General features: G+C 44.6%; 1 protein-coding gene across 2 annotated transcripts; it reads right to left on the reverse strand.

Annotated features, from left to right (window-relative positions):
• Positions 1–2,701: 2,701 nt before the first annotated feature.
• FERMT2 (FERM domain containing kindlin 2) lies at positions 2,702–109,117 on the reverse strand. 2 transcript variants are annotated; one of them, XM_065403255.1, is made up of 15 exons: positions 108,955–109,111; positions 69,320–69,553; positions 42,426–42,560; positions 24,512–24,737; positions 24,308–24,410; positions 23,782–23,889; positions 19,848–19,982; positions 17,701–17,750; positions 12,660–12,784; positions 9,891–9,997; positions 9,351–9,572; positions 6,720–6,740; positions 6,029–6,153; positions 5,482–5,623; positions 2,702–2,875 (listed from the first exon to the last, which is right to left on the reverse strand). In XM_065403255.1, the coding sequence occupies exons 1-15, from the start codon at positions 109,109–109,111 to the stop codon at positions 2,702–2,704; spliced, it is 2,064 nt and encodes a 687-aa protein (XP_065259327.1). The 2 variants fall into 2 exon arrangements, with proteins under 2 accessions (XP_065259327.1, XP_065259328.1); XM_065403256.1 differs by lacking the exon at positions 6,720–6,740 and having other exon boundaries at positions 108,955–109,117.
• Positions 109,118–138,322: the final 29,205 nt, after the last annotated feature.

Here is a 138,322-nt window from a genome sequence, read left to right on the forward strand (position 1 = left end):
TTCACTCATTCAATTTGTGATCCGCTATCACCCCCAGATTCTTCATCTCTCTCCCAATCTCCTCCGCCCTCAGCCATGATTTTTTTTTGACGCCCGGACATTGACAGAGCACTGTCATCCAGGCTGAGCTCCTCCTCTCCTGTTGCCTGTGCTCATGGAGAGGTCACTACTGCACAAGATTTCCAGCCCAGCCTCTTTACCCTTTGCCAGGAGACTGCCACACATGGGCCTGGGAGGAGAGTACAGCAGCGGCCACCAGAGCTGGGAATTTAGTGCAGACGGTCTGATATTTGCTGGAGTGGGGAGCTGTGGGCTTCTGTGAACAGTGTTGTGAGCATTTGGTGGCTGCAAACATGCCAGCAGCCAGGAACGAATAAGCACTCCTTATTGAGACCTCCAAGCACGTCACAAACAATAATTAACACTCACAACACACACAGGAGGCGGGTAAGTGGTTTACAAGGATCAGTGACTGTGAAATGCAGCAGCTCCTTCACCGCATATGGCAATGCTACATATCAGCGTATGATCAGAAAAGAACACTGTAGCCCACTGGAAATGCAGGGGGCATTTAGGGAGGCGGGACAGTGGGGGTTAACACACCCAACCACCTGGCTAATGGTGCAGGATACTGAGGGAATGTCTTCTCTGCAGAGTTAACTCGAGTTACCTACCCTGGAGTCACTCCTCTCAAGTTAGCCTAGCTTGAGAGAGTGGCTACAGTGGGAAGGAACACTAGAGCCGCTGCATCCACACTGGTGCTGTACTCATTCATCTGTGGTGCTAAGACTTCTGGGGGCATATCCACGGTTCTTCGTGCTGCAGGAAGCGGAGTCCCTCTGAATTGTTGGCCGGTAAGTTGTAGGAGAACTTGTCTGTGCTTGTCGCATGGGAAACTGCAGGAAGGCACTGCAGGACCAGTGGCATTTGAGTGGAGCTAGCCTGCATCCACACTGCAGAGAGGTTGTATTAGCACAGCTCACCAGCTGCTGACTCGGGCTTCAGGCTACACCCCATGACAGGCCAGCCAACTCAAGCACCACTGCACCTTGAGTTAAGGGTTTGTGTGTGGGGATGGGACTGGAGTTAGGGACAACACTCGAGTTAACTTTGAAGTGGAGACAAGTCCTTAGTGACCATAGCCAAGACATCCATTTCACATTTCGTCTGAAAGACACCACCACTGTCTAGCAGCAAAAAGTCCCCCCGCAGTACCACGCTGCAATATCTGTTCAGTACTGGCATGGAGGAGAAGAGAGCTACCTACCTAATCACCAGTACTAGTTTCTAGAGCACCTGGGCTTGCCCTGAAGGTGATCCATCCAAGTACTGACCCACCCAGACAACACTTGGCTTGTGAGCTAGGATGGGATCACAGCAAAAGGTTTGATTTCTTATGCAACTGGACAAATTATTAGCAACAGGGACAACCTGTGAAATCCTATAGAACGTTCCAGTAAATCTATTTGGTAGGGTATGAAATTAAGATTACTCTACACAAGGCACAAGAACCAGAAGTGGAACTGAACATTAAATAAAAGGTTTGACTTTTATTTAAAATAAAATGCATTTGTACATAGTCTTTAACCCACAGACTATCGGAACACAATACTGGTTATTCCTTGGCATTGGGCGGGGCCTGAGCTCCCTTAATAGTGTTAATTCTGCACCGGTGCAACGTATGGGGACACCCAGACTCCAGGCATTAGAGTTATTAAGGACAGTGTGGCACAACTATAATAAAGTCATACTTAACTTAGATAAAAATGTATTGTACGGCAATTTTTTTTCCTAAATTGCTATCCATATCTTTTAAAAGCACTATATAGTTAATGCTGACACACTAGATCTATGCAAAATTCTAGCTGGCTTGTGAGACTAGTTAAAAAAACTGTACAATTTTATAAAATTTGTGTTTTTACATAAGTTACACAAAACCTATACTTCATAGACCTTTACTTCATATTGTAATGAAAAAATTTGCATATCATAGGCAGACAGTGAGTATGCTGGTGAGTACTAAGAGTGTTGTAATACAATACAGTGTAAAAGTAAAAAAAAAGAAAAGAAAAAAAAGAGAGACAATATAAACGATTATCCAAAGGAAAACGTTAACACATAAACTAAACTATAACAGACTAACAGAGGACTGTTCTTCAAGGCCCCACACAACTATCTTCAAAATAACGTCAGGCATCTGCAACTGTCCTGATTCATGTAGTGTGAAAATAGAGATCAAAATTCTACTCAAAGGGAGGAGGACTTCAAAAACAGGAGGTCAAATTTACAGTATTAAAAAAAACACTAAAGAAAAAACATGCATTAAACATGATAAATAGACTTCATATAGTTTAAGCCCTGGATAGCTTTATAGTAGATGGCTTAGAGTTCTCTTTATAATTTGGCTATCAGTCAAATCTGATTGTGATCTGCCCATTGTGTAAAGACCAGAGGCAGAATTTGCTACATTATGTAGCCTCTAAACTGTCTCTTCATAGCAGATTAACGGAAGTGCTCGTTAGTGCACATACATTAACTGGTCTGGTAATGCAAAAATGTCCATGATTTAAAAAAAAAAAAAAAAAAAAAAAAAAGATACATTTCAAGCTTACTTTATTAAGCAGCATATTTCAAATAACAGCTTTTAAAGTTAAATATTAATATGGCCACGGGATTTCTCTCAGTATACAGTACATCAAACTCACACCCAACCGCTGGTAAGTTTGTAGAACATCTCTTCGTCTAAACTTTCATTCTGGTCCTTTGCTCGCGTTGACAAGAAGATGTAGCCACCAATGAATTCATGAACCACTTTGCAATCCACCTCAGTGCAAATGAAGGACACCCTTACATCATCTGCAAACTCTACGGTAACCTACAGCGCAAAACACACTGGATTAGGATCAACAAGATGGTCGTGTTAAATTAGACCAACTTCAGGATTTCCCCCTCTCCACATTTCTATGCATCTCCATTAGCCCAGATGTATTCTGTATTGTCTAAGCAAACACAGTTATGTAGCTTAAGATGAAGCAAATATTTTTCTTGTCCAAACATTTTAAAACTCCTTTGCCCCAATGGAAGAAGTCTCCCTTGTAGCAAACAACTGTTTAAAGTTTCATGCTTGACATTCTGTGTCTATTTTCTGAAGAGAAAAAATGATTGGATAGAGAACTATTAGGGGGAAGGAGTTGCCCCCCAAATTACTAGTTTCCCCCAAGAAGCCTATTGTGGTTCTATTAACAAAGTCTCTCATTTGAAGTCTTCAGAAAAATCTCCTTCCAGTGACGCACTGTTTATTAACTCTTGAGGCCAGTAGGGTTGCTAGCCCACACCAGTCAGACTCTGGGATAAGTGAAGCCAACAAGTTCCTTGCAGAGCATCTGGTCTGAACCACCGGAGATACAGTAACTCCTCACTTAACGTTGTAGTTATGTTCCTGAAAAATGCAACTTTAAGTGAAACGATGTTAAACAAATCCAATTTTCCCATAAGATTTAACGTAAATGTGGGGGGTTAGGTTCCAAGGAAATTTTTTGGGGGGGCAGACAAAAGGCATTATACACAGTACAGTACTGTACTGTGGTGGGGAGGTGCCCCTGGCTTACCCCTGGGGCTCAGGGTGGGGTGCCGGATCTGGGAGGGAGTTAGGGCGCGGAAGGAAGCTCAGGGTGGGGGTGCGGGAGGAGGCTCAGGGCTGGGGTAGGCAGGAGGTGCAGAGCACTTCCCTGGAGCAGCTCCTGTTTGGTGCAGGGGGTGTGCAGGTGGCTCTGCGCAGCGTGGCACCGCCCCATGGCCGCAATTCTGGGAGCTGCCCCCCCCCCCCCAGGCAGGCAGGGCCACCCAGAACGTAGGGGCGGCAGGGCCCTGGGCTAAGGGGGCCCCAGGGCCCTGGCCTGCAGCTCTAAAGCCCCTTTCAGAATGCGGCCCTGCGAGCACGGGCCGGAGGACTCAGGAGGCGCAGGGGCAGCCGCGCAGCCAACGGCCGGAGAGAAGCAGCGCTTTCCCCTTCAAAGCGCCGCTGGCTGCGCGGCTGCCCCTGCTCCTCCTGAGTCCTCCGGCCCGTGCTCGCAGGGCCGCATTCCGAAAGGGGCTTTAGAGCTGCAGGCCAGGGCCCTGGGGCCCCCTTAGCCCAGGGCCCTGCAGCCCCTAAAGCCCCTGTGTTCCGGGGCTCCCTCCCTCCCTCCCAGGAAGTCCTAAGCGCCGCCAAACAAAGCTAGGAGGGAGAAGAGGAAGGGAGGGGGAGGAAGCGGAGAAGAGGAACTTGTGCAATGCTCCCTTGTAAAGTCAGCCAAACGACGTTAGAAGGGAGCATTGCACAACTTTAAACGACCATGTTCCCTAATGGAGCAGTGACGTCACTTCAAAACAACGTTAAGCGGGGGGACATTAAGTGAGGAGTTACTGTACTGTGGCTTAAGGAACTGGTTAAAAAAATCCAAACCGCCCCAAAATTAAAAGCTACTGGGACATATTTTCAGCCCTCAGCCTCTAATTGTGCTTGGGTATTCACAGGCATGTGCCCTTTAAAGAATCCACCACAACAGCGGGAAGTTTTAACCAGGCGTTGCACCTGCAAAGTGCTGGTGGGAGTTTGTGCATGTGCGAGTAAAAGCTGGTTAGAGGACCAGCTCAATGTTTACACAACAGCATCTGATACTGACTGCCCGTTAGTTCCACCGAACGCTAAGTTGGGCTGCAAATAAAAAAGTGAAAACTAAAACAGAACAAAACCTAGGTAATTTAGCTGTACGCAGTGAGCAGTCCCGTATTACCCTCTTAGCCCAGAAATTTGATTATGCTTAGGTATCTGGCTGCGTATTTGCACACAGACTAGAAACATCTGCTGAGTAATAAGGGTCTAATTGGGGTTTAGTGAAAAAAGTTTGTCACTAAAATAATTTTTAGACACTGTTTTTTAAAAATTCTCCTGTTGGAGTCAGAAGGAGCCTTTTTGCTGACTTTAACTGAAGTAGGATAGGTCCCCAAATGATAAACATTGATTATACATTAGACCTAAATGTCTTCCTAGAAATAGCTTCATAAAAAAAATAAAATCAGAAAACTTTACTGGCTCACCGAGACACATAGCCACCCAATCTAGACAATCACCAGGCCCACCTAGGTGGGGGAGGTGTGATACAGTCCTTATTTCCAAGAAAGTAATAAAATCTTAAGTGGATTCCTTATAGTGTATAAGAAATTCTTGGGGATGCTGTAAATGAATTAGCTCACACAAGACTGAACTGCACTCAAAAACCCTACAAAAACTGTAAATAGTTTAAAAAGAAATTTTGGACTCAAAGGAGAGAAAGAGAAATAGTTTATGAAACCAAGCAGTGTCCTCCCATGTAACAAAATCAGGAGGAACCCTCAGGCTAAACCTAAGTCATGTGTAGTTCTTATCAAAAAGACGTCTTACAATGGACATTTGGGCAAATAACAGTGTCTCCCCAGCTCTGTAAATGCGGCCTTGCTTACCATTTTTATTTCCCAGTTTACGTTCCACTGTTTCATGTTGCTGAATCGCCACGTTTTAATTGCATCTCCTGTGCTTGCATCCATTCTGATCAGTCTGTTGTAGGCAATTCCAATCAGCTCTTCTTTCTTGCCCCCTTGGAATCTACGACATTTAGATTTAGAAAAGGGAAACCTTACACATAGGTAGAAATGTTGTGCGTTCAATGATTGAACTGACTCATAAAACAAGCTTAACCAATGTAATTTTAATTTTTTCTTTCCAGTGCTGACGCAACTTATTACTTCAGAGCGACAGAGAGAATCAATAAATGCAGCAATAGATTAAAATCCCTCCCCGGACATTTAAATCGAATTCTAACTATTATATGCAAATAATGTTGCGTGTGAAGTTGTAATTATGCATACTGAAGCATTTTACAAGAAGTTGTTTCTGTCTAAACTACACCGTTCCCAGCTAGGAATATCTCATGGTAGCTTCAAATATAACAGAATAATCTACACATTTGTACATGAAATTTTACCTTATTACTTAAGCAGAACCACTGACCTTGCAATAAAGTGTGTGATGCCAAATTCCGGTAGAGACTGCCAAGCTTGAATAAATCGCATCTTGGCTTCAATTAGACTCATCTGAGCTACATTCTGATGGGCCTCCAATATCCTGGCTGTGATCTGAATGTGATTAGACACAGTCTTCAGGCAACCGTTGTATGTTTGAAATATTGTGAAAACCACGCCTCCACCCAAAACCATAACCAAACCAAAAAACCTACACACCCAAAACCATGCATAAAATGTCAGACTCCCTGTTGGGAATTTTAGTAAGTCAATTACACTGTCAAACAGATGTTCTGCAGTTTCTAAACTGCGTCATACGTCATCGGACATGAAATGGAGTATGTCACAGAAAATAGCTGCTTTTACCTAAGCACCACTAAATATTTGTGCGTATTATTTTTATATACCAGGTATGATTATAGATGCAAATGTTTTGGGCACACATTCAGTTTTAAGATGCACAATGAGAATCAACTCCTGAAATGTACATTTCTAGTATAAAGGATTCTTATTAGCAGATTGACAGCATAAACATCACTGGGGATCATCATTAAAACTAAAAGAACTATGTTCCTCTAGGTGTTTTGTTTTAGGGCTACTCTCCATGTGAAAGGGTTTTAAACTATTTTTTAAATTAAATTTATCTGAATTTTAATTGATTTATTTTTACTAGCACTTACCAAGTCTCTTATATAGCCTGGCTGTAGATGACAATGCGAATAAAGGAAAAGGAAGCAGAAAGAAAAAAAAAAGCAATCAGAAATATGGCAACAAAGCAAAGAAAAAAGTGCAAATTATCTGCAAACTGAAGTTCAAGCAAAAAACATGCAAATTTTCTTAGGAAGGAAAACAGCAAAAAGTGAATGCAAGCATGAAAAAGGGAACAAGGAAACATAGAACCATCACTCATTCTACAGCCATCAAAAATCAGGAATGTCTCATTCATCTAGAATGATTTATGTATGTTTTATAGGCATTTCAGAATTCCACCGGTGGCCAAAGTCAAAAATAGAGTGAAAATTCCCATCCTCAGCATTCTTTCAAGGTCTTTGATTGAATGAGACTCAAGTTTACTCCTCTTCAGAGTGTGCAAAGCCATTTACCATTTAAAAACCCAGTAGCTTCTGTCGCTTTAGATATGAGGAAAATATCCCCCTAGTACCCTTCTCAGAGAATACATTTTAAAAAAGTGCTCAACACAGTTCAGGGACTACAAAGATTCTAAAATTACACAAGGAAAGCAAAAATTAAAATTGCCATCTGCTTTATGCATCATCTTTCCTGAAGATAGAACTACACTAAGGACTGCAACCATCAACGCAGTCTTCTGTTTATATTGGACTGGAGGTTTCTTAGATGTAAAACCACAGAAATGCATTGCTCTGAGCAGAGTAAATGCAACAAAACCAAATCAGAATTCACACATTAATATTTAAACACTATGAACCTATTGTGTTTCTGTCTTAGCACTTCCTAAATCCATTTGCAAACCTGTAATATTGCAAATGTCAGTTTACAGTAAAACCATGAACCAGTTAGAGGGCTGGTTTGTAAACCAAGTGTCCATATCACCACAGCCCTAAGCAGACCAACTCATCCAGCTGATACAATATTTAACACGATCAATGACATTCACATTTATATTGACCTATTGAGATCATTAGTCCAATAATGAGACTGAATGGGTTAGTGAAAACTTGACATTTATCTTTAACGGATCAATGGATATTGTAAATGTACATTTCAGATAAATTTGCACTTGGTGAGAAGTTTTCCCCTCAAAATTACCCTCAACTGAATATATTGCAGTAGCTTGGTGTTCCTTTTTAGCTGGCAGTCTACATTCCACGAATTCCCTGAGGGCAGCATTTTCTCCATTCTCCATTACTCCCCCATCACATGATGCTGTGGGATAAACAGTCTCAATGCAACTTACACAACCTCCAGGACACCAAGAAGAAGGAAACTAATAAAATGCAAAGGGAGCAAAACTGCGGAACATTCTTGCTGCCTTTCTAAATAAAAGGATCTATTTATACTTAACTAATCTTCTAAAGGGATTTGTGGTTTCAGAATTGTTGGTCTGGCTTTTTACAAGTCTTTAACTGCTATCTCCCATCTCCAGCGTTGCACCTATTGCTTCTTAACCAAGATATAAACACACTGGGCAAATAATACAAGTTAATATTTTCCCCAGTGCCTATTTTACGAAGCTCAAGTCTACAGTGCCTTATATGTTATAATTTGTTATATATGCAATCCTTCCCCATCCCCATGGATAGAAAGGCTTATTCGGAGAATAATAAGGGCTATTGAAAATTAAATTCCACTGCCAGGAAATCATACTGTGCCAATAAATAGCTACATTTTCCCGCTTCTCTGCATGGCAACCCCCCTTCTGATTTCTAGAGATCGGATTCAGACACAGTAATTTAACTACAGATTAACAATCAGTGTACTTGAGTTTACTAAATCATTAAAGAGACACTGAGCAATGCTTTAGTTATTTTTGCAACTTTAGCCAAATACTGTGTGACTTTGTGCAACCCACGTATGTGTTTGTTTTGTGGTAGAAATAATCAGATTCTACCATGCACTGACTAGATATAGATTACGACTCAAAAATTAAGTCACAGTTCTTTAAAAATATATATTTTCAATGGCTGGTATTTCATCTATTTACAAGTGTTGGAACAGCGCGAATAAAAAATACAGACTACATTAAAGCAAAGCCTGCATGGAACACTTTGTAAACAATGGGGACCTAAATTAATCCCAAGAATTTCTTCGTGAGCTTTGTGCAAGTAAACTGAACTAAAATCAATTCCTGCTATTGATTTACTCTGCCACAAACATACCATTACACTAATATTAAGAGGTACGCAGAATTGACCAATGTACTGATGTGCAGATGTTCTATAATATGGTACACAAAAAATAAGTTCCAAAAATGTGCGTAAAATAACTGACTCCCATTGTTCAGACTCTGGGAGACTGTCAACGTCTGCTATCTCATTGCAAATTTGACATACATACTCTGAATAAAAACAAACAATTAAGATCACTGGGACCACATGCTCCAATCACTTGATATTGGATCAAAACCACAAATTAGATTTACACACAATTTAAGTAGTAGGATTGTCAAATTCTGTTAAAATGCATCAACATCTGATGTACCTAGGATGAAATCTTAACCCCACTGAAGTCATCTACTGACATGACAAAACTCCCATTGACTTCAGTGGGGCCAGGATTTCACTCTTTGGGTTAAACGCAAGATTTCTGGAAAATGACTAAAACCCCAGTACCTGTTTGTTCTTGTACTTTTTCAGGTAGCGAGGTGAAACCAGACATTCTGGATTAATGTCAGTTGTGACTTGTTCTGGGATTAACTGTGGATCTGGGTTCAAATGCTGCATCTTCAGAAATGACAGAATATTCTGTACTTCTAAGTTGTACGAGCTGTCCGCCATGGTCTTGCCCTTGGAAGCTAGCCTGCAGGCTGCCATCCAGTGTGCGTACTGCTTCTCCTGCAATTAAAGGGAAAGGGGCACTCAAAAGGAAGGCAAAGCTTTCTTTTTTCTGTTCAAAGCTGTCGAATTTTTCAGTACAAGAATCGAACTGAAACATACTAAGAGACTTACAATGAGCCAAAAACCCGACCAAAGTGTAGGATATAACAACGGTACATAAAGAAAAGGAGTAAGGGCCAGTCTTGTACATTACATCTATATACGCACAATGCTGTGTGTCTCTCAAAAGAATATGAGCAGCCTATCAAAACACAAACTGTGGTGGAGGAGTATGTTCGGGGCAACGAGAAAACACAATGCCAATCACAGACTTACATTATCACAGCGAAGCCAGATTTCATTCATACCATCTGCAACTGGAATCAGAAGTTTGATATTAAACTTCTGACCAGAGATGTTTACATCAGGAGTAACCTCGCACCCTATAACAAAAGAGCTAGTGATTAGTGTGTATGGAGACACGTGCTCTTAAAAAAATAACCACTCCAGTCTGAGTATTAAAACAGTGTCCCAGGGATATGATGTGTTATAACCTGGCTGAAGAATGTACACCATGCTTTGTTTTTAAAGCAGGTAAAAAAATTAAGGGAAATCAGAGGAAAAAGTACAAAACATGGTGTTAGGAGTAAGCTGATGTTTTGCAACTAAAGCCAGAGCTGTCTGCCTGGTTGCAAAGGGTGTGGTACTGCAGATAACGTAAAAGCACATTGCGGGATTTAGCGAATGGTTTAAATTACAATCTAGGCTATAACATTTCAGCTTCTGTGGTGAATCGTCTCCAAGACGATGGAAGGAAAAATGAAAAGCAAGATCTATTTTGAGAGAGAACAACAAAAACACGATACAAGTTCAATTAAATTTGGCATTACACAATTTGCTTGACCCTTCATTTCCTCTCAAATGGACTAAAATTTTGAATGGAATTACCTAGTCTAATAATTCTCTTATAACAGCAAAACCAGGGGTCAGGTTGGGTGTCACTAATCCAAAACTATCACTCTTTAAAAATTATGTGGGTTGGGTGTGCTGCTTATATCTTCAGCGGTGAGGCGCTAGTTTTCTTCAAATTTGGTTGCTGAAAAGCCTTAAAACGTTTATATTAGATGTTAGGCATTTTGAGAACTCCAGTTTCTTGAAAACATCCAAGTTAACGTGGGCTTCATTTCAACTCAGTCTCCAAGATTCTTTTAAAATGCAGTCAGAAGCAGCAACGTCAAAAGCTCCCAAAAAGGTATTCCAGGCTACACATCTCCGTAACTATAGTCTGAGGTCATTTGGCAGCTTGTCTGTTGTTGCCTTCACGGTAAAAAATTAAAGCTGTCAGTAGCTTCTGCTGTTCCATAGCCCTCTGAGCTGGAATAGTTGACTTCTGAATACAAGAAAGGCCAGCAGCCTTAGGAATTTGAAACGTAATGTGCACGTCTTGCAGATTGTGTTTGAGTAAGGGCTTGTCTACACTGGCACTTCACAGCGCTGCAACTTTCTCGCTCAGGGGTGTGAAAAAACCCTCCCTGGAGCGCTGCAAGTTTCAGCGCTGTAACGTGCCAGTGTAGACAGTGCACCAGCGCTGGTAGTAGCTACGCCCCTCGTGGAGGTGGTTTTTTTAGAGCGCTGGGAGAGCTCGCTCAGCGCTGTGCCGTGACTACACAAGCCATGTTAAAGAGCTGCCGCGGCAGTGCTTTAACGTTGCCAGTGAAGACGTGCCCTAAGACTTGTGTGCTTACATAACAGGGGAGAGGAAGAAAGGTTGCATTTGAAGAGAAAATATTGCTATTTACAACTCATTTGCTGAAGTCTAAACTTATTTCAATAAATCCATCACCAAAAAAAAAAAAAAAAAAAGGATTACAAAAAATATATAGCTCCTATATGCTCTAACTTATTTTTGCTTCACTCTAAAAGCCAGACACACGAACCATCAATTAAAATAAATGCAGATCTCAACAGTGAACTTTGAATATTTTTACTGTGTGAAAACAGGCTAAGTTAGGGTGACCAGATGACAAGAACAAAATATCGGGACACATGGGGGGGCAGCCACAGGCTCACCTCCCACACCTCACACTGGAGCCATGAGGGAAGGGGGATACAAAGCCTGAGGAAGCTGCGGGTCGGGGGCGCACGGCCCCGGATCGGGACACAGCCCTGGCGCGGGTGCAGGGCCCCGGCTTCCGCCGCAGCCCCGCCACAGGGCCCCGGCTCCGGCTACATCCCCGCTGTGGGTCGGAGGCTCACGGCCCCCACTCCAGCCCTGCTGCAAGCCGCGGGTTGGGGCCGCATGGCCCCAGCCCCCGCCACAAGCACATGGCCCTGGCTCCCGCTTGCAGCCCAACCGCAGGCACAGTGCCCCAGCTGCAGCCCCGCCGCTTACCTGGGGGATGGTTCCCACCCACTGAGAAGCACCTGCAGGTTCTTCTGGCTCCTAAGGTCAGCAGCGGACAGCGGGGGCTCCACTCCATATGCTGCGCCTGCCACAAGCACTGGCTCCAGCTGCCGCCATTGGCTGGAAGCTATGGGGGTGGGACTTACGTGAGTAGCACGCAGTGCCCCAGGGTCAGGGGCAGCCCAGGGGGGTCTGCGCCCTGTCCGCACCCGCAGCTCCCATTGGCCGCGATGGAGCCAGCGCTTGTGGTAGGTGCAGCATGCAGAAATCCCCACGGCCACCCGTGTGCCTAGGGGCCGCAGGGTCCTGCTGCTTCCTAGGAGCCACCCCAAATAGCACTGCTCGGACCCCAGGTGAGTGCTCACCAATGTACTCTTCTAGCCCCGAGCCAAAACATCGGGACAAATGTACATCGGTTGGGACGCGGGAAAAACAACTAAATATCGGGATGTCCGGTCACCCGAGGCTAAGTTTTCCACAAGCCTTCTGATCCATACAGCATTATTTATGCTATTACCACAATCGCTTATTTAGAAGTGTATTTTTACATCATACTTAGAAACCTCAGTCACTTTTCCTTTAATACTCAACACTAGAATGACATCTGAAGTGTAAAGCAAAAGAAATGGATGTAGAAATAAATGGTGACAGCGACAGACTTGTTTGGATAACGTTACTAGAACGGCATGCGTCTCTCTTACCTCTTAAGTTCATTTGGTGAGCTGGAGTCCCACTGGATTCATCTTTGCTTTTATAGCAGGAAATGGATGTATCTTTGAAGGTGCACCAGTATTGCTTGTAACCTTTTAGCGTCAGTTTCTTAGGCCTGCCAGACAGGTTGATGATATTACTACATTAGATCTGCAATTCACTTGGGTAACAGTGACACCACAGGTAGCTGGGCTCTTAAGCTGATCTTCTGTACTTTGAACATGTCTCATATTGAAGTTCTTATCAGGGGCGGCTCCAGGCACCAAGCGTGTGCCGGGGGCGGCCTGCCGGCAGTCAGGCGGCCTTCGGCGACATGCCTGCAGGAGGTCCGCCGGTCCTGCGGCTTTGGCAGCGGGTATGCTGAAGACGGGGGACCGGCGGATCTCCCGCAGGCATGCCACCGAAGGCCGCCTGACTGCCGTGCTTGGGGCGGCAAAATACATACAGCCACCCCTGGTTCTTATATTCAGAATACGCAGATACGCAGCTTGTCCCTTTGCTTACCTCCCCAACCAAATCTTGCTTCCGCAGGATTTAAAACCCTCCCCTTACAATGATGTACAGTAAACAAACTGATGCATGAGTGATCCCACTGGATCAGTAACGGAGTTGCACAATTATATGTACGCTTATTTTCCATTACCCTCTTACAGAGAAGATTTGTTCAAGAAAAATAAAATAAGGTTACTAGCTCGGACTTTTGAATCCAAGTACTTCCATAGGGGACAAGTGTCAGGGTAGCTCCTACTAACAACGCCTATAAAAAGAAGCTTCCATGAATCATGGAAAAAGGTTTTTTCTTCTGTAATATTAAAAGGAAGTTATTTATTACATAGAAAGTTAATGCTTTGATATTTAATTAAAAATCACGATGCTTGTTAAGCAAAATAGCAGCAGCCAACCATATGTAATCTCTTTTCGGCACCTGATTTCACATGGTTTATTACAGCGGTCTCTCTTGCTTGCCCCTTAAAAAGGGGTCGGTCTAGTGAAAGGTTTCGGTTCCCTCTCTGTGGGAGTCATGGATGCTAGCTCCACAACTGGCCACTTCACTCAGCAAATGGCAGCTGGTCCACAGAAGCCCTTCATGATATTGTGTTCCACCAAGCCACAAGGAGATGTGGAAGCAGCCATCCACATGAGTGAAACCCACAGAATTCTAATCCCCACCCCACTGGATTTTACATTTCACTCCAGTGAATCAAGTACTTTAGTTGCTAATGGGTGAACTTCGAGAAAGGTTTAGGAGGCTCATTCCAGCATAAAACTTTAAAGCACTGATGCACCTATTTTGGCCTCCCACAGCGTACCTGCTTCCCATTTCACCACCCAGCATAGCGCTCATCGACTTTCTGCCTCCTTACGATGACTGGTACCCCCGCCCCCATACTGGGGGGGCACCAGCTGAAGGGGAGGACACATGACCTCCCTACATCTCCTCTCCCCCACCACTCCCAGCCCGGGGGCCCCGTGCTCTCCCCGCCTCCTCCCCACATTACCTGTGGGGGGGGGGGGAGGGGGCGGCTCTGTCTTCCCGCTGCGCTGGCTCTCCCCCGCCCCCACCAGCACGTTCAGCTGCTCTTCCTGGCAGTCAGAGATGGGCAGGGAATGGGACAGAGAGCCACTCCTGGATGCTACCTGGTCCAGGCAGCGCTGCCTGGGAGAACGTCTGGATGCAGCAGCAACGGGCTGCCTATCACCCGGGCTTGGCTTCCAGGATAGTGGCTGAGCAATTCGGAGCCCCCCGCCCGCTCCCAGCATGCTCAGAGTCAGCTTCTGTTCCTAGAAGCTGAGCCTGGGCAGGGAGCGGGCTGCTGCCCCTCCCCAGTCAGGCTCTCTTGCAGCCAGTATGCGCTATGCGCCGCAGCAGCTGGCTGTGAGAGCACCTGCAGCTTGGCTGGGGAGGAGCAGCAGCTTTTGGGGACAGGAGCCGACTCTGAACATGCCGAGGGGGGCCCCCCTCCGGCTCACTCAGCCACGGTCCTCAGAAACTGAGCCTGGGCAGGGGGCAGCCTGCTACTGCTGTAGCCAGGCACTCTCTGTCATCCGGGATGCTGTGCTGCACCGGGGAGCGTGGCTGGAAGAGGCTCTGGCCCCGCCCCTTCACCTCCCAGCCCGGAGCTGGCTGCTGGGGGGGGGGGGGGGGAGACGACCACTTGACTGATGCGGGGGGGGCACTTGACCCTTTGTGACCCTCCCACGAGTGACCAGCTACTTCTCTGCTTCTCCTGCTGCCTCCATTTTAAGGGTAGAGAGCACTAGGCACTCAATAAGCCATGGACTGCACTGTTCAATTCCCATGTGAAATGTAAAGAGGAAATGACCAGGAAACAGCAGGAAAACAACTGACTCCTCCTGTCAAGTCTAAAGACTGTAGGGAGTGAGAAGTTCTTGGTACTGGAGGAAGCCTGGAAATGTGGGGGAAGGGTTAGGAGGAAGTCAGGAGGCCCAGCTGTCTCGATGATTTGTTCCCGAACATTTAAATGAAGTTTTGGTTTCGGGAGGAGCAGAGGTCTGGTCTCATTCATATTTTGCCTTCACCAGTTTTCTCCATCCTAAAGTTCTAAGACACCACAATAGCCCTGTGTGTGGTTGTGGGAAAGAAGGCTCAGTTTCAAAAAGTTTGCCACCGCCCCCTCAGTTTAAGATGTTCAGCCTCTAGCCAGAGAAGAAGAGCGAGCAGGTTTTTCCATCGTTTGTCTGCGTGCCTTGATCCACGTTTCCCTTTGCAACCCTCATTTTATTCCTTTAACCTGCAAGTGGCATGGCAGGGCACTTTGGCTATTAAGCTTAGTCATCAGGCTGGTAGGTGTGAGATAAGTCTCTCAAGCCCCAGGGACAACAGTGCTTCTTTCATGAATTAGTATTGCAACTTCTACACTGTAAAACATGCCCGAAGAACGCAAAGGACATGTCCCATCCAAGCTAGGGCCAATTTATACACAGAGTCATTTCAATATGTTTCTTATAACATACTGCCTGGCCCCATTTTTTTAAAATAAGTTCTCACATACACTCCAGTCTCTTTATAGGTGAGGTGAGTCCTTTACATTTAAGATACAGATGCTCCCTGGGTTACGCAAACCCAACTTATGGAAATTCGCACTTACGGAAAAAGTTCTGTACGCTTTTTTTTTTTTTTGGCGCGTAATTGTCGGAGATACGTTCCCGACTTGCGCAAAATTCGACTTACACAAGGCATTCCGGAATGGAACGCTTGCGTAAGTCGGGAACTTCTGTATTCTATTTAGGAAACCAGATGCCTATAGGAACACAGCTCGGTTTCAATCTAGATCATCTACTGCCTGTTGAGTAGTGGCAGTTTGAGCTGAAGCCATGCTCAGCACCTCAGACACACTGGGCTCTCTCTTTGGTGGAAGGCTAACGAAACAAAGCCCCGGTTCGTTCAAACTGCAGCAACAAATTTGACTGGAATGCAACTACTTAAAATGAAGCAGATGCTGTAACTCAAGCGAATACAAAGATGATGATTATACCAAGGTCTGGAGAATTTAGGATCCTAGGCCACCCAGTGCTTGGTCTTATAGATTTTTCTAGATTTGTTTAACCTTTCTGTATATATTGGGGGGAGGGATAGCTCAGTGGTTTGAGCATTGGCCTGCTAAACCCAGGGTTGTGAGTTCAATCCTTGAGGGGGCCACTTGGGGATCTGGGGCAAAATCAGTACTTGGTCCTGCTAGTGAAGGCAGGGGGCTGGACTTGATGACCTTTTAAGGTCCCTTCCAGTTCTAGGAGATGGGATATCTCCATTAATTATAATTAATTATATTATTATTAAAAATTCAATTTAAATATTCACCTCCTCTTTCCCTAGGCACATGGATCCAAGAGAGTCTAGTGAGTCTAACACCTTCCAAAAGATAAACGAGGTTTGTCCCACAACTAGAACTCTAGTTAACCAATCAGCTAGCTTCCCAAATAATTGTTTATAAAAAAGGCATAAAGTATGTCAAACTGTATCAAAAACAAAGACTCTCTCTTTTAAAAAGAATTCACATAGCTGGATAGAGACACTAGCCCTGAAACTGTGCTCTAGTAATCAAAATACACCAGAGACCCAGACTGAGTCAGGTACTTTAGTAAACTTGATAAATATGCATTACAAGATGGACAAAAACTTTTTCAGTAAACAAATGACAGGCTATGGTTCAAGAAAACAAACCATTACAAAATAAAGGTTAATTACAACCCTGTTCTCATGCAGTTGCTTTTCTTCTGTTCCTAACCCATGAAGTCTTATTGAGATCTATGCAAAGATTCCAGAACTTTCATCATCTCCCTAACACAGTGCATACTAAATTGCAAGAGACAGCCATGACTGCCAAAATATTAGTCAAGATTCAAACATGACTATTCCCAGTTTCCACATACCATGATCCAATTTATAACTAAAAAAGCACTACATGAGCTGGAAGAGGCTCCTTTTGGCAGCCAGAACAGAACAGGCAGATTAGAAGGACGTTTGTTTATTATTCATCTAGTCTCTCAAACCAAGAAAAGCACTTGAGTAAGGTTTCTAGTTACATGACAGTTCTAATTTTAGGATAGCTTGATTAACTTACTGGCATAACCTAATATAAACATTTCAGCACCAGCTACTGGTGAAGAGTAACCAAAGCATGTCCCCGCCCCCAACTCCAGTGGGATATGGGTGGGAGGGGCATGGAGAAATGAAAGACAGCAGTTATACATTTGAAGAATTGAATCACTGTACTAAAAAAATGTAGTAAAGCTATAGCTGAGTCCTTTAAATAACATTAAGTGGCCAGTGTATAGGATAGGTGCAAAATAAAGTGGAAATAAACAGGAAGTTTTAATATCTAGAGCACTGTGGTATTTTAGCTAGACTGCAACTATGAAGTCAGTGTGCTAGAAGACATTTCACACAAACCCAAGCAGTGGCGTGCAGCAAAGAATCCAGACAGCAGGGTAGAAAGGGAATTATGCAGTACTGTCATTATTTATTCATTGACATCAGTTTCACAAGCGCCTCTTCCCATCAGTACTTACTTGAACACTTTAATGTAGTCGGCAAGCTCAGGAATCGAAGTGATGTCACCCTGAAAATAAAAGATCATTCATTTGATTTGTCTGCCAGATACAAGACTCAGTTCTAGGATGGGAGGATCCAAAAACAGGGCACTGGGGACAGTGATTCAGTTTATAGGACAATGCCACGCAATTACTCAAAGGCAATTTCCTCAGTGATGAGGGGGAAAAAAGCTTGATAAAACTTCATTGTCAAATGTCAAGGGCTCACAGATCAGTCTACTTTATTAGAATACAGTTTATTTCACAGACTGAGAAAGAGAAGAAAATTCACTCCAAAGAAGTGCTGCTTTGAAACTCTTTTCTCAACACACAAGTAGTAGGAGACAATTGACTCATTAATATAGGTTTTTAAAAGGTCAGTACTGCACTTGAAATTCTGGAGTTGATTCTGCACACACACAATTGAAGTAGTTTAGGACTGGACTGGTGTTTGAGAATAAGCATAGGTTCTTTATGACTTCACTGCTTTTTCCTTGAATCCAAGCCAAAAAAAATAAAATAAAGGATGCTGCTTTAAAATATCACAGAGGGTTCTTTAATTGCTTTCAAATTGTTTAAAATGGCAATCTTTCAGTATTTTCACATTTGACTATATCCCTAGAACATATCTATGGATTTCAGATTAACAAAAAACAAAAAAAATATTCATCCCGAGGCAGATACTAAATGGACAGTCTCAACCAATGTGTCATTTCTAAATTTCTTAATTAATTCTTATCTGGCAGGGTAGACTCCTCAATATTATGGTTTAAATCACTTTCAGTGGCACTGAAATCTGAAGATTCCTCCTATTAAAAAGCCACTATTTATGTAGCATCTGACAATTTTCTTCCCACTGTACATCCATCAGAAGCAGCACAAGTTAATACTTCTAAAGCTCTGTTATCAATAACGATATACTTTAGCAAGCAAAAAAAAAAAAATCCATGTTAACTTCAAAGATCACTATAAATAGTTTAAAAATATACTTAAGATGGCTGCTAAAAGAGAAAAATAAAACAAAATTTGAAGGTTTCGGTCTTTTAGGTCTTGAAAAGGTTAGAACATAAACACGTGAATTCAGACCCGGCATAAGTGTGTGATGCTCCACTGACTGGAGTTGCTCCTCTGAAGGAAGATGCCGATCTTGAAAGGTTTAGGTATTTGGCCTTAATTCTTCTTTCACAGTGCTGTTCTATGGAAGAGCCATATTACTGTGTTTCAGAAGTTTTATAATTTATATTTTTGGCACTGTAAAGCTTTGTTCATTAACTAAGGAATAGTGGAAGAAAAACTAAATCTATTCAGAACTGAGTATTTTTTAAGCAAGTAGAAGAAACAGAAATTCATGTATTTCATTTGAGTTGTCCTTGACACTGCTGTATTTCACACGTATAATGGCTCAAGTTTTAGTGAGGCCCTACTTCGCCCAGTTTTCCAGCTGGGTAAGCTAAAGTTTAAAGAGGCCATTGTGACTCGCTTGTGGTCACACAGGCAACCTGTGGTTCATACTGGATTAGAATCTAATAACCTTCATGCCTCACAGTTTGTTGCTATAGCCACAAATGTATTGTTATACTTGGTTTCTACAGGAGGATCTTTATATGCTAGCTGACTGGGCAACATTATGATGGGTAACATTCGGTGTAAAGGGATAACATTAGAACAAACAACTTGAGCTATTGATGCATGTCAATGGGTTCTAAATTAACTGTAAATACTCAGGACAGAGAAAGGAGGTATCTGAACAGCTCAGTGAAATCATCTGCTCAATAACAGTGTTGGTCAAAGAGTATTATATTGCATTAAGGGTTAGAGCACAATGCCAAAAATACTACACCTTCACACTACATGGCAACCCTATGCTTAGTTCTAATCAACCCTTCTTATATCCAGTACAGCAGAAACAGTGTCCAGGGAGGGGCAGCAAAAACGATCAGAGGCATGGAAAAGATTTCCAGCTGAGGAACGATTAAAAAGATTAGGCCTATTTAGTGCAGAGAGGAGACAAATAAGAAGAGACCAAAGAAGGAATGTTGCTTCATCAGCAAACTTCCTATAGTACCACTGTTAAGTCTGCCAGATCACAAGCATTTATTCAACTTTAAGAAGTCATTAACTCTTACCAGAGTCGTTGATGTTTTACCACCTTCTAAAGTAATTTCCAAATCAGACAGGGCAGCGTCAACTTCATCAACTTCTTTGTCACTGTTGTTCAAGTGATTTTCTGATGACATGATTGATAGTTTGTTGATGTGGTACTGAAACACAAAAGTTAGAGACCTTGTTGATTTTAAATACACTGTACTTAAATTTAACAGAATAATAAAACACTTATCTGACCTAGCAGAAATCTCACTATTGTCACATTCATTGTCATCCACTTAAATAGCTGTAAGGAAAAAACAAAAAGAAAACCATGGTACAATAGGGGAGCCCCAGGGATCACACTTTGCATGACCACAGCAACAACATTCGGAGAAGAGGCTGGCAATCCATTTTAGATGAGTGCTATGGTGTTCTACATTACAGTAACCAGAAGATAATACAGCTATGTTATTGCCCTATGCTCCCATTTAAAACATTATACTACAAGCACAACTGCACAAACTTCCATAGACTCTACTGGGCAAACAATGGACTAGCCAGTTACAAAAACAGGCTACATTCTATCACCAGTACAACAGAGTTTACAGATGGAGGTCTGAAGCACAGAGCTTATGGGTGGGATTTCTAAAGCATGCTCCGCATTGGCCTAGCTCAGCTCCCACTGCAGTCAATAGGAGATTTACTATTAACTTCAGTGGGAGCACAGTCAGGCCAATGCTAAGTGCTTTTGAAAATTCCACCGGAAGTGACTTGGCCAGGATCACAGGGAAACCATGACTGAGTCAGAAACTGAACCCAATCCAGGGTCTTAATCACAAACCCATCCTTCCCTACTCAGTTTATAGTACGTGAATGACATAGTTGGCTCTACACAGGTTTGGGTCGAGACAACTTGGTTAACGTGTGGCAGATGATGGTATAAAGCTCTTTGTGTAACCATAAAACACTTTGCTGTATGGTGCTAATGAAACTAATCTGGTTGATCCTCATCCCTTCTAGCTTTCCGTGTGACAGAACATCTCAGAATGCACTGCCTCAAGTGCTGCTCTGTGAATTCTGGGAGCTCTATCTCCCAGGCAGTACGGGATGGCAACCAGATTGCTTGTCCCAGTTTATTTTGGGAAAAGCTCAACTAGATTGTGTGATAACTGTGAACATGCAAGCCCAGCTGACATGTGACTTTGTTGTGAAAAGGCTGCTGTGCAGACACCTCAAACATGGACTTTGTAATAGGGTCCAATGAGTAAAGCAGGACCTAGTTACAAACCAGAGTTGTACTCAGTGTAGACACAGGCACATCTCAACTCTTGTTTTAGTCTTCTCTGGATTTTGCAGGACAGACATAACCAAAAAACCCCAAACGACAACCTAATAATCTATTTTAGGCTACTACAAAGTTCATCCAATTACTCATTCTATACCAGAAAGGTGCAATGGGAAATGCAAACTTGAAGTGCAAATGGCTGGTCTTATCACATTATTACATACTTCCCAAACAAATATTGGGGCACAGGGTGGAAACTAGTCTCTTCCATTCCTCTGTCATTTGTGGCTGCTTCCATCTGCTCTAAGGTGTTGAGAGATCAACTGTTCTGCCCTCCCTGTTAGGGGTCTTAGTTTTCTCTTCGGCACCCTTGTTTCTTCACATCAGTTGGTTTCCACTTGACAGCCTCATGGGGAATCTGTGGGTTAGCATCCACAGTGCATGCCTCAAATATGTCCAGCAATTCCTGAAGAGCTGCTGATTGGAGAGAGCTGAGAAATCACCAATGATGATGAAGTCTTTCCAACACTGGCATCTGAAGAAGTGAGGTTCTTACCCACGAAAGCTTATGCTCCCAATACTTCTGTTAGTCTTAAAGGTGCCACAGGACCCTCTGTTGCTCTTTCCAACAGTGTCCAGAATCTTTTCTAGGCACTTATTTTCAAAGGAATCTGGTTTACTATCTAATATTTTGGTAGATCTCCAGCTCTCACAGCCATATGCTAGCACTGAGATTATGTTTACATTAAAAATCCTTGGTTATGTTCTAGCGCTGTATATCTTTGATTTGCATATCTTGCTGAGTCTAATAAATGCTGGGGGTGCCTTTCCTATCCTTGATGTCACTTCCTTCTTGAGGTCTCCAATAGCCAATATGATGCTGGTCAGGTATGTAAACTGTTCTATTTTCTTGATATTTTTGTCTTCTAATTTTATATTACTGCTTGATGCCTGTGTTTCAAGGATGTTTGTTTTAGCATAACTAGTTTTGAGCCCTACTTGGCTTGCTATTTTTGCCATATTGTCTGTGTAATTTGGGGGGGGGGGGTGTCATTCAGTTGCACAATATCAGCAGCAAAGTCTTGGTTTCCTAAGTATTTGCCATCTACCCACTATACCAGTGTTTGTTATAATAATGAAGTGTGTTAGCAATACAGAAACAATGGCTGGGATTGCCATTTCAGCAACTGCTACTATCTAAAATTCCTTCTTTGTATTGTCTTGCAATAAAAGCAGCACTGTGCACATTCAGAAAAGTATTCATGCTCCTTAAAGATAGTGGCATAGAAACAACATTCAGATCTAAAACAAATCTACCATATTAGAAGCAATTCTTCAAAGCAGTTAATGGATCAGCTGCATTAGAGACTGCATCTCCAGCTACGTAGCTCCAAGATGGTTGCGCGCCTCTGGGTCAATAGAGATCACAGAGCCCAGCAGAAAGCACACAAAGCATCTCAGCTGAGGGGATCTGGTTGTGGAATGAACTTCCAAAGGAGTATTGACAAATCCAGAGTCTAACCAGCTTCAGGAAATGTTGCAAAATCTATTTGATAAAGTTTTTTTTTTATCATAACCAGAATGGCATTCATAGCATGATCTGCTCACTCTTTTACCGCACCAGAAAAAACAAACAAAAAATCCTACACCCCCAAGCAGAGCCTTCTATAACCTGAGGAAGAACGAGAGCCAGAAATTCCATGAAGTCCACTAGGGACTTTGCTGCTGCCAATCTATTTTATGCAGCAGGCACTCAGGCACTAGGGTAATGGGCAGCAATATAAAACCCTAAAATAGAAGTGATCTTTCTAGGGGAGAGCTATTTTCTCTGGTGTTCATTCAATAAGTATTTTTGAAGGCAGAAACTTGTGACTAAGTATTATAATCCAGAAAGGATAGAATTGCCACAGCAATACCACAATTAAATCTACAAAGCTGAAACTGTTAATGTCACAGTGGATGTCAAACATCATGCATCTTGGGTTGCTCTTACAGGAAAACTGGAGGACGAACTTTTACATTCTTGCTTTCTTTATTCTTTTTTGCAAAATGACCGCTATGGGTTGAAATCCATATAGCCCCGGATCTGCTAGGCCAGGGATGTTTCTGCATGGGTGAGGAGGAGAGAAGCAGCCTGACTGCCAGACAGACTTGAGACCACACTTAGACTCGGTTTACAATCAGTCTTATGGAAATGAATGGTAAAAGCATTCACAGGTGTATTACCTATGCCAAATTTGCACATAATATTCTGCACAACAGATAAATAAATAGTTCTAGGAAACCCACGGATTATCACCAGCTGTTCTAGGGGCAAAGAGCCAGAAACACAGTTCAGTAACCTAATGTACTTACTTGTATTTTTTTTAAAAGGCAAAAAGAAGAGTCAAGATAGATACAAACAACTTCGGGGAAAATGATCTAAATTCCTTTTCATGTGAAGTAATATGAAGCAAATATTTAAATTACCTAAAAAGTTTAAGTAAACACTAGAGAATAGGAAACCAGCCAAGTTTCATTAGAACAGAAAGTTCAGCTTCCTGACAAAGATAGAGCAAGGCTTTTAATGAACTAGTTGCAATGCAGTTTAGCTTCAATCCACCCCTTGATTTAAAGCCTATAGAAGGCTACAAAATTGCAACTGAGTTCAATTAAAAAAAAAAAAAAAAAAAAAGGCTGTCTCTTACCTGCAATGCTGCGAACATCATCATTTCTTCTTCCGTACATTCTATTTCTTCTAAAAGAATAGCCCATTTAGATTGTTCATAAAGCTGGTTGATTCTGATTGCATCGTACTATAGTGAAACACAAAAACACACACCACACACATATAAAGCACCTGCAAAAGGCGGCCTGGGGCCCTTTACACTTCAAACATATCTAATTAAAAGGAAATAAACATCACGAGACTTATTTTTACATCCAAATTTCTACTTGAGATTTAAATGCTAAACCACTTTGACATTGAAACAACCCGAATTCCCTTAACAGATGCTCAGGCAACCACCTGATTTTGTTCATTTGGCAGAGTCTTGATGTGTAAACAAACAGATTCAAATGATACATACAATGTAAGACACAGGATCACATTTTCAAAGACCGGCAGCTGAGCAGTTGCCCATACAAATGGGCATGCAGGCATTCTGAATGCAGACACTGGTCTCCACTTTTTGAACGCTTGGCCATATGTACAAGACAGAAATAACTCAGTACCTTTGGATTCAAGTCAAAGAAGTTGTAGTACTTGAACCGGAGCAGTAAGGCCTCATTTTCTTTCACATCTTGTTCCATGAGCGATCTCGACGAATCCAGCCATCTGCAAGTTGTCAACAATAGATAACAAAAAAAGGTCTGGTTGAGTCTTTGTAACCGTTTTAAGAATGCAGCTTAAGTTTTTAATATATGTCTTTAACTCACCCTTGGTTGATCTTGGCTTTATCGAGAAGTGCTTGTGGCTTGTACATTTTTGCTAAGATTTCTGGGGATGTAATTGGCTGGCTGACAGCAAGTATACCCGGATTCCCTTCTGATAAAGCACTGTCTCCAAACCAAGCTGAAGTTGGAGACAGAGGGCTTCCATCGTGAGAATCATAGGTGGGCGTCATGGTTTTGCTATAAAGTCCCGGACTTGAATATATGCTTCCTAACAGAACAGGAATAAACATGTGAAGTTAGCTTGTGTTCTGTACACTCAATGCAAAACGAATACAGTAAATAGATTTTAAAAATCCTGTGACTTAAAAAAAACCCGGACACTGCAATGCTTGTTTTCCTATGAAAAGCTAAACTATTTTAACTATCCTTGATAAACAAGACAGATAGAAAGTTCACTTTACATTTAACCCATGTGAAAATTGTCAGAAATCCACCCTTAGGGGTATGAACTGTGTCTGCTTATGTTTCTACAGCACCTAGCACATTGGGGGTACTACTGGAGACAATAATCGTAGGTAATCTGTTGCTTATGAATTTTGAAAGTCAAAGTTTAGAGGAGTAGGAAAATAAGGAGACAGCCAAAGAAATCACAGAAGACGGGGACAAAAGTCCTAATGAGGTCTCACCTTTCACTGGGCCGATGTAAAGAACATCAGTGCCTACAGAGAAGGAAAGAAAGGAAGTGAGAAGGCAAGAGGGAGACAATGAGAGAAGTCAGAAACAAAAAGGGACAGAAGGTGAAAAACATGCACAACTGTAAAAGACTTAGAATATTCTGGTTACGTTATGTCATATTCATTTGTTTTCACAAGTTGGACTTGAAACCAAAACTACCCTGTTTAAACCATGCCCTAATTAATCCAATTTTGACAGTCTCCATACATGTGAGATGTATCAGTAAGAGTAGCTGTTGCTATCTCCTGACTGAACTTTAAGAAATGTGCTGCTTACTCTTCAGAACAGTGTGTGGTCGCCTAGCCTTAAGACCTGCCTTTTAAAAATAGCTGAGAATTATTCCATTGAGTCTGGTAAATTTTTCAAGCCCACAAATTCTATTTGAGGGAAGTTTTCAATAACCCTGGGAGTGGCGTATGGGTCATTCACCACAGTTTTGATATTTTGACTCTTCACATCTGTGTAACAAATTATGAAAGTCTGTTAGATCTGATCATCACTTGCTCTCTTCAGCGGCGATCAATACAAACACACACAGTGGGAAAAGTGCACATTGGAACAAAGGTGTAAACCTGGGAATGATATATTTAAACTGATTCTTTGTCTTAAAACTAGAGAAGATGTGGTGAATTGGATATACAAAAAGCTTTATTTTTATTTATTTATTAATAAAATGGCTTTGATTATACACCAGTGGCCTGGATTCTCTGAACTCCGTAATGACAATCTGAACAGTTTATTGAACTGCTGAGAGACCGGGAGTTAAGATTTCTCAACATGACTGCAAATTGTCTTGCCTCTTTCGCCAGCATTAAGTGCAGTCGAGTCCAGCTACCCAGATGCAAAGCAGTTCCTATTTAGTAGTTTTCAAGATACTTGTTCATGTTGCCACAGTGTGTTCTGATCATCTCAGCTGTTTTTGAAAGGGAAGAAATATGCAGTTGATCTGTATTCTTTGCCTTTCTCCAATCCTTGGCATATCGCAAAAAAGCAGAATTTTAAATAAACCAACAAGTCACTCTGTAAAGGCTGCTTATTTTCACTTGAAAATGTGCGAGTCAGAGTGTGTGTGTGTGTGTGTGTGTGTGTGTGTGTGTGTGTGTGTGTGTGTGTGTGTGTGTGTGTGTGTGTGTGTGTGTGTGTGTGTGTGTGTGTGTGTGTAGAGAACAGTAAATCTGACATGCATATTCCTCCAAAGTGTGTAGTATTTGGCAGGTTTGAGCTCAGCATGAAAGCTGCTATATAAAACAATTAGACTTTTCAGCCAAGTCCCAGCAAGAGCAGAGAGAAATTGAGTCTTTTGGTTCAACTATTTGAGTTAAGACTTCTGGTTCTTGCAGAACTTTCAACAGTACATGGAAGGGTTTTCTCTCACTGCACTTTCAGGCAAATCTGATACTTGGATAAAAAATACTCTCTCCTTATTGTCGTTCTAGAGAATGTTCATAAATAAACGGACAATGTTTTGGCAGGCTGGCTTTCATCACGGCACACAGACCAAATGAAGTCCCAACTTCAGAATATTATTTATGTTGCAATTACAGGCATCAGTCCTCAGGGGGTTTATTTGGGAAAAAAATATCTCCTTCTAAAAGAGTGACAAAGCTGTAGAATTTAAGGGTCAGCTTAAGCAGCTCCCTGAAAAGTTAAACAACAAAACATTCCTACCTGTTTAAAAGCAGGATGTCAAGAGTACAGAGGTTACTTTATTCATTCATTTTGTGAGTTGGAGGGGGGAGACTTTTTTGCAAGGTGGAGATGGATGGCGAAAGGGAAAGAGTGAAGAAATGAAAGGAGAGAGAAATGAGAGATTGGATTTGTATTAAAACAATGTCTATTGCAGTCTTCAGTTAGGTCATTCATTCATATTGCAAGATGCTTTCCTCAATTCAAAGCAGTTGGTCCAGAATTCTTTAAAAAGCTATTCTGTGTACTCCAAATCCAGCTGTCACAGTACTGTCCTTTCTTTAATTCATCAGTGTAAAATACCTGCTCTTCAGAATAAACTTTTCTTACTTAAGATATGCAACTGGCCCCTATGTTAGCTTCAGGGAAAAAGGGTGGTTTTCCTTTTAAAAAGGAAACAAAGTTTTCTAGCTCAAAAGGTTGCAAAGGAAAGATTCCAAATGTGAAAAGGAGGAAACTGACGTAGAGCTGGCTTCCCAAGTCTGCAGATATCTGGAAATAACTGAGAAGTAAACCGTCTCCATTTCTCTCACTGAGGTATTCCTTTTAATTATCACACTAAGACCCAGATTTTCAAAACTGAGGTACAACAACTACACACCAACATAGCACCGGCGTGGACAGCGCTTAGATAGCTGTAACTTGCATTGCTCCGGGGGGGGTGTCTTTTTCACACCCCAGTGATGCAAGTTAAATCGACTTAAGCGGTAGTATAGTTCTACCCACTGTTTTTCTTGTCTGAGGATTAAATTCCATTATTAGCTCTTTATTGCTTCTATACGGATAGCCCAATGGTCATTCTCTGTTCACTGTTTTTCATGCCTTCTTTTAAAAAGTATTACCATTTGTGAATGTAGTTTCGTAAGGCTACTCTCATGCTCTAGGCACTCAATTAAACCAGATTCAAAGAGCTTCTATGATCAGAAGAATGATCGTGTAAAATCAGTGCCATCTAATTTAGCAGATCCACACCCTGTACTCAGTCACATCCCCTTGATTTCTGTCACACGTACATCCTAACTACTACTATCTGTGCGGGGGAGGAGATCCTGCTACAGCAGAGTGAGCCAGATTCTTTTCATGCCTGCAAATGCCATGGACTTCAATGGAATCAGACACCGGCCAACACTGACCACTGGAGAAAATCCCATGTTAAAATGTCTCAAGCAATCAGTTCTCCGCTGCTCTTAGGAAAATATTCCCAATCTAAAGCCTTGCCTTCACTAGGAAAAAAGGTGTGTCTTAACACATGCTAAAACCTTAGTGTAGACAAGGCAGTTTGTTAGTTTTAATACAATAGCTGGCTGAAAGGAAACCATAATGGGGAGTTCAGGTTTACCTTGACCAACTACCACAAATTAAAGCTACAAACGTGTGTTGTTTACACTAGGATATTGTTCACCAATGTGTGCTAGAAATACACCTTCTTAAAATACATCACCATCAGGTTTACATATTTGTTCCAATGTGCAAAACAAATATACACAACGGGAAGCGTGCTTACTGCTGGAGCGAGTGTGTGCAGATATTCATCGGATTGCAGCCTAAGAGGCAAGCCTTGTGCTCGTCTTCCTCCCTTCCCGCTTTTTTGGCGGGCATGGAAGAGCCTTGAGAGTAGAGCTGTCGGTGGAGCGGGATATTGTTGGATACTGGGAACCTGCATAGGGGATTTACACTCAAAGCCTGCCACAGAATCGCAGCTCCTAGATGATCCTTTCTCAAAAGGCTCCTAGAATGCAGAAGGACCAGGGCATCAAAAATTACATGGAAAAGCTGGCTGCATCCCTTGTTGGAACGGAAAACAGTGAGAAAAGAAGCTACTGCAACCGCAAGGTAGTAACAGCAGCTGTGGTACAGCTCTACTGCCACACCAGAGCCTAGGGAATGATTGCATTCCTTTTCTCCCTAGCTCAGAACCTGGGCTTGGACACCATCTGCCCTTAAGGGATTACAATATATATAAAATTGCATCCACACGCACGGGCGAGGACACACCCACAGAACTCATTAAGGTTGCAAAGTCAAGCACTCAAATAGTAGGAAATACAATTCAATTTTTCTGCGCAAACTATTTCACTATTTTTTCCTGCCTCCGCGCTTCCCTGCCTCCCGCTGAATCCACGTTTAAACAGAAAAATGAGAATGACAAATGTGAATGATAAATGGGAACTGTTTAAGAACATTTTGCTAGTGCCCAAAAAACAAACCTGGCTAAGGGAAGTGAGAGCAGCAATAATAAAAATTATATCTGTAAGACACAGAAAAAAGGGGAAATTGATAGAAATTATTTTGTACAAAAGAACACAGAGAATCTATGGCCAGTAGAGTTAAGGACAGTAAGAAAGAGGGTTTTGTGTTTTGTTTTTGCTTTTGTTTGATTGTTTTTTAAAGCAGAAGAGGAACAAAAGGAACCCTGCGAATGGCACTGGTCCATTATTAGATGGAAATGGTAGAGCTAGCGATAATAATGCAGACGGGTTCAATAAATATTTTTGTTTTGAATTTGGAAAAAAGCCAGATGTACCAGCCAGGATGAAATATTTTCCATTCCAACTGTAACTAACGAGGATGTTAAACAGCGCCTACCAAAGTTAGACATCTTTAAGTCAGCAGAGTTGGATAACTTGCATCCAAGAGTTTTTAAAGAGCTAGCCAAGAAACTCTGGACCATTCATGTTAATTTTCAGTAAGTCTTGCAACACTAGGGAAGCTCGAAAGGACTGTGAGAAAGCTAATGTTGTACCAATATTTTAAAAGGGTAAATGGGATGACCTGGGTAATTATAGGACTCTGAGCCTGACTTTGATCCCAGACAAAATAATGGAACAGCTGATATGGAACTCTATTAATAAAGAATTAGAAGAAGAGGATAATATAATTAGTGCCAGTCAACATAATAATAATAATTTATATAATTATAATAATTATAATTAATGGAGATATCCCATCTCCTAGAACTGGAAGGGACCTTGAAAGGTCATCGAGTCCAGCCCCCTGCCTTCACTAGCAGGACCAAGTACTGATTTTTGCCCCAAAAACATTGGAACAACTTAAGGGCGTTGTGAAAATAAATTAATGTTTGCAAAGCGCTGAGACTCTAGTGATGAGCACGATAGACAATCCTGTGTGGAAACTAACAGTTCTGTATTTGGCACTAGCGTGACCACTACTGAAATACCATGTTCAGTTCTGGTGTCTACACTTCAAAAAAGATGCTGAAAAATTGCAGAGGGTTTAGAGAAAAGCCATGGGAATGATTAAAAGACTGGAAACCAGGCCTGACAGTGAGAGACTCAAGGAACTCACTCTATTCTGCTTACCAAATAGAAGGTTAAGGGGTGATTTGATTCCCATATTTAAGTACCTGCATTGGGAACAGAAATTTGATGCAGGGCTCTTCGATATAGCAGAGGACAACATAAACATGAGTTTATGTAAAACAGATCTTGTCAAACTATCATTTTGATAGGATTACAAGTTTGGTTGATGTTAAACTTAAGACTTCTACAAGGCATTTGATTGGATTCTGCACGACATTTTGATTAAGAAACTATAACATACAAAGTCAGCATGGCACAGAGGTCTCAAAATGAAATTATAAATGAGGAATCATCGAAGGGGTGTGTTTCTCTTGAAGTCCCATACGGATCAGTTCGTGGCCCTATGTTATATAATATTTTTATTAATGACCTGGAAGAAAACAAAAGCAATAATAAAGTTTGCAGACGACAGATTGTGGGAGTGGTAAATAATGAAGACGACGTGTCACTGATAAAGAGTAATCTGGATTGCGTGGCAAGTTAGGTATAATCCAACAATAGACATTTCAATGTAGCCATAATGTAAGGTCATACATCTAGGAACAAACAATGAAGCCATACAAAGCAGGGGAGGGATCCTATCCTGGAAAGCAGCGATTCTGAAAAAGACTTAGGGATCATTGTGGATACCTAGCTAACCATGGGCTCCCAGTGCGACACTGTGGGTAGAAGGGCTAATGCGACCCTTGGATGCATAAACAGGGGAATTTCAAATAGGAGTAGGGAGGTCATATTACTTCTGTCTCCAGAGCAGGGTCTGAATAGTGGGCAGTAAATAAGGAATTCACAGACTCGGACTTTTATGGCCAGAAGGTCCTTTGTGTTCATCTAGTCTAATCTCCTGCATCACACAGGCAGTAGGACTTCCCTGAATTAATTTCTGCCTCACGTCCAACAGCTGTGGTTGAACTAGAGCATATTTTTAAGGGCTTGTCTACAGAGCACTGCAGTGTGGTCTATGAGGGTGTGAATGTGCAGCGCCCTAATGTGTGGCGCTGTAACTGCCCTATGAACGAATGAAAATATACCTAGTTCGTATTGAATGTAGTCCTGTAGGACTGTATTAACACATACTAGGTACCTTTTCATTCTCACCAGCAGGATCTACACGGGGCAGTTATGAGTGAAGCACATGAGAGCGCTCTACAGCTAACACCCTATAGAACCACACTGTGGGGCCATGCAGACAAGCGCTTAGAAAAACATCCAGTGTTGATCTTAAAATTTCCAGTGATCCATCACAACCCATGGTAAGTTGTTCCAATGTTTAATTACCCACACTGTTAAAAATGTGCACCTTATTTCTAGTCTGAATTTGTCTAGTTTCAACTTCCAGCCATTGGAGCTTGTTAGTCCTTCCTCTGCTATATCGAAGAGCCCTGCATCAAATTTCTGTTCCCAATGCAGGTACTTAAATATGGGAATCAAATCACCCCTTAACCTTCTATTTGGTAAGCAGAATAGAGTGAGTTCCTTGAGTCTCTCACTGTCAGGCCTGGTTTCCAGTCTTTTAATCATTCCCATGGCTTTTCTCTAAACCCTCTGCAATTTTTCAGCATCTTTCTTGAAGTGTAGACACCAGAACTGAACATGGTATTTCAGTAGTGGTCACGCTAGTGCCAAATACAGAACTGTTAGTTTCCACACAGGATTGTCTATCGTGCTCATCACTAGAGTCTCAGCGCTTTGCAAACATTAATTTATTTTCACAACGCCCCATGAGATAAGGGGGATACTTTTACAGATTTTACAGATGGGGAATGGAGGCACAGAGACACTAAGGTAAAAAGTATACACTATGTCACAGTTACTGGGCGAACTGCACCTCTGACACCTCCTGATTTATGTTCCCTGTAAACCGTGCAACAGGCTCTCAAGGGCCGCGCAGGCAAGTGGGGAGAGGAGCCCCTCCCCCAGTCCGGCCCAGCCCCGCCGGAGCTGCCATGGCTGGGTGAGAGGTGCCCCGCCCAACCTGCTGTGGAGAGAGGGCTGGGGGGAGTCCTCTCTCCCCACCACAGCCCTGGGACAGCCTGCACCCCAACCCCCTCATCCCCAGTCCCACCCCAGAACCTGCACCCCAACCCTCTGCCCCAGTCCTGAGCCCCCTCCCACACCCCTAACCCCTCAACCCAGGCCCCACCTCAGAGCCTTCACCCCTAGCCGGAGCCCTTACCTTCTGCACTCCAACCCTCTGCCCTGAGCCCCCTCCGACACTCCGAACCCCTCGGCCCCACCCCCACCACACATCACCTCCATATTGGCGCACATAAAATTCATTCCGCACATAGACGTAAAAAATTAGAGGAAACACTGCTCCTAATCTATCCCGCTCAGGATCAAGCTGTTACCACCATCTTGGGGGTGGGGAGGGGAGGAGAGAGGAGAAATCACATGAATTCCTCCACATCCAGACTGGGCCCTGGGTTGCAGTCGCCTGGAACCTCAGCAGGTGTGACCTAGGCTCAGATCTTGCAGTTCTATCCCTTCTGAGACCAAAGGCAATGATCAATACAGGGACCAGACAGCTTCCTTAAAGCAAAGTATTATTTATTTTTAGATTAAAGACATTTCAGCAAAAAGATCTCTTAAAACCAATAAAGCAGACTGTACACACATATAGCTTTTCCTTAAGGCTTACCATTCCCTGGCTCCACTTCTTTAGACACCCTCCACAGAGTCTCTCCTCTCTCTAGAGACAGTAGCTGACAAATAACCCAGCCTCCCTCCTAGACTCCCTTAGGAGTGCTTTTTAACCCTTTAGTGTTCTTTTCATCTCCCAGTGCCCATCATAGAGAAACAAGGTTTGCAACGCCTTGGAGACAATTACTGAAGGTAACCGCTTGCCTCATTGTCTTTCAAGAGTATGCTAAGGTGTCCTTATTTAGCTCTACTAAGTTGCTTTTCTGCTTGCTTTTCCCATGGCCTCCTATTAAGCTAGATCAATATACTCAGAGAGGAAATTCTAACCAACCACCACAGCTATACAGTAACTACACCTCAGTGACCAGTTCACATCAATGTCAGTAAAACGATTACACATCAGCATTCATAGGTTAATATATAGCAATGACACTGGGGAGGGGGAAGAGAGCAATTCCACGTCTGTCACATGCTAATTTGGGGCACCCAATCTGAGACACCGAAAACCTGATTTTTCAGGGTATGTAGTATTATAGAACACTGTATATGTTCAAAGCATTGCTCCCACTGACTTCAGTTACAGTTATGAATGCTCAGCACTCCTGCAAATCAGACACCCAGAATAGGTGTAAGGCACCCAGAGAAAGGCACCCAAAAAATGAGGAACACACAGCTAGTGGCTACCTGTGAAAAGTTTGGTTTAAGTGACTTGCCTATAGCATCACACGGAAATTCTGTGACAGAGGCAGGCATAGAACTCAATTGCCCAGAGCAACATTCAACTGCCTTAACTACTTACCCATCCTTTCTCTTCCTGCAACCCCCTGCCTCATTCACCTTACAACTTCTGCAACAAATGAGACAGCGATCCTTCAGACAACTGACTCTACAACTCTGAGCTTAGGCCTGCCTGTCCCAGCAGTTGCAATGGGTATACATCCCATTGCCAGGGATACGCTGTGCACTGAATGAAACAGGGCTCCTGTGGAAGAGAGACTGTGTGATCACGTAACTAAAGATAGTATCGTAATGTATCTGCACAAAGGGGTAAATTAAGGTTACCCAGGCAACCTTAGTTCTGGCATTTCCTAACTTCTGAGTGCTTGACTTTGCATTCTTAATGTATTATTTCCTTTCTTCAAAAAAGCATTCCGTTGTGTGTCATCATATTGACACCCACAAGGGATATCAGCAGGGTTGGAATTTTTAGATCCACCACACAGACCTTGGCTCTTGTGCCAATGGCATAACTAACAGCAGTACCAGCTTGTAATCATCTATGTGCACCAGCAGTAGAAAGGGGTGAGACTCTTTGCCAGAGGATTTCATAGATACTTACTGACTGCAGAGGAACAGTGAGATTCAGCGATTGTGGGTTTTATTTCAAGCTCTGTAGTGGAGTGGAGTCTAGTAGGCACAAACTCTTCTGCCCATTTTCTCTCCCTCTCGCCAATCTCCAATCATCCCCTTGTTCCTCATCCTCGCTGACTCTGAGTCCCAGTCTCCCTCCCCCAGACACCTCGTCCAATATCTCAGTGCCTCCTCCAATTCCAGCTCCTTGTCCCACTCTCTTTGCCTAGCCACTGCCTGCACCCTGGCTCCCTGTAAGATCTGGCTCCCCTCCCTCCTAACCCACTGATAACCAGTCTCAGTCTCCTTCTCCAGCCAGTAAGTGTCTCATCCTCTGGTTCTCAGTTCCCCTCTTCAACTCCCGCTAACCTCCAGGCCTGGTCTACACTACGAGTTTAGGTCGACTTTAGCTGCGTTAAGTCGACTTAAGCCTGGACACGTTTACACGACGAAGCCCTTTCTTTCGACTTAAAGGGCCCTTTAAACCGGTTTCTTTACACCACCTCGACGAGGGGATTAGCGATAAAATCGGCCTTATGGGGGTCGGAATTGGGTAGTGAGGACGGAATTCGACATTAGTGGCCTCCGGGAGCTATCCCACAGTGCTTCATTGTGACCGCTCTGGACAGCACTCTCATCTCAGATGCACTGGCCAGGTAGACAGGAAAAGCCCCGCGAACGTTTGAATTTCATTTCCTGTTTGCTCAGCGTGGAGAGCACAGGTGACCATGCAGAGCTCATCAGCACAGGTAACCGTGATGGAGTCCCAGTCCCAGTCTCAGGATCGCAAAAGAGCTCCAGCCTGGACCGAACGGGAGGTACGGGATCTGATCGCCATCTGGGGAGATGAAGCAGTGCTGGCCGAACTCCGAAACAGTAAAAGAAATGGCAAAACATTAGAAAAGATCTCCAAGGCCATGAAGGACAGAGGCCATAACAGGGACGCACAGCAGTGCCGCGTGAAAATTAAGGAGCTAAGGCAAGCCTACCACAAAGCCAGAGATGCAAACGGAAGGTCCGGGGCTGAGCCGCAAACATGCCGCTACTACGAGGAGCTGCATGCCATTCTAGGGGGTGCAGCCACCAGTAGCCCAAGCGTGTGCTATGAGTCCCTCACTGGAGACAGGGAAGCGGGTTCGGCGGACGAGGAAGATGAGGATGGAGAGAACATCATAGATAGCTCACAGCAGCAAGGAAGCGGAGAAACCAGTTTCCCCAACAGCCAGGATATGTTTGTCACCCTGGACCTGGAACCAGTAACCCCCGAACTCACCCAAGACCCTGTGGGCACACAGGGGACCTCTGGTGAGTGTACCTTTGTAAATATTACACATGGTTTAAAAACAAGCGTGTTTAATGATTAATGATTAATTTGCCCTGGCAATCGCGGCCAGTACAGCTACTGGAAAAGTCTGTTAACGTGTATGGGGATGGAGCGGAAATCCTCCAGGGACATCTCCAGAAAGCTCTCCTTCATGTACTCCCAAAGCCTTTGCAAAAGGTTTCTGGGGAGGGCTGCCTTATCCCGTCCGCCATGGTAGGACACTTTACCACGCCAGGCCAGTAGCACGTAGTCTGGAATCATTGCATAACAAAGCATGGCAGCGTATGGTCCCGGTGTTTGCTGGCATACAGACAACATCCATCCCTTATCGCTCTTTGTTATCCTCAGGAGAGTGATATCATTCACGGTCACCTGGTTGAAATGGGGCGATTTTATTAAGGGGACATTCAGAGGTGCCCCTTCCTGCTCTGCTGAACAGAAATATTCCCCGCTGTTAACCACGCGGTGGGGGGGAGGGGTGAAGTGACCATCCCAGAGAATTGGGTGTGTGGGGGAGGGGAGTTAGTTGGGTTTGTGCTGCATGTTAAACCTGAAACCGCAGGCCCTCCTTTTACATTGCAAACCCATTTTAAATGGCCAACCCAACGGGTGCTTGGTATGGTTAATGAGAGCAGTACTGTTTTAAACCATCCCCACTTGTTAACAAGGTTAAAAAAGCCAAAAGACTGTGTCTTACCATGGCTGCCTACAAGCTGAAATCTGTGGCCTGGCACTGCGTGAGTGATCTCTCACACCAAACCGGCAGGCCCTCAATGTAAGAGTAAAAATGCGACCTTGTAACGAAAGCACATGTGCTGTGTGATGTGAACAGCAAAATCTAACGTGAAAGAGTGTACCCATTGTTCTCCAAAATGTATCTTTTTTAAACAACTCTCCCTTCTCCTCCACCAGCTGCAAAAGTTTCACCTTCACAGAGGCTAGTGAATATTCGAAGAAGGAAGCGAAGGACGCGTGACGAAATGTTCACTGAACTACAGACTGCCTCCAACGCTGACAGAGCACAGCAGAATGCGTGGAGGCAGTCAATGACTGATTTTAAAAAAGCCCAATATGAGCGAGAGGAGAGGTGGCGTGCTGAATCGCGGGCTGAAGAGGAGAAATCGCGTGCTCAAGAGGAGAAGTTGCGTGCTGAAACGCGGGCTGAAGAGCAGAAGTGGCGTCAACTTGTACTCATAAAGCAAGAGTCGATGCTCCGGCTGCTGGAGCATCAAAGTGATATGCTCCTGCGTATGGTTGAGCTGCAGGAAAGGCAGCAGGAGCAGAGACCGCCGCTACAGCCCCTCTGTAACCAACAGCATGAGCAGAGACCGCCGCTACAGCCCCTCTGTAACCAACAGCAGGAGCAGAGACCGCCGCTACAGCCCCTCTGTAACCAACAGCAGGAGCAGAGATCGCCGCTACAGCCCCTCTGTAACCACCAGCCCTCCTCCCCAAGTCCCATTGCCTCCTCACCCAGACGCCCAAGAACACGGTGGGGGGGCCTCCGGCCACCCAATCACTCCACCCTAGATGATTTCCACAGCAATAAGTTTTAAAGTTTTAAAGTGCAGTGTGTCCTTTTCCTTCCCTCCTCCCCCACCCATCCCGGGCTACCTTTGCAATTATCCCCCTAGTTGTGTGCTCAATTAATAAAGAATGCATGAATGTGAAGTAACAATGACTTTATTGCCTCTGCAAGTGGTGCTTGAAGAGGGGAGGGTAGGGGAGGTTGGGGTGCTTGGTTTACAGGGTAGTAGAGTTAACCGGGTGCGTGGGGGGGGGGGGGGGCTGCGATTTCATCAAGGAGAAACAAACAGAAGTTTCACACCAAAGCCTGCCCAGTCACAAAACTAGTTTTCAAAGCCTCTCTGATGCGCACCGCGCCCTGCTGTGCTGCTCTAACCGACCTGGTGTCTGGCTGCGCGTAATCAGCGGCCAGGCGATTTGCCTCTACCTCCCACCCCGCCATAAATGTCTCCCCCTTACTCTCACAGATATTGTGGAGCGCACAGCAAGTAGCAATAACAATGGGGATATTCTTTTCGCTGAGGTCACAGCGAGTCAGTAAGCTGCGCCAGCGCGCTTTTAAGCACCCAAATGCACATTCCACCACCATTCGGCACTTGCTCAGCCTGTAGTTGAACAGGTCCTGACTCCTGTCCAGGCTGCCTGTGTATGGCTTCATGAGCCATGGCATTAAGGGGTAGGCTGGGTCCCCAAGGATCACGATAGGCATTTCAACATCCCCAATGGTTATTTTCTGGTCCGGGAAGAAAGTCCCTTCCTCCAGCTTTCGAAACAGAAGAGAGTGCCTGAAGACGCGAGCATCATGTACCCTTCCCGGCCAGCCCACGTTGATGTCGGTGAAACGTCCCTTGTGATCCACCAGGGCTTGCAGCAGCATTGAAAAGTACCCCTTGCGGTTTATGTACTCGGTGGCTTGGTGCGCCGGTGCCAAGATAGGGATATGGGTTCCGTCTATCGCCCCACCACAGTTTGGGAATCCCATTGCAGCAAAGCCATCCACTATGTCCTGCACGTTTCCCAGAGTCACTACCCTTGATATCACCAGGCCTCTCATTGCCCTGGCAACTTGGATCACAGCAGCCCCCACAGTAGATTTGCCCACTCCAAATTGATTCCCGACTGACCGGTAGCTGTCTGGCGTTGCAAGCTTCCACAGGGCTATTGCCACTCGCTTCTCAACTGTGAGGGCTGCTCTCATCTTGGTATTCTGGCGCTTCAGGGCAGGGGAAAGCAAGTCACAAAGTTCCATGAAAGTGCCCTTACGCATGCGAAAGTTTCGCAGCCACTGGGAATCGTCCCAGACCTGCAACACGATGCGGTCCCACCAGTCTGTGCTTGTTTCCCGGGCCCAGAATCGGCGTTCCATGGCATGAACCTGCCCCAGTAACACCATGATTTCCACATTGCTGGGGCCTGTGCCTTGTGAGAGGTCCATGTCAATTTCCTCATCACTATCGTCGCCGCGCTGCAATCGCCTCCTCCTCCTCAGCTGGTCCTCCTGGTTTTGCTTTGGCATGTCCAGGCTCTGCATATACTCCAGGACAATGCGCGTGGTGTTCATAGTGCTCATAATTGCCGCGGTGATCTGAGCGGGCTCCATGATCCCAGTGCTAGCTATGGCGTCTGGTCTGAAAAAAGGCGCGAAAAGAGTAGCTAAAGACCAGGGGAAGAAGGGAGGGAGGTAGGGAGGGAGGGAGGGGCGGGCGACTGACGACATGGCGTACAGGTACAGGGAATTAAAATCAAGAAAGGTGGCTGTGCATCAGGGAGAAATACAAACAACTGTCACACAGAATGCCCCCCCCCCCCAGATTGAACTCCTAAGCCTGGGTTTAGCGGGCCGTTGATTTGACGGAGGGAGGGGGGAAGGAAATGAATAAAACACAAATCTATTTTTTACATCTTAAGACGACAGTGCAGCATGACTGATAGCCCTCGGCATTTTCTGGGTGCTTGGCAGCCAATACTTGGCAGCAAATAGTATACTACGACTGGTAACCATCATTGTCCAACGAGGACGGTTAAAGGCAAGGGGTTGCTGCTGTGTAGCAATGTAGCCCCACGTGTGCCAGCCACATGTCTGCCAGCACCCAGATCGCCCTCGGCCTTTTCTGGGTGCTTAGCAGACAATACTTGGCAGCAAATAGTATATTACGACTGGTAACCATCATTGTCCAACGAGGACGGTTAAAGGCAAGGGGTTGCTGCTGTACAGTAGCCAGAAGGATCGGTAAAGGCGCTCAGGCTACAATAATCTATGAGCATTTCAGGCAACCTCTAAATTTACTTGCTTTCAGACCTGAGGAAAGCTCTTCTTTCAGATCTGCTGAGCACCCAGATTGCCCTCGGCCTCTTCTGGATGCTCAGCAGACAATACTGACAGGACGGTTACCAGTCGTAATAAACTATCTACTGCCAAAAGGCAAGGGGCTGGTGCAATGCAGCCCTACGGCTGCCAGCCCCACAGCTACCAGCATCCCGAGCGCCGATGAAGGCTACTACTCATGCTGCACCGTCTACCGCCAAAAGGCAGTAATCTGCTGCTGCTGTTTAGCAATGCAGTCACACGTTTGCCGGCACCCGGAAGACATATGGTGACGGTGAGCTGAGCTGAGCGGGCTCCATGCTTGGCGTGGTATGTTGTCTGCACAGGTAACCCAGGTAAAAAGGCGCGAATCTATTGTCTGCCGTTGCTGTGACGGCGGGGGAGGTGCGTGACGCAATGTACCCAGAACCCCCCGCGGCACTGCTTTGCATCATTCGGGCATTGCGATCTCAACCCATAATTCCAATGGGCGCCGGAGACTCCGGGAACTGTGGGATAGGTACCCATAGGCACCCATAGTGCAATGCGCCGGAAGTCGACGCTAGCCTCGGTACTGTGGACGCGGTCCGCCGACTTCATGCACTTAGAGCATTTTATGTGGGGACACACACAGTCGGCTGCATAAAACCGGCTTCTATAAATCCGGCTTCTATAAATCCGACCTAATTTTGTAGTGTAGACAAGCCCCCAGTCTGGGTATTCCCAGGCTCCTAAATCTACTCTCTCCCTCACTGGCTCTGGTCCCCCTCTCAATTCGAATCAGGTGGCTTCCTCTTCTTCGCTGACTGGGTGTGAACAAAAGGGGGGCATTAAGAGCAAAGAGACAAGCTCTCTGCTCTCATTTTCTGTGTCTGGACCCACCACAGTCGAACTGCTGGGAATTTCAACTACACGGAAGTTCTGCGTAGTCCTCTGCAGCACTGCCTGAAACATGCCCAGTGTGAATAGAAACTTCAGGGAATTAAGCTGCAAAGCTCTAGCAAGTTGCTACTGAATATGTCGGAACTGATTTTTCAAATGCTTGTAAGTAGGACAAATTTGAGCAGATTTTCTCAGGGATGGCAAGAAGCACAGTCCTCACAAGGCCATAACCTCTGCCAAATTTCAAGTTCCTGCTCCAAATCATGGGAGGCGCTAGAGTTTCCTCTATAATAAATGTCGGGCAACCTTAGATAGCAGCAGCACTATCAGCTTTGCCTACAATGATCTGCCTGTAAGCCCAGCATCTACTGGTCAGGGTCTCTCAATGTGCAGAATGTACCTCTGTAAATCCGTAAGCACAGAGATAGGCATGACCTGAAATGATTACTCATGTCACGTTACTACTCAATAGCACAGAAATGGTATCAGTGCAGTACCAGGGCAAACTGAACAACAACTGTTAATTACGGTGAGGTTATTCAAGTTAAATATATGCAATTTCTATTTAATGGGATAGAAATTTACAGTTAAATGCATTTAACTAAATCTCAGCAAACAAACATAGGTTCATACGCTGAACTAAAGGCAGCAATTAAAGATGCAGAGATGCCTTAACTCTACACCAGACCTGGGTAGCTAATCGCTTTGGAGCGAAGGGGAGGAAACAAACTATTTTCACTTGATTCCCTTGCTAGTCCAGAATCATTGGTGGTTCTGATACTGTCAGTGTTATGTCCACCTCTGGTATTTTAAGACCAATTAAGAAAGATGTTACAAGTGTAACTTCCCTTCCTTTGCTTGATTAATAAGCAACATCTTTAGAAGACATGCAGTTCTGAAATATGCAGAGAGCTAGAATGTTCTGCTGAAAGTGTTTGTAAAGGTCCATTCTAGTTTAAGGTTCTCATGACTGGTGCAATATTCTCCTTCAGCTACTGGATTTACAACACCACCAAGGTGAAAGCAGATCTGATGAACAACAGTTCAATTTTTCAAACAGACTGTAAGTCTGGCTCAATTTACCACTCATAGCAAGTATACTTTCTCTGTAGTGGCATTGTTCTGTTTCTGTAAGCCACTGTTCAAACAATCTACCAGATATGCAAACTATTCCACCATTAGAAATTATACAATGAACAAAGAACATGAGGTTACTTTTAATATTAAAAGTCTGAAACTTGTGCCTTTATATAAGGAATACTAATACAAGTAACACTCTTTCAAGCTTTACGGAATCTGCTTATAATAGAGAACACCCATTGTTCAGCCTTCCATAATTCGTACAAAGACATAATTCCTGCAGTAACACAGTGACAAAGCCAACATGTAAGTCATTCTATATCCAAGTGCAGCCAGGTATTTGTGATAATATGGGACAAGAAAAAGCTTAGAAATTAAGAAAACACATCAGTAACATACCCTAGACCAGGGGTGGCCAACCTGAGCCTGAGAAGGAGCCAGAATTTACCAATGTGCATTGCCAAAGAGCCACAGTAATACATCAGCAGCCCCGCATCAGTTCCCTCTGCCCCTGTTCCCAGCGCCTCCCATCCACCGGCAGCCCCACCAATCAGCTGTTTTGTGGTATGCAGAAGGCTGGGGAGGGAGAGAGGAGCGAGGGCACGGCAGGCAGGGGTGGAGTGGGGGCAGGGCCTGTGGCAGAGCCAGGGGCTGAGCAGTGAGCACCTCCCGGCACAATGGAAAGTTGGTGCCTGTAGCTCCAGCCCTGGAGTCGGTGCCTGTACAAGGAGCCACATACTAACTTCTGAAGAGCCGCATGTGGCTCCGGAGCCAGAGGTTGGCCACCCCTGGTCTAGACACTAAAAGAATCAGGCTCAACTTAAAAAAAAAAAAAAATTGGCATTGTTCTATTTTACATATGTAAAAGCATTTAGAATTCATTCATAGAACGATTACTAAATACTATATAGCTCTCAGATGACTTCTGCAAAGTTTATTTGCAATACATTTCTTGTGCAGGCATCAATGGATTAGGTGTGACCAATACATCTTTCCCTTTAACATCTGCTTCAATATAACTACTTGACCTTCCCTCCCCCTTCCTCTTGCTCTTTTCCCTTCCCAGCCACCTTCCCCCAAATAACGCCAGAAAGAGCCCAGGCTCACCTGATCCTGGAGTGATTAATGGTCCCTCCAGTTCAAGCGCCTCATCTTCACTTTGGTCATCTATCTTTCGCTTTTTTTTCTTTGTTGGATCCCTGGGTTTCCTCAAGAGAGAGAGTTCTTCTGGATGTCTGATGTCTGGGGAGAAAATTACCATTTTAATAAAGAAAAACATTGTTTCCACTATTGACAAATTCAAATAACTTGCAGACTTTAACCTGGGAAATTGTCCTGCAAACAAGGCTGTGTGTGTGGAAATAAAGAGATTTTGGTAACACTTCTCAGTATGGAATTACCTGAACCAACTGTGCTATTTGTACAGGTAAATCACACCTTTCACATAAATAGGTACAGTACATTACGCTGAAACATTTCAAATGCACGCAAGTCAGACTGGTTGTTGTGCCAAAAAAAGACTCATGGTATGATGCAAAGCATTTCAACTACTGACCAAGATTTTAAGAAATGGTTTAAATGATTGGCCAGAGCAGCACTTCTGAAAAATCAAACCACTTATTTAGGTGTCGGAATACAGATTTAGGAACCTATCTTGAAGAACCAATTTTTAAAAATCTTGGCCATTGTGTTTATTTTCTATTATAAAAGTAACACTCCACAATACCTATAGAATATATACCCGCATTTTATAAAACACTGACTATTATGCCTCAATTTGATAAAGCCTGTAAATCAGCAAAATGTAACATGGGTTTAGAGATTTCCCATAATCTCTAAAGCACATTATACAAAGAAAAGGGGGTAACAAAACCTTATGATTTTTTAAATGAAGCCCCTCTAAGAGTCAGAGTTTGTGTCACAGAAATTATGGCGATGACAAACATGCAGGCTTTACATGTACTCTTATATTAGTTACTGTGAGTTTTGACTTTGTTCTGGGCCAAGAGATGTTTTGGGGCACTACATTTCTGATCGGCTGCAGAGGAGACCAAGGGATAGATTCACAAAGGTACTTAGGCACCTACATCCAATTTTGAGGCAGCACTGAGATTTAAAAAACCCCACTCAGCCATCACCTAACCCTGTAGACACTGAAATTCACTCAGCACCTAGGTTTCTGCCTGTGAGCATGTATACTGCCTTCCCTCTAGACATCCAGGCACCTGCCTAAGCCCCAGAGCAACCCATGCACCAAGGGAAGACAGGCACTCCTCCATCTAACTCACTTGCAGGGCCCGAGCCAATAGGTGTGTTCAGAGGCCACCTAACTCCACCCAAAACATCCAGAGCCAGAGCGAATGAGTGTACAGCCTGGTGGGTAGGATGCTCACCTGAGAGATGAGAGGCCCAGGGTCCAGTCTCTCTGGTTTAATGACTATTTATCCAAAGTGGAACGGTTTCACCAGGAGAGACTGAGGTAGACACACATGAGAATACGCCATAGCTCAATGGTTAGGGTACCTACCCGAGAGGGGGCAGACAGATGCAGATGCCTCTTCAAATCCCACCTCTTCTCATGAGGTGAAGGGAGAATTTCAACTGGTCTCCCGTCTCCCAGGTGAGTACTGAATCACTGGGCTAAAGGTTATGCAGGAGGTCTCCTCCTCCCTCCCTCCCACTGGCCTCTTTCAAGAAGCTCCTTAGGCACCTAACTCCAGGAGAGGGATCATACCTGAGAATCACAAGCAGAACTAGGCTCCTCCCTGCAACCCAGCCTTAAGCACCTAGTTCTGTGAGAGGGGTGGGGCTTAGCACACACCCCTGTCATCAGCATTTCCCATTGGGTAGCTTGTGAATCGTAGTCTAAGGTGCTCTCTCTCTACCTTCATTGTATAGGGAGTCGAGGTGCCAACTCAGGCTCTGTGAGTCACAGTGTTGTTCCTGTGATTTCCTCGCCCGAGTCCCTTTGCGAGTTTAGCCCCTAGAAATCAATACAAGCAAACTGACATCTGAAAAAGGGAAAAGGTGGGTGAGGTGATATCTCTTATTGGACCAACTTCTGTTGGTGAGGGAGACAAGATTTCGAGCCACACAGAGCTCTTCTTCACAGACCTGAAGCCACAGACCTGTGGCTCAAAAGCTTGTCTTTCTCACCAACAGAAGTTGGTCCAATAAGAGATATTACCTCATCCATCTTGTCTCTCTAATATCCTAGGACCGACATGGCTACAACTACACTGCATACATCTAAATAAGAACATACAAAGATGAACCGGACAAGAATGTACAGGGAAGGATTTCAGGTGAGGCTGACAAAAGGGAAGGCAAGCCCTCTACTCTGTCCACACAACTGAGGATTTACTCATCTTTCAAAGCACAGAAATAACAATTTGTTCCTTCATCCATGTGTGTGACCAGGATACTGGATGATTCTGAATTAGAGAGGAGAAGTTGATTTAATTTGACAATTATTAATTCTGTTACATAGAAAACCCTCCCAATCCAAACCCTTGTTTCAATAACAGATATTTGATTTAAAGCAATAGTGAATATAACAGAAGAACAGCCATACTGGGTCAGACCAAAGGTCCATCAAGCCCAGTATACTGTCTTCTGACAGTGCACCAAAGGGAATGAACAGACAGGTTATCATCAAGTGATCCATGCTCTGTCACCCAATCCCAGCTTCTGGCAAACAGAGGCTAGGGACACCATTCCTGCCCATCCTGGCTAATAGCCATTGATGGACCTATCTTCCATGAATCTATCTAGCTCCCTTTTGAACCCCGTTATAGTATTGGCCTTCACAACATCCTCTGACAAGGAGTTCCAGAGGTTGACAGTGCGTTGCGTGAAAAAAAAAATGTCGATTTTGACTTGACAAATTTCCAAAGATTTAATTTTCTGATATCAAAGAGGCTCTATGGTACAATAAGATTAAGAGAGTAAACCCTGAGAAACAGGTTTTTTTCTGTTTCCCTGTTGGTATTTAAGAGTCTTCATTTAGCCAATAACTTCTCCCTTGTTAACTGACTAAAGAACTGCACCAGAGGTATCAGTAGTCAGAGCACTAGACAGGCTGATGTTAACCAACCTGTCATCTACACCCATCCTGAGCAGGGTTAATTAAAATGCTGGCAATATACACTAATACTACCACAGGCAGAGCTGCACCACAGGAAGATTTTAGAAATAATGAGAACGCAGGCACAGCCAAAATGTCTAGCCCAAAGCAGCTGTCAGCAAAATATACACACTAAACCATAAGATCATTTCAGACAAAGATGGTGCTTTGCTTATACCTGACTGCAACAAACTCTTACTGGGAAACAGCTCTATAAGAAAATGAAGTCCACTATCTGTCAGAACATAGAACTAATCCATAAACAAATTAGATGGAATTCAGAATTCCCTTGCTGAAACCAGAAGAAGAAGAAGAAAAAAAAAAGAAGTTATATGGGATTGATATTTGAGTAACTAAGCTGGAAAAGCATTCACGTGGGCATGAAGCCATTTTAATGCAAGGATGAAAGACTGCAACATGCAGATCTAAGCTATAAAATATGTCAAGTGAAGATTACGAATAAGCATGGAAAGTGAAGTTTCAGCTGCAGAAAAGCTCTATCTGTGCTCTGAACTCCATTGATTGCTTTTAACTCTAGTTTCAGCAGACCCTGCATGACAATGGCAGGTAATACGGAGATAGCACCATGTAAGACTGAATTCTCAGAGTAGTAACAGGTTTAAGTGGTAGCCGTGTTAGTCTGTATTAGCAAAAAACAAACAAACAAAAAAACAAAAAACAAAAAACCAAGGGGAGTAAATGGACACATTCTAAAATGGACACAAATCTGACATCAGGAATCATAACATTCCAAAACCAGTAGGAGAACACTTCAATCTCTCTGGTCACTCAATAACAAACCTCAAAAGGGCAATTCTTCAACAACAAAAACTGACTCCAACGTGAAGCTGCAGAACTGGAATTAATTTGCAAACTAGATACCATCAGATTAGGCCTGAATAAAGACTGGGAGTGGTTGGGTCATTACAAAACCTAAACTTAATTTCCCCAATACTAATTTCTCCCTACTGTTACTCACACCTTCTTGTCAACTGTCTGTAATGGGCCACTCTCTTACCATTTCAAAAGTTATTTTCCCTCCCTTGGTATCCTGCTGTTAATTGATTTATCACGTTAGACTGACCTAACACTTGGTAAAGCACCCCCATCCTTTCATGTATTTATACCTGCTCCTGTATTTTTTACTTCATACATCTGATGAAGTGGGTTCTAGCCCACGAAAGCTTATGCCCAAATAAATGTGTTAGTCTCTAAGGTGCCACAAGGACTCCTCGTGTTTTTAAGAGTAGTAAGGAAAGCAACCACATTTTCTTTTTCTAGCACCACATAGGGTGCTCAGGAAGAGACTTCCAGCCTTTAAATGTTAAGAAACCAAACAAGTTTTACCTCTGATCATTGTACAAGCTTCCCATTGATACTAGTGGTTTGCTGTGGATGGTATGTAGAAGGTTACCCCAGCCACAGCACTATAATTAAAATTGGAATTTGGCCCTCATCACATAATGAGTTGGCACATCTGCATTATGCTCCATTGAGACATACTTATTGGCATCTTCCTGCACTAGAAACTTGCTAGTGAAACACCAGGATAAAAAGTAACAACCACGGACACATTCTGAGCTAATTGCCCAGTGTTTGCTTTACAACAATCAATCACAGTTGAGGATCAGATAGCTGCTGTACTCTGGTGCAGACCAGCTATATCTGTCTAACTAACCTGAGGGTTTGTCTAACCTGAGGGTTTGTCTACACTTACAGCACGTCAGCAGCATAGCTTACCAAAGACACTATCTATGGCGGTAGAAGAGCTTCTCCCATCAGTGTAGGTATTCCACCTCCCTGAGAGGCAGTAGCTGTGTCGACAGGAGAAGCCCTCTCGTCGACATAGTGCTGTCTATACCAGGAATTAGGTCAGTATAAGTGTGTTGCTCCGAGGTGTGGATTTTCAAACACCCCTGAGTAACACACTTATACTGACATAAGTTTGTAGTGTAGACCAGGGCTAAGTGTTTAAACCCCAGGACTGCTCCTTTCAGGCCCGATTCTCCAGTATAAATAGCCGTGCTTGTCATCCATTTGAAGTAAGATGGCTAACGACTTATTCACATTTTTTGTCTCTTGCATTTTAAATATAGTGCTATTATGATGCTGTTGGGGTTTTCCCCTGTGCAGTACTCAGTGAAAGAGAGTGAAGAAAATACAAGTTAAATAAAGAGAAAATACAAGTTATAAAGAAAAATATTTACTGCATTCTCCTAGGTAAGATGGCTATTATTGGTCTGCCTTTTGATATCTAGTATTTGTATTTTATTTTTGTCTGTCTTTTTTTTTTTTTTTAAGCTACAGACCCAATGACAGGATAGATCATGTTTCCTCTGCACTGCTGGGGCTTCTTGTGCCAATAATCTGACTATTAAAGCACCCCAAATACTGACTTCAATAGTTATGAAGAAGCTGTTCTGTTCCATCACGTCAATTTAAGGATTAAGAGTTCCCTGCAGCACACATTAGTAACATTGTAATGGCTCCAACAACCAACTGTGTGAATGAAACACACTTTTAGAAGCCGAGTTTCTTTTATGTAAGCCACTCTGTGCGTTTTTTGTTTTCAGGCTCTGATTTAGACAAAAACCACACGAGGCCACCTTCTGTCCTAGATTTTCTCAAATATCTAGGTGGGACAATTTGCTTAGCATACACAAGGCATTCCCAAACACGGTCATTGTGTGGACCACAGCATACAAGATTGTTTCAGACCACCATACATCCTATTTATGATAGTGCAACATCCTTGTGGTAAACATTGCAACTGCTTCTATGGAAAATGGTAGTAAAGTATTTCTGAGTTTTAGTTGTCTTTAACATATTTAGTCCTTTTTGAAAAGGTTTAAATCAGTCTACTTTTGCCACTTTCCCCTCTTCCTTGACTTAAGCCTCCTTAATTTACTTATTCTTACTTTAAAAAACAAAAACAAAAAAACCCTAAAGAAAACACCCACACATGCTTTAGATACCTTAACACAGTTAAGTTTAGCATCACTAAACACATGTATTTTGTGACTTATTCAAAGTCACTAGGTAACTAGGGTGTATATGTATGACATTATTGTACACAGTATAAATACATATACTCTGCAAAATCTGTTGGAATATCTAAGATTGTTGTGCAAGAGATAGTTAATCTAGAAATAGCATAAAAAAAATCAAGGCAACTGCAATTTTATATTCCTATGTTTGTTTATAGTACATTAGCAACCAGTATTCCCTTTCAGCTGAAAGCTAGCATTAGTTTCTGGAGCAAGAAATCATTCAAATGAGATTCAAGAGACAAATAGAGGCTTCCAAAGGGTGGGCTATAAGCCAACCTAGTCTTCTGAAAGCAAGTCATTTTGGAAATTAACCAACTTTGACCATCTGATTTCAAAGCCAAGTTTTTACAGTTTTCTCCCAGTCGCTTATGATACTCTCTTCAGATGGCAATATTACTGAGATTACATATAGAAAGTTTTAGGAAGCTGTCTTAAAAATGTGTTACCAGATCACTAGTAAAAAGTAGATTTTTATTTCAAAAACTAAAATGGTATTCTTATTATCTTATTACCCTTAAAAGTTTGACAACTTCTAGCACTGTTAAACTACTGGCACAAATTCCACAGACATTATATCCATTTCTCAGCAGCCTCATAAATTTAGCATTGCTTACCCAGAAACTCTAGGAATTTTAGCCCATTAGATAGCCATTTTAAGTGAATTTTTTTCCACCTCAGAACCTATAATAGCGTCAGTGTGACTATTAAGTCAAGTCTTCCCCCAAACAAGTAATTCAAAAGGAATTCCTTAAGGAAAAGCTAGCGACATGATTTTAACTTAAGTTAGAAGTATGAAACAAAATTGACGTAGAAAGCAACAAACACATTTTATGGAAGTACTTTTTAATCATTCAGTAAATTATTGGTGGGTTGTGGGGGAGGGGGAAGGTCTGTGTTCTATCACATATGATTAATACATTTACAGACGATCTTAAAACATGTTTTGAATAAAGAAACTGTCTTGGCAAACATGGTGTTTAGTTTCTGTAGCTAAAGCAAAGAAATTCCAGGAGTTTAAGGACTACCAGATGGCAGTACTGTAGTTAATTAGAAACTGGGACAAGGAGTAGCTATATAGCTCCAGATCCAGATACCAGTACTTATTTTAACCATATAAAGCAAGAGAGACTCCCTTAATGAGTAGAAGTGGTATAAAACACTTTAAGCCCTCCAAATAGGTTTGCACTTTTAACCAAGTTTCAGGTCACTTGACACCTCTATAGGCTGGTTTGCTGAAATAATTTGCTATTAAATATATCCAGTGAATGGGGTAAAATATATCAAAGGCATGATCTCAATGGGAAGTGAATAATAAAGTCAACTGGATTTCTGCACTTTATTTCAGTGGAAGCAAGATCTCACCCGCATAAAGCCACTTTGAAGGGACAGTGCTCCGGTAAACAGTCAGCAAGTCAGAAAAAATGTCATTGTGATCATCTGTGAGGTGGCTGTACTGAAAGGACTAGTATTTTTAAAGCGATGCCAGTCCTACTCTATGATCTGCGATTTTGTCACCATGAGGTTGTGGGGTTTTTTAAGTCTATCATTGTGCACAAGAAACAACAGGATTGTACGAGACAAAGTTCACTCAGAATTGGCTTAAGTTCTATCTAGATTTTTGTATGTTTATAAGGGCTTGTTGCTTTACACTATACTATTATTCTTTTAAGTAAATGTACGAAAGGCCAGATGTTAATTCACTCATACAGATATGCTGGCAAACCCTGCAAGATTACGTTGTGAATCTGCCATTAAAAACAAACAAACAATCTTCAAAATTATGTTGCAGTGCACATGGAATACGAAAAAGTTGTGGATTGAAAAACTGGACACAGGTTTCTACAGATGCCTATATCGGTTATTTGTTTAAAAGTCTCCACTATACTTCTGTAAAGGTCTATGATTAGTTTGCAACAGAAATAGTGTCTTAGAACACTACAATTTGACATAGGGGCCTGAGCAGGGAAACTAATAGGGGGAAAAAAAGAGATGTTCACAAGCCAGATCCCTTTAGCAATCAGCCATTTGGCTTGGGTAGAATAATCCATGCTACTCAAATATTTTAAAAGGAAAAAAAGAAAAGAAAAAAAGCATGATTACCAAGAGACAACACACATGAAGAGTGTTCATTTTTCAAACAAGAAAGATCCCTCTTGTAAAAAAGTAGAGTACAAACATCTCAGAGTGTTTATTTCAGAAATATTGGTGGGAAGGTGTCCCACCAACTTAAAATGCTCATGCTTTTATTATCCTCTTCAGCCTTTGGGTCAAGTGGCTTAACCTTCCCCTTCATTGCATCTTGATTTCCAAGGGCCTGAAATGGCTTATGACTGACCAGAGGCTCCATCTCCGGTGGGAGACATTTCCTTAGTCTTTGCCTTTTGTTTAGTTCTTCAATTTCTTTTCGAGCCTTTGTGGTGAGAATTTCTCTTCACCCACACACCTTATATATTAGACAGAATTTCAAGTACTTAGTGCTGTTACCAATATTTGTAATTTCATGGACCACCAACCCAAGTAGTTCCAGGAGAATGGGATTTAAAGAAAAAGTACCTTCAGAGTGTAGACTTGGTATATGAATTTTAGATACTCTACCCAGAAGCATTAAGGTGTTGGGATTAGACTTTTAAAGTCTATGTCATTTGGGACCTGCCTAGCTAACAGACTGGCTCTCCTCGCACCTCCCTCCACTGACAGCAAAGTAGCTGACATCAGTAGAAGGGTTTAAGCAGAAACCCTTAGTTTAAATGGGAAGGGGTGAGTGGCAGGGCCTTCTCTCTACACCAGCTCTCCTCCCCCCAATCTGATAGTGCCTATATTGGTTAACTTTCAGGGCACATAGCAAAACCACTGACACCCCCCTCCCCCCGACTCCCCAGGTTTTTGAGGAAACACATTGTTTGAGGAATATGAAGGGACAGCGATGAGAGGACTGTGGTTTTTTTTTAAACTGAGTCTTTAGGCCCACATTCTCCCTGATTTGAGAAATCCCTGCCTGCAGACTTGCAAGGTTCTCGTATTATTTGTGATAAGGGCTTGGGAAAGGAGAGGTGAAAATAAATGAAACAAGGGTCGTCTGAGCCGAACTGCCTGCCTGAATATGCAAGGTTATCAGTCATGAGAAGATTAACAGAACTCTAGTTGTAGATTTTAGCATGCTTGATAAGACAAAAATCTTATCTTAGAAGCTCTGCAAACATAAGTCACATCAGATCTAAAGACGGGGGGGGGGGGGAGAGCTACTTTTAAATAAAGATAGAAATACATTGGGTAGTTGTATTTCGTACAGAGTTTTAGTCTAAATGTGCATGCACAAATCAAAGTAAGTGATGTTGAAAATATAGATGAACATTCAACTGATGACACATTTCTACAGTCTGAGTATATACCAAGAAGAACCTTCAAAACTTTGAAATTGTTAACATTTATGCTAGTTTCCCATAGCTTAAAACCTAGTTAGAAAAATGAACTTGAGAAAAATCTTCTCCGCGGTATGAATTTATTCAGACTCCCCATGCCTGGGATCTCTAAAGTACAAGAAAGTGTCCAGATATTTAGACATACAAAAACTCTACAACTTTATTTTTCAAAGCTATAGACTACAGCACAGTCAGTCAGTGTCTAGGAGATATCCTCGCTTTAGTGCTGAAGCCATTCCCTAAAATAGGAAGCGTGTTTTGGAGTGGGAATGTTTCTCAGCTAGGTCACCATTGTCTGGAACCAGTGAGTCATAAAAGTTAAGCTGTTACACATCAGCATGACAATTCTTAGAAAAATGAAACCTCAAAAGCCACCCCATCACTATTTCAGACTTAAAACTCTGCTTTTTCTGAATGCAAGTGAAGTTCTATGGATCATAATTCATGGCTTAAGTTTATGCAGTTATGGACTGGTCTTTATAATAAAATAGTACTGGATAAAGTTTTACAGTACATGCCAAAGGCAAAAAAAAATTGCTTTTCAAGTCACTTGAGGTGATAAGATTGTAGCTATGTTAGAAGTTGTACATTATTACACCATACAACAGGTCACAATATGCTCTTAATGAGATTTACTAGCGTCAGAGATAGTAAGAGACAGGGCTTGAATAGACGGTGGGGAGTGCACATAAGTGGGGTGTGAATTCTAATGTGCACCCAGTCATGCATTAACTGGCCCACGTAAACCTTGCTGGCATGCACTAAGTTCCTCAGTGCATGATAACATAGTCCCATTTTGAACAGTACTATGTCACCACGCACTGAGGAACTTTTAGTATACGCCAGCAGGGTCTACCTGGGCCACTTAGTGCACAACATGGTGCACCTCAGAATTCACACCCCCACTGATGCGCACTGCACAACAGCTCACTGTATTCAGTACATTTATTATAGATTATCTAAACAGTTGGCCAACTGCACATTTATTTGGGCTAAGGCCAACTGTTCCCTTGCCTCTAAAGTAGAAGCAGCAATCTGAGGACAGTTCTTCCAAAGAAAGGGCTCTTCAAGTGTCCAATAACCTCTGAGGATGCAGGACAAATTGGATCTGGTTCCAACCCCATGAAAAATGTGGCAGTAAGAAATTAAAAGACTGATGAGGTTAAGGGGAGCAAAAGAGGGACTAGAACAGGTACTCTAACCTCCTCCTTCTCTCCAGCCTCTAACACTGCAACCATGCAGCTCCTCAAGTCAATTCAAAAAGCTATAGTCATCATATTCCTAGTCCATCACTCAGATCATTGGGAAGGGAGGAGACGATCGCATGAACATCAAGATTTTATTATGTTCATTTTATAATGGGGAAAGTAGTTTTGTCCTTGCTATCTTTTCATATAAAAATAGCAGGTGTTTTACTCAAGCTTCAACACGCAGAATATAGTTCACACCTGGGCAGAGATCAGAAGTGGAAAATTTTAGCCCCAAAGGCTCAAATTTATGAGACTCTAAACAGAATGGAAATGCCTAGGGAAGTTTCACTACAGCTGTTGTAATACACCAGTTATAATAGAATTTTAAATGATTTTTATTAAGATACCTCCCCTTTGCGCCATACTGAAATCTGCCATTCCTGCCACTTACTGTCTATGAAGTGAAGAAAGAAGCCATGAGCCATACAGAATTAAAAGGGGCTTAGGAGGATAAAAGAAGGACTGCAGCAATGCCAGGTGAATTATGTCACATCATAAGAAGGTCCAGAAATAGAATAGTCTGCTATTGTTAAACATTTTGATGCTTTCCACAAGTGGGATAAGATCCCCAGTTTTTTACCTCAAGTTAGCTAGATGCCTTTTAGAGAGCACACACATCCCTCCCTTCCCCGCAAAATCCCCTTTTGCTTAAAAAAAACAAACCACCAACCAAAAAAATCTCTTAAGTGTAGTTAAGAGTTAAATTAAGCACTTGTTAGAGTAAACAAAGTGAATAAATCCAGTTCTTCTCTGCACCAGACCATACAAAGAATCGTAAGAACTGCAACAATACCAAGTTTGCCAGCATTTTACTGGTGCCTTCAGAACATGATCCACACAGTCTATTTTAAAAACAGGCCATGTCAACTTCATAGTAAGGGAGAAAAAAATCCACTGATTCTTGTTACATGTAACCTAAGGTTACCTGACAGGAAGAAGAGAGGGGGAGGAGGGAAATCTATTTTTGCTCCCCACCTTGGTTACTTTGTGGATAGTCAGTTGCATTATTTTCCTTTGTCATCAGTTTTGTATGCTTGTCTGGGTTTTTCACACAGCAATACATAAGAGAAAAGCCATCTAAATATAGGAAAATGCAACTGCAAAAGCCACAAAAACTGATCGGGGCAGATTTACTACTTAGAATTTAAAAAACAGACTAAATTTAAAGTGGACAGTGGCCCTTTAAATGGAAAGTATCAGAGGGGTAGCCGTGTTAGTCTGAATCTGTAAAAAGCAACAGAGGGTCCTGTGGCACCTTTAAGACTAACAGAAGTATTGGGAGCATAAGCTTTCGTGGGTAAGAACCTCACTTCTTCAGATGCAAGTAATGGAAATCTCCAGAGGCAGGTATAAATCAGTGTGGAGATAACGAGGTTAGTTCAATCAGGGAGGGTGAGGTGCTCTGCTAGCAGTAGAGGTGTGAACACTAAGGGAGGAGAAACTGCTTCTGTAGTTGGATAGCCATTCACAGTCTTTGTTTAATCCTGATCTGATGGTGTCAAATTTGCAAATGAACTGGAGCTCAGCAGTTTCTCTTTGGAGTCTGGTCCTGAAGTTTTTTTGCTGTAAGATGGCTACCTTAACATCTGCTATTGTGTGGCCAGGGAGGTTAAAGTGTTCTCCTACAGGTTTTTGTATATTGCCATTCCTGATATCTGACTTGTGTCCATTTATCCTCTTGCGTAGTGACTGTCCAGTTTGGCCAATGTACATAGCAGAGGGGCATTGCTGGCACATGATGGCATATATAACATTGGTGGACGTGCAGGTGAATGAGCCGGTGATGTTGTAGCTGATCTGGTTAGGTCCTGTGATAGTGCTGCTGGTGTAGATATGTGGGCAGAGTTGGCATCGAGGTTTGTTGCATGGGTTGGTTCCTGAGTTAGAGTTGTTATGGTGCGGTGCGTGGTTGCTGGTGAGAATATGCTTAAGGTTGGCAGGTTGTCTGTGGGCGAGGACAGGCCTGCCTCCCAAGGTCTGTGAAAGTGAGGGGTCATTGTCCAGGATGGGTTGTAGATCACTGATGATGCGTTGGAGAGGTTTAAGCTGAGGGCTGTAGGTGATGGCCAGTGGAGTTCTGTTGGTTTCTTTTTTGATATACCTCCAGACCAGTGGCACCGCTATGGGCACCCGCATGGCCCCACAATATGCCAACATCTTTATGGCTGACCTGGAACAACGCTTCCTCAGCTCTCGTCCACTCACGCCCCTTCTCTACCTACGCTACATTGATGACATCTTCATCATCTGGACCCATGGGAAGGAGACCCTGGAAGAATTCCACCATGATTTCAACAGCTTCCACCCCACCATCAACCTCAGCCTGGACCAATCTACACGGGAGGTCCACTTCCTGGACACCACAGTACAAATAAGCAATGGCCACGTTAACACCACCCTATACCGAAAACCCACCGACGGCTATGCCTACCTTCATGCCTCCAGCTTCCACCCCGGACACACCACACGATCCATCGTTTACAGCCAAGCACTGAGGTACAACCGCATCTGCTCCAACCCCTCAGACAGAGACCAACACCTACAAGATCTTCACCAAGCATTCTCAAAACTACGATACCCACACAATGAAATAAAGGAACAAATCAACAGAGCCAGACGTGTACCCAGAAGCCTCCTGCTACAAGACAGGCCCAAAAAAGAAACCAACAGAACTCCACTGGCCATCACCTACAGCCCTCAGCTTAAACCTCTCCAACGCATCATCAGTGATCTACAACCCATCCTGGACAATGACCCCTCACTTTCACAGACCTTGGGAGGCAGGCCTGTCCTCGCCCACAGACAACCTGCCAACCTTAAGCATATTCTCACCAGCAACCACGCACCGCACCATAACAACTCTAACTCAGGAACCAACCCATGCAACAAACCTCGATGCCAACTCTGCCCACATATCTACACCAGCAGCACTATCACAGGACCTAACCAGATCAGCTACAACATCACCGGCTCATTCACCTGCACGTCCACCAATGTTATATATGCCATCATGTGCCAGCAATGCCCCTCTGCTATGTACATTGGCCAAACTGGACAGTCACTACGCAAGAGGATAAATGGACACAAGTCAGATATCAGGAATGGCAATATACAAAAACCTGTAGGAGAACACTTTAACCTCCCTGGCCACACAATAGCAGATGTTAAGGTAGCCATCTTACAGCAAAAAAACTTCAGGACCAGACTCCAAAGAGAAACTGCTGAGCTCCAGTTCATTTGCAAATTTGACACCATCAGATCAGGATTAAACAAAGACTGTGAATGGCTATCCAACTACAGAAGCAGTTTCTCCTCCCTTAGTGTTCACACCTCTACTGCTAGCAGAGCACCTCACCCTCCCTGATTGAACTAACCTCGTTATCTCCACACTGATTTATACCTGCCTCTGGAGATTTCCATTACTTGCATCTGAAGAAGTGAGGTTCTTACCCACGAAAGCTTATGCTCCCAATACTTCTGTTAGTCTTAAAGGTGCCACAGGACCCTCTGTTGCTTTTTAAATGGAAAGTTTTTCTTCCATTCCTATCCCCCTCCAACACATTTGGAAATTGTTACACTATTACCAGATCCTCTCCTGGTAGCAAGACTGCAAACATATGCGTTGTTAATTCTTCATTTACTCTCTGTCTATAATGGAAACTGGTATACCAGGGGTTGGCAACCTGCAGCACACAAGCTGATTTTTAATGGCACTCTGCTGCCAGCTGGGGTCCCAGCCACCGGCCCTGCTCAGCCCACTGCCGGCCTGGATGGATGGAACCCTGAGCCGGCAACAGGCTGAGCGGGGCTGGTGGCCGGGATCCCGGCTGGCAGGAGCCAGGGGACGGAACCCCAGACCGTCAGCGGGCTGAGACATTCAGCCTGCTGCCGGTCTGGGGTTCCGTCTGCTGCCCACGCTGCCGGTCTGGGGTTCTGTCCGCTAGCCCCTGTAAATGTAAAATGTATTACTGGCACGCGAAACCTTAAATTAATGAAGACTTGGCACACCACTTCTCAAAGGTTGCCGACCCCTGTGGTATACTCTTTAGTTCTCAAGTGCTTTTTTCTTTAGAGGCTTTCCCAGTGTCATTAATTGCTCAGAGACATAAGGACTTTCATTAGATCCATGCTGTATACCTGGGGCACTCAAAAAGCTCTCTCAGGATTCCATTTTGGTCCTGACATTTTAGGATAAATGCTACCTCATTCTTTTGTAGCTAACTGGAATTCCTTCTAGGAAGAAGGCACCTAAGAGCATATTTACAGCCATGAGCGATGAAAGACAGAAGCAGTGATGGTGCAAGAACTGATCACTAGATACAATAGGAACATGTCCTATTATTGAGCAGGGAAAGGAAGAACAAGGCTATGGTCATTATGGCTTTCCAGCCTTTCCCACTTTGCAAAGGAAGTTTTAAATTACCTCTGCAGAAGAGCAGAGGGGAAAGCCTTATATTTTTGTCTCCAGAAAGCAACTGAACGATGGGAATACCAGGACGAGGCTGCCCTTGGAGCAGTTTTAGGGAAGGAACTGCACCTATAATCAGTTAGGCCATTTGCAGTCTTTAAGAAAAGTAGAGACTGAGCCAGTGTTGGAAAATCCTAAGATATACAGAAGCAACAACATGCTACTTAGAGATCAATGACAAGACTTCTAGAAAGTCTTATTATGTTTGCAACAGAAGGACAAGTACTGTATAACATTCTCCCCCACCGCCTGGTTTTATATTAACTCTCCATGGGGAGCACTACTTATAAAAGTTGCAAATATAGCTTTTCCAGTTTCAGCGAAAACCTACTTCATGTTTGCTTATTTGTGTATTATCAGCAAGAATGGGCAAAGTTCTGGGAACAGTGCATGTTTGTTTCTAGGCACCGAGCAATTTACATTTTATAAAAATAGGGGTTTTTTTGGAGGAAGTCAGAGGACATTCTATACTGGATGAGACACCATTTTAAAGAGATAGGTCAAATTTGGTGTTTAGACCAGGGATTGGCAATCTTTGGCATGCGGCTCGCCAGAGCCTGGCTGGTTTGTTTACCTGCTGCGTCCGCAGGTTCGGCCGACCGCGGCTCCCACTGGCCGCGGTTCGCCACTCCAGGCCAACGGGGGCTGCGGGAAGTGGCGCGGGAAGAGGGATGTGCTGGCTGCCGCTTCCTGCAGCCCCCATTGGGCTGGCAGCGGCGAACCGCGGCCAGCCAGTGGGAGCCGTGATTGGTCGAACCTGCAGACACGGCAAGTAAACAAACCGGCCCGGCCCGCCAGGGTGCTTACCCTGGTGAGCTGCGTGCCAAAGGTTGCCGATCCCTGGTCTAGACTACTTGACTGCGTCCCTTTGAGAAGATTTGTGTTCCACAGCCCCGCTTGCATCATTGCCCTTCAAAATGCCTGTGCCACACAGCATCAGGTTGCATTTAGTGGTCATATGCAACGGTAGTTTGTTAGGAATGAACCAGATTTAGTCCTCTTAGCTTTCCCCTTGTTCATCAATCATACAGTGTATGGCAGCTTGTTATATTAAATTAAGTGTCCTCCCCCAGCAGATTGCAACACAAGAATTAATAAAAGAACAGACATGTCAGCAGTGAGAATTTCAGCACGAGTAGACTGCAGTCATTTAACTAACCTGTATTGCTGGATTAAGTTAGTGCCTCTGCAGAATACAGGAGGATGTACATTTTAATAGCAATGTGTTTGAGTTTTATCAAAGAATTGCACTAAGACAGGTAGCTGAACAAACATGGAAAATTTCCCCTTATGTGCCTTTTCTGCACAGCTTCCCTCTCCCTGTGCCCATGCATCATCCCTCTCCAATTTTATTTCCTACTTCAGGGGGGGAAAAGGGGAAGGGAATTTTCTTCTAGGCACTTCCACTTCCTATTTATTTCCTCCCTTTCCAAGGTTAAGGAAGAGAAAGGGGAGCGTATAGCCAAACACCCCCTCCTCCCAGTGGAGAAGTGTGACATCTCTGTAGTATTCAGTTACTTCTGACCCAGGGAACAAATGACATTTCATCGTCCACCAAGGATAAGTTCTGGGGCTGAACTACTGAAGGATAAGAATTTTTCAAGGCTGCAGTCCCCTTACAGTACATCTCCTCACTCTAGTTGGGTCAGTCTCCTCTTATATTTTGGTTCCCCCAATGATAGTATCTCCCCTTGTGTAGAAGATAATATTACAGTTAGCCTCACTCTACTGCTCCAGGACCAGAACTATGGGCAGGAACAGCAGAAGCACTGGAGAAATCCTTTGCATTTGCAATTTACTGTTTGCTTTTTCTCACATGTGCCCACGCAGCAGCAGACAAGTTTCCTGCCTTAGGCCTCTTATTCCTTCCAGAATACTGGCAAATGCTGTAGGCAGCAGCAGTGTAAGTGGGAGCCGCCTGCAAGGAGGCTGTAAAAGGGCATGGGAATACGCAAGGTTTCCATGGCCCCATAATCAAATAAAGCTATTATGCAATGCAGGCTGTTTCTGTGAATAGTTACGTGATGCATTCAGCCATCACTAAGACTTCTGCAATCTTATATACAGAGTTATTTCTTCTTGAGCACCAGTAGTGCTGTACAATGCACGGCAGTCACGTTCTCTGCCCTGAAGAGCTTACAGTCTAAATTGAAGAGAGAGATTTGCCCCACTCACACTGCAAACTCCTGCACAAGAAAGGGCTGTCCAAACTCCACAGCTATATCCTAAAATGCATCGGAATATTTAGCAGTTGTTTGCTGTATAGAAAGGTCCATCAAATGAGGCTGTGATAGGAGAAGGCACATACTCTCCTTATCTGACTCAAATATAGTGTACCCTACAATACTGCATCTCCCATCAATCTGTATCTAGAGTAGGGCAAGCTAAGAGTACAAAACTGCAAAGGTGTTATCCTTACAGGCAGGATCTCACACAGGCACACAAAAATAGTTTAAAAAGCAGAGTTTTACTTTCTCTATAGTCCTTACTGTGAGATTGAAATTTGCACCTGAAAAATTAGTCTTCAGCACCCTATTGCCCTACAGGCTCTGTTCCAAAATGAACTGTTAGCAAGAACACCTGCCTGAGAAATTCTATCGCTGGACACGTATAGTCTATTTATCAAGGGCAAGCAGAGATTAGGCACACACAGAAACGGTTATATAAAGTTGCTTGAACTTTGCTCGTTCAGCTGGAGAAGCAAAACCCTGTGCCCCCGTTTTAGTATTCTGATGGGGAAAAGTAGGATAAGGCACAATAGCCTGAGCACTCTTTTCACAACGCCCCTTCCCCAAAACAGCCTCAGCTCTCAGGTCCCCACCCCAAACGGGAGGTAGGGATAGACACTCTGCTGCCCAGTTCTATAGATCGGTCTCACTTCTAGTCTCACAGGCCCTACTCTAGGAATTATATTCCCGTGTCTTGGGGTAATTGGGGAGGCATCTGGCAAATTCTACCCTTTGGGCCATTAGACCCTTCGCCTGTCTGGTAAAGCCCATTCAGTTCCACAGGGCCTTCAGCATAGTAGGGTGGCAGGAAGCCAGATCTCATGCACATTGCAGCAGCAAATTCTACTCACTCCTGCCACTGGAGGCCAGAACTGAGAAGTAAAAGTGTCCCAAATCTTTTGGGCAAGCTGCTAGAGAAGTCCAAGGGCTAGTGTCTAGCACCCAGACAAAAGGGTCATGACTCCCGCCATACCTTCCAATCTCACGAGATCATATGTGCATAGCTGCTCTCATGAGGTGACCTGTCCACCAGATCCAATGGGGGAGGAAGCAACACCTGCTGTCTCAGGGCACGTCTTCACTACCCGCCGGATCGGCGGGTAGCAATCGGTCTATCGGGGATCGACTTACCGCGCCTAGTGAAGACGCGATAAAATCGATCCCTGATGGCTCTACCGTCGACTCCGGAAATCCACCGCGGCAAGAGTCGACGGCGGCGCGGCAGCGGTCGACTTGCCGCCGTCCTCACAGCCAGGTAAGTCGACCTAAAATACGCCACTTCAGCTACGCTACTCACGTAGCTGAAGTTGCGTATCTTAGGTCGACCCCCCGCTGTAGTGTAGACCTAGCCTCAGATGAGCATCAAAGGAAAAGAAGAGGGGGTAGAAGTGAACTGTCAATGACAGTAGTAGTCCTTGGGAATTACTTTAGACTGCACGAGATAAATAGGATAATCAATTACCTGTCTATATTAATACACTAGAAGGGCGCAGGGGTTTTAAAATTGGAGTTTAAAAATGTTTCTAGAAGTCTAGAGGACAGCCAATACATATGGTCACAAAAGACTTTTGTCAAGACTGCATGAGCTAGTCTACCAAGTTCCAGCTCTTGTTTTTTTTTTTTTTAAACAAAGTGGCTACTGTAATAGATATGATGCTGCTCGCTATAAGAAACTACAGCTAATTGACTGTATTGAAACCAGCATGCTAGGCCCCTTGAGACCTTGATTGCAAAAAAGACTGTAATTGTAATGGAAGCAGTGCCAGAAGTTTACAATGCATTCATTTTATAAACTGCTGGAAGACAATAGTTCCCTACTATTACGGCCCATTCCAGAAAATGGGTTCATAGCAAAATCGGTCATGCCCTGCATTATCACATTCACTGCAAGACAGAAGAGTTATGGTGACACTCTGACATAATAAACATTCAAGTCCAAGTAATTCACCTATAGTAAGTGTAACTGCACTGTCAGCCATGACACGTAGCATACCACAGAAAATAGTGCAAGTACCTTGTGAACGACCATTAACAGTATAGAGTGCAACAGCTAGTTATTCCATGCCTAGCTACGCAGTTCCATTGATTAAAAAAAAAAAAAAAACCAAAAAAACCCCACACCACCACATTCCTGGTCTGTTACTCTTTTGACACATTTTCTTCTAGTGCAGTAAATTCTACCCAAGATTTTTAGCCTTCACGTTTTTGTTCTGAGGAAGAAATCTCCCCTTTCACCCCCTCAACAGTGACTAAAAAAAACACCCAAACAAGCCACTTAAGATAACTGCAAGGCATTGCTGCAAGGTACAGAAGAGTGGCCCTCCCCATGTTCCAAGAGTCAGCTTTTGAACATTGCTGCCCATCACGGAGTCCTCAGATTCAAGCGACAAATATCCATACTAGCTAAAGTGGATCTTTTTGGCCCCTTTTCTTCTCTGTTCTGTAACACTCTCTCAAACATGGCTCTCTTCTTTCCTCCTCCCCTTCCCCCCCATGGGAATTTTTATAATGTCAGGCCCTCGATTCGGTCTCTTATTGGACAATGTTAGCAAGATTTTGATGACCTGGATAGTGATGACACGCGGTGCTATAGTTCTCCATGGGAGAGGTTTAAAATAAACATCCCTCCCTAAGGGAGAAGTTACAGTTCAAATTACAGCTTTTTGCCATTATTATTCAGGTCCTTCTGAACAAAGATGGCAAGAAGCTAAATTTCTAACAGGAGGAAAGCAAGCAGAAAATATTCAGAGGTAAAGCAAACAGAAGGAGATCTCTATTGTACACACAACTGGTAATACAGCCTCTAGTTAAGATTGCCCAGCACTACTCATTATAAACAGCTCCTGTTTTCAGAGGCTTATAAAACTGCCAGGTTCTCTTTTTTTGCGCGGGCGGGGGTTTGCGAAATTCTAGCCACAACAATTTGACTGTATCCAAGAATGAGGCTAGGGAAAAATGTATTCTTCTGCCTATGTTAAAAAACCTCAGGCAACTATTTCTTTGAACACTGGCGGCCCCATGCTTTGGAGCAAGTGGTCACTTTTGCGTCAACGATCTGCCTTTCGCCATCCCCATGAAAATCTGTCCAAGTTAAGCCTTTTGGGGGGGGGGGGGGGAAGAGAGAGAAAAATCAGTTTGCACATGCTCAGAGACTCAATAGAGCTTCGCAGCTTGATTCCCTGAAGACTCCATCCACACTGGGTATGCTCCAGCCTCGGGCTGAGCGGGACTTATCTAATCTGGACACCAGAACCAAAAGCAAGGAATCGGTCTCTCCTGTGCTTTCAATGTTTACCTGCTGGCACCCACACAGTGTGGAAGAGAAAGCTGCTCAATTTAAAGGGGGACAAGAGGACTGAGAACCAGGGAGGGGAGACTGAGACCAGAAGAAGAGCAGAGTGAAGATCAGTGACGCAGAGCCAGGATACAGACTGAGAACTAGAACTGTCTGGGCATGGTGGGACAAGAAGCTGGGGGGCAGGGGGCACACAAATCAGGGAAGAAGCCTAAGGCAGGAGACAAAGCCAGTAGTGACAGAGAGCATGGGGGGAGGAGAGGGGGGTGACAGAAGGCTGGGGGAAGAAGAGCGCTACCAGATGAGAAGCCAGGAGTGGGGGAATGTGGGAACGGATGGGCAACAAGACTAGCATTGGAATGAGAAGGCTGAGCAGTAGAGGCTGGGACTGAGATCAGGGGTAGATAAAAGCAGAAGGGGTCAAGCTTGTGGGGGGAAATGGGCAGAAGAGTTTGTACCCGAAAAATAGAGCACGTTCACTTCTAGGGAACCCAGGATTCTGGAGTCTCACTGTTCCTCTGCTGTCAGCGAGTATCTGTGAAAAACTGTGGCAAAGAGGACTTGTGATCCTTCTCAGTGCTGGTCCACAGAGGATTATAACTTTAAACTAATGAAGTAAACGATAGCAGAAGAAGTGGCAAAGTCTAGGCAGAGGATTAAAAACCCTGCTGGTGACCTTTATGGTTCTCAACTGATGCCACATGATGGAATTTGTTTCTTCAGTTTGATTTTTTTTTATTTTTTTTTTTTTTTTTTTTAAAAGGCTAGGAAATTACAAACACTTAAAAAACACATCAAGTAAGAAGGCAAAAAGTCAAGCACTCACAAGTTAGCAAATGCCAGAACTCAGATTACCTTTGCAATCTTACCTTGGCCACCTTGGGCGTCTGAGTTTAATTACATATCACATGCATGTGTGTTTAATTACATGATTTTTTTAAATAGACACCTGCCTTTTTCAGTACTTAGGATGGACCTGCTCTGGGGATGAATTAGGGATGTTGTCTGAAGGACCGGTGTCTAATTTTGTGCACAACTTGGAAGATATGTACTATTCGTAGTACTGGGACAGACAAGTCTAAGCCCACCCACAACTGAAGGCCTTTCTCCTCAGCTAAGGGGGAGGAATGACCAAGCCCAGGCTACAATTGATTTCTGGGAACAATAAATGAAGAAACAGGGGCGGGAATGATGTCAAAGGTTGAAAAACCAAGGATCCAGAGCGAGACACCAAGCAGAGAACCCGTAACAGTGCCCACTAGGGAGTCAGAGGACACAGCCCAGAGGAACTCTGCCCAGAGACGTGACCAAACAAGGGAACAGAAATAGGCCCCACAGTCAGTCATAGAGCGCACTCCCCCCACCCCGCCCAGCTTCCTCTTCCTGGACTGATGGATGGCCATCTTGGTTGGCGCCAGGAGGAGGTTGAGGAGACCCTGCAACTTTGTGGGGCCATGGATGGGGTGTGCATAAATGAGAAGGTGTGGGTAAAAGTACAGCCAGAACCTCAGTAAGAGGTTCTGGAGGAGCCAAAAGAAGGGCTGCAACCTGACGCACCCTACATAGAGGTGTGCCAGTATCTCCCTCTTGCCGCAAAAGGGGCTGATGTCAGGGGAGTTCATAGACTGTGCCAGGTACATGCCCGCGCTCATGGCTCCGTGGAGAAGCTGCCTACTAATACCCCTAGAGGGCTGTGGAACCAGTGTGGAGTAAAGGCTGGTCCAGAGGGGTTCCTTGCCCTCCTCAGGTGGCAGCAGATCCCGCCAGTTGGTGTCAGAGCAGGACACCACGGCGAGGAAGTGGATGGTAAGACGCACACGCACTCCCTCTCATCATAGTCCAGGAGGTCAGAGAGTCTGGTACCACCAGCCAGAACCATCCTCTGGTGCACCAATGGGGGCTCCGCCACCTGCACACTACAGTGTGGATTGTGTAGCAGGGATCCTGCTAGGAGTTCCTCCCCCTCAGCAGCTGCTATGGACCTGGTTGCTGAGACTAGCTTCCAGGTCCTGATAAAAGGACCAGTAGCTCAGACAGGTCTCTGGTTGGAGGACGTGTAGTGAGTGACACAGGGGATTAGAGGAAGAGAAAGAATGGTCTCATGGGTAAGGCAGTTGAATATTGCCCTGGGGAACTGAATCCTATCGTTTCCTATTCCAGAGTTCCTAGGTGATGCTAGTCAAATTGCTTAAACAAACAAAACATACAACAAAAACTTTCCAGAGGTGGTCACTATTTGTGTATTCCTCATTTTCTGGGTGCTTGAATTGAGACAGCGGGGCCTGATTTGCAGACACGCAGAACACTCACAATTGCACCTGAAATCAGTGGGAGTTGTGCTCTGAAAGTGCTCTACAATGCTAAGTAAACCTGGGGGGGGGGGGGGGGGGGAGGGAGAGAGAAAGGGAAAGAGAGAAGAGGAGGGAAAACAGATCCAAGACTGTTTTCATAGAAATAGGCCCCCACAGTCAGTCAGACAGCAATTTGGGAAAATTAGTGGATACTTTTGACCTTTGTCTTCATGCCTCAGATCCTAATGGGGATAGTAATACCACCTCCTCTCAAGGAGGCCTGTGAAAATAAAATATTATTTGTGAAGCACTCAGGTACTGCAATGATAAGCACCACAGATGCCCTCACGAGGAAATGAATACTTCTGCTCTGAAGGCAGGGATTGTATCGTGTGCAATCAATAAGGGATGGAGACACACTGAACACGGAGAAAACAAAAATATTCCATTACTGCTCATTAAGTGAGCACTGACCATCCTGTGCACTGAATTGAACAGGGGTTGTTTGGAAAAGCAAAATAATATGTGATCATGTAATTAAGAACTATCATAATGCATGCATACAAGGGGCCAAATTAAGGTACCCTGTACAACCTTAATTCTGGCATTTCGTAACTTTAATAAATAAATTCACCAACAATACACCTGTTTACATGTCATGTTCTAAAAATATAACTACTTAACTAGCTTGCTCACTATGCTTCACAGCATCAAGGACTACAGTCACTTAATCATTCCATACTTAACTATTCAATTCAGTGGATCTTAAGTGTTCTGGGGGTTAAAAGAGAGTGTACCAGTACAGCCGAAACACAAGGGAGTGATTTAGTCATTAAGACAGTTTTTCTCCTGCACTCTGATTCAGACAACACTGGATTATAAATTGCTCCATTTTTAAAGTCAGATAAAAAAGGGACACTGCAGGTAGGTAAGTACCACTGGTGTGGTTACTATCTGCTGTTTTCAGGGCTAAACTGGACAAATCTCAAAATAATCAGCAAAATACTGGCTACAAGAATTAGCCACTCCCCCATCTGCACTCAAATACTACAAAGATTGGCAAGCAGTAGAAAACTGCAACATAGGAAATGCTTTAAGCCATGATCTCCTTTTAGAGTTATATGTTGTCTATTTCTCTTTCTCTTGACCTGGGAAAAGTGGAGGGGAGATATTATTCTGGGGAGCAAAGGAAGCTCGAGGAAAAACACAAACAGGATACCCTTGGGAAATTATGGAAAATGACTCAAGAAGCCAAAAAGATGGCTTCCCACTGGGTTGAAAAATAAAATGCAACCTCTTTCAGATTTGCCTTGATGCAAGTAAAAGGGAGCTAGCCGATTGCTCAAAGCCTTTGAGCCCATGCTTAGGGCCGAGAAGGAAGGCTTGGGCTTACTACCCTGTATACAAAGGAAACAGTTTCTGTTTCCCAAAACTGGAACTAGATGTAGGTTTCTTTTCTGGGAAGCTAAACTTGTTGCCTGACATGTCAGGTAGGGTAAAATCCAGAGGTTCTTTAAAAAGAGAGGAACGTCCCCCACCCACAACTCCATGCCCCAGGAGAAGAGGTGTTGTAAAGAACTGGGATGAGCTAGCCCCCCTAACACCAAGTCTAATGCTCAGGAGCTAGGGAAGAACAGAGGATGCTGGTGGAAGCCCTTAATGTTTTGAGCAACATAGTTCAGATTGTTTGCCCAAGCAGGTAGATTCCTGCTACCCACACCCTTTAGTGGAAATGAAAAAAACAGAACCTTCACCTCATCTAGCCAGCTAATAACTAGTTTGGTCACTAAGTGGCCAGACAAATGCCAAGAACAGCAGGGCACTTGATTTTCTAGTGAGACCCCATTCTCACACCCAGGGGACCTTTCAGATTCTTTTCTGAGTAAGAAAAATGTGAATCCATGCTCGGGATAACTGGCTCTCTCCCCTCAGACATTCAGTAACAAATACTCCCTGGGCAGATCTGACAAGACAAAACAATCAGCCCACTTACCCAGTGGGCATTCTCTGTGGTCTCCTGGACTGGGAAGAAATTCTGCAAAACCAACATGCCTCAGTACTCAAACTCTTCAAAAGCTTGGGGGGGTGGGGGTGGGGGGAGGAAAGAGAGAAGAGACTCAGGAAACAGTAACTCCTAATAACTGCATAGCACCCAGTTGCAATGAAGAGTTACCTCTCACTCACAGATGGCTGCTGTTAGGTTAGTTGGGTAGGATGGAGGAAAAGTTATTTCTCAACACTCCCTTAGTTTGAGAATTTCCTTCTTAAAATATACCAAAAACCAACAAAATAAGTACTACAACTTAAGCCCTTTTAAGGTTCTGAATGTTCTGTGGCACCAGCTAGTAAGAAGAAATCTTTCCTTAGGTGACGGTCTACATCAGAATCTCCTGATGTGACTCATTGCTACAAAAATTCACTAGCAACAAAGCAGGAGCTCGTCACATCTTTAGCAAGAAAAAGTTTAAATACCTGAATAGATAAGGTATTAAAAAATTAAAAAGGAGGCATTTATTCTAAAATAATGCTGGTTAAGCTTTATTTTTTTTAAAAAGTGTCAATTTTCAGTTGCCATTAAAACAGCACTAAAAAGGCAACTATAAAGAATCTTAATCAGCTTCATAATTTGTGCATAACATTGTTATTTATGTATTGGGGGCCATGTCATAACAGTTCACTTATAGCTGAACACTTCCTGCCTAATGACATAATGAGTCAGCCCAGAGTAATCTAGATCTTCTTTTTGAAAACCAAAATAGATTTACTATGACAGAGCTCAAATTGCAGACTCCGGTTAGGAAGACAGCACTCTGATGCTCATTTCCTTTTGGAGCTGAGACTGCCTTTGAGTGAAGGAAAACAGCACAATCCTCCCACATAAGCAAGGCTAACACAGACTGCTATGAGGAGATGGTAACTAGAAGGCGGTAACCATTAAACTAAAGTTAGACATTTACAGATAACCACCTCTTACACATACTTCCTCCAATCAGAATGTATTACTAATATGCACAATTTGGCGAGTGAAGAGAGAAAGACTAGACCCTGGAGACCATGAACACCCAATAGCCAGGACAGGTAGCGGGGGGGTTCTCCACAGGAGCTTTGAAGTGAAATGCAATCACACAAGCGGTAAGCCTAGCGTACAGGTACAGGGTTCCTAGAACCTGTTTCCCAGCCAAGGGGAGGAGGGATAGATGTATTCTTCGATGCCATTCACAGACTTTGGGAACACTCTTCTACATGCATCAGGCAGAGCAAAGCAAAAGTACTTTCAGCAAGACAAGGGAAGATGGAACCAATGCTTTCACTACACCAGACAGTTTTGTGGTGAAATACCCTCATTTGGTCACTAACTTGATTCTCCACTGGAGAACCTGGCAGATAAACAAAGCCTCTAAATTGAGGCTGGCTTTTTTTAAGTTATCCAGTGTGCTTTTACATACAAATTAAGAGGTAACGCCAACAATTTTAACAAAATGGTAAAGTTTGAGTACATCCTTGTTTAATAAGGACTGTTTCCCTAGGTTGTATTTGTTAAAAATTATGTTTGATCTTGATGGACAAAAGATTTCTTTACCAATTAAGATAGTTGAAAGTCTACAAACTTAAGGACCGTCAATTAAATAATTACACTGACAACTTGTTTTTTATGAAAATCTAGTCCTATCTTATTCCCAGGCAGTAAAACAAAAGAAGATCATTAGGTAGCATTAGCATGTGTAACCCAAGACAGGAGAAAAAGTTAAACTTCATGTTTGATTTTCTACAAGGCTGACACTGAAGATAAATGCCACTTTAAACTGACTAAGCAATTACAGCTGTCTAGCTACCAGAAGAAGGCCTCTTAGTTTTCTAAGTATCTGATACTTACTGAACGTCTTACAGATGTCAGAGACAGCTTTGAAGACTCTATCAGAGAAGTTCACTTTCACCTTCACGTACTTCATATTCGGAAGCTGAAGGCGGAGTAATTTGTGTTGAGGAGTGAACTGGAGCTTAGCATCAGCTTGTATGCCATACTTATCCAAGGTCCAGTGAGTTTTAAGGAGCCAGGTTCTCTTCTTTTCCCACCATAGTGCATGATCTGACCAATCTTTCTTGACATCTAGGGGGGAAAAGTAATTTGAAAAAAATAGATTAAGAACGGTTTTTACTTCTACTTAAAAATGAATTCATTAAAAAAGTGACAATCAACATGAAATCTGTTGTTAAATGCAGTGTAGGTACCTTTCCCAGACCTGACGAGCTCAGTACGGCTCAAAAGCTGGTATCTTTCACCAACAGAAGTTGGTCCAATAATAGATATTACCTCACTCACCTCTCTCTAACATGAAATCTAGTCAGTTTCAAATAAGTATTTTAAGATGCATTATTTGTATTCCAATAGCACCTAGTGGCCACAACAAACACAATGGAACAGCGATTTCAGATGTTGTAGAAATACAGTGAGAGGTTATACATTTTTTCCGGCAGCACCTAAGCAGTCAGCAAACTGGTGTGTTGTAACCACTTGCTTTTTGAGCAAGCAGTATTGTCTCATTGTTTCTTTGTGCTTCCCTTGTCTGTTATGTCTCTGTTGTCTATTCTCTTCTACTTCGATTGGAAGACAGTCCTTGAGGCAAGGACTGCCTCGGTTATGTATTTGTACAGCACCTAGCACAGTGGGCTTCTAGGCACCACCACAATATTAATTATTAGTGACAAGACAAAGGCTAGGAGGGAAAACAGAGGCACAAAAAGTTCAAGTGACTTACTAAGGATCTCACAACCAAGATCTCATACTGAAGGCATCTGCTGCTCATTCCCCTTGTCAATTTTTGAGGTTTTACAGTTATTGCCTATTTTTCTCTCCCACGTTGCAATACAAGAGATCCACACAACCAAAAGGTGAAACTGGTCACCTATACAGGAACGAAAGTCTAACTGATTCTACACAAAGTGCCCTTAAATGAATAAAACAAGAAAGATACTGTTTATAAGTAACCAGTGAGGAAAGTAAGGGTATGAGGTTTTCAAACAGAAGCATCGTTTTTTTAAACTTCCCTTTCAGAGTAATCTAGTGAAAAACAAGTTATTTAACCCCATACCCTACCCCTAACAATCACAAATAGCGCCTACTAACATCAAGAGATCACTGACCCTTTGAAAATCAGGCCTCTTTATAGAAGAGGTCAAATTGGGACGGACACCCCCCCACACACACACACACACACACACCCCCACACCCCCAAAAGCATCTCAGATAGAGAATAACCTACACACACACATACCTGCAGCACATACTGTACGTTGCAAAACGCAGCATGGAAGTCCACACTCCCACTTGCTGCATGACACTGCCTTGGATTCTTTTGTGCTTCGAACATGACAAATGCGGTTTCCCCCATTACACTTTTAAAGATAAGTACATCAACAACAATGCAAGTGCTACTCTGAACTACTTTGACATTTGTCTACAGTTCCATAGGTGGAGAATATACATAGAGAATAATGACATAGCTCCTTCCTCAGAATCCAACAAGCTAGTAAGATTTACTTGACATGAGGCAAGGGAGAGTGCAATTCATGAACCATGTTAGGATTTTGATTGCTTAAAGGGTATCCACTGTTCTCTCCTTCTTCAATCCTCCTATTATCACCTTGTCTTTCTTGACATCTTGTGTGGTAAGGCAGATCCTTAGTATTGCCAAATCTCATTTGCACTGGTTAAGTGGTGCAAAGGGGATTAAACAGGGCCGGCTCCAGGCACCAGCTCAGCAAGCAGGTGCTTGGGGCGGCCAAGGGGAAGGGGCGGCACGTCAGGCTCTTCGGCGGCCAAGTCCCTCGGTCCCTCTCCGAGGGAAGGACCGGCCGCCAAAGAAGAAAGCGGCGCAGTGGAGCTGCCACAAAAGTACCGCCGATCGCAATTTGAGGTTTTTTCCCCTGCCGCTTGGGGCGGCAAAAACCCTGGAGCCGTCCCTGGACTTAAAGTTGCCTTAAGTGAGCAAATGAGGATCTTCCCAAGCTTGGGGGAATCCCTGGCTGGTTTAGAACTGGTTACACAGTTCTAATCCCTCCCCTCTCACAACAACATAAGCAGCCGGGCCACACAGTGTGCTCTGCCAGCAAGGATCACTGGAGCAAAACAGCATGTAAGAGGTTTCTGAGGCTGCTCTAAATTATGCTGTGGGTCAGGTCAGCTGCCAAGACTAGGGACAAAAATGCTCCCCCCACCCTCAACTGGTGTGTTGCAAGCTGCCCCACTGCACTTGATTCACTTTTTGAAGATGGTGGGCTATGTGTCGGCATAAAAAAGTTTAATCAAAAATGAATGTCTGCTATATATATTTTTATTGCAAATAAAATGCTTCCACAGAAGGTCATGTACATGTATGCATGAGAGTCCTAAAAAGTTTACCAAAATTAGAGGTTTACTCATAAAGTAAATATTAAGAGTATGATCACCTGTGTATTTCATAGACTGATACCCTTAGAGTCTATGTCTACACTACCCGCCGGATCAGCGGGCAGCGATCGATCCAGCGGGGGTCAATTTATCGCGTCTACTCTAGACACGATAAATCAACCCCCGAGCGCTCTCCCGTCGACTCCTGTACTCCAGCTCGGCGAGAGGTGCAGGCAGAGTCGACGGGGGAGCAGCAGCAGTTGACTCACCGCGGTGAAGACACCACGGTAGTCGATCTAAGTAAGTCGTCTTCAGCTGAAATTGCTTAACTTAGATCGACACCCCCCCCCCCCAGTGTAGACCAGGCGTAAGGCTAGAAGGCACCAGAGTGATCATCTCACCTCCAGTAGAACACATGACATAGAACTACCCCTCCAAATTCCTGTGTCAATTAGATAATGCCTTTCAGAAAAGCATCCAGTCTCGATTGAAAAATTTCCAGTGACAAAGAACCCTTTTGAGCTTCTGTTAGGATTTCAGACTTTATCAACAATGAAAAAGGAAGCTAACTAAAATTACGCTGCAAAGTACATCCATTGATGGAAAGGTTTTGCGAATCCTCTGGTGTTATATTAAAAGCAGATTCTCTTGTGATCATATACTGCTAATGCATAGAATTAGTTGATCCGAGTTACAGCTGATAGCTAACATCTACTGTAAAAAGACTGTCTTCTCCACTTCTAAAATCTGGGAGTTTAAAGAACTAGCTAACAAGCAAGCACCAATAACAAGCATTTTTAAAATAGCCAACCTCAAAAGGCAGATGCCCAACAGTACAAATGCTGTATACTGAATAATATATTCTAGGCGTTAAAAAAAAACAAACAAAAAAAACAGTTCCACAAGCACATCTCTGAACTTCTGAAGCTAATTGATGCTCAGGCAAGGAGAGATGGAAGAAGAATCTGAATTACAATGCATCTTCCTTCTCCTTTATACCTTCATACTATCTTGATCTCAGGATCACTAAGGAAGTTCACAGAATATAAAGGGACAGTTTCTTTAAGCATGGGGGGGGGGAGGGGGGGAATCCTATTGGTAGAATACTGCAGCCAGAAAGTGAGAATGTCAGCTAAACTTTTCAGCAGCTTTGTACAATCAAATTAAACAAAACCAAATATAGAAAAGCATGCAAACTTACACAAGCCTTGGCTACTCTCAAAAAACTGACATATCATTACAGTGAACTTTGGACATGAAGTCCAGCTTCTGCTATCCTGAAAGTTTATGAAGTTGTCACTGAAAATAGAGTCATTTTGAATCTCTAACACTTGTGTAATTTCAGTGCTACAGAAGGTGGACTTTGATTGTCTTTTGGGCCGAGACGAATGCTCTGCATACAGTAAGAAATGGTGTGCATTAAGAAAGGTAAAAATCAAACAGTTATGCAAAGAATCTTGTGGCTATCTTACAGATAGTTATGTTTCTTTATTCAAACAAAACTTGCTAGATTTACAAATGCAGTTCTATACGTGGTCATTTAAAAACAGCAAGTTTCTAAAAAGACAGCGTGGATAAAACTATATTTAGCAATAGCCCCATTAGGTCAGACTTCAATGACCATGTTAGGTTTAGGAATTTTTCATGTTTTCTGATGTAACAAAATGTGAGATCCAAGTTATAAAATGCAACCAATTGTTAAAGTTAGTTTTGCAGAGAGACACTTGAAAGTGTTTCAATTAAGTCCTATCATAGGTTTCTAAATGTTCATTAAAAATGTCTCAATTTTCTACAGACTAATTTGTCTTACTGGTAACAGTTGTGTGACAGCAGGAGAGGGGGTTTTGCTTCTATGCACTGCAATTAATGAACACATTTCCTACTACTATTCCAAATACTGAATCTGAGTGTTTAACAAGGATCTCAAAATCACACATCCAGAGTCACACAACGAATCACAGCAGAGGTAGGAACAGAACCAGAAGCCCTGACTTTCAGTAGCATGCTTTAACTATTAAATTTACTCGATTGTACAGCAACCGTGTCATGTTAAGGAAAGTATAAACAATTAATCTCAATAAGACTTTATTGGCATGACTAGCTGGACAAGTATCACCAAAGGCACAGACCCCTAAGATCAGGATGGATTGATTTTCAAAGTGATTTTAATGAAGTTAAATCAACAAGCAGAAAGTCTTGATAATAAATAGTTGATTTTAATCATGTTTTGTATTTGTACTTTTTAGTTATTTTCTCCAGAAGTGCTGATTCTCATTAGTTGTTAACCAATAAAACATGCTGATTTGCAACTAAATACAGTATTTCAACTAAATTGGTGCTTCTTTTTTCTACCAGAAAGAGGATACACTATAGCTATCCTTAATTATTAAACAATTATATAGCTTAATTTATATTTATTCAGATTCTTAATTTTTACTTTATGTTAAATGTGCTGGACACCTACAAAAAAAGTTAATCAGAACATGTTTTGCATTTAAAACAAACCGATTTGTTAAACAAAAAGGAAGCAATTAGTGAATTGACCAGATAATGACCAGAAATAAAATGTTCAAGATATTAGAACTAGTACCTCATCTTCTCACACCTAGTTTTTATTCATAGATTAGAAGAGGAAAAACAAGCTTTTCTCTTTCCCACTCCCAATGGGTTTCTTAACTTTGAATTAATCAAACATTGACCTGAACTAGTGGCATAAACTGAAGTGAAGAAAATATTCTCTGCGCACATGCAGAAGATGCTACTGCGGTCAAAATCCACCTTAGCACTTCTAACTCCGGTTCCAGGTGCATGGCCAGTGACTTCCACCCATTCGGTGGCCTGACTTTTTTTAAAACTTGGCAGCAAATATGTATTATATATTTATTTTAAATCATTACAATAAATTTAGGCCTTAACATAAGTTGTCAATTTCAAATAAGGTTTATTTTTAAAAATGTCATTTAATTTAGGTCCAAAAATCCTATCTTTATTTTTTTTACATCAGTTTGTATTCACCCTGCCTAAAGGTGCTAGTCATGAGTAGGCAAGATCCCCCCAGAACAGGACTACATGCTGCGTCCATTTGTCTGCAATTACAACGCAGATCTGAACCAGGTTGAGTCACTGGTGCAATACAGTGAGGATACGCACACATGCACACTCTTTCTCCTGGTCTCTAACTCTTAGGCCTGGTCTACATTAAGTTTCATGGAGGTATTCTGCAATCTTCTTCCGAAAGTTTCTAGGGATGGCAGCCCTATTTCTCCACAGTAGGACTCTCTCCCACGCCAGTCAATGAGAACTTTGGCAGGCACCATTTCAGTACACCGCCTAGAAGCCGGGGGCAAAAGTAACTTAAATTTCTTACTGGTACAGTCGTATCGCAACCCCCCCTTCCCACCTCCACTCCTACACACTTAACTTCATGGATCCCTTTGCATGACTGATACAGTAGCTCTCTACTAGTTTTATTCTAGAGCACTGGTAGTAACTTTAAAGGTATGTCTACACAGCCAACAGCGCTTTAACGTAACTGTGTAGTCACGGCTCCAGCGCTGGGAGAGCTCTCTCCCAGCACTGTAATAAAACCACCTCTGCAAGGGGAACTGCTCCCAGTTCTGGGAGCACTGTCTACACTGCCACTTACAGTGCTGAAACTTTACAGGAGCACTTTAATGTCCGCTGTGTAGCCATACCCTTTTGTGAAGGGCTTTCAGCTTCTTCAGTTGTTGCTCTTCTTTTTGATGGACAATCCCCCATTTCCTCACTTTCACGTTTAAACATGCCCGTTAGGGTGTAAGACGGGCAGAGGCCTGGGGGCAGGGGGTTTGTCACAGACCAGCAAACAGCAGCAAGCTGCGCCAGTGGGAAAGAGGCGCGAGACAAAAGTTTCATCCGGGGCACTAGCTGCTTCGGAACCCAGCTCGCGCTCTGCCAAGCGCCACGCCTTGCCCCCCGCCTTCCTCGCTGCTGGCTCCTGCCTCTGGCACTCCACAGCCACCTGCAACAGGGACAGCTGCAGAGACTCCCCCAAAGAGCCAGGGTAGAGGAGAAGGAAGGAGAGTCCCTGGCTCTGGTTCTCCTCAATTGTAGCCAGGTGAGCTCTCCCTTCCGCAGCTGGCTGGATAATGAATGAACCCAAGGGCTGGGAGCAGAGCACAGCGCCCTGGGCATGGAGTGCAAAGTCACCTTTGTCTTGCAGCGTGCACACAACACTCGCCTCCCCAGCTGCCTTGTTCCCCAAGGGCCCGCGCATGTGGATCTGCATGCTGGAGAGTGGGCGGCCCACAGGAAAACCAGCCCAAGAGCAAACTGGGTGGGGAGCAAGGGGTTTGCCTCGTAGGTGCTGGAGCATCCACGGGGAAACACTGGTGGGTGCTTAGCACCCACCGGCAGCTCCCCGCCCTAGCTCACCTCCGCCTCACCTGCTCCCTTGAGCATGCCACGTGCCCACTTTTTCCCCCCAGCTCCCAGTGCCTGCGCTGCGAAACAGCTGTGGGCGCAGCCAGCTCTGAGAGGGAGGGGGGAAAGGGGGGGGGAAACACGGCGTGCTCGGGGAAGAAGCAGGGCCAGGGTGAGGATTTGGGGAAGGGGTCCAATAGGGGCAGGGAGGGGGCAGAGTGTTCAGGGAAGGGGTTGGAATGGGAGCGGGGCTGGGGAGGGGAAAGGGTAGAGTCGGGGGGGTCAGGGGGTGGGGAAAGTTGGCACCTATGGGTTTCCTGCACAAATCACACTACTGAGTCCTGCTCGCATTGCCCTCCTTAGACCGCCCCCCGCCTGCCGCCTTTCAGCTCCCTTAGACCGCCCCCCGCCTGCCGCCTTTCAGCTCCCCTAATCTCCAAGGTCAACTCGGATTCCCTCTCCAACTACGCTTAGGGGCGGTCTGTTGGCTTGCAGAGAGGGATGTTTACTGTAATCCATTCTGCTGGTGAGTTGCTCCCTCTTAGCGAAGGCTGAATTATGCAGTGTATGATTCTGCAATCAACTACATTTAATTACAGTGTTCCAATGGAGGGGACAGTCACACCGGGTGCTTTCTACTGTAAATTGCGCGCCTGACATGACAGACGTGACCAATAAGAAGCAAGCGGTTTACCATGCTGGCACTCAAAAGCTAACGTTTTGAACCACATGAACGTCTTCCACCTGACAAGAAGTAAAAACTGAAAAGGAGCATTTTGTTTCTAGAGAACGTAAAATATATTTAATTCAAGCGATAAATCTGATTTTTTTTATTACTGAATGCTTCGGCCACTTCCTTACTGGAACACTGTACCAGCCCGTACCGGCTCACTTTCACCTCTGCTAGCAGCATACAGGACCAGGCAGCTTTGGGATGCCGCCAGCAGCAGCAGCTCTGCCTTTGTTAGCTTCAGGAGTGAGATATCAGCTAAAGCCATCACTACCTGTGGAAACTGGTGCCAGCATTTAGTGCTATTACTTTATACGCAGTTTCATGCAACCGAGCAATTCCCTCCTCCTCGTTCCCCTCACTCCTGGAAGGCCATCCTCACCAGGGCTGGTGCTGTGAGGGCACCGTGCAAAAATGTCAGTAAGTATGTCTGGTTTAAAAAGTTTACAGGAGCAAAGGAAGGGTGGTCTGAATCTTCTTCACTTTCCCTTTTCATTTTGACTATATGGACAATGGTAACTGTGTTTTATCTGCAGCTGCCCCTCCACACCCGTGCGATGCCGGAGGCCAGATAAGGAGGAAAAAGAAGAGGACTTAGGATAACATGTTTGAAGACATCCTACAAGCCCATGCTGCAGACCATTGCAGGGATCCAGCTATGCTAAGCTGGGCTAACTGTAAGGAGAGAGAGGGGCAAACCACAATACAAAACAAGAGATAATTTTAAGTTTTTAGAACTTAATATGGGAAAACCCAAAAGCTGTACCAGGAAGATAAATATAGAACAGTGGCTCTCAACTTTTCCAGACTACTGTACCCCTTTCAGGAGTCCTATTTGTCTTACATACCCCCAAGTTTCACCAATTTAAACTGCTTGCTTACAAAAATCAGACATACAACTGGCACAGCACACTATTACTGAAAAATTGCATACTTTCTCATTTTTACCACAATTATAAAAACCAATTGGAAGTACAATATTTCCTATTCCATTTCAGTGTATAGTATATAGAGCAGTATAAACAAGACATTGTCTGTATGAAATTTTAGTGTGTACTGATTTTGCAAGTGCTTTTTATGTAGCCTGCTGTAAAAGCAGGCAAATATCTAGATGAGTTAATGTACCCCCTGGAAGACCACTGTGTACCCCTAGGTTGAGAACCACGGGTACAGACCATTACCAAGTACTTACCACTTACAATAAGAAGCTTCAGGTTACCAACACATTAACCTTTGTGAGTTTGTACATGGTACTCTTCCTTACTCTGTTCAGTTAATGCCAAAGCATTGTTCTTAAGAACAAAAGATTACTCAACATGCTGTTTCATTTCAGAGAAGTATCAACTTTTCCGCTCCTTGGCTGCAAGTCCAGCTTCAGTCTTGCTGTCCTGTTCTTTGCTTCTCTTTGGCCTGAAGTGCTGCACAGATTCAGTGTTCCTGTGGCTGTACCTCTTTGCATCAAGTTTATCCACAAGTGGGGTTTCTTCACCTAGTAGGCCCTCAGGTGTCCATTAGCTATCCAAACAGTCAGAGGTGCCTATTGATGGAATATAGCTCATTCTCTCTATTCATATGCTTGAGGTCCTTTGTGAGTGGGTTTCTCATGTACTGTTTTAAGGAACTATTTTCATCTAACATCTTTTTGAGCAATTCCCTTTTTCATCAAAAATATTTCCTTTCAGTATTTCCCCTTGATTCCCTTCAGTACGTCTGTAGATTTAGTTTCCTTCCACTTTTTCTCTAGCAGTAAAAAATACACCTGGGTATGTGAGCAGACCGCTTTTCCTGACCTGAAACTGTTCCTATTTTCCTTTTCTCCCTTCTCACTTCCCAGTCCTTTAAAATTAAAGAACTGGATAATAAAATCATCACCTCAACTCCTACTCCAGCTTATCCGGTAGCTCAGCATCTTGATTCTTCTCCTTCCCTCCTTCTTCTCTAACAGGTTTTTCCAATTGTCCCCTTCAGGTGGACTCCAAGCCCCCTCCCCAGCTCAAGCTGCCCGCTCAGTGGGTCTCCCCACCCTGGGACAGCTGCAGCAGGTGCTAGTGCCAGGGTCAGGGTTACTTGTCTGTGAGCAAAGGGCCTGGAAGGTGAACACTGCAGACAGCCTGGAGAAGGAAGAGCAGACAGCAGAAAGACCTAGGCATCCTAGCTGGAAGAGTAGAGGGAGATTCACCAGGACATAATGGGGCTTCTCCAGTAGCAAACAGATGCTGCAGTCTCACTCAGGCTCAACAGTCACAGGCTCGCTTCCCTGTGCAGTCCAGAGAGAACTCCATTACAGCACCATCCTACATCGTACCCCACCCTCAATATTTCATGTGGCATCAGCGGCCACATCCCTACACGCTGGGGGACTTGAGGACAATTACAACGTCACATAACCACGGTTGCTGTATTTCACAGGTGAGCGTGGGTACGTAAGATGGACATGAATGTTCCATCTCAATAAATTAGTGAACAGAACTTACATTTTTAAATGGATGTGCTTTTAAATTGAAGCTTTTTCTTTGCACTGGTTTTGTTATGGAGTAAAATTCTATTTGGAAAATGGTTAATCTTTATTAGTTCACAACACATGCTGCAGAGTGCCTAGCAGTTCTGAAAGCCCCTTCTGACTTGTTACTGTACAGAGTGAGAACTCATAGGTTCAGTGACAAAGTGTAATAATCATAAATGTACAGCAAGCACCTCAAAATCAACAGGTACGTGGTCAGCGTTATATTCATAGATGCACCCCAAGCACTCTACAATTCTTAAGGGGCCCCAAACCACCAGGGCCAGCCAGGTAGATCATGTTTTCACCCCTCAGCTCAGAGAGAGCCGAGAGGCACTACACCACAACACATTACTGTGGCTCACTGTTAAAGTGCTCTTTCAAAGCCTCCCGGAGCTGTACAGCTCCACGTTGAGCTCTAAGAGCCTTTGTGTCTGGCTGTTCAAACTCAGCAGACAGCTGCTCCACCTCCATCCTGCAACCCAGAAGCAACTTCCCCCCCAGATATTATGCAGGACACAGCAGGGAGCTGTAACCATTGGGAATTTCCCCCCCCCCGGAGATTGAATCTTGAGATTAGACAATGCCAGCATCCCTTCAGTTAATCAAAAGAGCATTCAACTGTTATTTTGCACCTGCTGAGCCAGTACTTGAATCTTTTGCTTAGTATGGTCGAGGTGGCCATGTACAGCTTCCTGGGCCAGGTGAGCAAGGGGTAGCCTGGGTCACCCAGGATCACTATTTGCATTTCAGCATCACCAATAGTAATCTGCTGGTTGGGAAAGAAGTCCCTGCTTGCAGCTTTCTGAACAGTTCTGTGTTCTTAAAAGATGTGAGTGTCATGCCCTTTCCCTGACCAACCACTGTTGATGTCAGTTAGCCATCAACACTTGCATAACCATAGAAAAGTAGCTCTCTGTTGATGTACTCTGGCAAAGTGGTTTTGTGCCAAAATGGAGAAAGACCTGCCACCTATTGCTCCCCATCTACTATGCACTGGAAGGCTGTGGCAGGCTCAGCACACAGATCCAGAATTGTGGCCTTTTGCATCCAAAAGTTCTGCAGCCACTACCTATCAGCCCAAGCCTGAAATACAATACAATCCCAGTAGTCAGTGCTTGTTTCTCAGGCCCAGAAGCAGCACTCCACCATCTGCAGCTGCTCCATCAACCTCACCAACAACCTTTAATTGGTTCTTGCTATGTCCCACAGCAATCTGTCCTCCAAGAAATCGTCACATGTTCCCCGCCAATTCAGTTCTTCTTATGGCTCTGCAGATACCGAGGATCATGCGTTCTGTGCTTGCGACCCTTATGACAATAGTGCAGAGCGGTACAGGCTCCATGCTTCTGTCAGAGACGGCGGAGACAAAGGAGGGCTGCATGGGTTCATGGGATTTAAAAAAAAAAAAAAAGGCGGAAAAAGTTATGAGATATAGAAGACATGGGATGAAGACAGCTGCATACTGGGAAGTTGACCCCTTGCTCGAAGTCACCCCTGTGTGACTTGTTTCTGTCCCACTATGCATTGCCAAAACTTCCCAGAGGTGGGTTGCATATTGGCACACTGCACTGTGCACCGACAAGGGAGCTGGCATACTTATCAGGAGTCAAGTATGGAAGCACACAAGCAATATGCAAACTGCAGCGGCTTTACATCAGCGTAACTTGCATCATCCAAAGTTTGTAACATAGACAAGGCCTTAGCACAGAGATGTCCTCTGACAGAAAGATAAGCCTTCAGCATGCCCTTCTTAGGAAAAAGATACCCCTAGAGTGAGCTCAGATTGTGAACATGTGATTTGTCTGGGCATACCTGCTGTTTCCATTTGTCTTACTAGCAAAGAGAAACGTTAAATTGTCTTCAATGGGCAATTGGCTAGAAGACTGCTTTATCGCAGTTTTCTAGCCAAGTACTTTCAAGGGAGAGTGCGGCAAAGTCAGGCTCAACCATGCACAGCCTCTTGGGCAGATTTTAGATACCTAGAACCCCCAGCTGGTAACTGAAGGTGCTCAAACAGCAGACCCACTTATGTTCCATGCTACTGAGGAGACTGGGTCAAAGTTGGGGGGGGGGGGAAGGAAGGAAAAAACAAAGCTTCTTTTCCTGCATTAAAAGGAATCTCAGGTCTCAACTTTCTCCATTTTATTGGATGATTCTTTTAGAGACTTTGAGCAAGAACATGACATCACAGTAGGCTGAAACTTGAGCGTTTCAAGTCCCAGCCTCTCTTCTTTCCCTCAAGGGAGAAGTGCGGAAGCTGCATCTCAGGTTCCAGCCTACTGTGGGATATTTTACTCATTCTAGTTCTTTGGAGCTCTCCAGAAAACAGGAGGAAATAAGGATCCGAGATGTCTGGGGGTTATGTCTTGAGAAGGAAAAAAAGGAAACTAAGGCACGTGCCTATGGTCCAAATTGGAGGGGGAAGGGGGCAAATTTGTGCACAGACTGAAAGAAAGAAACTTTGTTGACTTGACTGGCAATGCCACTTGGTGCACAAGCCTGCAGCAACACCACTCAAATTCAGCCCAGCTGCCACCCCATCATGGTTAATTGCACCTCGAGCAGCAGGATGAGCAATAGCTCCCAGAAGATCCACCCATGTAAGTGCCACATTACAACAATGCACCATCACCACCTGGTCACAATTGTGAATGCCACTGCCCCAGGGGTCACAGGAGACTGGAAGTTCCCCCTCCCCTTTAAAGCACCATGAATTTTTGAAATTCCTTTTCCTGATTGTCTAGCTTGGCGAGCAGACTTAGCAGCTATGTGTATACTGTATTGCTGTTTGTTATTTATATTAGAAGGTAGGGCCCCAGACGTGTTTGTGCCAAGAGCCCACTGATGATGGTTAATCCAGCCCAGGTCCCCATTCTCTCTGCCCCATAGTGTGTTAACTTGAAAACCCCATTAAAAGGACAGGCTAAACCAGGGGTCTCAAACTCAAATGACCATGAGGGCCACATGAGGACTAGTGCATTGACCAGAGGGCCGCATCACTGACACCCCCCCTCGCTGCCTCTGGCTCCGTCCCCACTCCACCCCTTACATTAGGCCCCGCCCCACCTCTTCCAACCCCTTCCCCACCCCATTCCAACCCCTTCCCCGAAGTCCCAACCCCAACGCTGCCCCCACGGGGTGCAGAAAGGGTGCAGGGTGTGGCGGGGGCTCAGGGCAGGGAGTTGGTGTGTGGGGTGCAAGAGGGTGAGGAGTGCCGCAGGGGGTCAGGGTGCAGCAGGAGGCTGGGGTGCAGGAGGGGAGTCAGATGTGGCAGGGGTTGGGGTGCAGGATGTGGCAGGGGCTCAGGGCAGGGGGTTGGGGTGCAGGAGGGGTTCAGGGTGCGAGCTCCAGCCCAGCACCGCTTACCTAGAGCGGCTGCGGGGCGGCAGCGGCGCGCACCGGGGCCAGGGCAGGCTCCCTGCCTGCCTGCCCTGGCCCCCGGCCCCGTACTGCTCCGTTCCAGGAAGCAGCTGGAACCATGTCCCTGCAGCCCCTGGGGGAGGGGCTCAGGGTTCCGTGCGTGTGCTGCTCTTGCTGCTCCTCCAGGTATCTCCCACGAAGCTCCCACTGGCTGCGGTTCCCTGTTCCCGGGCAATGGGAGCTGCGGGGGGGTGGTGCCTGGAAGGAGGCAATGCAGGAGCCCTCTGCCTCCTTCCCTCCCCGGCCCGAAGGGGTGTGCTGCCAGCTGCTTCAGAGAGCGGTGCGGGGCTCGCAACGCCACAGGGGGCAATCCCAGGGGTGGGCATGCGGCCCACGTGTTTGAGACCCCTGGGTTAAACTTAAGTGTCAATCTGTGGCTTTTCAAATCCTATTCAACTCAACTGGATAAAAAAAAAAAAAAAAAACAGAACAAAAACATCCACACAAACAAAAAAGATGTTTTTTGCCCATCAAGACCAGGCTTGTGGATGGAAAACTGTATAGAGGCACAACAAAAAAGACTTGAGGCCATCTTTATATAGCAAAACAACAGAATTAGTAGCAGACTTTGTTGCTGTTCACCTTGAAACCTAGATATATTCTAACAGTCTTTCAAATGTGACAAGCATTAAAATTCCCACAGTAGTTCTAGAGACCTCCCCAAGGGCAGAACATTATGACAGGAGGACAAAAAGGTGACTGTTTACTGCATAAAATATTTAATATTAAAAAATGTCCTTGGCTTTTAATTCATACTGGTGTCTGCCACTGCAATCATAGGCATGCTAGCCCATCCATCATCTCAGTGAGAACAGATAGTGGTGGATTTAAGATAGAACTATTTCATATTCAGAATTCATGTAGTAGAAAAATAAACCTAGATTGCCAATCCCAGAATTAAAATCATGTACAACATTAAACTCAGAGTGCAGCTATAAATGAAGAGAAACATGAACGCACTGGGTACATTTTGCAGGTATTTCAAAATTAAACTAATTTTTTGAATGAGGTACATGTGTAAGCTACCAAAATATCATAATTAAGATGACTATTTAAATGCTTTCTTCAGCTCCAATGGTTGCAGTGGGGAAAAAAAAAAAAAAAAAAAAAAAAGAGCAAGAATATTTCTACCATGAAAGTAAAAAGTTTTATTGTTCTACTAGTGGCACTTTAGAGATTTAGAAGTGTTTTGAAAGTTATATTGACTGGTTCATTAGTTTGCATGGTTCCAGAACTAAACTCTAAGTTACTCACATTCCCTTGCATGGCCCACAAAAAAAGGCCACTGCCTCACTCTTCTACAATCAATATATGCAAAGAGCTTTCTATTTATTCCAGGAAGACTAATTGTTCAAAAACAATTTACATCAGCCAATTTACGCCCCTTGTCAGAAGTTTAGAGAGCCATGGTATATACTCAAAAGAAACCTTTCCTCTCCAGTTCAACAGGAGATATTTTCATTCCTTCTATAGAAGGTATTAATGTTATTTGACAGGCACTCTGAAAATTCATGACTTCTCAGTAATTGTATACAATGGTCTTGCATTAAACAGTCAATTTTCTCATTGTTTTGGGACATCCCATATTTAAAATGGGAACATCTTACTTTTGTGTGATCTATATCTATATCTATATCTAGATATAGACACACACACACACACACACACACACCCCTCTACCCAGATAGAACGCTGTCCTCGGGAACCAAAAAAAAAAAAAAAAAAAAGCCTTACTGCGTTATAGGTGAAACCGCGTTATATCGAACTTGCTTTGATCTGCCGGAGTGCGCAGCCCCCCCCCCACCGGAGCACTGCTTTACCGCGTTATATCCGAATTCATGTTATATCGGGTCACGTTATATCAGGGTAGAGGTGTATCTCATAACCAGCAGGGGCTAGAAATACCATTCCCCCCCCCCCCCCATGCATGCTGTGTTTGACAAACTGTTAACCTCCACTATATTGATATGTGGAATAAGATAACAGGAAACTGCAATAGCCATGAATATTACCTCAGGAAGCCATTTCTGCAGAGTAGCACTAGGTTCCATTTTACGCCTAGGCCTCTGATGAAACCACTGCTATACTATGAACCCATTAGACAGTTTAACTCACCAAATGATTTACGGGATTTTGAACAAAATGCCACTGTGAACTATGTTTCTGTATACATTTGAATAAGTATGTGCCAAAAATCTCTGCAAGTATGTGTTATAGCTATTAGAAACTTTTTTAAAAAATGCTAAGAATAAAACCCAAATACATTTAGTTAAGATAATACTTTCCCTTCACTGCCCCTACCACTGACTTCCAAGCGTGAGCAAAAAAATTTAAAAAGGCTGCAAGACAAAAAAAAAAAAAAAAAAAAAAAAAGGTTCCCATTTAATTTTTAAATTTAAGAGTCAGTATCTAGGGCAGCAGATTCCTTTATTGTGTTCCCAAAAGAGTGATAAAAAAAAGCCGTTGTTCCCAAAATCCCAATTTAAAAACAAAACTGCAGTGGCCAGAGTCTTAGCCCAATTATTTGTCCACAGAATTCGCAGTAGAAAAGGTTATGGGTTCCCCGATTCCAGTGTTCACAAATGCTGAACACCATGTACCAGATCTGCCCTTGAAAGCATCACTGTACTCAGTCTAGTCAGCCTCAGAAGTCAGAGGAATGTCAATTTATATTAGCATTTAACAGAGTTTGCAGACAATCCACAATTCAGATATACAATCATTCTCATAAGTATTCAGTGACCAAGGCAAATGGGCCTGGCTCATCCCCTCCATGAACATAGCCAGCACACGGGGATTGGAAACTCCACAAGCCTCCTCTTGTTCCATACGGAGTAGTAAGGAAACAAGACGGAGGAAATGGCACAAGCAGGGGCCCTGTTGCTCTATGACCTGGAAATGTTGTGGGATGTGAAGGCGGCAAAGGCTTCTCACAAAGAGGACCCGTGCGTTCAACCCCATTTCTGCAGCCTGTTGCACCCCTTGGTGTTCCACTGACTTCTAGTGGGGCTCCATGAAGTAACAGAGGTCCACAAACATGAGTCAAGTTGCATGATCAGGGCCTTTATTCAGAGGCAGTTAAGGACATATATGAAGTTATGCTACCCAGCCTTATGTATTTCCACTTAAAAATAATTTTAAAAAAAAAAATCACTTTTACACCTTATATTTGATAGAGACTACAGTACAATCCATGCAAGGATTGTTTTGCATGTATTGCGAGAGTACTTTAATAGACTTTCTTATATCATTTCAGGCAGAATTAAGCAATGCAGCAATTCCAATTTATGTACTGATAGTGACAGGAGGGAAGAGTAAGTCCTTTGAAGTAGGATGCCTTCAAAAGGTCTCAACATTTTGTATTTTTACATTTTAAGCTGGGCTTGTGCCTTTTTATAATTTTGGTTTTGCCAAGAGGTCCCTAAGAAGTCTCAGGGAAGTTTAGCATCAGCTCCAACGTAGGGTTACCAGATAGCAACTGTGGAAAAAACGGGACAGGGGGTGGAGGGTAATAGGTGCCTATATAAAGAAAAAAATTCCCCAAAACAGGACTGTCCCTTTAAAAACAGGACATCTGGTCACCCTACTCCAACATGAACTGAAGGAACAAGGATGGCTTGTAATTAGTAACAGTATTCTCATAGACTCAGACTTTAAGGTCAGAAGGGACCATTATGATCATCTAGTCTGACCTCCCGCATGATGCAGGACACAAAAGCTGACCCACCCACTCCTGGAATAATTCTCTCCCTTGACTCAGCTGTTGAAGTCCCCAAATCATGATTTAAAGACTTCAAGTTGCAGAGAATCCTCCAGCAAGCGACCCCTGCCCCATGCTGCGGAGGAAGGCGAAAAACCTCCAGGGCCTCTGCCAATCTACCCTGGAGGAAAATTCCTTCCCAACCCCAAATATGGCGATCAGCTGAACCTCGAGCATGCGAGCAAGCTTCTCCAGTCAGACCCTCCGGAAAAAAGTTCTCTGTAGTAACTTTTAATATCCCATCATTGACCATTGTTACTAATTACCAGCGATGGCACGTTATTGACCTATTGACTAAAATCATGTTATCCCATCAAACCATCCCCTCCATAAACTTATCAAGCTTAATCTTAAAGCCAGAGAGGTCTTTCGCCCCCACTGTTTCCCTCGGAAGGCTGTTCCAGAACTTCACCCCTCTGATGGTTAGAAACCTTAGTCTAATTTCAAGCCTAAACTTCCCTACGGCCAGTTTATATCCATTTGTTCTCGTGTCCACATTAGTACTGAGCTGAAATAATTCCTCTCCCTCCCTGGTATTTATCCCTCTGATATATTTAAAGAGAGCAATCATATCCCCCCTCAGCCTTCTTTTGGTTAAGGTAAACAAACTGAGCTCCTCGAGTCTCCTTTCATACGACAGGTTTTCCATTCCTCGGATCATCCTAGAGGCCCTTCTCTGTACCCATTCCAGTTTGTATTCATCCTTTTTAAACATGGGAGACCAGAACTGCACACAGTACTCCAAATGAGGTCTCACCAGTGCCTTGTATAACGGAACCAGCACCTCCTTCTCCCTACTAGAAATACCTCGCCTAATGCATCCCAGGACTGCATTAGCTTTTTTCACGGCCACGTCACATTGCCGACTCAGTCATCCTGCGATCAACCAGGACTCTGAGGTCCTTCTCCTCTTCCGTTACTTCCAACCGATGCGTCCCCAGCTTATAACTAAAATTCTTGTTAGTCATCCCTAAATGCATCACCTTACACTTCTCACTATTAAATCTCATCCTATTACTATTACTCCAGTTTACAAGGTCATCCAAATCTCCCTGCAGGATATCCCGATCCTTCTCTGAATTGGCAATACCTCCCAACTTTGTATCATCCGCAAACTTTATCAGCCCACTCCTACATTCGGTTCCGAGGTCAGTAATAAATAGATTAAATAAAATCGGACCCAAAACCGAACCTTGAGGAACTCCACTGGTAACCTCCCTCCAACCTGACAGTTCACCTTTCAGTACGACCCGCTGCAGTCTCCCCTTTAACCAGTTCTTTATCCACCTCTGGATTTTCATATCAATCCCCATCTTTTCCAATTTAACCAATAATTCCTCATGCGGTACCGTATCAAACGCTTTACTGAAATCGAGGTATATTAGATCCACCGCATTTCCTTTATCTAAAAAATCTGTTACTTTCTCAAAGAAGGAGATCAGGTTGGTTTGGCATGATCTACCTTTTGTAAAACCGTGTTGTAATTTGTCCCAATTGCCATTGACCTCAAGGTCCTTAACTACTTTCTCCTTCAAAATTTTTTCCAAGTCCTTGCATATTACAGATGTTAAACTAGCAGGCCTGTAGTTACCCGGGTCACTTTTTTTCCCCTTCTTGAAAATAGGAACCACATTAGCTATTCTCCAGTCCAATGGTACCACCCCCGAGTTTACAGATTCATTAAAAATTATCGCTAACGGGCTTGCAATTTCTCGCGCCAGTTCCTTCATCCGAGAATATTAAAGATCATCCGGTCCGCCCGATTTAGTCCCGTTAAGCTGTTAGAGTTTGGCTTCTACCTCGGATACGGTAATGTCAACCCCCCCTCCTTTATTCCCATCTGTCACGCTGCCACTATTCCTGAGTCCTTCATTAGCCTCATTAAAGACCGATGCAAAATATTAGTTTAGATATTGTGCCATGCCTAGATTATCCTTAATCTCCACTCCATCTAGTTTTAAGCGGTCCCACTTCTTCTTTCTTTGTTTCCTTCCTATTTATATGGCTATAAAACCTCTTACGATTGGTTTTAATTCCCCTCGCAAGGTCCAACTCTACACGGCTTTTGGCCTCTCACTCCATCTCTACATGCTCTGACCTCAATAAGGTAGGTTTCTTTGCTGATCCCTCCCCTCTTCCACTCCTTGTATGCTTTCTGTTTTTTCTTAATCACCTGTCTGAGATGCTCGCTCATCCAGCTCGGTCTAAATCTCCTGCCTACGAACTGTTTTCCCTTTCTCGGGAAACAGGCCTCCGACAGCTCCTGCAACTTCAACTTGAAATAATCCCAGGCGCCTTCCGCCTTTAGATCCATAAATATGTTAGTCCAATCTACTTCCCTAACTAGTCGCCTTAATTTATTAAAGTTAGCCCTTTTGAAATCGTAAACCTTAGTCTCAGATTTAATTTTGCATTGCTAGATGGAAAGTTTATTTTAAGAGGTAAAAATTCTACTCTAGCTCTTGAAGAGCTAATGATAAAAAATTACTGCTGCTTTCCTAAAATATTTTAAAGGTTCATGGACAACATTCAAGGCCACAGGCCAAGATAAATATTTAAGATATTCACTAGGATCAGACGACAAATCAGATATATTTTGACTTCAAAAGTTCAAGTACCTTTTGATCAAAGAACTAGTCCAATACCTGCATTATATATAATGCAGGTTGTTTTGGGGTGGGTTTTTTTTTTTTTAAATATATTATAATATAAAAAAACAAACAAACAAACAAACAAACAAAACAAAAAACACCACCACACAAAGTGGCAAGTTGGCTGCCTAGACTGTGTACACTCCTTGCTGAGAAGTCCAGGGGGGGGGGGGGGGGAAAGAGATGTTTTTGCATGCATGGAATGGGAATGGGGTGGGGACGAGAGGGAGTTGCAGGCTCTTTCTACTGAGATTACCTAAGAGATTGCTGACATGCAGCTGTTTGGGGTGGGGTGGTGTGTGGGAGAGATGGATTTTTGCTGCAAGAGATCCAAGGGAAAGAACACCTCCAGACAACTAGGAGCTGAAGCCCTGCTATTTGTTAGTAGCACAAGTAGCCACTGTACACTGGAAAGAATTACAAGATGCAGAACAACCTATAACAGTGAATAATTCTGGATCTAGAGTGAAAACAGTTTAACACTTATCAAAAGCAACTGTGTTTTTACATAGGTGTCGCAGAAACACTTTTTTTTTTTTTTTTTTAAACAGTGTTACATCAATAAGTCACAGTAAGGTTGTGCATGCGTGTGTGTGCGCGCGAGAGAGAGAAAAAAAGGGGAAAGCTTATCATATCTCCAGATTGGGGGGGGGGGGGGGGCGGAAGCCATCTGAGAATATTTTGAAGAGATTCCTGCATCATTTGGCAGTGTTAGAAAATGATTACATATCACGTGAAAAGTGCAACAGATATGCACGGCTTGGTAGTAGCAATGAAACATTTTAATGCCAAGAATGCTAATGAAGACCTTGTTTCAGTCAGTGAGAAGTCTGGATCTTTTGGTGATTAGTGTAGACATTTTTATTGACTTTAGGAAAGATATTTAAATATTAATAGTTATTTTTAAATACTGCTGGGCTCTTTCCTTTCACTTGTGGGTTTTAATGAAGAGTGAAGTTTATACAGATGTTACTGGAATGGATCCATATTTAAATTTTTCTCTGAAGGTTAGAAATTTGTCATTAAAAGATTATCAAATATGGCAGAGGGTTGAGTTTCATAACGTGAGTGGAGATGTGCAGACAATCAACCAGTCTGACTGACAGCCTTGGACACTGAGATGCTAATCTTTTAACTGGACCTGAACTTTCATTTTGAGCTAACATACTCTGTAGACAAATGAAGTAAAGCAATAAGCAAGTTGATTTACTGTACTATGGGCCAAAAAAAAAAAAAAAAAAAAAACCAATCACCATTTGAACAAAATTCTGTACTTCCTTTGCCTCATATTTCAGTTACCTTTGTAAGCCAAATTCCTTCAAATATGCCAGAGGTACAAAGTCCTCATTGACTACCAAATCCACAAAGAATCAGATGCTTGAAAACCTATTTGAATCATCTTGGAGACAACTTTTTTTAAATGCAATCACATTTTCGTCATGTTACCACCAAGAGCCCAATCAGTATAATAGAACTACACCTCTACCCTGATATAACGCTGACCTCGGGAGCCAATAAATAAATAAATAAATAAAAAAATAAATAATCTTACCGCATTATAGGTGAAACCGCGTTATATCGATCTTGCTTTGATCCACCCGAGTGTGCAGCCCCGCCCCCCCCCAGCGCCGCTTTACTACGTTATATCCAAATTTGTGTTATATCGGGTAGTGTTATATGGAGGTAGAGGTGTATTTCAAAACCCCTTTGGGCTGAGACCAAGCATGAGTGTCAAAACCTAAGATTATATTTTTAGTTATTATGGGATGAAGTTAGGCGTTTGGGATGGATTTATGATATGGAAACACCTAGGGCAGTGGTTTTCAAACTGTGGGTTGGGACCCAGTGGTGGGTCACGAAATGTAAGGCACTGGGTCCCGGTGGCTCTGGTCTTGTAAAAGTCCCATCGGTGGTGCTGCCAGGGTAGTCCCTACCTGTTCCGACACCGCGCTGCACCCCGGAAGCGGCCAGCAGCAGGTCCAGCTCCTAGGCGCGCTGCCCCTGCCCTAAACACCGGAGGGGGGAGGCAGTGTCTGAGGGCAAGAGCCATGCGCCTCTGCCTAGGAGGCGGACCTGCTGTTGGCTGCTTCTGGGGTGCAGTGCGGTCCGCGGTACCAGGACAGGTAGGGACTTTCATACAGAATTGCTGGATGCAGCACACGACAATGAGATTGGAAAGCTTTTGCAAATGCCTAAGGGGAAAAACTCGAGTCTCAATGGGTGGAGAGATACTGAGAATGAGTCTTTCTTGCCCAGCACAATGGGGACCCAATCCTAATAAGGGCCTTTTGGGCACCATCATAAAATATTTAATTATCGCCATCATAGTTCAATAATTTGTGCAAATGTGACAACAGGAGAGGAGGATGTACATTGGACAAACATCAGGATATGCTCAGTTCAAAAGAAGTAACATCAGAATTCTTGTTCAGTATGGGTGCATCTTAGATGTTAATAATCCTGCAAACGTGGAAGAAAAGAAGACTCTTGTAGAGAACAATGACAAAGCATGAAACTCACTGCATGTGGCTGTAATGCTTACTTGACATCTTTAGCCAAAGATCTTGATACTCCAGTAAAGAAAATTTTTAATGAAATTGTAGAATACTTAAAGTCGACTTTAAGTAATTAGAATGTTTTTACCTATCTGCTCTAAGGCCAGGTCTACACTACCGCGGTAGTTCGACAGCTGGCAATCGAACTTCTGGGTTCGATTTATCGCGTCTGGTCTGGACTCGATAAATCGATCCCGGAAGCGCTCGCCGTCGACTGCGGTACTCCAGCTCGGCGAGAGGAGTACCGCGGAGTCGACGGGGAGCCTGCCTGCCGCATGTAGCCCGCGTCTGAACCGCGGTAAGTTCGAACTAAGGTATGTCGACTTCAGCTACGTTATTCACGTAGCTGAAGTTGCGTACCTTAGTTCGAATTTGGGGGTTAGTGTAGACCAGGCCTAAGTGAAGCTATCTGAAGATATACTGTGTGGTGGAATTTAGTGAGCGAGCATTTTGAACAGTTTAAGAACTAGCCTGTCTGACAATTTGTGACTGAAACATTGCCCTCGGTTTTGACACGGTCATTGCCAAAGTAGTAAACCACAGAACTAGAGACAAGTGTGGAAGACATGTGGATTAGATTGCCTAAAGTGGTTGAAATAGGCTCCAAACTAAACAGATCTGTAAAAAAATCTGAAAGTTTGTCATTGAATTTTCAAAAACTATTGGCCAGCTCTGCTAAACAGAAAGCAGTTATACTGCTTCTACTGAAATGCAGAAGGAACTTCAGGAGACTCTGCAGAAAGACATACGCCAAGGACAAGTCTACATCACAAGCAGTGAGTGAAGTGATTGTTCATTTCTTCAATCTCAGATTCTCAACCCATAGTATCAAAAAAGAAGTCTAAATAAGAAGGAGATAAATGCCACGATGCAAGAGAAATGTTACTGATCACCCAATCATATTTTTAAAAATGCACACCAAAACCCCATCATCAAGCAACCATATCTATTTCTTTGATGATCAATAAAATCTTTGAATTGATGGATATCAGTGGCCAGACAAGTCAATGCAGTTTGCAGGAGAGAAACCAACTTTTCCCCTGCACTGGTCTTTGCCACAGGTGAAGAACGAGTGTTTTTAATTTTGGACTACTTCATTACACAGCAGGCTTCTCAAATTGAAATAATCAGGGAACAAGAACAGGTGGCAAAAGAAGAGCTTGAAAAGTCCACTTGCAGTTTCTTATTTAGTCAGCTTATTGAAACCTGTTCTGCCTTTACCTAATGTTCACGGATTCTGTATCACCAACAATTTATTTGAAAACAACCAAAAAACAAAACAACAAACAAACAAACAAAAACACGCTACTAAGAATGCAGAGCTAGCCAAGTGACCCGAACTGCCACAAGAAAAGTTTTAGTGTCATAAGTTGTATTAGCAATTAAAAAAACCAAACAAAACCACCACACACAAACAAGTGTGTGGAATACTGTTGTCCAATAACCTCAAATACTTAAAACAAGCTACTGAGAATTTTTAATTTAAAATCTAACAATGTTGCTTTCATAGAGTATAGTTTGATAAGTTAATGTCAAATCAGAAATTAAAAAAAAAAAGTCAAATTCTCACTATTATCTGAGCCATGTAGTTTAGTAAAACAAAGGTAGTCACTGCTTGACTAAAGGCATGCACCTGTTACCAGAGAGCAATCACTATTACTTAGCCTAATAGGGCCAGGCTGTAATACCCTTAACTCACTCAAGTAGTACCAATGGGACTACCCAAGGAGTAAGATAGTATGTTTACTCAGGGTGTAGAGCACCTTACTCCTTGAGCAGTCGGATTACCTAGAGAGGACACTACTACTGCGCCCAGACCTTAGACCATCCAGTGCTTTGCCACACATTGGGCTACCCACATTTGCCATCCTTGCCTGTCAACTGCCCTTCTCTCCAAATCTTCCCATTTCATGTTGAGGTGCTCGATGTCGTTCAGAACTGTTATTCACAGTCTTCCTCTCTTCTTGCGTTTTCTGGTTTCCATTCAAGGGCGGTATTTGGTAAGTGTTCTTTTTCCATTCTCAGCACATGTTCCAGCCACTGATGTCTTCTTTTGTAGATTAATTGTGAGAGGGTACCTTGTCCAGTAATTTTTCTGACTTCTTCATTCATCTTCCTATCTCTATAGGTTATTCCCAATATTCTTCTCAGACATTTGTGATTAAATGCATCCAACTTTAGTTTATCTTTCTTGGTAAGCTGCCATGTCTCACTGCTATATGTTGTTATGACGATAACAATTGCTTTGTACACAGTTTTTTGTCTTGAGGGAGATGCTTTTGAGTTGCCAGATGTTTTTGAGTCCGCCAAATGCAGCGTTTGCCTTCCCCATTCTTCTGATTTCCTTGGAACTGCGGCCTGGTCTACACTCAAAAGTTAAGTTGACTCAGCTATATAGCTCAGGGATGTGAAAAATCCACCCCTCCTTTTCCCCCCCTCCCCCCAGCGACACAGTTAAGCTGATCTACCCCTGGAGTAAACAGCACTAGGCAGACAGAAGAAGTCTTCCCTTGATCTAGCTACTGCCTCTCAGGCAGAGGATTAACTATGCCAATGGGAGAACCCCACTGTGCCATTGTAGCATTTCAATGGTAGACTAGCCTTTAGTAGCTCAACCTGGCATTTAGGTGGATTGCCAACACTTACAATATATCAAATATTTCTCATCTGGTGTGTTCCAAGTTGTCTTTTGGAAACACAGCTTTTCTACTGCAGATTAAAAAAAAAAAAGTAAATTTTGATTTTAAAAAAGTCCACACTGTACACAGTTCTGTAACAAAGCACTTAATGCTACTTGCGACAAATGTCAGGATTCTGAATTCTGTCTTGCTCAGGGGTGGGAAAAATATGGCCCGTGGACCGGATGCAGCCAGTCTAACATTTCTGTCTGGCCTGCCAGGCTCTTTGGCTTACCCGTCACGATCTCTGGGCTGCTAAAAGTCTCGCTGTGCAGCGGGGCACTCAGGCAGGCTGTCTGCCTACCGTGGCCCCATGCTGCTCCCAGAAGCGGCCGGCTGCTGGCATGTCTCTGCGTGCCCCTGGCTGGGGAGGGGGCAAAGGGGAGGCGGTGCCGCACGCTGCCCCCAGCACTGTGCTCACAGCTCCCATTGGCCGGAAACCGGCCAATGGGAGCCGTGTGAGCAGTGCTTGTGGGGGTGGGCAGCACACGGAGACCTGCTGCCCTCCTCTCCCCAAGGGGCGCACAGAGACATGCCACGGTGCCAGCAGCCGGATGCTTCTAGGAGTGGCGTGGGGCCACAGCACGCAGGCAGCCTGCCTGAGCGCCCCACTGCACCGCTGGCCGAGAGCTGCCTGTGGTAAGCGCCTCCCGGCCAGAGCCTCCACCTTGCACCCCATCCTCTGCCCCAGATCAGAACCCCCTCCCCTCCTGCACCCAAACTCCCTCCCAGACTCCACACCTCCCTCATTAATATAGTAGAAATGTGCAGCCTGTGACAACTTACCCAAAATCGTGGAGTGCCCCCCCCCCCCCCGCGAAAATTATTGCCCACCCCGGTCTTGTTGATGTTGTTTTTATAGTCGGTTTGTAGACCAAACAAACATGTAAACCTGTGCATTTTGTGAAGTATATATCTTCACAACCGCCAAGGCTAAGGCTAGAAGCTTAAAAGAAAAATCCCACCTGACATTTTGTAACAAGTATGCAACTAGCACCTTGTTGAAGTGTCGTTATTTATGACCATGGCCTATGGGAACAAAACATCAAAATTGTAAGCCACACCATTTTTTCTAAAAATGGATGTGGATTTTGTCACATGCCTACACTGTATGTACTTGTGTTGAACATTTTGTGCACACAGCTGGGGAGCACACAAAATGCCTTTGTTCACAGTCAGAAATGCTTTAAGAAGCAGAAGAGGAAAAATTTGTTTAAAAAATATTAAATAGCAAAATTCATTTTAGAACTGGACAGGTATTTTGATGCTAAAATGAATACTGAATCTCTGACATGTCACAATGCTGCCATGGTTTATAAAAATCATAATTTTCAGCCTAATGACAGCTGGTAGAAGGAAGCTCAAATGCTGCTTTTTCAAGAAACGGCTTTCTATTAGTGGTAACAATACACACTGTAACAGAACGGTATTCTACTGCCAGTTAAATGGGCCAGTTCACACAGTACTTCAAACACAAGCTTTGCTGAGAAGCTTTATCAGTACATTTAGGTACATTACTTGCACACAATTTCTCTTTTTGGAGGAAGAGGGTAAATTCAAACGAGAATGATGGTTACTTTAAAAAATAAGCTATAGAAAGGAAACATTTTTTGCATGTTAAAGGACTAGTCACTTCACATCTGGAAATCAAATTCACCAAGACACTAACAGGTCTTGCTTCAATACACTCTTTGCATTACTTGCAAAGAAGTGAAATACAAAATACCACATCACATAAAGAGAGCCATAAAGATCATTAACCTGTGTTGGTCATCTTGTTAAATATGTTTTGTCAAGAATTAAAAAAACATTTATCCAGTTTTTTTTAAGAGACAAATACAAGTAACAGAAAATACAAGGGTTTGCAAAAACCCATGTATTTTGTTATTTGTGTATTTATTTAGCGTGTGCACAGTCCTCTAGCCAAGCGATGGCATCTTCAGTGGCGTGATGCAGTTCTTCTAGTCCACTGCTGAACCTAGTCGGCAGGCATTCATCGACAATGTGCGTCATCGTCTGTGTTGCACCGCAGCTGCGCAAAGGGCTGTCACGAAGGCCCCAGTGACACTGGTTGGCTGCACAGAGACCTTGCCCGGTCCGGAACCTGTTCAACAGGGACCATTGGCGACGGGGCAGGTCAAAACCAGGCGGGCAAATTGTGGGGTTGGTGAGGAGGGACTGGTTGGGGATTATAACAGATATCTATTCCTCTCAGCAAGAATGTTTCTGCCCTAACATGCTGGCGTGGCGGATGAGGCCATAATGGGCGATGTGACAGCAAACGTGCAGCTGGTGGTTTAAAAAGGTCATTGTACAGCGGCAGGCTGGAGTTGGCACGTACTTTCTCCAGTAACTTGCCAGTGGCAACCTCTCGTCTGATGTGAGGAGGAGCGATATTGCTCAGAACTGGGAGCCATGGGAGTGGAGTCGGACGCAGGGTGCCAGAGATGATATGCATGGCAGCATGTAACCGTGTATCCACCAGTTTGGTGTGGGACGAGAGACTCCAAACTGGTGTGCAGTACTCCGCCATCGAATACGAGGTGGCAAGAGCTGACGTCCGCAAAGTTGGAGCACAAGCACCCCATGACGAACCTGCCAGTTTGCTAAGAAGGTTGTTGTGCATTTTAACTTTAGCTGCGGTCTTCTTCGGATGGGCATGGTAACTCAGTGGGGGCATGACATGGGAAAGGAGGTGTGGCCAGACCCTTTCTCAGCTATAACTATTCTTGGCTGCTGAAATAGCCTCTTGGGGCTGCAGGTAGCTAAGCATAAAAGTTAGAATGGTCTTCAGCTGGGGTGGTTCCTGGCTGGCTCAGAAATCTGGAGCCACAAACATGGTGCAAAGCCATGTTTGCACTACCACCCCTCCTCTGGATCTCTGTCAAGCCCACAAATGTAGCACAGCACCAAGTTCTTTGTGTTACTTGTTGTAAAGTCTATAGTACAAACTTGTCCTTTAATGTGCCTTTATAGTGTGCCAATGCAGGAGTGATGTTCCAGCCCAAACTTTGAAGTTGGATGTTATTTTAAATCAGGCTCTATGTAACATCAGCAATAGTGGAGTTCAGTAAGATTATGACCTTTCAAATTTCACTTAAAATTTAAGCAATTAAGCCTTCCCAAAAAGTGCACACATGCTGACAGAGAAACAGCTAGTACAGATTAATATTTAATAAATAGTTTACATTAGATTGATTTTTGGTCTATAAAGTTCCCAAGAAACAGGGGTGGTGTTTGTAACACAACCTCTCAGAGGCCAAAGACTGAATGGCTATGGAGAGCAAGCAGCTCTCTCACCTACACCACCACCACCACCGTTTCGTGTGCCCTACACTGTCTTGCAGAAAGACTGCAATGCTGCTGCCCAGGCTGTTATGGTTCTGTGAATAGGAGAATGTCAATCTTGCTGTCTACACGGACACTAGCAAGTCTTCTTCAAGTCGCCTGCAATTCCTAGCACTCACTCAAAGTAGCAACAGTCAGAGTGCTACTGTGGACAGGCTGCTACCAGCATCTTTGCCACAGAGTCAGAGCAGGTCTTGACAACGCAATGGTGAAAAACTAGAGCTTGGAGGGAAATGGTTCTCTCAGTGCACAAGAATTTAAGATGGAGACTTCTTTTGTCCCATGAAAAGTCAAAATCTTGGAAGTTTTCACATACTAAAAGAAATTTCGGATTGGGTCAACCTACACTTTTTTCCCCTTAATTTATAGTTAACAAATTTTAAAATGCAAAGTCATTTTGAACCAAGCCAAACCAAACAACCCCTTAACTTTTTCATTTAGATGTGTTGAAGCAGGACACATGTTTCAACAACTTTGAAACTCTCCCCCCCCCCCCCCCATATATACCACACACACACACACACCAGGAAATTCATCAAAACCAAACTTTTCCCAAGGACAGTTTCAGTTCAACTAAATCAGCATTTTCTAATAAAAACATTTAGTTAAAAAAAAAAAAATCCCAACCAGTTCTAGTTCACACACTAGGAGCCAGTCTACACTGGTGCGCAAACCATTGCTACCAATGAAGTTGTAATGGGAAGTTTGCAGAACAGTGTTCGTGTCAAACATCCCCCCCACCCAACTCCCAGAAGAATTAAAGTCCTCTTTCTCCCCCCCACAACTCCATGGGAAAACAAGTCACAATGTTAAAAATCAACCAGGAATGGATAAAGACTCCAGACATAAACTTTGTCTCAGTCTGCATCTCAGTTGACTGAAGGAGAAACAGATTTTACATGGGTGTGGAAAGGGAAGTTGCAGTCTAGTGTTAGTTTTCCCTCCCACTATCAGTGGATGTGCATTTCAATTTACTTTCCAGCATGACATCTTATATGATGAAGCATCAGCAAAAGAGCTGCCCTGAACAAGCCATATTAATACATATCTAAAAAGTGATTAAATATAAATCCTTATTGATCAAATTATCAAAGAGTATGCCACAATGGAGATAGCTACACTTCAATAATTTCCAAACAAATTCCAGCCACATACATATCTAGGTACAAATGTACACCTCTACCTCGATATAACGTGACCCGATAGAACACGAATTTGGATATAACGCAGTAAAGCAGTGCACCGGGGGTGGGGAGCTGCACGCTCTGGTGGATCAAAGCAAGTTCAATATAACGCAGTTTCACCTATAACACGGTAGGATTTTTTGGCTCCCGAGGACAGCGTTATATCGAGGTAGAGGTGTATTTGTATGGTCCCACTAATGAAATATTTTTTGATATACATTTCTAAACACACAGAAAGGTATGAAATACACACATTTCCTGTATTTAGTGGTAACACTAACTCTACTATTTAAAAAGGTACCAGTCACTACAGTATTCCTGTAAAAATCTTAGTATTTTTGCAGGTTTGATAGAAATTTGTACTTTAGTAAACTAGAAAGCTAGAAAATGCAATGGCTAGATATGCCAGTGGCTAGGGAGAAAAAGGGAAGTATGTGAACATGGATTGCTTTAATGAGGGTTTTTTAAAACTATTTCTAAAATAAGTCAGACTCTAACACATTACGTAAAACAGAAACCTGAAAGTCTTAAGAGGAAACTACTGATTTGGGCTGGGTCTAAACTGTAACCCAACAATTTCCTGTCTGTAGTATAACAAACTAGTGCTTTGGTATTCGTGAGAGACTGTAGCAACCTATTTAAGCCAACCAGCTCCCACTTTTCTTTCTAACCCTGCAAGTCTTTATGTTGCAGGGAAACTACAAGGCCTCATTGCTTGTATTTGGTTCATTTTATTGTTAGCAAGATATCAAATGCTATCTATTTAACTTCAAATTAACTGCTTGCTTGAAGCAGACAACTGAGATCTGTGGGAATTCTCCTCCCTGTACCACCTGCAGAGGTGGGAGGAGAGGCTGTTATCTAAACTCTGAGGCACTTCTTTTAGTCTGTTTGGCTCCACTTGGATTGAAAAAACAAAAAAAAAGGACAGATTGATAAACCCAAACCTGTGTTTAAGTACTTAAAGGTTGTATATAGACATCTGCAATATATTGGTGAAGTCAATTAATAGCTTTGCCAACATTTCATAGCTTTGTGAAGCTAAGTCGTTCTTTGACCGCTTTTTTTTTTAGTTTCTCAGACATTTGGGGACATAGCAGAACAATTCCCCTTGTGGTAAGAAAGTCTGGGTTTAAGTAACATGGCCTATGCAAAAAGCAACAGAGGGTCCTGTGGCACCTTTAAGACTAACAGAAGTATTGGAGCATAAGCTTTTGTGGGTGAATGCCCACTTCATCAGACGCAAGTAGCCCACTTCATAGCCTATGCAAATCATTGTGCCTGCAAGGCCGTCCACTGAAGTCATCAAAAGGGCTCTGTGTGGGAGCCCCACCTGGATCCATGTGAAGGATCTAGCCCTAAGCATGTATGATTAACTGGTTACATTAAAGATATACTTCCATTTTCTCATCTCACTCTTTTAGTGGTTATAAAAATAAAGCCTGCCTTGTTTATACCAAAAACTGAAGTGTTTAATTCAAGGGAGAGATTCAGCATGGGTCGGAAGTAAAGATAATTAGTTGGCAATATTAAAATTCATTTTATATTAAGGCCATTACGGTCTAGAAATAGTGGTTTTTTTTCTTGCCTGAAAGCAAAAATTGTTTGCTTAAGTGCTGCCTGACAGTTTAAAGAATTTTAGAAGATACCATTGCCCTCATAATGGGCAGTTTTTGAAAGAAGACTAATTTGGTCCTCCATAGTAGCAAGGCAAACCCCATTCGTGTCCTTTGTGGTCATTAACATACATCTTGACAGACCATTTTAACCACGGTTATTTAAAAAGTGACCTCTTGAGATGAAAATATATAGGAAAATCCAAATCACTACAAGTACTGAATCTTTCAGGAATGCTTTTTGCTCAAGACAGATTCAAGAGCTAGAATTGTGTTTAGCAGCAAATACGGCTTGAAGAGTGAGCATGCCAAACTGCACAAGTCATTTCCTGTTTAGGAAGGAAATTTATGGAATTTTAGCACGTTGAGCCATTTATCACATTATACTGAGACAACTTACTACTATGCCTCAAACAGAACATAAGCAGTTCTTTGCAAATATATCTACAGGGTTCATATAAAGAAAACTGCTGTATATCTACAAGATGTTTAGGTACACAATATCAGTCTTAAGGTCTGACTAAACTGTTAGGTCAGAAGGAAACTGCTTTAAAAACTATGCTGATGATCAGCTTATGACCAAAAGACGGACGTTTGCAGCTCTTGTAACAAAAAACAAAAAACCACCACTTGTCCAAAGTTAAAAAATGTAGATGCTCTTACTCCTAGACCTGGTCTAAACTGGGGGGGTGGGGGGTGGAGATTGATCTAAGTTATGCAACTTCAGCTACGTGACTAATGTAGCTGAAGTCAGCGTACTTAGATCTACTTACCGCGGTGACTTCACTGCGGTAAGTCGACTGCTGACGCTCCGTCGACTCCGCCTGCGCCTCTTGCTCCGGTGGAGTACCGGAGTCAACGGGAGAGCACTCGGCGATCGATTTATCATGTCTTCACTAGACACGATAAATCGACCCCTGCTGGACTGATCGCTCCGGAGGTAAGTATAGACATGCCCCTAGAAACAGCTAATCTTTATTGAAAAAAATGCCTTGGCTCATTCCACCAGGGCAGAGTACCACAGCTTAATTACACAATGTACAAGAAAGTTTTTCCCTTTATAGCCATAATTATGTTTGTTCCGTTTTAGATTTCGAGTGCCCCACTCTTGTATTATGGGAAAGTACACTTGATCACCCAACTACCCTTCACTTCAATCATCTTATAGAAATTCAAAATAAATGGTACATGTATGGAAAAATAGAAAAGACTGAATAATTTGCGATTGTATTCTGTAACCCATGCAACAGAAAAATTGTTGTGTGATCAGTTCAGATTCTGTTTTTATTATTAATCTTAAATAATTGTTTAAAAGGGATTTATTACAAGTTCAAGACAATCTTCTGAATTAAGTCTTAATATTTGCAAGCACTTAAGTACTGTAAAACCTCAAATACAAAATTGGTAAATCAATAATGTTGCGCTTTCTTGGTGTTTTATTGATAACCCTCTAAGTGCTCCATTAAGACAAAAATGAACATGACCCCACGTAGGCTAATGCTTTGAATTGCACAATTGATCTTCCTAAAGAGGTATAGCTAAACTTACTGGCAATGTAATATGCAAAAAGAACAAAGTTCTATCTCCAAAGAACAGATTCTCTGCTGTATTTTTCATGGATTTCATGAATTGAGGTCACATTTCAAAGTTTTAGCACTCAAAAAGTACCAGTTATGCTGACAGAATGTTTTACATTTAACCACCACTCATTTTGGAAACAGCCTTGCACAAATCTAGCACCAGTGAGGAGCGACCACCGCACCAGTGACTGACAACTCATCAAGAGAAGAGACAGGGCAAAATTTTGCCAAGGTAGAACACTGGGTTTAAAAGAGAGTGTCCCATACACCTACAAACCATGGTCCTGATGCCCAAAAAGCAGAGGTCTTAGAAGACCTTATCTTTTCCTCTGCCCAAAATGACAGCCACTACACAGTCAACAGAATGGTACTAAACTTTACATTGGCAGATGCAGACCCAAGATGTCCATACAGACTCTGAGGTACTACGACATACATAAAGACACATACACACCCCCAGGATTATCCTCTTAATCACATTTGTCTGCCTGAATGAGAAATACTTTCAGGATTTCAAATTTAGACCCTTTACTTTCAACCCAAAAAAAGCACCAAAATTCCAAAGACAGCTCTCTTTAGTCCACACCCTACTTTTTAAACAAAACAAACGGTTTTTATTAGACACTGCTAATGCATTCCCACCCCAAAACACAGACCCTCTGATTCTAACATGCATGTACCTCCACACAGACTCACTGTCGTGACCTTAAGAGTAGGGACCCAACAATTTTTCATTGCACAATTCTGTAAGTATAGTTTATAAATCTAATCAGCGTACATTTAAGTTATCTGTCTTAAGTCACATCTGCCAAACATGACTTGTCCACTTCCTGTCTCTGTCGGACACATAATTTATCCATTAATTATACTTCTCATTTTGAGCCATCCCTGAAAGATTCTTGCATGCATTTGCAGTTGGGAAAGTTTTAATTTGCAAGTATTTTAAGTGCATCATTAAGTTGTCTCAAATCTTTGTTCACTTCCCCCCCTTTTGCGCTCACTGACACCAAGCTGAACTATATGCAGAAAGCAAAGTACTGCACGATTCTCAAAAGCCACTGAAAAAGTGGCCAGCATGAGTTTCCTGCCATTTTGACAGCAAGTCCCAGCCTCCACAAAGAAATCATGGTTCTAGTAAACTGAAGAATCAGTATGCAATGTTTATAGAACTGAGGGAAGAGTTGTGCAGGGTTGCTTCCTAGCAGAGAACAGCTTTTTCAGACATTCCAGGTTGGGTTTTTTTAGTATTCTAGGGGGTTACCAAACTGTTGTTTTGTAAACAGGATGCATACAAATCCATTAAAAAAAGCACAGCCAGGCCTAAAACTGGACTTCGCGGTCATTTGTGGCAAGGGCTCAACTTGGTATAAGCTATTATTTAATGAATAAAACCCAGTATCATATGCTGAATCAACAGTTGCATGATTATGCATAATGTGTCACAATAAGATTAGATTAATGGACACATTTACTGTACTACAATTTATGCTTTCACCCAGTATTTATAGAGCTGGTTAGAAGCATATTATAGTCTGGACTAGGCAGTAAATGCTGGTATTCTTAAAGTGTCAGTATTTTCATTTTATTTTGCAGAGAAGACTTTGCCAAAAACATGGCATGTTTCACATTACATAAATGACTGAACCCAAGCGGGGGCCACTAATAGCAGGCAAGCAAACTGTTGTAATTCATTTGGGTAACCAGGATCTTCATCTGCTGCTTGGATTTTTTTTTTTTAAATCATTGCCTGGAACAAGGCAGCTAGCTTTTATTCTGTGCATACTCCCAGTGAGCTTTTCAAATTTGAAAACAGTCACACAATACTTGCAGGCAAGGAATGAATTTACACAAGCCACTAGGACCTACAGGTTTTCAGCTAATAAGAAAGAGAAGAATTCTCTCTACTCCACCCCCCCAAGACAGAACCCTGGTGAAAATTCAAGCACACATACAGACCTCCCAGATATTACAAACAGTTTTCTTTTTCACCAAGAAACGCTGCACGAACCTTGCTCTCAGCCACACTCCTCAAAGACTTATCAAGAGCCCACTAGTTGCGGTCAGATATAAATATGGTGCCTCTGCAACCTTCCTCCCCAACCTGCTGAGCAGAAGAGAAGAGAAGCTTTCCTCCCCTACCTTGCTCCTCAAAGACGACAATATGCTTAGTTCTGCTCCGTTGCTGATGTTTAGACAAGTCTTTTCAGTTAGGCTCCCATCCTGTAACTGGATCGACTGGATGGGTGCGCCCTTACACCCATACTGAGCCTCCTTAACTTCAGTGGAATTCTGGATGAGCATCAGAATCCACTTGCATGTCCAACTGCAGGATTAGGGAACTAGTTTCTCCCAGCTAAGTGACTAGACAAAAGCCTTGTCAAATACACAAAGCCAAAAGACTCTGGAAAACAGATAAGACAGTGTATAGTAATTTTAGACATTACTCATAACAGAAGCCTCAAAATATTAATACAGAATGTGATTTTTTTTAAGCAGAGGAAGTCCCTTTAAGAGCTCCATTACCAATCTGGAAGAAGGACTTCAAAGCATGTTACGAACATTTGGATGTTACGATCATTGGAGATGTTGCAGACACCAGCAAAGACAAAGAAATTAAAAAAGAACCTGCAGAGGTTAAAAATATGGGCATAACATGATGAGAATTTTAACTTGGAAAGATGTAAGCTAATACATCAGGGGGGAAATAATCCAAGATACACATAAGTCATTGGAAGGGAGGCATTAGGAAAAAAATAATACTGAAAGAAACCAAGGGCTGATAGTGGACAGGCTAGCATAGACTTACTATGAGCAAGGGGGACTGGGGAAGCCAATACAACTGTGTGTGAGCACGCTACGCAGAGAAGCAATGACGTCAGAACAGAAAGGCACTAGTGCCTTTTCTGCATCTCCCTGCTGTGACTGTACCAGGAATATCAAGCTAGTTCTGTGCACCTCATGGTTAGAAAGTTACTGACAAATTGGAGGGAGTTCAAAGAAGAGTTAGTGAGCTAGAAGAACTGACTTGCAGAAAGATTAAAGGAGCTAAATATGTTGTTACTTAGCCAAGCTATAAAGGAGATGGAAGGAAGAAGACAATCTAAAAAAAACTGAAGGGTGTGACCATCGGAGTTGGAGTAGAATTATTTAGATGGGTGTATGTGCACCCTCCAGAAATAAGCCCATGTTCAGATATGAAATCCATACCTTTCTCTGGGGTCAGAAAGGTGGCAGTTTCCACTTTTTTTTCCCCTCCCAAACTGTGGTTCTGAATAAAATGCAGTTTACACAAGACAACTCATTGCTTGAGCTATGCATGTTCTGAATCACTTCAACCAGTGAGGTTACTGATTTTAGATCCCAATTTAGCCAAGCACTTAAGTATGTGCTGAATTTTAAGCATGAATAGCCCCACAGAAGTCAATTTGGCTTTCCTGAATAGGGGGCTTTAAACCGTTCTATTGTATTTAAACAGCTTTCTATCTTTCTTGTAAGTTTATAACCATTCTAATCAATGCAATATAAAGATAGAGGGAAACATTATTTATTCATTACATGATAGTCAGTGGTTTTCTAGAAGCTAATTGACTGGGTTATTTTGAGTCCTAAAAACAGCTGCAGTCACCTTCAGTAGATCCCTGGGTAGCTGGGGCACAAAAATAGCTTATTGAAACTTTCTACAGAGCCAAAGCTACTTCAAGAACAAGAATGCTCAAGCAAACACTTGCTTCCTTTTGAAGCAAATATATTTATATCTGCCTTTTCCTTCCTTCAACTTCAAACCATTAGTATATCAGTATGAAAATCTTAGTATTGTGCAGGATGGCTTATAAAAAAAAAAAAAAAAAAAAAAACAATGCAGATCTGTTTAAGTATGACTTGTAGGCATAGCCAAAAGAAACCGCTCAGCTTAGACCGCCATAGCCATGTGCCAGGCAATTCATATTAATATTTTCTTTGAACGATTAGATAACTCTCTGATAAGAGTTTCACAATATGTACCTAGCTCTTCATTTTGACTATTAGATTTCAGAGATTCTTACTAAGGCAGAAAGTTTAACATTAAAAAATTTAGTTTCACAGACAGTATATTGTAAAATGGCATTCACCCCATATACAAAAGCTCATTTCTTCTTTGAAATACAACCAGCTATTCTACGCCTCTTGGTTCAGATTTTCCTTTTAGTGTATCCCACACAAATGGGCCCTTTGTCCAGGTGTGAAATTGAAGGGTATTTGGATGTTGTGATGCTGCCCTCTATATTAGTCTCCATTTGATCCTGGAGGATTTGGTCCTAATTGAAACCTTTATTCATTTGAGCTGTTCTATTGAACTGAATGGACTACTGCAACCCTTACTCCTAATTATTTGTATTATCAGCCTAGGAGTCATGGACCAGGAACCCGTTGTGCTAGGAGAGGGGTGGGCAAACTTTTTGGCCTGAGGGCCACATCTGGGTATGGAAATTGTATAGCGGGTCATGAATGCTCACGAAATTGGGGGTTGGGGTGTGGGAGGGCTCCAGCTGGGGGTGCGGGCTCTGGGCGATGAGGGGCTGGGGGTGCTCCGGGATGGGGTTTGGAGGGGGATCAGGGCTGGGGCGGCACTTACCTCAAGCAGCTCCCAGAAACAGCAGTATGTCTCCCCTCCAGCTCCTATGCGGAGGTGCAGCCAAGCGGCTCTGTGCGCTGCCCTGTCCACAGGCACCACCCTTGCAGCTCCCATTGGCTGCAGTTCCCAGCCAATGGGAGCTGCAGGAGCGGCGCGCGGAGCCCCCTGACTGCCCCTACACATAGGAGCCAGAGGGGGGACATGCTGCTGCTTTCGGGAGCTGCATGGAGTGAGGCAAGCCCCCAACCCCGCTCCCCAGCTGGAGCGCAGGGCAGGGCAAGCGCTGGACCGGGGCAAGCCTCAGAACCTGCTCCCTGGCTAGAGCTCGAGAGCCAGATTAAAATGCCTGGAGGGCCAGATGCGGCCCCCAGGCCGTAGTTTGCCCACCCCTGTGCTAGGAGCTGTACAAACAGAAGAAAGAGACAGTCCCTGCCCCGAAGAGCTGACAATCTAAGTATAATACAAGACTCAACAAATGGATACAAACAGATGGGGAGTTCCAGGAAACAAGACAAGACAACACTGGTCAGCATTACAGGCAGTTGTCTCTACCCACCAGCACCCTAACTGCGGACTTTAACAGGAATAAGAATTGGAAAAGCCTCAGGATATGGTCTAATTCAAAAAATTGGATCAGTGTTAGTTATAAAACCAGGAAACAGTCTACAAAAATTTCCTAGAAGTTAATGTACTACTACTCAAACCATGTGTAGTTGGAACCCTCCAGAACAGTCAAAACTAGTCAAATGCTGCCCCACCCCTTCAAAATACCAGCAGGCAGAAAAGAATGAACACTTTAATAAGCTTAATAATTGCATACAACAGAAAGCTTGTATCTTTCAACATCAGAAGTTGGTCCAATAAAATATATTACTGCACCCACCTTGTCTCACAAACACATCCCTAAAAAATTCTCATTAAAGGTTTGCCAGCCCAGCCATAGAATGTTCTCATCTGCCTTTTACCATAGGGTTTCATAATCGGAGACAATTTACTTGCCTAAACAAACCACAAAACCCCACGTATAACAGACCTCCCTCCCAGCATGTAATATTAATAATACCTTGCAAAGTACTATGATTTATAACAAATATGGGACCAAGTGAACTTTCTAGTTGCAATATGAATGGACTTTCATCTACAGCAGAACCTCAGAGTTACGAACACCCCGGGAGTGGAGGTTGTTCATAACATTGAAATGTTCATAACACTGACCAAAACATTATGGTTGTTCTTCCAAATGTTTACAACTGAACATTGACTTAATACAGCTTTGAAACTTTACTATGCAAAAGAAAAACGCTGCTTTTAACCATCTTAATTTAAATGAAGCAAGCACAGAAAGTTTCCTTACCATGTCAAATCTTTTTTTAAGCTTACATTTAACACAATACTGTACTGTATTTGCTCCCCCCCCAGTCCCTGCTGCTGCTTAATTGCATACATCCAGTTCCAAATGAGGTGTGTGGCTGACTGGTCAGTTCAGAACTCTGAGGTTCTACTGTAGATTTGTTCTCTAATACTTCAAACGCATTTCACAATGTATTCAGCACCTTAAAGTTACAAAATTAAATCTCTCTTAGAGTGTGTTAAGCATACAGAGCAAAGGAATGCACACACATCTACAATAAGTTTCCCGCAATTCTATGCATCAGAAAGTGCTAGCAGATTAACAATTGAGAGAGATCAAGCAGCTGATCAGGGGCACATTAAGTTATTTTGAGATACTTAGCAGAGTTAAGAGATGCAAAAATTAATGTCAATATTAAGATTTTAAAATACACCAAAATGGTTCACTTGTAAATGACAGTTTAATGTTCACTTGTATGTGTAAATACTATGCATTCTGAACAAAAACAATTTGGGCCATTTTAATTATAGACAACACTTGAGTTACAACAGATTTCTCATTAAAACAAAACAAAACGAAACGAAAACCACACACCTGAGCTTTGGTAACCAGATTTACAAAAAAAAAGAAATCTGTTCCTTAAGTGACAGAGATGTGTAAACCCCTCCATGCATGGAGAAGAGCCATTCAGCCACATGGAGAGCCACACCTTTCCCCCTAATTACAACTTACCAAGTTTTTCCACCAACTTCAGCATTACCCCTCCAATGTGCACCTCCCCTGTGACTCTCAGGGTAACATCTCTGTTCAGGTCCGTCACATGGACATTTAACTCCCACGTCCCATCTGCATAGCAGCCATCTGGCATCCTTATACCGTCCAAAGCCATCGTTCCTTCTTCCTGTGAGAGCAAAGGAAATGGCACTCATTAGCCAGCAGAAGGGCTTGCTCAGGGGATGGGTCTCTTCCCTCCCGCACAATCTAGAAAGTAAGAGTTCCCGAATGGAAAAATATCATTTAATCTCGTCACGATACATTGCCAAGCAAAGGAGAGAAAAGAAAATCTGTGCGAAGGGATACATGTGCGAAGGGATACATGCCCAGGGGAACTGGAGCTCCCCACCCAGGGCTGCAAAGAAACATCACAGCTCACAACAGGGTTCCGTTTACCAAAAACCTGAGTTATGCAATGGACACGGGTGCAGAAAGCACATTTTGTTTGACTGCCACCAAGTGCATAACTTCCAGCTACACAAATACAGTAACAAAGATGCAAGCCGAAGAGAGCGAGAAGCAGTGTTATCTGTCCTACGCTGCAGAAGAAAACAGTTCCAGCAGATTTACATCTGCATCACAGGAGTCACTAGCATTTTCCTAGGTCTTCCTTAATACTCCCAAGCGCTCATCGCTCCATTGTGCGATCATTCGCCCCCCCATTCGTGACCGGCAAACACTTGTTAACCCCTTGCTTGGATTTCCCCCATTTGCTACTTATTCCCACTACTCACCCTCTTCGGAAGAGCTGCTAGAAATTGCTTTGTTTAAGGCAGCAAACTCCAATAAAGCTGATGCAGCAGCAGGGATGTGCGTGCCTGCGTATGTATCCACAGGCAGGACACTGGGTTGGATTCCCAAATCCTCCTATACTGCATAATGGGGGCAGGGAAATGGTAAAGCCCTGGGGCTCCCACGGGTATGTGTGTATGCCCCCCTCAGTGCCACACACACACACACCACTCAGCTGCCTCCAATGGGGACCCCCTCAGTGCCCCCACACACACTGCCTCCAGTGGGGTCCCCCCTCAGTGCCACACGCACACCCCGACTGCCTCCAATGGGGACCCCCTCAGTGCCCCCACACACACTGCCTCCAGTGGGGTCCCCCCTCAGTGCCACACGCACACCCCGACTGCCTCCAATGGGGGCCCCCTTCAGTGCCACCCCCCGCCTCCAATGGGGCCAACCCCCAGTGCCACCCCCCCACACACACACACTGCCTCCAATGGGGCCACCCCCCAGTGCCACCCAGCCATCCACCCACACAGGCTGCCTCCAATGGGGACCCCCTCAGTGCCACACGCACACCCCGACTGCCTCCAATGGGGACCCCCTCAGTGCCCCCACACACACTGCCTCCAATTGGGTCCCCCCTCAGTGCCACACGCACACCCCGACTGCCTCCAATGGGGGCCCCCTTCAGTGCCACCCCCCCACACACTGCCTCCAATGGGGCCAACCCCCAGTGCCACCCCCCCCACACACACACACTGCCTCCAATGGGGCCACCCCCCAGTGCCACCCAGCCATCCACCCACACAGGCTGCCTCCAATGGGGACCCCCTCAGTGCCACACGCACACCCCGACTGCCTCCAATGGGGACCCCCTCAGTGCCCCCACACACACTGCCTCCAGTGGGGTCCCCCCTCAGTGCCACACGCACACCCCGACTGCCTCCAATGGGGGCCCCCTTCAGTGCCACCCCCCACACACACTGCCTCCAATGGGGCCACCCCCCAGTGCCACCCAGCCATCCACCCACACAGGCTGCCTCCAATGGGATCCCCCCCTCAGCGCCCCCCCCCACACACACACACACCCCAGCTGCTCCAATGGCGGGAGGGGACCGAGCGGCCCCAGGGCCGGGCTGCGGCTGGGTTCCAACCCCCCCCCCCCGGCTCCAAAGGCCGCGGCTCACCTCCGCCTCGGCGCCTGGAGCCCGGCTCGGCCCGGGCCGTCCGGTCCCGCAGGAGCTACTCGGGAGCTGTCCCTCCTCCTCCCCGCGCCGCCCGACCGCGTCCCCTGCCCCCCAGAGCCGCTGCCTAGGGGCCGCTGCGGGCGGGGGGCGGCTCCAGCCCAATCCCGAGGAGCCGCTGCCCTTTTATGGAAGCGAAGGACAGAGCGCGGGGCGCGGAGCCAACATCCGGGCCTGCAGGAGGGGCCGGGCCGGGACCCCCGGCCCGCCCGCGGCGGGCACCGAGCGTGGCTGCGGGGGGAGGAGGCGTTGGGGGACTGTGGGGGAGAAGGGGCATAGTGGGGGTCACGGGGGCTGTGGGGCTGGAAGGACCCGTGGGGATGGGGGCGTTGGGGCAGTGAGGGGGGGCGTTGGGGAAGGGGGTGGAGATCATGGGGGTTTGGGGGCAGAGAGGGGGTGTGGGGGGTCACAGGGGCAGTGAGGGGGAGAGGGGGCATAGGGGAAGGGGATTAGGGTCATGGAGGCCGTGGGGGTGGGGGGCGTAGGGGCAGGAAGGGGGAATGGGGGTGGGGGGCATGGGGCAGTGAGTGGGAGAGGGGGGAATAGGGGAAGATGATGGGGGTCATGGAGGCTGTGGGGGCTTTGGAGCAGGGAGGAGATGGGGGCCATGGGGCCTGTGGGGGGTATGAAAGGGGGCCTGGGGAGAGTTTGTTGGGGATTTGGGGTGTCACAGGGCTGTGTGAGGGGAATGCAAGGAGACGGGAGGAGGAGGCACTGGGTATTTGGGAGCCATGGGGGCTATGAGAGGGAATGAAAAGGGAAGGGGGTGCTGGGGATTTGGGAGGGTCATGAGGGCTATGGGAGGGGGTAGAGGGGGATGTTGGGGACTTGGGAGATCATCAGGAGAGGGAGGGGGGACATGCAGGACTGTCCGGGAAGTGTTGACAAGGGAAAGTGGGAGCAAAGGGGCCAGAGGACTGGTTAGGGGACAGGGACGTGTGGGGCAGAGGAGAGGGGTTGTGGGGAAGCAGGACGTTGGGGTGGGGCGTGGGGGCTGTGGTATATGCTCTTTGTGCCTGGACAGTGTGGTTATTTGGTGCTTTCCAACCACTCAGAGCAGTGGTTCTCAACCTGTTTACCACTGTGGGCCGCAGGTTGAGAACCACAGTGTGTGTCTTCCCCGTCTCCCTCCCCCGTTCCCCCCCCCCCCCCCCCCAATCCCTCCACAATCCCTTATGCCTAGCGCTCCCACCGAGAGTGGGGCCAGGAACAGAGCGCTTGGCCAGGCAGCCAGGACCTGGACCCCCACGTGGGACTGGGCATCTGGACGCCGGACCCTGCAGAGGGGCCAGACACCAGACCCCCATGCGGGGCCGGACCCTGGGACCCTGCTGTGCGGGGTCGGTTGTCCAGACCCGGAAGTGCGGGGCCGGGCATCCGGTAGCTGGACCCACACCCTGGAGCTGGGCAGCCGGAGCCAAGGATCCTGCAACACGGGGCCAGGCAGCCAGAGCCCTGGTCCCTGCTGCATGGGGTCTGGCAGCTGGACCCTGGGACCCGACTGGGTGGGGCCAGGCAGCCAGACCTCGGGACCCTACCGTGCAGGGCCAGGTGTTTGGACCCCGGGCAGCCCGCAGCCGGACCTGCACACCCTCCCACCCTGTGTGGGGCCTGGCAGCTGGACCCAACCCCTGCAGCTGAGCACCACCTAAAACCTGGCGGTGGTGCAGCACCCCAGCAAAGCTCTAAATCCCAGTACCCCCCATCCGCTCACTGCCCAGAGCCTCCCTCCCCAACCTACCCATTGACCCAATCTCTCCCACCCCCTGCAGCACTCACCAGCCCCCTGCTGGCAGCAGCACTCCTGCAGGCTGCCTTACTCTTTCTCTCTCTCCCCCTCTGCCAGCCCTGCCCCCTGCCAGATCCAGGGCCGTCCTTAGGCATATGCAGCTGTGTAGGGCACCATGAAATTTGGGATTTCATGGTGCCCTAGGCAGCTGCGTGCTGCATACGCGGCAGCACCAGCCCCGGCGACCAGCCATATCCCTTGTCCAGCTCCCCTGCAAGGGGCAGGGCCATCCCTAGGGGAGGCATGGGGCCCTGGACAACTCCCTCCGCCCTGCCTCTTACCCTTCCCCCTGCTCCGCCCCCGGGCCGCCCCCATTCCACCTCTTCCCCCAGCAACCCCGCACTCACTGGCACCGACGGGCAGCGGAGCAACCCGGCCCCAGCCCGCTCTACTCCGCCAGCTCCCAGCCGCGGCGCTCCACTTCCCGCTGCTGGTGCATGCGGGGAAAGGATCGCCCCCTGCACTCACCAGCGTTGGGAAGCGGAGAGACCCGGCCCCAGCCTGCTCCACTTCCCTTGCCCCAGCCCCAGCCATGTCGTTCAGGTTGGGGAAAGGACCGCCCCAGGCTGTCACCGGCGGCGGGAAGCGGAGCGCCGCGGCTGAGAGCTGGCGGAGTAGAGCGGGCTGGGGGTGGGCTGCTCTGCTTCCCGCTGCTGCCGGTGAGTGGGGGATCCCTTCCCCCAAGCCCCCTCCCCCGAGCGACACGGCTGGGGCCGGGGCGAGAGAACCGGGGGGGGGGGGTGGGGAGGCCTGCGGCCCCACACAGCCCTGCCACAGGGGGGGCTGCGTAGGGCACCCAAATGCCTAGGGACAGCCCTGGCCAGACCAGCGTGGCAAATTTTGGATTTTTTTTTAGCACACAGGTGTGTGCTAATTGGGCCGCAGTTTGAGAACCACTGACTCAGAGAGATCCATGGATCAAGTTGGTTGTGAGGGGTTTGGGGTGTGACGGACTGAAATGTCGACCAGTCTAGGCTGCCAACGGACTGGTGTGACAACCTGGCTTTCAAGGGAATAAAGGACTGCCTGAAAAATATGAGGGTGAAAGGCAAATTGTCTGCTTCCCATTTGGCCCCCGTTTTAAATTTAGCAAGGACCTGCTTTTATAAAACCTTATAGCAACACAAACTGCCTTCCACAGTTTGTACTTTAACACAGTTGCTTAAAAACAGCATTCCCACAAAATTCCAATGGAAATATGTTTTGAAGCAAACAAATAGTGCCCGTGGTGGTGTGTGAAAGGTGCAGGCTACAGCAAGTGGGAGCTGAAAGTGAAACTGACCATAAGCAAAACTGGATTCACTTTTATTGTTATGCACATTGTGGGGACACCCACAGTAAGTTAGGCGCTTTCCAAACACAGAGGAAGACAGTCCCAGCCACAAAGAGCGTACAGTGTAAAAACGACAAACTATAAGGGAAAGGGATGTAGTACGCAAGCAGAGTGATGAATTGCGTGTTTCGCTGTAGCTTATTTTTAGATTTCCCTCTGATCATCCTCCCTTCACAGGTTAGCCCCCTCTGCTTTCCCCACAGCATTTCCCACCTTCAAATCTAGTGGTCTTTTATGCCCCTCTGTACCTGTACCTCCCTCATAAAGATGACCCTAGTCAATCATGTGATAAGTAAGTGAAATAGTAAGTAGATGGCTTAGGCCCAGATCCTACAGACTTTTAAACTTTGCAGGCTTAATAAACGGAAAATTATACCGAGCTAACTACATGTATTAGGGTTGTGATTTTTTTAAGTAGTTATACCAGTACAGACCTATTGTGAACACAGTCATATCCATATAAAGATGTAGCTTATTGGTCTTCCTGTGTGGAAATGTGATATTGGTGTAAGCATTTTTATACCATTATAACTGTCATAAGAGGAGAGTTGTACTGCTTTAACTATAGCAGTGTAGTTCAAGCAGTTTAGACAAATCCTAAACTAGTTTCCTGTGAGTGTGTGGCAGAATTTTATCTGCAGGAAGGATTTAAGAGAGGAGAGGGAAGTGGTTTTGTGGGCTGATCCCAAAAGGGTGTTTTTTCTATAGAGCTGCTTGAAACTTTATTTTGTGTTTGTGGGAATTTTGAAAGCATGCTCATGCCATTGTTCTTATTTCTAAATTAACCAGTTTTTCATTTTCTGCAGGTTTTTTAAAATTATTTTTTTCCATTTTCAAAATCAACAGTTTTCAAAAAATAAAATGATCAAATTTCTAATTTTTTAAAATGTATATAAAATAGATCAGATTTTTGCATTATAGACCCCTCTTCTTTTTTCAGTTGGTCATAAGTTGCTGGGACGGAGAGGGAGAATGTTTGGAGCTGAAACTTTCCATGCTTAGGCTTAGCTCTAAAGGTGACTTTCTTTTCTTTTTTTAGAGAGTGAGCTAAAATGTTTTTGGATTGTGAGCAATTGGGGTGGGTAGAAACACTTTCCTACTCTAAGAAATTTTTCGTGTGTGTGTGCGCGCGCGCGCATACACACACAGTGTTTGAATTAGGCCATCCGTGGATAATTTAGGCAATCTTAATATACCTAGGCATAAGAATAGCCAAATTATCATTACTTCAAATTCATGGCAGATCAGAGATCATTGTGCAAATCTATATTTTAGAAGATGATGTTTCATACAACATATGGCACAACCTTCAGCATGTATTATCTTGGAGCGGTTCACATTTCCCCCCATACATGTATTCAGTAATTCAGATATGCAGAAACTGTAAACATATAACACATAATGATATCTAGATGTCATTCCTAGAGGACTCGGAAGGGTATAAGGAAAATAATTTTTTTAACTATTTCTTAGTAGGCAAAAACCTCACCTTAGTATAAGATTCTATGGCTAGAGCCCTGCAAATCTGCAGCTATCCACAGACCATGTTTGTGGATTGGATGCAGATACAAATTTTGTATCTGTGCAGGGCTCTGTCTATGGCCCATGTTATGCAGGAGGAGAGACTAGACTAATTGTTCCTTCTGGCCTAACACTATGAACTAGGAACTGTATTTAAATTAGAGTTTGAATTGACATGAAAGCAAAAAAAAGAAATTCTCTGCTCCCTTTACTCCACCATCCAATGATACACATGTCCCAACAAGGCTACTAACTAGGCAATGTAGTCTGGGGTGACCCTAGCAGGATGTCAGAGGGTAGGTCTACACTTACCCGGTAGTTCGGCGGCAAGCAAATCGAACTTCTGGGTTCGACTTATCGCGTCTTGTCTGGACGCGATAAGTCGAACCCGGAAGTGCTCGCCATCGACTGCGGTACTCCAGCTCGGCGAGAGGAGTACGTGAAGTCGACGGGGGAGCTTGCCTGCCGCGTCTGGATGGAGGTAAGTTCGAACTAAGGTACTTCGAACTTCAGCTACGTTATTCACGTAGCTGAAGTTGCGTACCTTAGTTCGAATTGGGGGGTTAGTGTAGACCTGTCCAGACTGATGGGCTTTAGTTTTAATATATAAAATCAGCTATGTGGATGTTAGACAGGCTGCGCTGTTCTTCATAAGAGAAAACAGGAGAAGGGAGGGACTCGGACACCTCTCAAAGGTCCTTTTGTGTTCAAAAACTTTGTCCCCACCAGCTTCCAAGAAGGTCTTGCCTTTCCTAGAGAATATACTTTCTAAAGGAGTGTGGGCTTCATCCTGCACCATTAAAGTTAGTCAGAGTTTTTCCATTGATGTGAATGGATGCAGGATCAAGCCCTATAATAGAGGCTTTAATCTGTGATAGCATTTTTACTATTACTATTACAAAAATTAGTCATGTAAGATATGTCTACACAGCATCTCGGAGCGCGCCTCACAGGCCGAGTCCACAGACTTGTGGTGATGGGGCTCACACCAGCGCACTAAACAAAAGACGTAGATGGTGCTTTGATATTAGCTTGTGGGGTAGGCTTTAGAGCCCAAGCTGCAGCCCAAACGGCAACGTTAAAGCAATGTCTGCATAGCTGTTTTGAGCATGCTAGTGCAAGCTGTGCTGACATAAGTCCAGGCCCAGGCTGGCTGGGAGGTTTGTTCCCCGATGCAGTGTAGACAAACCCATATAGGTTTATAACTGTTTTTTTCCTGTTTCCCCTGTAGCCTTACAACAACTGTGGTTTCTGGGAGCCTCTAAACAAGTCATCCTCAACCCTCTCAAGGTGTGTACCTAGCCCTCTGCTTTGTTCGGAGACTTGCAGAATTTTGTTTACATGGTGAGTGACTAAGAAAAAGGAGCAATTGTTTTAACATTTAGGTGTTTTGAAACGTTGCATTATGTTGAGTTGCTCCAAACGGAAAACACTGGGGTAATAGTATGACACATGGGAGAGTGTCAATTGAAAAATTTGGCCTAGATCTTGAGTTGGTGTAGCTCTGTTGAAGCAAATAATGCTGTATTTGCTTGTCAGCTTCATACTATGGTATAGATGGGCCATTGTATTCCTGTACTCCCAAAACAATTTTGCATGTTTGTTTGAATGAAATTGGACAAAGCTCTGATCTGTACAGTCTTATAACTTAGTCTTGCATAGAGCTGTTGTATGACATTTTCCCTAATACTTTTCCTTTCCTCCCAGAACTTTGTTGCTCAACCATGTGAGCTTAGATATGCAGTCAGCCTTATCTCAAATCCTCTACTGAAACTCAAAAGCAAGGTTGAAAATGTAAAGCTGAGGCACTTGCGTCAGCAGCAGTAAAGTCGCTGTGAGCTCTTCTCGCTGTTCCTAACAACTGCTCGCTCTTGAAAAGCAGCAATAGCCAAATAAGGTGCCGAAGCACAGGACTGAGATTTAGACATAAATGATATCTACCAGATCTGCCTTCAGTTTAGCTCCCACGCCTGACACTTCTTGTGGACTTCTGCCTTTTCTTTCTGCAACTCGAAGTAGAATGCTTTCTCTGTGACTCTACGGGCAGTTTTATTTAGAAAACAGCTATCCTCGCTGGCGCTGGTTGGACTCTTTGCAACAATCGGTTCGTTAGATAAATATAGCCCACTTTTCTGTTTTATAAACAATACAACCCAAAATCTTGTTTGCTCAAATGTTCATAAGTAGCAAATTTAACAGGACACAGACCTGCTCAAAGGAAACCGCTGTTTCGAATCCTAAGGAATGTTCATGAACACTGCACTATTCGCCCAACTCTAGACTGTTGCCTTTCTATCTGAGCTGAGTTTACTCTTCAGCAAAGGCAACATTTCTGAAAAATCCTAGAAAGGAGAAGACAAGAGCAATCTTTTTCTCCGTGGCATTTTTGCATTTGTAATGTGTTACTTCCTATATGCTTTTAATAATCATTATTAAAATAATCATTTCATTTCTGTGTTTATATTTCCCTTACATAACACCTTCCATCTGAGGATTTCAGAGTGCTTTACAGACTTTATTTAATTAGCTTCAACCATTACTTTCCTCCCTCGGAAACATTTTGAAAAAAAAAATGTAGTACTGAGAGTAAATTCTGAAGCAGTAGCAAGTAAAAAGAGTTTAGGCCTGGGAATAATAGCACCCACCCCAATCAGATAGAATGAGAATCAATAGAAGAACATTCTGCAGCTGTAAGTGGTTTAGCAGATCTGCTAGATTGCTCCCTGTCCCTCAAATATTCCACCCAGCCCTCCTCCCCTAACAATGCCCCTGCTGACCACTGAGAGCTAGGGTCCCTTTCCCTCCAAGGGAATTACTGCCTTGTCCAAGTACTCTATGCCCTGGTCTACACTGAGTGTGTGTGTGTGTGTGTGTGTGTGTGTGAAATCGATCTAAGTTACGCAACTTCAGCTACGTGAATAACGTAGCTGAAGTCGACATACTTAGATCTACTCACCACGGTGTCTTCACCGCGGTGAGTCGACTGCTGCCGTTCCCCCGTCGACTCCGCCTGCGCGTCTCGCGGCGCTGGAGTACAGGAGTTGACGGGAGAGGGCTCGGGGGTCGATTTATCGCATCTAGACTAGATGTGATAAATCGATCCCCGCTGGATCGATCGCTGCCCACCCATCCGGTGGGTAGTGTAGACATACCCTCAGATTGCAAAACCTGCTTTCTGTGAGCCCAGATGATCTCTGCAGCCTGTTTATATTCTGCTGCCCACTTAATTTCAACAGCACTGACACACGGTTGAACTGAGTGCCATTGTCCCTGTGATTGACTGGAACACGGACTTGCAGGGTGGAATGCAGCAGCATATAAACAGAGCTAACCAGTAATATGAAAACCCTACTCTTAAACCTTGCACGGGGGGGGAGGGAGAGGAAATTGCTCCATCTATTTCCTGGTGACTGTCTGTCATGAGAGTACTTGCCAGAAGTTCATAGTATTACTGACAAGAGCTGGTGAATAGTGAAAAATTTTTGAACATGAGAGGTCATTTGGTCCAGCCAGATTTGTCCGCTTTATACTTTGCCATTTCACAGATGTTTGTATGACTGATTTTTGTTCACCTGAATATTAGGGGAGGGTCTTTTATTCTTGTGCTCAAGCGCATTCATTGCTCTGCCTACATACACAATTATTCAAGTGCACTGTAACAGAAAGGAAGGATTGGCTTGTGGTTAAAGCACTGGACGGGGCGTGGGAAATTTCGTTTCTAGCCCCAGCTTGGTCACAGGCTTCTTGTGTAACCTTGGGTAAATCACTTATCTCTGCATGTGTCAGTTCCCCATCTGTAAAATGGGAATAATGCTACTTCCTGTCTGGTTTATCTACTTAGGACATAGACGGTCTCTTACTGTGTTTTGTACAGTGTGTAGCACGACAGGGCCTTGATCTCAAGTGCCCCTAGATGCCACTGTATTACAAATCATTAATAATAATTTTGACACAAGAAAAATAAGTGTGAAATCTATTAGACAGACAATAAATCTGGTTGGTGTCTTCCTTAGGAAGGAGCTCAGTTATATTTAAATATGAATCTATAGCTATAATAATGATGCTTAGCTTGTATATAGTAATAACTCATCAGTAGAACTTAAGTGCTTCAGCCAAATATAATGTTCTTTCTTGTGCAATAGGTCAGGAAAATATTTTAGGCCTTCTCATCTTCTACAGCTCTCACCACAAAAGGGCCCCATGGGCTCTGCTTGCCTCATTCAAAGCTCTAATGGTTTCTTCAGGCATCACCATTGTTTATAAAATGGAACAGAAACCATGCCTTCTGACGACCAAATACCTACTTCAAAATACTGAATATCCAAAGGATCGCTTGCTACAGACAGTTCATGAAAACCCAACCAGGTTCTTCAACAGTGTGTCAAACACTGACAAATTGTCGTGGACAATTCCTGAACAGAAGACAGGGCCAAATTCTGCCAATAAATTGTTCATAACAAATAGTTCGAACAGCTCTAGTGGCTACACTTAGTTTAGATTTTTCAGACATTTTACTGTCGAAGTTAATCTTCAGTCTAGTTCTTTTGTCTTTCATGTGCTGTCATATGGAAACTATGTGAGCTTGCACTTCTAACACTAGCTCCAAAATCACGAATGCTAGAGAGTGGGTCTGTTGCAATTTCTCAGAAGGGAGTCAAGTTGTGGGCTTCAGCCAAACCACCTTGGGTCAGACGTGATTGATACTCTCTATCAAAGGACAGCCCATAGAATCACAGAGTTTAAGTCCTGGTGGAACCATTATGATCATCTAGTCTGAGCTCTTGCATAACACAGGCCAAAGAATCTCACCGACTGGTTCTTGTATTAAGCTCAAATTCTGTTTGAGCACTGAAAGACACTGTGCCTTGATGTAAGGATGTCAAATGAGAGAGACTCCACCTCCTCCCTAGTTGTTCAAGTAGTTAATTACCCTCACTGTTAAAAATTGCACCTCGTATGTGATTTGTCTAGCTTCAGTTTCCAAGCATTGGTCTTGTTATGCCCTTGTCCGCTAAATAAAGAGTCCTCTCAGATCAGAAATGATCTCCTCACATGCTGCAGGAAGTGGTGCTGATGTTTGAACAGGTTGCAACACTGCCCCAATGATATAGCACAGGGATTCTTAACAGTGAACCATCTCTTCAGAGAGATTGTTGTGTGGACAGATTCCTCTCCTGTTGACAGTCCCTTAGGACTGCCTTCCCCCTCTTTACAATAGCATAACATCTCCAGAGAAACTACAGCAATGACTTACATGGAAAAGTAATATTAAGATGGTATTTGTATATTCTTTGCTGGGATCTAGGAGGAGAGCCAGCATTGTTTCACCAGCCACCTTGGACCACAGTTTGAGAACCACCGCTCTAAGTTGTCTGATATTAGAGCGCATCCTGCTAATGGAGGTGCCGGCTCTAGGCTGAAATACAAAACTGAGGCCCTCACCACTTTGCGGTTATTAAAAAACCTCCATGGAATTCTCCATAGTAGATGGGGTGTTCGCTTCAGCTTTCTGGCTAAATTCCACATTCTGTCTACCGACAGTTATTACTATGGAATATTTTTCAAAGTCTGTCTTGCATTATTGTGTATTCTTGCTACACCAACCATGTAAAGGCTGCCATCTTCCACCCCAGAGAGAGCTGCATTTTGATGATGTAATCCCTCTATTAAATCAGTTTGTTGCGCTCTCTGGCTAAAAGGGAGTGTTTAAATGCCAGTCATGGCCATTTATTATGAGAAGATAAATACTGTAGCAGAGATGCAGCTCAAAGCTGATTCCAAGAATGCCTTACAGGGTGGCTGATTGGAATTAAAGCTGGAAGGTCAGCAGAAATGCCAACCCACATTTTTAAAAAAAGTGATGTTTTTTGTTTGCTTTCTTATTTTTGCACCTATGACCGTCACAGTTTCAAGCTTTTCTCCACAGCCGTAAGGGCTTCCTTTTATCTGACTTTAAAAAAAACAAAGTTGAAACTTAAAGACCCAGCTCCTGTGGATGTAAGAAAAAATACCAACTATTGTGAACTGCACACTAAAATTCCTGGAGTTGACAGTACTAGATTACTGGGGAAAAATATCAATATAATTATTCACCGACCATCAGGAAAAACACTTCACCAGTCATTTGCTGACTGTTGTTCTACTATCTAAAGAGCTGACCAAATAGTGGAAAACATCTATTTGTAAACAATTTGTTGGGCAGCCAGTGGAAAAAAATGCATCAAATACATTATTCATAAATGCTATTCAACCATCTCCAGTGAGAATGCTGTGATAGCAGCCAGAGACTCTGCACGCCTTCACAGGGGAGTAAACACCAAAGTATTCTTCACCAGCATTGCAAAAACAAAGCAGCCTCCAGCTAAACAAGGGAAGTAAAGTTCTATTCTATCAGATCCAGCACCCATCGGTGGGATTTGCACCCTACCTTCCTCCCGTCAATCTGTTATTTGTAATGAGTTGTTAACATGAAAATCTTGGTGTCCACTTAAATGCCAACATTATTAAGCACGGCAATTTAAAAAGCACACACACAAACAGAGCCAAGACACTTAAACCAAACCACATTTTCCTTTATCACTTTTCTTCCCCCACATTCTTCTAGGATGGGCTTTTTGCCCAAGTTCTTCCAAACAGGGCTTTTTTCTCACACTGTTAGCCCTTGACTGAAGTTTTCCCTGGGTTGTTAGCAGGCTACCCACCTTTGTAGAACATGCATTTAGCTTCAGGCTAGGCTGATGACTTTCATGTAATAATTGTTTCAAACTGTTTACACAGATCACCTGGAAGGAAGCTCTGGAGAGAGCCAAGCCTAGGGTTTGTTCCCAGAGACTCACAGCTCAGCTCTCACTGGAAGCCAGAATCCAAGTCTCAGTTTTGATCTTTGGTGTGTGCAGAGTCGGGCTTCTGCTATTTTAACAAGTGGCTCCCACAAAAATCCTCCAAAACCCGGTCTCCTTAAGGAGTGATAAACCTTGTCTAGTAGGGCACCTGTGTTTGCAGAGGAGAGAAACTAGCGACTTGGGGACAGTTTCCCTGTGTAAACAGAAATGCTTTTTCCTGCATTTTTCCTGGCTGTAATCAAGGAAGGAGGCAGACGAGCTTCTATCAGTAATTGCACTGACTGGAAATGTTTATCTTTGCTGGCTAGGCAAATCCATGGTGGAGCACACTGTCCTGTTGTGTAATCTGAAGGTGGGGTAGGGGTGGAGACCTTGTAGGCGACTCCAGGAGGCCCATTCACCCTATCAGTGCTTTTGAAAATACCTGATGCCTGAGGCAATCTGGTGCATTCCAGAGCAAATTGTTGTCATGGCTGGGAGCAGGCCCATCTGTGGTAGGGATGTAGCCACATACAGAGAGGGATGACCACACCAGAGGCTCACCCCACCTGTCCCTTCAAGGGACTCCTTGTTACATTTGTCCTACAGTCTGATGTTCAATGTGTATTCAGAACCTCCCTGCAAGAAGGGGGCACATGATGTCCAGATCTCACCCTCACATGCAGAAGGGTGGCAGATGCTTCCATAAGCTTTTCATACTTGTGCACGTAGCCATTAGTCCTGCAGTCATTATACTCAGGCTGAAATAGACAAGATAGAAGGTTAATGGAAAATTCCTCAGTATGGGAAGTACCGCTTGAAAGTGCAAAAGGTCCTACAGCGTTAACAAAACTATTCCCTACTCCCCCAACATTTACCATGGGATAAGGACTGTAGAATTCCTCAGTTTAAGAGGTCTCTGTTTAAGAATTAGGAACAATCATTTAGGTTCTAAGATGTTCTTTCAATGCATGCCAGGAATGGTGGTGCAGCTACTGACCTTGGCTTCTTTGGGGATGTTAATTGCAAAGCTTGTCTCCCCCCGGGGAACTTCGTCTATGATGTCATTTTTCCTCCTGTTGCCACTGCACTGGATATAGTTGGTGGCTTTTTAAGCCCCTCCTGTTCTGATCATGAAGAGGAGATCTTGTGAGGAAGGTGAAGATCTCCTGGACTCCTCTAGGAACTAGGCATCTCTGGAGCATGCTAGGATTCCATAGCAAGCTATGCATTTCACACTGGAGGTCTCCTGCAGCACTGGTGGGGAAGCAGGCTCCAAGCACTCACCTTAATAATGGGAGTCTTTCCAGTGACTTTAGTGGATATTAGCTTAGGCCCCAAATGGGCTACCTCAGATCTCCAGGAGCATCAACAGAGTGAGGGGCCACCAGTCACTTTGCCAAGGAGTCGTACAGATGATAAGGAAGGGTCCTTTGCTGCATGGAGCTGGAGTCTGGCCAAGAGAAGACTGGAGCAGAGCCCTGTATGATGTGGGAGGGGGATCTGAGGATTCATGTCATTTGGGTTTTAGGGGGGCATGGGGGAGTGATGGGGGATGGAGCTTCTGGTATTTGAGGGCAGGTGAGGAATCAACAAATATGCATGTGAGCATTTCAAATCTAGGGTTACCATATGTCCGGATTTTCCCGGACATGTCCAGCTTTTTGGTGCTCAAATCCCCGTCCAGGGGGAATTGCCAATAAGCCGAACATGTCCGGGAAAATGCCGGCATCCCTGCCCCAGTCCCCTGCTTACCTGAGCGGCTCCGGCAGGCTGCGAGCTGCAGGCGGATTCCCCGCTGCGGCGGTGGCTGCTGCTGCTGCTGCTCCCCCCAGACACCTCAGCTTTGTGTAGCTGAAGAGCGGAGCTGCCCGAGCGCTACCGGCTTCACAGTTTGCCGGGCAGCCCCCAGACCTCCAGACCCTGCACCCCCGGCCGGGTGCTTCCCCTCCCAGGCTCCGGCTGCGCTGGGGAAGCGCCTGGCCCGGGGCGCAGGGTCTGGAGGCTTCCCGGCAAACCATGAAGCCGGTAGCGCTCGGGCAGCCCTTTTCGCGTGGCTGGGAGGGAGGGGGAATGCGGGGCGCTCAGGGGAGGGGGCAGGGACTTTGGGGAAGGGGCGGGGCTGGGGCGGGGAAGGGGCGGGGCCAGGACCCCGTGGAGTGTCCTCTTTTTAAAAACCTTTAATATGGTAACCCTATTCAAATCAAAGGTTGAACAAAAAACCAAGAGCAAATGCAGAGGTTGTTAATCTTTCTCCACCTCTTTCGTTTAACGGCACTGAAATATTCCATAATAGTCACGGCTGCTTGGTGGAGGTATAGCAGCCAAAAGAATAAACCACTGGAGCCACGGCTCAGCTGAGAGAAGTGCTGTTCCTTTAAGGACTGGAAAGAAAACAAAGAGCTCATGTAGGCCGCAGCTCAGGAGCAGGATGAGGTCACCTCTGCGCATGTAATGTAGCATGCAAGCAAATTAACTGCTCAGGTACAGCAAACAACAAGCCAGGCTGCAGGGAGACCAATTTGATTTGTAGACACATTTCAGCTTTAAGCTTCCACATTATTAATGGCCCATCTAAGTGAAAGGGATTCCTACTAAAAGATTATTTTTAATACTTTGCAATGTTATTCCCCTCATCCAGAGATCCCACAGCGATTTAGAAATTTAAGTAACCGAAGGCAATAGCAGCCGTCCATAATGTAGGTATTGCAATCCCCACTTTTATAGAGGCACAGAGAGGATTAGATTTACTTAAAGTCTACAAGAAGCCTGCAGCAAAGCCACCTGTGGAAAGAACCCAGATTTCCTGCCTTCCAGTCCTGTGGTTTAACCACAAGATTATTGTTCTTCTTAAGCATTGACAGTGCTGCCCCTTTAACAAATCATTGTCCGTATTAATTTCATATAACCACTAATCTCAAATGACACACACAAGTTTGTGGGGGTCTTCAGTTTTAAGGTTTTATGTAACTTAGAACCCTGGCTATTAAATTGGGAAACCTTCCCCTTTAGACAGAGTTAATAAGTGACTGTTTGGAAGTTCAACAGGTTGCACTGTAACGCCAGAACAGACTAAAGCCGTTTTTTTAACAGAATAAACATGCTCTGCAGTGTAGATGTTTAGAAAACTAACATTAAAATGCCACATAAGCAGACTAACCATGTTTGCTCAATAATATTGTTTCACTCGCTTCAAAATGGGAACTGCAAGCCTTAGACAAATGGTTTAAAAGATTGGCCAGTTTCACAGGTCCAGTGATGTGCTGGACAGAAGTGAGCTCCTGGGGGCAGCTGGTTGAAGGGATGTTTGGGATGATTCCCAAGTCCCTTATCCCCACCCCCACCCCCCTTTGCAGCCCATATGTCCCTAGTACATCGGGGTATCTTAGGCTAAAAGTGAACATTTTTGTAGGAAGTTACTATATTGGCAGCACATCACTGCCCGGTCGGATGAGTTCATGTTTGCAAAGCAATGGTAATTGGCCCCCTTCCTTCAGGCAGGAGTTCCAGTCTCCAACCAGTCCTGCCCATCTTTAACTGGGGCTGAGGACCAGCCCCTGGGAAATCTGGCCAGGATGTTCATCTTCCAAAGCCATAAACAGGCAGAAATTAGATGCCCCCCATTTACAGAGCATTTTAAAGGGCCTGCGCTACTGATCTGTAAACAAACTCTCGAAGGTTTGTGGTAATTGTAAGGGAAGGAGGTACGTTAAGAGGTAGTTCTCCTGAGGCACTGATGCATCTGGGCTTTTTCCTCCCTCCACGCTGGAAGACGCCGTGAGCTCAGCTGAAGAGGACGCCTAGAGCATGGCAGTTATCCCTTTGTTCCATTCACCCTACTGCCATACAGCAATGGGGAAAGTCCCCCCAATTTGTAGCCAACTATGACAACTGCAGGACCAGATTCAGCGTATGGCTATCGGCCTTCTCTGCCATGCTTCTGAACTCACAGCTCGTAGGTCTCCGAGGAGGACTTGTATACCAGGGCACACGCTTAGCAGCACATTGCAGCTCACAGACCAGGCACTTGGGAGTGCCTTGCTGTAGATGTGTCTCCCTAGGTGGTTATCCCATGCTCGGCACTATAGTATCAACTGCAGCTAGGACCAGCCATCCCCGAGCTGTACGAGCCCTAATGCAGGAGGCAGCGGCAGTGGTGACGTGCACCTTCTCTGATTTTGCCTCACAGATCTCCTCACACTGTGGATCCCTACAGGGTGCCAGCCTGCCTCCCCAGCAGCAGGGCCGGCTTTAAGCCGATTCGGCCGATTCCCCGGAATGGGGCCCTGCGCCTAAGAGGGCCCCGCAACGTCCGGGGCTGCCGGCGGAGCGGGAAAAAAAAAAAAAAAAAAGCCGCGTCCTGCTTCTCCCCCCTCCCTCCAGCGCTTGCGCCGCCATACAGCTGATCAGCGCAAGCCTGGGAGGGAGGGGTGAGGAGGAGGAATGCGGCGTGCTTGAGGAAGACGCGGGGCCAGGGTGGGGATTTGGGGAGGGATCCAATGGGACAGGGAGGGGGCGGAGTTGGGGGGGGGGCGCGAGACAATTCACATCCCGGCGTGGGGCCCCGCACCTGCTAAAGCCGGCCCTGCCCAGCAGTGCCACATCCAAGCCTGGATCAGGCCCTTTTTCTCACAGCTTCAGCTTCGTTCCTGCCAACTAACACAATTCAGCACATCTGTCACCTCTTCCCTGCTAGCCTGGGATCTTCTGCAGGGGGCCGATCGATTCCCGACAGGTTCCCACTCTACCAGTCCCGTGTCTGAGAGAGTCACCATACTCCAGGGCCTGACATGACGGGGTGCCAAGCCCCAGCCTGATTCCTGTAGTACTCTTCCCCCACCTTGACCCAGGGGCTTCCTACCAGATCCTGCCTGCTCCTGGCAGCAATCTCCCCAACAGGCCTACTCGCTGGCTTTTATAATCACCTGATCCCTGGCTGATCAGTCTGTGCCGAGGTAGTTGATTCAGTGAGGCTACACCCAGCTCCCCTTAAAGGGCCAGCCACCCTTTGTGATAAACCCCTTGGAGGCTCCTGCTGAGGAGCACTACGCCTCTTGCCCAAATTACCTTCCCCCAGTGCTCCCTTAGTCCTGCTCTTCTGCTCAGCACCTGTTTCTAGCTTCCCCTCCCCCTTCAGACCGGATATCTCTCACCTCCCCTGGCTTCATATCCCCGCCCCACCCTTCTCCATCAGTTTATCCATGCTAGGCACTGCCATTCCTGCAGCTCCGGCTCCTCGGATTGTCCCGTGCGCCCCTCCTCTGCACCGTCCCCTCGTGCTAGTTACTCATCCGGTTCTCATCAGCAGCATAGCACTGACGTGCCTCGCACTCATGCATGGGTTTGAGCCTCCGCACCCCATGAGGCGGGACAGTGCTATTATCCCCATTGTACAGATGGGAAACTGAGGCCCAGGATCGATTGTCTGATTTGCCCAAGGTCTGGAGCAGAGCCAGGAACTGAACCAGGTCTCAGTCCAATTCCCTCTGCACAAGACCATCTTCTTCCTTCTACCCTCATTGCCAGGGTTGTCCCCAGCATATGCTCTCAGTGCAAAGACCTCTCAGCCAGCATGAAACACTGGAGCTGTTCAGTCTATGGAGACCCCCCCTGCCACAGGAACTGCAGAGTTTTAAAAAAATCAGCTGGTTTAAAATTTAAAAGGTGCGCTGACTGCAGGACCAGCTACTGAATTTTGCCTGTGCCTAAGCTAGCTGTGGTCTCAGCAGGGCCAGGTAGATGCAAAGGGCTTCCTTCCCCGTTCCTCACTTTGGAACAAGTGAAGGAGAGACCTCTGCAAACCTTCCATCCCATTCCCCAACTCCAGAATTGGGAAACATGCCAATTACCTCGGCATCCCCTACTACTCAGATTCTAGTGATGAGCGTGAACCTCTGCAGACTAGAATATGAAGCTGTTACTTCCTGGGAGATTCCCCAGGCTTATCAAGAGTCACCCATCATAAAAATGTCTTGTGATGTTTTATTGAACCTGGACTACTTCAAATATCTCAGAGCATCCATTCTCAAACCGCGGGCGGTGGGACACCTGCTGGTTGTCCATGGCCAGCTCTGGCTGGTCACATGTTGCTGGCTTCTCCTTTTTTCCAGTTGCTACATCGCATTAAAAGAAGGTAAAAGTAAATTAAATACTTTCCTATTGTTTTTTCATGCTGGGATGTTGTGGAATTGGAATGAGACGCAAGGTGGTTCTAGTGTCACAGTAATAATAATACCCAGCTCTTACCTCGCTCTTTTCAGCCTTAGTTAGCAAGGTGCTTTACAGTGGTCAGTACCATTAGGCCCATTTTCCAGATTTGGAAACTGAGGCCCAGGGAAGGGAAATGACTGGCCCAAAGTAACCGACTCCAATTTCCTGTCTGCCAAGCCACATGCCTCCCAGAAGTGGGGGAAGAGGTGGTCCTTGCCATTGTGAATGGGAGAAGCGGTGGTCTAGGCAATCTTGGTGTTAAGATGTGGTCCACCCAGTGGCAAAGTGCAACAGCTCCCCTCTCAGACCAAACCTGCTTCTGTGTGGCTCAGTCATTTAAAGCCAATTAAAAAAGCCTCATCGTTCTATGAGCAAAATGATGCCACAAAGCCACTGCTGAAAATGGCCCCTGACTCTGTGTGGTAATCATAGGTTGAGTGCCCCAGCAGGCCTCAGTTAGCTAACCCCTTTGCAATTAAAACGCACTGAATGCGTTACCTAGGGAGGTGGTGGAATCTCCTTCCTTAGAGGTTTTTAAGGCCCGGCTTGACAAAGCCCTGGCTGGGATGTTTTAGTTGGGAATTGGTCCTGCTTTGAGCAGGGGGTTGGACTAGATGACCTCCTGAGGTCCCTTCCAACCCTGATATTCTATGATTCTATGATTCTAAAATGCTGCGTGCTAAAGCATAGTGCACAGTCAGAGTGCAGGCCCCATGGCTCTTCCCAGGAGCCCAGCCCAGCAGAGGGCAGATGGAAGTGACCTGGACCATCCCCCCAGAACAGCTAGGCAGGGTGCGGGGACGTGGGGGAGTAGCTTCTTAGAACAGGGGACAGTTTCCATAGCCTCAACGGGCCCCACAGGAGCTCCAGGGCGAGCAGCTGCAGAGGTTACTTAGGGCTCAATCCAACCCTGGTAACAGTATGTCTGATTTCTCTGATCTGAATAAGTTTTTAGTTCCTGCTTCAGCAGGTGTAAATCAGCATTGCTCCTCAATGTCAACAGAGCTACTCTGTTTTATGCCAGTTGACCATTAAAATGTGACATGACTTCTTTCAGGAAAGAGAGCACATTTGGGGGGCTCTATTACCTGACTATGTACATCTATGGTAGCATCATTGCATCACCCGCTGACCACAGATGGGGGTTTGTGAATATACAAGGAAAACCTCGTCCCCTTTAACAAGGCCTTCCGGATCCCAGAGAGCACTTACTGCCTTTTAACACTCTGAGGACGGCAAGGGCTAAAAACTTTACAGCTGCCTTTCAGAACACATTCCACTAAAAATATCTGGACCCCACCAATGAAGTGTCAGTGAACCAGCTGATTAACTGTTGTTTATTGGGTCTTGTGAAGAGTTTTATGAGTCAAAAAGAGAGACTATGGGAATGTTCCATAAAAAACACAGGCGTCTGTAAAAGAAAAAAATACCACTGCGCCTCTCATTCTCCCCCAGTGCTTTTAAAATCAGAGAGGATTGATTGGAATGAAGGTGATTTAAATCATGATTTAAATCACCAAGTGGAAAGCCTTGATTTAAATCATCGATTTTAATCAACTTTTCCATTTGTACTTCAGTTACTTATTTTCTAACGAAAGGGGCATTCCACTGCTTGATATAACCATTAAAACATGTTGATTCAGCAGCATCTCTCGTAGATCTAAACTGCCATGAGAAATGTTCCATTTTCCTTTTATTGGACTCAAATGACAGATGGTCCAGGCGCTTTCCAATATTGCCTGGACATTTGGGTCTAAACAAAACATCCAAACCAGCTTATTAGTGAGTTTCTTCCAAGGATGTTTGTGAACAATGTAACCGGGTGAGGTTAGCTAGTTTAGACCTAAAATACTGGGTTTGTTTTTGCAGCAAAGGGAAGGGGAAGGGGGTTGGATGAGTTCACAAAACAAGGGGCCAGATCCTCAGCTGGTGTCAATCAGCAAAGCCCCACGAATGTCAATGGAGCTGTGAAAAGCGACAGAGTCTATAAGGTGCCACAGAAGGCCTTGTCAGATCTACAAGCTATGCTGCTGAAGTCCCTCAGCCTAGGGGATGGCTTTCCACACGCTGCACTTGTCATCCTGCTGGATACAGTTTCAGGATTGTGGGTGGGATTTTTTTCGTGATGGTTTTAGTGACCCCTGCCTGCAGCGTGAATGGAATCCATTCCTGATGTATCCACTCCTGGGCTGCCCTGGCATTGATGTGGCAACTCAAACAGCTATTCTTGTAAGCCCAGGCATTTGGCAAGGCTGAGGTGTTCTCCTGAGAGGCCACAGTAGGAATCTGGCTTTTAACAATGTATGTCACAGCCCTTTTACAAGTACAAATGCACAGGAACACAGCCAGCCAAGAAAGGGCTCCATGGAGGTGAGGATCCGCATTTCCGCCTTAAAATTCAATACCCTGTATTTATAAAGCAGATTGCTAGCCTGGGCTAACAGCTTATGGAATCAAACAACATACATGGAGCTGTCACCTCTTCGCAATGAAAACATCTAAAGAATATGGTGCACTACTGCCATTCCAGCGTACCTGTGGCCTGGAGCATCACGGATCAGCTGAGCTATCGGATCAGGAGCGGCAGTAGAGGGGAGATCTGTATGGAGCACAGTGAGGATTTAGGGCTAGATCCTCAGCTGAGTCTGATGAAGCTGAGGTAAATGGGCATTTGGTTTGCAGGGGACCAAGTGGCTGTATGCTACCTTTGTGCTCATCCAATGGCAGGAGGGAGCAATGGGAGATAGCTTCCAGAGTAACCTAGAGCAGCCTGAGGGCTACTCTAACATATATACCAGCTAGGGACCTCCCTGCCCCCCACATGCTCCCTTTTGGTGGGGCTGGAAGAGGATGGTACAGAGCTAGCTGGCTATGCCAGTTCTGTACCTACTAGGCACTCCCCTATACCACAGCAACTTTTTGAGTCTCTGGGATATGTGGATGAGGATCTGAGCCACTTGAGTAGAGTTATTTACATGCCAGTTTTTGCAGGTTGTGGCTCCAGGAAAGCCCCAATTAATGACACAACAATAACATACGCAAAATCAGGGTCAGGTACATTGTGTGTGCCTATCTTGCACTGCGGTCAGTAGAAAGGATTGCAGGATCAGGCTAAGTTAACAGAGTCACCAGTCAAAGGACAGGGCTTCTGTTTCCAAATATCCTCAGTCCAGAATGTATCTCTGTGTGCTATGCCTGGACACGCTCCATATTGCCTTCCTCCCTGCCCCAGAAACATCTTTCTAAACCATTTGTATCAACAGCGCAAACATTAAATACTCTTTCCATACAACTGCTCTCCTCCCTCGAAGCTCCTGTAAGCTGCTGTTAAACAAACGAGTTCTTCATCCACCTGAAACATACGCCAGGAGGGCAGAACCCTAAACCAGCTCAAAAATGTTAAGATGGGGAATAAAGTAGCTGGAAGATCAGAGATTTGTTTCAGGTATTTTGCTTCTCGTGATAAGAGCAGAACATTCCACGGTGTGGTCTGAAAGGGCTTTTCCAGGGCATGCAGAGCTCCGACGGTGCTGGAGAAGATCCAAACCACATATTTCCTGCGCTGTCATTTAACAAAGAAGAGTGAATGAATTTAGTGCACATGGAAGGTGCCAGATTGATCAATGCCGTCAATTTACCCTGCGCTCCAAAGAGCTGGAAGGCATCATACCGCTAGGGTTAGAAATGTGTTCATCCTCTGTACGTGCCTTCTCTGCACAGATGTAGTGATTGTTTGTAACAACCACCCCCGCGCACTAGACTGAAACTAGGGTCTCCTTTTGTATAGGCCACTTTATAGCCGTCCCAGGGGAATGACTGACTTGGCTATGATTAACCTGTGGACCAAAGGCTTGTTGTACAACCCCCAGAGCCATCCAATCATCTCTCCCTTTCATCATCTATTCAGAAAAGAGTATTCCAATTTCCATCCCTAGCCAAACTAACATTTCTCAACCTCAGCATATTTTATAAGGGCAAAATTTTCAAAAGTGCCTTCATGATTTCGGAGCCCAAGTCTCACCTCTAAAAGTGATGTAGGCACTTTAGAGCCTAAATCTCAATAGATTTAGGCACCTACATCCCCTTTGAAAATGGGACTTAGGCCCTTCTGAAATGTTGATCCTTGATCCCTGGTAGTTTCCTAGAGATTTGTGATGCTTAAGTGGTTTCAGTTACAATTGCAACATCTCACTCCAGTTTTCTTATCAGCCTTCACTAGCTTTAAACTGACCCCTTCCGGTTTTTGCCCAGAGAGGTAATTTTGCCCCAAATCACAACATATGTTTTTGTAATGTCCTCAAAGATCCTCTTGAATAAATCAGTCCCCGTTCTGAAGAGCCTTCCCATTGCAGAGGATATAAACCGGTGAGCTATTTGTCAGCACCACATGTGCTTAGAATGGCCCCCACCACTGTAGTGTCTGAGCCCCCGATAGTCTTTAACTTGTTCAGCCTCACAACAGCCCTGGGAGGTAAGGAAGGGCCCCATTGTACAGATGGGGAATTGGGGCAAAGGAAAGCTAAGTGACTTTCCTGGGATCACACAGGAAGTCTGGCAGAGCAGGGAAGTGTCCCTGGGTTTCCCAAATCCCAGGCTAGTTTCCTAACCACTGGACCATCCTTTCTATACATCCTGGAGCCCTTGCCAACTTGTGTCTGTTTCTAAGCAGGCTGGGCTGCCTTCTCCCAGTGATTTCATTAATTCAGAAGAGAATTTAATTCAACGTCGCACACAGACATCTACCACTTTCGAACGATTTACATTCTGCTAGGGTCTCTCTGAATCCAAAATGATGGGTCCCAACCCACCCCCGCCTCCTGTAGCTGCAATGGGAAAGTTCCACCCAGAACCCTGAATGCCTTACAGTGATGGGAATGGAACAGGAGATGTGGCTCGAAGAATTCTCAATGGAAATGGAGGAATGCAGGTGCTAAAAAAATAATTCCACAAGCAGAAAAAAATTAGAATCAGCAGCAGTTAGATGGGAGGTTGCAGATTGCAAACCCTTAGGAGCAAGGACTGTCTTTTGTTCTGTGTTTGTACAGCTCCTAGCACAATGGGATCCTGGTTGATGACTAGGGCTGGATACAGATGAATACCAATAATAAAGGAGGGGGGGGGTGAACTGAAAGGGGGAAGAATTTCTCTCAGTCACAATTCTAAACTAGTGCTCTCATCAACTATCAAGGAAACAAGCACTTCATACTAAATACACCAAGGCTGTCTTGCAACTGTGCTCCATGGACCTTTGGTTAGGTACCGAGACTTTGCTAGTCTTCCACTGACAGCTGGCTAGTCGTGTGGTGCTGGCCTCCTTCTCGCTTCCAGCCGCTACATCATATTCAAAACTGGCTAGAAATACGTCAAATAATTTCCAAATGTCGCTTTTCAAGGTAAACACTTGCGGTTTTTGCCCAAGGGGGTTATGGGAGCTGTCCATCAGGCAATCGCCAACGAAATGGGGTCCGCATTCTGAAAACTGGTGAGAAACCCCTGCGGTAAGGCTGGGATTTCAAAGGTACGTAAGGGAGTTAGTTATAGGGGTGCCAATTTTGGTTGGACGTATTCCTGGAGGTTTTATCACATGACAATCTTTAATTAAAGATTAGTCTTCGATTTCTAGAGACTCCAGGACAATCCTGGAGGATTGGCATCCCTAGTTAATTAGGAGCTGACCTCCCAGGCCTAGGTACCACTATAGGTTGAAGCAGGACTTAGATGATGCCTAGGCCTAGGAGTTGGTCTCCTAACTAACTCCTTTAGGCTCCTATAAACCCCCCAGCCACAGCCATTATTTAGATTCCCTTATTCCCTTCCTCCATGAAGTCAGTGGGGACTTGATTGAATTAGTTGGGGATTGGTCCTGCTTTGAGCAGGGGGTTGGACTAGAAGACCTCCTGAGGTCCCTTCCAACCCTGACATTCTAGGATTCTATGACTTTTGCGAAGTGTGATGCTAATGAGGAAATATTGGAAATCAGATGAAATAACGAAACGAGTAAGGAGATTGGCTCAAACCAGGAGATGGGCTGGTAAAATGTAAGACTCACAGCTACCAACGTTGGTGAACCAATAAGAACCAAGTCCGGTGACTAGGGCACGGGCCCACAGAACACCCGTTGGTAGACTTAAAAAAGACGGGACAATAACCTTAAATGTTGACGACTGGCTATCAGCAATGGTCATTTAAAGGTAACACTGTAGCAGAGTGCTCTAGGAGCAGGATGGCTGGTGTGCATACAAGAGGAATGCCAGTATTTTCTGGCCACACTCGTATGGAAAAATCCTTAGATAGCAGCACAGGGATTATTAGGCAAAGGAATGTGCAAAGAATCTTGGTTATATACAATAGGCTGTAGGGTCAGCCAGTTTAGTAAAGGAAGCCAGTCCTCATGACAGTGAGAGAGGAAACAGGCCAAACACAAATCAAGAGGGTGGGTGGGTGGGTGGGGAAATCATGTCACGTACCATCTGACTGTATCAGGCTGCAGGAAAGCTCTGGGTAGAGAGGCTGCAAAAAGCAAGACCTGAATGAGAGATGCCACACAACAGGATCAACGAGAGAAGCCTTCAGAGGACAGGAAATCTGCAAGGAAAGAAAGAAATGCCTGATTATTACTATTTGTGAGCTGGTAGCACCTAGAGGCCCCAGCTAAGAGCGAGACCCAGTGTGCTAGGCGCTGTATGTACACATAGCGAGAGAAACCCCTGCCCCAAATTGCTCACAAGCTCTATAGACAAAAGGAAGAATGGGAGAAAGGCTGATTATCCCCATTTTACAGATGGGGAAGTAAGGCCCAGAGAGATTAAGTGATGTGCCCAGAGTCACATAGGGAGGGTGTGGTCCCGCTGGGACTTGAGCCCACCCTCCTGAGGCCCAATGCCACCACCCCACGGGTCATCCTTCCTCTCGGTTAAGAATGGGTCAATGCTAGAAAATGAGGCTTGCAATTATCCCGTTAGCTGTGTGCATGCAGCTCCCACTCACCGGCTAGGCCCCAGGGGAATGCGGTGATAAACGGAGTTTTTTCTGAGCTGATGGTTTCTACAGCTCCATCCACTGAGGGCAGTCAGGACCATTTGCAGTGGCATGAACTCCATAGCTAGAGCATATACCTCAATGGACATGCCAAGTGCCTGTAAGTCCCCTTAGGGTTAGGTGTGGTGACCCTATGTCTTTGAGGATGACTAAGGTAAAGCTGATGTGCCATCTGGCAAAGGCAAGCAGCAAGCTGCAGAACACCCCTTCTCTGCTCTGATGAATACCTCTTCCTCAGGACGTCCCCGGGGACTAGCTTCAGGAGTCCTGGCCTGCCAACAGAAACATGGAAAAGAAAGCCAGACAATGGGAGGTTCAAGGGCAGGAGGAAGACCGGACTGCTCTTGGGAAAGAATATTTTCTATTTCACTTCTTGGATGGAGAACCATTAAAGGAAAGTTCTTTGGTCAGGGAAAAAACTGCCCAACATCTCTTACGAATGTACAAAGAACTAGAGAATTCCCAAGAGTGCTGTTATTCTGACAGCACAATTAGCAATGAGAGGAGAAGAGACCTAGTTTGGCCATCCAATGCAGTATTTCTCCCGATAGGGTCCGATTCAAAACCCACTGAAGCCAATGCGAGTTTTTTCATTGACTTTACTGGGATTTGGATCAGGCCCCTGGCCTCCAGTTCTTTATTTTGTGCAGTTTTAAGTAAACACAAGTAACAAGGTTTCATCATTTCCTTTGGGAGACGGTTAAAAAAAATAATAGAGTCCAACAGATCTCATTGCCAGAATATTTCCCCCCTAACATTAAGCTTAAATATCAGACCCCTCCTTTCTCAGTAGTTGTTTGGCCAAACTTTGTGTGGGTAGCTTTGAATTTTATTTCTGTATTAGGAGGACTTCCAGCTGCGAAAAAAGATTCCATGGTCCAATTCCATCCAAGAGAACACTTGAGTTTTGAGCATGGGGCCTCCAGATGGCACACACGACGACAGCGCCAGGGCACAAATCAACAGTGCCAATGGAAAAGCTGCCATCCCTATGCTACTGGAACATCTGCTTGTCTTACCTTTGGGTGCTAATTTCATGTGCATTCTACATCATTTATTTAGCCTTGGTTTATGATCTTTCTGTTCTCCCTGAAAAAAACAAGGAGAACAGAAAGATCATAAACCAAGGCTAAATAAATGATGTAGAATGCACATGAAATTAGCACCCAAAGGTAAGACAAGCAGATGTTCCAGTAGCATAGGGATGGCAGAGATGATGTTTATTCCAGAGCGGCACAGACATTTGTACAGGTCCTACAACAAGGGTAATCTAACCCAAGCCACCAGAAGTACAACAGTCCTTTTATGTAATGGATGTACAGAAAGGAGGCCACGAACCCTTTCAGACTAACAAAAAAGCAGAGCATGCAGTGTAAAGGATGGGAAAGAAATTAGCCTATCCCAATACTATCAGATGGGACAGTGAGGGCCCAGAGATAGGAACTGTACAAAATTCTCCTGATGTCAGCAGATCAAGACTGGATACCTTTCTGGAAGGTCCACACACAAGTTATTGGGCTCAGCGCAGGAGTAAGTGGATACAGTTCTCTGGCTGTGTTATATGGGAGGGCGGACGATGATCTAATGATCCTTTTCAGGCTTAAAAATCTATGGATCTATAATGGCATACTATTGCTACCAGAAAATGGAGTTATCCCTGTAGCTCAAGTAGAAGAGTTTGCATTGCAATGCTGAAGGATTTGGTTCAAACCCATCCTAGCGCCTAGTCCATGAGAGGGAGCTGCATGCGCACAGCTAGTGGGGAAATTGCAAGCCTCGTTTTCTAGCATTGCCCCGTCTTCCTACCCCCTTCCCATCTTAACTGAGAGGAAGGCTGACCCATGTGGTCATGGCATTAGGACTCAGGTGGTGTGTGGGTTCAAGTCCCAGCTCAGCCATAATAATCTAGTCCCCAAGGATGACGAGCATTACCTCTGCATGGAAAAAGAAAAGGTTTGATGAATCTGGTATATTGGTTGTATCTCAAAAAACCCTTTAAAATAGGCACTTTTTATTTATAACGGTGAGTGTAATTAACCATTGGAACAAATTATAAAGGGTTATTGTAGATTCTCCATCAGTGGAAATTCTTAAACCCAGATTGGATGTTTTTCTGAAAGATCTGCTCTCGTTCAACCACGGTTATTGGACCAGAGACAGGAATCAATTCAGGGAAGTCCTAAGGCCTGTGTTAGGCAGGAGATGAGCACAAAGGTCCCTTCTGGTCTTCTAATCGGGGGGGGGGGGGGGGGGAGGAGGGGAGGTGCGGGGGGAAGGGGGCAGAGATTCCAGAAAACAGATGTTCAACAACTGTAATTTTGCTCATCTGAGGTTTGTGGATCACTGTCTGAATGTAGAGCACAGTGTACCTGTGACAGATAGTGAACACACATGCAATATGTCCAGGGAACTGAATTCTATGACATGGGATGGGGAGTTACCACAGCTCCCCCCGGAACTATTAAAAGCAGTGTGTGTGTGTGGGGGGGTGTAACTCTGGCAGGTTGCTGAGACTGTAAACAGCTCCAGAGATGTACCACCATTGGAGGGGTTGCCTAGCCTGGTTCAGGGAAATCCTAGAGGAGACGCAAGAAGCAAAAGACAAAGATCTTGGGATATAAAGGTGGAGCTTAAA

The sequence above is a fragment of the Emys orbicularis genome, chromosome 4 (genome assembly GCF_028017835.1).
Source record: "Emys orbicularis isolate rEmyOrb1 chromosome 4, rEmyOrb1.hap1, whole genome shotgun sequence".
Taxonomy (NCBI): Eukaryota; Metazoa; Chordata; order Testudines; family Emydidae; genus Emys; species Emys orbicularis.

Bases quoted from the DNA above. Each gene is read 5' to 3' on its own strand.
- FERMT2 (XM_065403255.1), bottom strand. From the start codon at position 109,111: ATGGCTTTGGACGGTATAAGGATGCCAGATGGCTGCTATGCAGATGGG. The intron at 9,998-12,659 runs GTAAGAGAGACG...CTTTTGTTATAG, and splicing joins TCACCAAATGAACTTAAGAG to GGTGCGAGGTTACTCCTGAT. The intron at 6,154-6,719 runs GTAAGTGCTAGT...AATCACATTCAG, and splicing joins CAGGCTATATAAGAGACTTG to ATCACAGCCAGGATATTGGA.